Here is a 144,179-nt window from a genome sequence, read left to right on the forward strand (position 1 = left end):
ATTTATTCTTACAGAGATTTTCTACGGTTCACCTTTTCCAAGACAATAGTCCGAGGCGACGAGGCAGATGGTTGTGTTTTTCCAAGAATACAATCAAATGTGGTAAGACATGCGGATATGTTGAAAAAATTTCTTATGGCGAGCTTTGATTGGGTTAGATAATGATTTCTGATTCATTGCGTCTCTCCGCTAATAAAAGTGTTGGCCTTAATACAAGTTGAATTTATGAGATTGTGTATAGAAGAAAGCAGAAGAATTTTATGGGATTGTGTATAGAAAAATATAGAAAATATTTGCAAAATAAAAGAAAAGGTAGAAAAAAAAATGTGCAAAAAAAAAATTCAGGTTTTCCTCTAACCAAGCTGACCCGAGCGGGCAACACTTGTGCTTGCCTAGGCCAAGCCCAGCTCACCTAGGTCAAGCCCATGCAAGTTACATCAAGCCTTTTGGCATTTGTTTTGCTTGGCACATCACCTATGTTATGTTGCAGGTTGAATCAATATTTTTATATAATTATTAATGTGTTTTTTAGCAAGAAAAAATATTAAACTATATGGGTATCGACTTGATTTAACCTTGTCAATTTGACATTTAAAAAACAATTGATAAAAATATAATTAGACAAAAAAGATTAAGATATCTTTTTTTTTAATATTAAAATGACAATATATTAGATCTATTTTAATCAACTAAATTATAAGACTGAGATAACTGCATGAAAAATAAATTATGAATTTTAATCCCTAACCAGTCCAATATTGAAGGATGAGATTAACAAAAAAAAGTTATTAAAAAAAAACATAAAAAATAACCTGAGTCAATCCATCCAAGTCATCAAACCAAGATAACTTTATAGAAAAAAAAAATGACCTAATTTAATTTAGGTTAACTTGTCAAATCCTCAACTTTGATCTTGAGACTAAGATAAACCACATAGAGAGAAAGTCAAAACAATTTATAAAGCTTGATTCTTAATCACCCCTATCGGACCTAATGTTGAATGATGAAATTTGTAAAAATCTAAATTAAAAAAAATGTTATAAAAAAGAAGTCAAGTCAACTAGAGTTAATTGTTAAGCATTGTTCTCGGGTCATGAGACCAAGATAACCTAATAAAAAACAAACTAAAATAAATCATGAAGCCTAATTTATAATCAAACACAATGTTAATTAATGGAATTGGAAAAAAACAAGGTCAATTAAAAAAATAGAGAGAAAAAATGAGTCAATTAAGTTAATTCGTCAAACTCGCGACTTGAGTCATGAGATAGGGACAACCCATTAAAAATAAATTTTAATGTTGAAGGGCTCATGACCCAGGTCATAAGATCGATATAACCTCTTAAAAAAACATAAAAATAAAAAAAAAATAACCTAATTTAACTAGGATTAAAATGTTAAAACTCATGACCTTGATTATAAGACTAAATGTCCTCTTAAAAAATAAATCAAAATAAATTATGAAACTCAATTCCCAACTAACCCAATATTGAATGATAAAATTGAAAAAAAAATTAATTAAATAAAAGATATAAAAAACAACCTGAGTCAACTGAGGTTAACCCGTTAAGAACTATTTTCGGTTCATAAAACTAGGATAATCTAATGAAAAGTAAATAAAATAAATCATGAATTTTAATTCTCAATCAAATCAAAGGACTAAATTAAAAAAAAAAATTAAGAAAAAGAAAAAAATCAGTTATTAGTTAGGTTAACCCATCAAACCTAGTTAACTTATCAAACTTAGAATACATGTAATGAGAGTGTGATAACTAAATAAAAAAAAAAATATAATATTAAAGGATGAAATTAAATAGAAAAACATTGATTAAAAAAATATCAAAGAAAAAAAAAAGAGCAAAAAGGGGTAAGACCCCTTCTTATATATATATATATATATAAGTTATAACATTGTGTACATATTTGTTTTATATAAAATTACTCTTATTTTTAGGCAAATACACCTTTAATTAAGATAAATGATTTTAAAGAATTTTTTTTTAAAAAAAATATGGTGTTGGAAATTTATTTTAATTAACATGATTTAAATAAATTATAGGTGAATAATAAATTAATCTAAAAAAATCCTTGGTTTTTTTCACTTAAAGAACCATTGATTTTTCTAAATTTAATTCTTGATTTATTGGTTGTTATTCAAAAGTTGATAATAGTGAGAATTAATTTTTATTAGTTATTCATCGTTTTATCTTTCAAAATTCACTATAAAAAAGAGATGAAGGAATAGTTTCTAACTTGAATTTTTTAGATTTTACGCATTCCTCCTCACCTTATTTTTAATGTTGTTCTTCTCCTTTTTATATTTTGGTTTTCCTTTTAAATTTAAAGCTTAAGTTATCTTATTTAGAGATATTTGAATTATATAATTTTTTGTTCAAAAACCTTATTTAAAAGTGCATCTAAACCAATATGGTATTGTTGGAATATTAGAAGATATATGCGAACATCCTAATTGTACAAGTGATGAGCAATAAAATCTTAAGGACAAATGATTTATCATTAAAAACAATAAAAGATTCATTACAAGTGATTAGCAAAAATATGTACCCTTCTTGTTTTAATTTAAGTATAATTAATTTTATTATTAGTATGCATACTAAGATTTTTTTATTTTTTTATCAATTACTAGTTTGAATATATGTTTAACATGATGCTAATATTTTTATTATTTTTTTTTTGTTGAAAACATGTTTGCTATTAATTATGCTCTTTCATGCTTTTAGTTTTAAACATGTATAAATTTTAGGTTTTTATTAGATATATTTTGTTTAGCATTCCTTTATAATCATAAACTAAATATTTTTATTCAATAGTCTAATATATAATTTACGTGAGGAGTATTCTCAAGTTATTTTACACTTTAATTCAGACTAATTTATATTTCAAAACAATCTTAAGGATATATCTACCTGATGTATTTAAAAGAAAATTAATAAATTCTTCTAAATTTTAGCTGATTACAAATAAAAGATTATATCTGTCATTTACCTATAAGTTTCTTAAGTACATATGTCAAGTATATTGTGATTGTAACTGGAACTCAAATTTATAATTTTGTTGTAAAACTCTTGTTATTGCATTTCGTGAGAAAAAAAAATCAGTTGAATTCATAGTCATTTAACCTGGTCAAGCGGGTCAACTTGGGACCCAAGTAACCCAAGGCCTTGGCCAGTCTAGTTCATTCAAAACTTAGGCCAGCAATTGGCCTGGAGAAAACCATTAAATTCATTGAGTCAACCTGGAACCCGGCTGACCCAACAAAACGTAGTAGAGACCCATTTGTTTTTCAAATATATTTTTTATCCTAACTAGAAACCGCTCACTTCTTTTTAGCATATTTTTCAGTTGGTTATTAACTCATTTCAAAGTTCACTGTATAAATACTAGAATAATATTTTATTTTTTTAATGTGGGATTTGAAACTCTTTTGATACGGTTCAGCCCTGTGATACGACCCAAGTAAAGTTAGATTCAGATTTTAGCGTAAAAAGCGCAACAGTCCAGGTTTACGGCAACATTCATAATTCTCAATCCGACCGTTGGATCGGGCTAATATTTTATGTGGACTCTCCAGACATATCTTACTACCTTGGGTTACAAATTCAGGTCAATCGGAGTTCGGGAAAGAACCGCAATACTAGTCAACAGAGGCTATACAGATTTTGTTATTTACTTCCATTTGACTTGTGGACTTCCTATTTGGTTAGGATTCTTTTCCTACAAGGATGTGGCAGCTGGTTTTGGGAATTTCCTAGTTCTACAAGGATCTTTAATGAGCTGCAATATAATCTACAAGTGTGGCAGTGATTCATTAATGTTTCGAAATCCTTTTCTTATAAGGATTCCTTATTCATCCTAACTATTCAAGGAAAGAAGGGTTGGTGGTATTTAATGACATATTAGTTATTTTTATTATTTTCTTTCATGTTTGGGCTTAATTAAAACTTTGTTTTGAGCTAGGGTCCAAGGCTTGTTTGGATCAGGTTATGGGCTTTTCAGTTTAGGGTTTTGGGCTAGTTTTGAGTGGACCTCAAATAAGTTCACATAAGGGGTTCATTAGAGTTAATTTTTTAACTATTTAAACTCATGTAAGCCACAATTTCGGCAGCTTGGATGAATATTATTCTGAATTTTTCCAGTTTTAATGTGTGAGAGTGATTCTTGCATTCTTCAGTTCTTGAACGAACTGAATCTGACTTATCGAAGATTAACTGGCTTCGTGGCGTCATTCTACTCATTCCAATAGTGTTGGTGCCTTGGGGCAGGTTTTCATTGTGTCACACTCCTATCAGACCTATTTCGGCTTTTCGGGATCAGATCTCAATCTTGATTGTGGGTTGCGTGACCACGTGATCACGAGGTTCGCATCAACTTTAGTCTATATACTCTATGTTCACAAGGAAAAAAATTATATTTTTTTTAATGTGGAATAAAAAATCTTTTGAAATAATATTTTAAACTTCATTATTTATGATATGTATAGTCTATATCCATATTAATTGTTTTTTTAATTTTTTTATATGAAATATTAAAATCTTGAATACTTTTTTTAATTTTTCCAAACCCTAATTAACTTATATAACCCATAATCCAGGTCCTTAACCGAATCAACCCGAACCAGGTTTAGTAAATATGTATTTATCTTGATGCCTATGAAGCCAGTGTCAGTGCCTTCTTGTTGGTCTGCGACAAGCGCAGCTTTGACTCCCTCTCGCGAAGCAAATTGTGTGCACAAATAAATCAAAGCTCATATGTTGAAGTTTACTATTGTACTGAAGCTCCCTTGGGTTTTTTGAAGCCAAATCTAGTTTAAAATGAATGTAACTCTTAAGCAAAACTATAAATAAAATCTTTTAAAATACTTAATTTTTTTTTTTTACATATTTCTAACAAATAGGGATCCGATTCATATACATATTATTGTAGCTCTTGAATCTTCATAATCAAAGTTATAAAACTCAAGATTAGCTAAGTTATAAAAACTATTAATTTTTTTTATTTAAAAAGAATCTAATTTTAAAATATTTTTTCAAAAAATAAAAGGCCAAGAGAATCAAACTCATGAACGCATAGGTTTGAAAGGCTAGATCTGCAGGCCTAACTAAAAAAATAAAGAAAACCTAGATGTGCCCGACCTTTTTAAAAAATAAATAACACATAGTATACCGAAACAAACAACATGCCATCTCCTCCTATAATTTCCAACCATTTATGATGACCAAAAATCAAAGTTTGTAATTTTTATTAACAAAAATAATATTTTAATATATTTTCATTTAAAAATACCAAAACAAAATATATTTCCATAATTATATCTCAACCCAAAAAACACTCTAATTAGTTTAAAAACTCAAAATCAAATCAAAACACACCTTTTTATTCTAATCTACCTTTTCCAGCTTCATTTATAACCCAAACCACCTTCATTGAACTTATATTCTAAAGAAAAAAACAGTGACACCAATATATTTTTTTATGGTCGAACAAAACCTTTCTCTCTCATCTCTCAACTATTAAGTAGAGTTTCATTATTATCTCGAGATAAAAGAGATAGAGATAATAGAGATAGTAGAGATAAAAAGGATATGTCCTCATGTACCTATTATTTTAGAAATATAAACATTTACTCCAAAATTATCCCAAAAACAAATTTATTTTGTATGTCTATTTTTGTCCCTTTAACCAAACCTTTCTCTCTCATATTCCTCTCTTACATCTCTCTTACCTCTCTCAATTGTTAGATAGTGTTTGATTATTATCTTAAGATAGAAGAGATAAAGATAGTGTGGTACAAACACATCCTAAAACATGCTAAAATCATATTTGAATGATTGGCAATTTAATTCAACAAGAACCTATCTTGAAGAACTAAAGTTATACGCAATGATCATCCCCACCACCTCACATCTATAAAGAGATGTGAACGAGTAGTATAAAATTATAATAAAATTGATCAATCATTCAAAAAAGTTTGCAAGTTAAATCAAGAGCTTAATATGGAAAATCACTCAACCACACAAAAAAATAACAAGAATATTGATTTCTCTATTAAAAATAGTCTAACCTTGAAAAGCTTGTACAAAAGAGTAAAATCCTATGTCTAATAAGATATTCCTAATGGATGTGGATAAACCTAATAAATATTAATGATCTAATGAACCTAAATTTAAATAAAGTCTCTAATATCTCTAAAAGGCCTAATAATAATAAAAAGATAAATAAAACAATAACCCAACTAATTTAAATAAAATTAAAGTTGTTTTTGTAATCTACTAGTAGAATCAAATCTCAACTTCAAACGCATAGTTCTATCTCTTCTTAATGAATTATAATGTTTTCCATATATCACTATAAAGATATGGATGTTTACTTTCCAATAACTAGAATTACATTAAAATTTCTTATGTAAATCCAATTATGACAAAACATTTAGCTAAAGGTTAAAACTATCAAATTTGAATCTTCTTATTCCAATCTTTTTGTACTGCTTGAATACCAATATACAAACCCTTCTTTAACATAAATCAAATTAATCAAGACTTGCTCTTCATTATTTATTATCTTTTTGAATTCCACCTTAGCTCATGTGTCTTGAAGAAGTACATTGAATGCCTAGTTGAACCTTTTAATCTTAAGTCTTGTTATTAGACCAACTAGAACCTCAAATTGATTTCTTGGTGTTGCTTGGATTGCATCATAGTGGAGAGAAAAAGGATATGTCCCCATGTACCTATTGTTTGGAAAGTATAAAAAATCACTATAAAATTATTCCAAAGACAAATTTATTTTGTATCTTTGTCTTCATTCCTTGAACCAAATATGTTTATATTATTTTTGTATTTATCCCTTCTACCTTAGGACACTAACCAAACACAACCTTAGGGATTAAAATAAAGTTGCATGATCAAAATGTAAGTTTTCAAAACTATAACAACAAAAATGCAAAAAGTGTCTCCTAAACTATTAAGTGAATAATGATTTGTAAATGTGTGAAAAAATGTTTTGTGAATAATAAAAACATGTTCTTATTTAGTTTATAGTTATAGAGAACATAATAAAAATTGTTAAATTCAACTCTTCTCAACTAGTTGATTTAAGAAACTCAAGACTCAGAGCTTGATCCCTACCAAGTTTTTAGTTGTTCATTAACATGACAAAACTTAGTTGGCAAACTAGCGTTTTAGTGACCCGATTAATCCGACTAAACTTGATTGAGTCAATACATACAAAAAAATGAAACATATTTGTTCTAATAAGAAAATGACTTACCTAAATTGATTGGATAACTTAGAGGTTGATATAGTGATACAATAACGTTAATCTTAACTTTTTTTCAAATTAGTCTTTAAAGTTGAGTCGGAGAAATATGAATAGAAGTACTAGAACACATATAAAATACTTCTTTAAACGAACTAGACCCAAAATAAAAATTGAAGCTGAATAAGTTTTTTCCTCTCCATGAAAACAAGAAAGAATCGAAATTTTCACAAACATAAGAAACTTAAGAACTTGTTATATTTTTAAGGATGTATTTGGTTTAAATTTGGCTCTGATAAGCTTGGGCTTACATTTTTATATTTGTAATGCGCTTTGTTGATCAAGTCATCTAATTACCCAAGTCCAAAAAATTTTGGCGATGTCATTCAACGTTAATGCACTCATATAAATTATGCAAAACCAATTATAAGGGTAAGATGAAGTATTTTATGAGCATAAAGTTGTACGGTAATTTCTTTTCTTATTTTTCTTCCTCTAAGCAAACTTCAAACATCTCTTTGTGAAAAAAAAGGAAAAAATGGTTGTATGTTTCTATATCGATTATGTAAAATCATCACATAAGTTGGGTTTAAAAAATTTCTTAAGTAAAAAATAAATAAATATTAACTAAATACATAAACACATTCCATTTAAGAGAAACATAGGTAATGTTTAGTTACTGCTTTAGGATAAAAAAGACAAAGACAAAGACAAAGACAATAAAACAAATGAGACATAAAAAACATTGTATTTGATGGTGGCGTATAAAACATAATAATTATCTTTGTGTCCTGTATGGTTAATGATGTACGAGACATAGTAAAAAAAATATATAAAAATCTATTTTAGCTTAACATGTATTACTATCAAACTTACAACTTTTAAAAGATAATTAGATATTATTTTTTTACCTTAGATTATATTGATTGTTGAAATAATAGAAAAATTAATCATAGTTATAAAACCTGAACTAGCATAGTTAATTGACATGAGACTCGATAATCTCGATGCTTGAACCATTATAGGTTTGAAAAAATTTAAAGAAGAATTGGCTCTACCTAACTCGATAAAAAACCTAGGTAGACATGTGACTTGGTTGCCTTGTGATAAAACTCAATCAAAACACATTGATTTTTTTTTTTTAAATATTGGTCAAAACAATATCATTTTGATCCTATAAAAAAAACTTTTGGGTCAACCTAGGTTGATCCTCTCAAATTGTGACTCGAGTCTCATCCCAGGTCAAGTTTTAAAGTTATAATAATAATCATTTTTATCCTTGTATATCTTAGTTGAAAACAAATTGGAATTAAAAGTTTTTTAAAAGGATATTTTAGGGATTACAAAATAAATATTATCTTTGGAGATATGGTCCCTTTATACCTTTTGTTTTTAGAAGTGCTGTTACCTATTTTTGGGGTCTATATAAACAAAAAATAAAAAAAATACAAATTAAAAAAAAATATTGGAAGAAAATAAAAATATACCTGTGAGATGAATATACTAGAATGCCCCAAGAAATTTCTGAAGATTGATTGATAAAGATCAAAATATACAAGATTGAAAAATCTAATAATGTATTTTTTACTGATGAAAGCCCTATTAGCAAATAAAAATTCAATTTGAGGAAAGAACAATCAAAATTGGATGTTTAAGGACTCAATTGGAGTTTTTCAAGGTCTAATTAAATTTATTGAGGGCTTATTGCAATAAAAAATAATTTTTAAAGTCAATTTAGCCTTTAATTGGAAGAAATTAAAGTTTAGGGGTGGAATTGCAAATTTTAAAAGTTAATTTATTCAAATCAGAGGCTTAATTACACAAAGAACAATGAAAACAATAATAATTATTATAATAATAGTGATAATTCATCATTTAATGCTATATTTACTGGGAATTGAGTTTCACTGCTTTTTTATTTATGATATTTTCGATCTAATATCCCATATTACAAGTCTAAAAAATTTATGTGGCTTGGTGTTCTCTCTTATTTTTTATATTATTATTTTTTATTTTTTTATTCAATATTAAATTTTTGAAATTTAAAACCTATTGTTCAGGGTTTTTAACATATTTTATTAAAAACTCAAGTTAACAAACATTGAGATTTATTTTCTTGCTGAAGGTTATTGCATTACAAAAAAAAAAATCCTCGTAATATCTCCTTTAAATTAACTAGTATTATAGTACAGTAGGAGAAACAAAATTTACAATATAACTAGATGGCATACTCATGCCCTGCTGCAAGATTATAAAACAAATGTACTTAATAGTGTTATAATTGTGAACCAGTGCTAGTTAAGTAATATAAATTAAAGGTATAATTGAACCAATATTTCATGATGGAAAAAAAGTTTTGTTAGTGATAAAAAAAACTTAGATACTAAACAAAATAATTTGTAGCAATCCAAAGTATTTTATGAGGAAAGATACAGTGTTTTCCCCATATGATTTAACTTTTCTATTAATAAAAAAGAAAAAAAATTACAATGCTAAATTCTCAACCAACTTAATATTAAAAAAAAATCGACAAAGATAATTTTGAAAGGAAAAAAAACCCATGAGAAAAACATTTATAGCAATTGAAAAATGTTTTGTAAGGAAACCCACAGTGCTTTTCCGCAATAAAAATTGACAAAGAAAATTTTAGAAATACAGTAGCAATCTGCAGTGTTTTGTGAGGAAAACTATAACACTTTCCTCATATGAATTAGCTTTATTTTAATTATAATTCTTAACCAACTTAATATTCAAAAAAAAACTATTGACAAAGATAATTTTGGAAAAAATCATAAAAAAAATCATGTGGGAAAACACTATAGGATTTCACAGTTTTTAAAGAAAAAACATTACGAAACTAAATTTGCAATCAGCTTAATATTAAAAAAATAAAATTGATAGAGACAATTTAAAAAAAATATATATAACCAAAAAAAGGAAAAAAAAAAACCATGATGTGAAACTATAGCAGTTCACAATGTTTTGTGATGAAAGCTACAATGCTTCCCCATATGATTTATCCTTATTTGTAATTACTTAAAATTTTAATTCTTAACCAACTCAATATTAAAAAAAAATAAAATTGACAAAGATAATTTTAAAAAAATTATAAGGAAAAAAAAAACTATGTGAAAAGACACTGTAGCAATTCACAATGTTTTGTGAGGAAAGTTACAATGCTTTCCCCACATAATTAAACTTTATTATAAAGTTAAATTCTAACCAGATCAATATTAAAAAAATAAAATCAACAAAATAATTTTGAAAAAAAAAATTTTTTTTACAAAAAAGCACACAAAAGAAACTAGAAAAAAACCATATGAGGAAAAACTTTAGCAATCTATAGTATTTTGTGAGGAAATGTATAATGTTTGCTCACATAATTTAGCCTTGTACTTGTAATTGTAATTCTTAACTAGCTCAATATTTAAAAAATAAAATTGACAAAGAATGTTTTTAGGAAAAAACTTAAAAAATAAAAACCATGTGGGAAAAAACATTGTAGTAATCCACAATAATTTGCGAGGAAAGTTACAGCACTTTCCCTACATATTTTAACTGTAATTTTTAACCAGCTCAATATTAAAAAATAAAATCGACAAAGATAATTTTGGAAAAAAAAACCATGTAGAGAAACACTATAGCAATCCATAATGTCTTAAACAAAAAAAAAATTATAAAACTAAATTCTCAATCAGTTCAATATTAAAAAATAAAATCGACAAATATAATTTTGAAAAAAAAAAAAAATCATGTGGAAAAACACCGTTAGCATCATAGTATTTTAAAAGAAAAAAATTACAAAGCTAAATTTTTAACTAACTTAATATTAAAAAAAGTAAAATTGACAAATATAATTTTTGAAAAAAAAAAAGAAGCATTGTAGTAATCTACAGTAACTTATAAGGAAAGCTATAATACTTTCCCTACATGTTTTAACTTTCTATATAATGTTTTTTTTATTTTTTTTTTTTGAAATTATTGTTTTTAACTGTATGGGATAAACAATAACAAATTGAAATTCAATTAAAAAGAAAAGAAATCCCAAAAAACTTGTAAATCAAAACAACTTGGATTACCCTAGAAAATAAATAAACCATTTTAACCTTGTAAAAAGGTAAAATAAAAAGAAATAAATTATAAAATTTCATTTTTAATTACATCAATATTAAAAAAAATAATAATTTTTTTTAAAATAAAAAAGTGAAAAACATTATAAAAAAAAAAAAAAAAAAAGAAAAACTACAAAAAAGAAGTGAAAAAAAAAAATAAACAACAAAAAAAAGTATACTATAAATTATTATTGTAAGTCATGGTACATTGTGGATAAGCAATGAATTCCCTTTCCTTAACTTTATGTATAATTATTTTCCTAAAATATCGTGCCTTTTTATTTATTTTTCTTAAACAGCGGGCTTGAACTCCTACCTCTAAATGGGCCAACAGAACCCAGCCCACAACTAAACCCAAAAACCCACTGTGTCAGCTGACTCCCTGAGGCAGCCAGTCCTGTTCTCCTGTCTTGAGATCGAAGAAAACTTTTCTTCTTAAACCACAGTCTCTCTGTCTCTCTCTCTAACCCCTACAAAAAGAAAAAGCACAGAGATAGAAGCTGAAGAAAACAGAAGCATAAAACGATGAGCAGCATAGGAACAGGCTACGATCTGTCGGTCACTACTTTCTCGCCGGATGGCCGTGTTTTTCAGATCGAATACGCTGCTAAAGCCGTCGATAACAGTGGGTCTGTTTCTTTCCGTTTTCTTTGTGCTTGTAAATTTCTACTCCAATTTCTTTCCTTGGATTTGCTTCACTAGCATTATAGCAATTAGTTTTTTTTTTTTGTTTTGTTTTTGCAGTACTGTTATTGGAATCAAGTGCAAAGACGGGATTGTTATGGTATAAATACTATTCCTTTCTTTAAAAGATTGAATCTTTTTTTATTTGGTTCTTGTGATTGTAGTTGGAATTATAGTAATTAAATTGTTAATTGTTTGATTTTAGGGTGTGGAGAAGCTAATAGCTTCGAAGATGATGTTACCCGGTTCCAATAGGAGAATCCACGCCGTTCATCGTCATTCCGGCATGGTACTGCCTTTTTTTATTTTTATTTAGAAAGTTGCAGAAAATATAAGAAAAAAGCTGGGTTGTTTTTCTTTCTTTACAATGTTTGTACGAAATAGAGCTCAATTTTGTGTCTTTTCATTGCTGTTTGTTGGGTTTTGGACGGAGATTTATATCATTTGAAATTGATGAAAATTAATGGTTGTGGATGATTTACATGACATTAGTGCTTTTAATTTCTAACGGGATTTGAGCTTGGTTTTATTTAGCTAAAGTATCCGTGTGCATGTGTTTCGATTGCTTTTATCATGCCTGATTAAATGGGGTCTTGTTTAGGGTCTGTTAGTAGGCTTAGTTTGTGACGTGATTATGGGTTATTGCTGAAACTAACAATGATACAATTTAGGGTTTGAATGTATTTGAGGTGGTTTTTTTGGGTACATGGTGAGAGCAAATGATTACTGTATCACAGAAGGTTTGACTAAGTCTGTGAGTTGGAGTTTGTAGGTGTTGTGCTGGAAGTTTGGGTTTCCTAATGAAATTCCACTGGAGAGAGGTTAGGTTAAGCTTTAATTGGTGGTGCTGGAAGTTTGGGTTTCCTGATGAAACTACACTAAGGGGCTAGGTTAAGCTTAACTGGAAGAACTGATAATAACATTTTTTTTTTTCATGTAATTTTCACTTAGATTTCATCTTATCTTCCCCAAAGAGAGAGGGTGGTAGAAGTTCCTTTTTATTTTATACAGAATTATAAGGTAGTAGATTGTGTTGTTATTTCAAGGAAAAATGTGCTTTAGGAGGTATAAGGAAAGGTCAAGTCAATGGCATTTCATTTACTATACACGTGTTCACATATGTTATGAATGAAGCAGAATATTGCTTGTGTTATCATTTATCACTAATCTGTTCCTCGAACTCCAAATCGCACGCTTATTAGAGATATCTACATGAGATGTGTTTATGGTTCTTGTTCTTAAAATCAATCACTTTGATGAAGAATTTTGTATTGTTTGGGTGACTTTATGGAAGCAAACAGTAACTTGATCTCTCTCTCTCTCTCTCTCTCTCTCTCTCTCTCTTCAAATATCAGGCTGTTGCTGGTCTAGCGGCTGATGGGAGACAAATTGTTGCACGAGCCAAAAGTGAGGCAACCAATTATCAGAGGTTTGTTTTTGAACAATGCCGCGTAGTTGCAAGTTTTATTTTTACTCTGAAGCCTGCTTGAGTATTAAGTAGAAAACTGGTATAGATACATATCCTAGTTGATTAGCTTTTGGTAGTGGATTAGTGCTTTTGCCTCAGTCATAAGTCGGTCACTGAAAATTCAGTTATGAACATTGCATGAGTGAACCTCGTGCAACTTCCCACTAGTGCATCCTAATCTTGCTGATTGCTCAGTCTGTTACAATTTTTGTTAAACTTTGTTCCTTTTGACATCTCAAGTACATGTTTTGGTTTTGACTCCATTCAGGCATTACTATATATGCCCAATCTCATCATTTGTTTTCTATGTAATCATCAGTGCTATAGATTGAACATGGACTCAGTAGCTTGATTGAAAATTGCCTTTCTGATTTCTTACACCTTAAGTTTGCTCATGCCATATTCTGATTTTATAGTGTTTATGGTGAACCCATTCCTATCAAGGAGCTTGCAGATCGTGTTGCTAGTTATGTGCATTTGTGCACTCTCTATTGGTGGCTTAGGTAAGTACAGAATTTATTGGTAAATTTTTTTGTTGGTGATTATGTCCTTTTGCACCCCTTGGGCTTCCTTCAGAAAAAGTACATAAACGTTGTTGATGCTGCAGGCCATTTGGTTGTGGGGTGATTCTTGGTGGTTATGACAGAGATGGGCCTCAATTATTCATGGTTGAACCATCTGGCATCTCCTATGTGAGTTGATTTGTCATAGTTATGCTTGCAGTCTTTGCAATGCCCCCCCCCCCCGGATTTTGTTACATGGTGTGTTTGTTATCTAATACCATGTAATTTGATTTTATGTAGAGATATTTTGGCGCTGCAATAGGGAAAGGGAAGCAGGCTGCTAAAACGTAAGTTATAATATTCCCTTTTGGTTTGGGGAGTTTAGATAGCTGTATGATTTTATAGCAAGGATTTGTGACATGATCTGAATTTTAGAAAGTGATGTTCATTCTTTTTGGCAACTCTTAAAAATGATTTGCTCTCTTCTTAAGCCAATATGTCAATTGACCAAGCAACAGCCACTTTAAGTGGAGGAATTAATCTTTAAAAAGGTTTAATTTTGTCAGCCTCGTTTCACATTATAATTGGTTGCTGTATTTCTGCTATTTGTACTATCCTTTAGCTAATGTTTAGCCTGTGGTCCCTTTTCTTTATCAAATGATTGAATTAATGGCATGGACAGAGAAATTGAAAAGTTGAAGCTATCTGAAATGACATGCCGAGAAGGGGTTATTGAAGTAGCGAAAATGTGAGTGCTCCATTTATTCTTAATCTCCCTTTTTTCGTGCATGTATTTTTTTTAATTATTATTGCATTCAGTATATTTTTCTCTGTTTCCTTTCGGAGTCTGGGCCTTTTTGTCTATCAGCAAATGTGCTTGTTTTGAAAATGCTTGGCAACCCTGGGCTCCTTTTTCTTTGCTTTTTCCCCCTTCCCTTCTTAATCCTTGCTGATGCCTTTGGCAAAGTTTAGATGATGTAATGACATGTGTGTATCTCAGTTGTTGATCTTATTCACTACTTCATGTAACATAGAATGTTATTAGACATAATCTACAGTTGCAACTATAAATATCTATAGAGAGCAAGAGAAAAGAATCATAAAATGGAGGAAGATCCTTCAATCTCTCTGTCACTCTCCAATTGGATGCATTATTTGTAGCATGTGCATGTGTATTAAGATACTTAGACACTATTTGATATCTTCCTTCACCCTGGATCAGCATTTACAAGGTACATGATGAAGCAAAGGACAAGGCCTTCGAACTGGAAATGAGCTGGGTTTGTGACGAATCAAAGAGACAGCATGAAAAGGTAATTCTTGTGGATTCTAACTTGCAATTTTATGATGTGAAAGCCAGACTTGTCTTGCTGTTATTTATTTAAGGCTTTCTTTTTTTGTTTTGAACGTTCTTTGAATGTGTGTTATTTTATAAGAACATATGACAATTCTCTCTTGATGTTGCAATGAATCTGAATGTTTTATTGTTATTATTGCGGGCTTAGGTTCCTGATGACCTCTTAGAGGAAGCCAAGGCAGCAGCTCGGAACGCTCTGGAAGAAATGGATGCCGATTAAAAAGCTTAATAGAGCTGGGAATTCACTCCTTGGAGATTACTGTTGTCTTCGTGTAATCGGTTCCCACTTTTCCCCTTGTCAGATACCAAGTGGGTTTATGTGTTTTTTTTTTTAACATGGGAAAATTGAAGTGGGTTAATGCTAGTGTATTGCTGCGGTTACAAGTAATTTATCCTCAACCTTTTAAAGTCTAGTACGTCCTGTGGTTTTTCCTTTTCTTATAATTCAGTCTTCATGCACTTTAAGAAGGCACATGCTTGCTCTAGAACAAATTTTCCATAAGTCTATCTTGGAGCTTATTGCAAATCCTTGCCAAGAATCTATTTGGTATTAAAAAGAAAAGCCAATTGGATGCCTTGCAGAGTGTCGATGTTCATAGGTTCTCTCTCAAATTGTAGAGGGTATTTGAAAGTATGGTAGCAGTTGTTTTTTAAAGTGGTTTTTTTTTTTTTTAGAAATATATAAAAAAATATATATATATATATATTTTTTAAAAAAAAAAAAATTATTTTTGACATTAGTATAATTAAAATTAACTGAAAATATAAAAAAATAATTTGAAAAAAATTAAAAAAAAATTTAAAATTTTTAAAAAGTATTTTTACTAGACTTTTAAGATGACATGATGTGTTTTGCAAATAAAAGAAAAACATTCCTTTAAAACCATATTTCTATTAAATCAAATATTTACATCCCAATTTTTTCACGAAAGTCTCTAACATCTTGTCCTTAATTAATCATCACTTAATTTTCAGATGTTGGGTTAATCAGGTTGACACCTTTAAACGATTAAATATAGAGCTACAAATATCCAAATTGAGTAAGAGTTGATCAAAATGAAAGATGTGCAACCTCTCTAACAGATTCAGGTGGTCTCAGGCGATAATAATGTCAGAATTGCTCCAATGAAGCCCTAAAAGTTGGTAACTTAGTCAACCTCGACAATGTAACTATTTTGCAAAAAATGATTTGGTTTTCATGTGTTTACACACAAAGGCTTTTCAATGAGTCCTTATCAAGGGTTTATAACACTCATATCAAGATCAAAAGGTCATAAATTGATCTAAGACTACCCAAAATCTTATAAATACTCTCAAGCATGCTTAGAGGTTGGAACAAAAAAAAGGAAAGAAAAAAGAAGAAAAGAAGAAAAGATAAGAAATATAAAGTTAGAGGCCTAAGAGTAAAAACCAAGTTTTTCTTAAGCTTTACAAGCTTGTGAGATCCAAAGGAAAGCCAAGAGAAAATAATTTGTTATAGGTATACATTGCAAACTCAAAAGTATCTCCTTTATGGTATGATTTTGTTGTTTATTTTTATTTGTTTTGTTTATGTTTAGAAGCACAAAAAAAGATTTGAATGCTTAACAAGCAATGTTGCATTTAGCTCTTTGTTGCTTTGATTTCTATTTAATATAGTTATTTTTTTTTTATGTTTTTATTGTATTAAAGTTTTTGTTTAAGGCTTTTCTTTTGATATATAAATGTGTTTTAAGCTTTGGTTTAGTTTAAGTTATGCATGTTAATGCAATGATGTTTATCCTTAGCTTGTTGTGCTTGTTCATGCACAAAAATAAAGTTTAGAAAACCAATTTTGAATTCATGTTGCATGAAAATGTAGGATTTTTAAGAAGTTGGTTTCTAGATTTGGTATCTCATGCTTCATTTTAATTGTTTGATGTTTTTTTTAGTTTTTTTTTAGATTCAAACATGTTTATATATGATATTGTGACTTGTTGGGACAAAAAAAAAACATGCTTTAGAAGCCAAAAATACTATTTTTTGGGCTTCACAGAGGATGCCTTTGCTGGGAACTTTTTGGGGTTTTCTAGGCATGTTTTTTGTGTTTTTGGAAAAAACATTGCCTTAGCCCCTATATTCAGACTATGTTTGATCCATTTCTTAGCACAAAATCCTTTCTTATGCATGAATAACCAATAATCTAGTGTTTATTGCACCAAAACATGTTCATAATGATTTTTAATAATAGAGTTTTGGTTTTGAACCGAAACTAATTTTAGTCAAATCGTGATAATTTAACAAAAATCAAAGTGAATGAACCATTAATTCATGATCCTTGAATGATGTGCAACCTTTATGTGCTTTTGATCTCATGAAATTTGGTCTGAATTTGAGTTCACGTTGTTGGGTCCATTTGGGTGTTCTTGGTGTCCATTTTTTATGTGTTTAATCCATTCTGTTCAAGAATTTTTGAGTTTTTTTATGTTTACGGGTGTTTAATATATTCTTTTTCTTTATTTTTGTTTTTGAGTTGTTTTCGGATGAAACCAGGATTTTTGCTTTGGTTTATGGTCAAGCCTAATATTCTAGGTTAACTTGGTCGGGCCGACCGGAGGGTTAGGGTAAAACAAATAATTAAAAATATATATTCTTTCTTGTATAATGGATAAAAATCCTAAAGTTATATAAGCATTTTTTAAAAGAAAATCTAAATACCTTGACATGTTTTTAAAAATAAAAATATTACTTGGATTTTACAGCAAGTTTGTATATTCCCAAAGGATTTTGGACTATATTTTCAAAAAAACCAAAATTATAATTTTTGTTTCTTTTAATACACGTGATTATAAACTTAAATGTAAGACATATTCTTAGTTTTAAATTAAAAGACAATTGTTTCTTGGTAGCATTCGAATGGTTAGTTTTTTTTTTTTGATAAGAAAATGATATCTCTTTACCGAGAATTATTTTTCTTAAACTTTAAACACACCAATGATTAGAAAACACAACTTTTCCTTACTTTATATCAAACAAATAAACATTGCAGCTTACCAGTAAAATCCTGAAAAAAAAAAATTAAATTAAAATGTTATTATATACGTTATAAATAAAAGTAATAATTAAGAAATTAAATATAAAAATATAAAGATATAAATAATGTGACTCAAATTGTAACGAAAAGGAAAGAATAGGAGCCGATGTATAATTAGAAAGAATGGGGGCTATAAATACCCCATTCATTCCTCTTTCATGGCCGACTTGAAACTAAAGAAAAAAAAAAGGGGGGGGGGGGGGAGTGCAGGTTTTCTTCTTCAAAAGAGAAGGAAAAACAAACAAATCACTTAGGAATACAAACCTAGAAACTCCAAATAGAGAGGACAACCAATAACAAGGGTTCTAACAAGGATAAAACAAGTGTAGAATTGAAGAAAAAAAAGGAAGAAGGGGCCGCCTTTATTCTTGAGAAGAGAGGCCAAAATATTCAATTTACATGAGCTGAAATTTCTAAAGGTATGGACACTAGACTTAATTGTATAAAACAAGTTAACAGTTAAGTAAGAATTATGCATAAATTTCAAATTTTATAAATTAAGGTTCTTGAAGGAAAATTTGAGGGAAATGTAGAAATTGATAGAAATGAGGTTAATTAAGCAAAATAATATGCTCTAAACTTGAAAGAAACACACAAAATTGTTAAAGAAAAAAATCATTAGTTCCAAACTTAAATGGCCGATCATGTGATGGAAAGGGGGAGGAAAGGGATTATGAAATTTGGGGTTGATGAACACTTATGACCATAGTTTTGAAACCTTACCCGGTCAAGTGATCGGGTGACAGGTTAGATGGGCTGACCCGGGTCAACAAAAAAAAAACACCTATATAAAACACCTAACTAGTTACAATGCAACTTACATAAACTAAATTTAAATTTTAAACCAACAACATAATTTTAATTCAATATCCAAAACACAAACCAAATATAAATTCTAAAATATTTAAAATAAAACATCCAACAATATAAATTATAAATCAACAACACATTCACTTTTGTTGAATGAACACATTAAGTTCTTTTGTGTTCATAGGAGAAAAATTTGGATCAAATGTCGATGAAATTGAGTCAATCTCGTCAACATCTAATAAATCATCAGCATGCTCCTTTGAAACTTCATCTTCACAATCATTATCAATCTCATTAACATTTATAACATCTACATTTCAAACACAATTAACAAATGAATATTATGTTTTAAACAATATTTTATTTTAAATAATATTTATCACTAAATAATCTATCATTAATTACCATCATCTAAAGTATCTTGTATAGTCATAGTTGATAGAGCTTGGTGAAAACTCTATGCTTTTTCAGTTGTCAAAATTGACGGGTCATCTTCTACTACCTAATTTTCAATGTCACAAATTGTCTCAATATTAATTGAATCATAATTTTGTCCTTTCCAATAATTCCTATATATTACAAGTGAAGGTAAACACAATATATGTAACGACTTGGTTTTTCAAGCCCAAAACAACAGTAATTTTTTTTTTAATATACCTAACACACATGGTGCCGGTAATCAGCGAACCTGATGGCTCACATCATCAAAATACAATCTATACAATCAACATTTCATTTAAAAGTGAATCTTACATAAACACGTAATATTATGGTTGCATGATTAAAAGTTCATATTAAAAATATACATACACAGACATGAGTTTGCATTCCTATCCTACTAATAGCCATCACGAATTTAAACAAAAGGATCTAATAAAAGTTATACATTCAGTACATTGATTCATACAAAATACATTGTGATTTAGAATGCATCTACATAATTCCTTGCAAAAGTAAGTTCCCGTGTATCGGGTTTCCTAGACATCTCGTTGGTGTGACGTCCCTGCAGCAGTACAAAACATTTAAGAGAATGCAATTACTTAATAATAATAATGGTAACTAAACGATCTGGCAGTTAAATGAAGTATTAACATTTATAATTTCTTCATGTACATGTATAAACAGCTTGTAGTACATATAAATGCACCAATTTTTGCAATCAACCATGATCTTAAGCCCGACTATCCTCTTAAGGCATCATTTGCTGAGGTTAACCATTCATTCACCCTGGTCATCCACTTCGGATGCCATTAGCCAAAGCTAATCAATTGATCCTTTCGGATGCCATTAGCCGAAGCTAATCATTCTTTGTCCCGGCCATCCATTCAGATGCCATTAGCGAAAGCTAATCATTTATTTGTCATCCATTCGGATGCCATTAGCTGAAGCTAATCATTCCTTTGTCCCGGTCATCCATTCGGATGCCATTAGCCGAAGCTAATCAACCATTTGTCAACATTTAAGTGTTCGACAATCTAATATTGGTTCTAACACAATATGGTAATATTCATGTTAAAGTAATTCATTGTTCAACGTATGAAAAAGGAAGGTGCAAGTCATCTACCTGCTCCACCTGTGGGTTGTTCTTGTCTTGACGATGGTCCAATCCCGACCGCACCACCTAAGACATCAATGGTCACAAATCAGTACATTTTTATTTTTGAATCACATTCATCACCACACTTATTTCAACAGTTCATATGTTCATATTCAAGTGTTCCATATTTTACACCATTATACCATGAAATTGTTACTAGCATTTAAGTCATTTCTTCCTAGGAGGCTTATTGTAGAAATCAGCGAGAATTGGTTTGATGCAGGCTGTCCTAATTCGGCAGCGAAAACTGGTTCGCTGTAGGCTGTCAGTTCGGCAGCGAAAACTAGTTTGCTGCAGGCTGCCCAGTTCGGCAGCGAAAACTGTTTCACTGCTGGCGCCACAGTTTCAGCAGCGAATCACAGTTTCGCTGCACAACACACAACTTAGCAGCGAATGCTAATTCACTACAGCTGACACAGTTTCGGCAGCAAATCAAAGTTTTACTGCACAACACACAATTCAGCAGCGAATGCTAATTCGCTGCAGGAGACTCAGTGTCGGCAGTGAATCACAAATTTGTTGCAGACACTCAGTTTCGGCAACGAATGCTAATTTGCTGCAGCTGACACAGTTTCGACAGCGAATCAGAGTTTTGCCGCACAACACACAATTTGGCAGCGAATACTAATTCGTTGTAGGAGACTCAATTGCAGCAGCGAATGCTAATTCGTTGCAGCTAACGCAATTTTGGTAGCGAATCAGAATTTCGCTGTACAACACACATTTTGGCATGAACACACACCACACATGCTGTAACAACCCCAGCATATACACTGTCACTAAGTTCCAGCAGAACACACACATCGAAACCATCAATTTCAGCACATAATCGTTCAACAAAATCCCAGCAGAACATACACATTGAAAACCATCAATTTCAATGCATAATCCTTCAACAAAATCCCAGCAGAACACACATATGCATGCTGGCCAACCCCATAGTTAAAGCCAGCCTTCTACCATGATTTGTTATTTTCATTTTATTCATTTTTCTTTGTTAGATGTTCTGAAATTGGCTTCATTTCATTTCTGTTTCCTTGTTCTCCTAGTTAATTTCAGTTTCCTTCATAGCTTGCTTAGGTCTTAGGTCAATTTTCTTAGGGTCTTCTTCTACATTTTCGTTTCTGGTCTTAAAGAGAAGAGGAAGGGAGTTTCATGACCCATACCTTTCAAATCTAACTAAGTTTGAGGAAGGTTTGACACTATTCTTTCTCTTCTCCTGCTGGTTCTCCTCTTTCTTCTTCCTGTCACATTTTCCAGCCCTCTTTTTCCTTTCCTCTAAGCAGCTGTCCAATCTTCTCTCAAGGTCTCATCTTTCCCTCACACGTTCACAAAGCACTCTCTACTGGTTTGGTTTAGGTTTCTGTTGTGAAAGAGGAAGGGAATAACAACATGCAGCTGCTATTTTGGAAGAGGAAGGATCATCCTCTCTCTCCTCCTTGTATTTATACTCTCCATCAAATGAGGTGGGTTGTTTAGGGGTTGGTTTAGATGTGTTCTTATCCTTGTTTTAGTCTATCTAAAATTGGTTTGACCCCTCCCTCCCAGCTCCTTAAGTTAATTTTTTTTTTTAAAAAAACAAAAACCGTCGTTGCAGATGCAGAAATCGGTAGCGAAAACTGTGTCGCTGCCGATCAGGAAATCGGTAGTGAAAACTGCTTTGTTGCCGATGCAGAAATCGGCAGTGAAAACTGCGTCGCTGTCAATGTAGAAATCGGTAGCAAAAATTGCGTCGCTGCCAATAAGGAAATTGGCAACAAAAACTGCGTCACTGCCAATCATGAAATTGGCAGCGAAAACTGAGTCATCAATTCATATATATATTTTCCTCTTGGGTGTTTACAATATAAGTATTACTAATGCTACTAAATAAGATAAAATAATATTTAAGGAATTCAAGAAAAGAAAAATACTTTTGTTTCAATCTTAGATTATAGTGGACATAAACAAGGTCATTAAGCCTTTGGTGCTCCAATCTATTTCTCTTCTTGGAGTGAATATGTTCAAACATACTTCAATTTCTCTTACATCCCGAAGAACTACAAGTTTGACTTAACACTCGTATAACCAACTATTGTAGATTTGGAGCACTTGTTCCATATGTCATCTACCATTTATCTATACAAAAAATAATAATAAGTAAGAGTGTAAGACTATGTCAAATAATATTTTTAAATATAAAAATTATATACCTGGAGGCATAAGGGTGCGATTATTTATTGTGGACGCTCGACCGAAGTCATGTTCAGCATTCCTAAACAACTTCATCTCACTTGTAATCTTACTTTGCAATGGTAGATTTTCATGTGCATACTTCTCAAGAACTTTTAGAAGTCCAGAAATGGTGCTCATATGTTTATCCATTATATTTGCATCATATTGAAATCAAGGATTAAACCAAAATGCCGCTGCATAAAAATTTCTATATAGTTGTCCATCCCACCAATTGATAATGTCTATAAAAGGTTTCACTCTAGCCTTTCTCTTTTGAAATCTCCTCATTATTTGTTCATTTGCATGATGAATAGCATAATACAAATATCCCATCGAAAGCTTATTATCACCATCAACCATTCGTAGAACTCGAACTAAAGGCTCATTCATTCACACAATTATTGCACGCTCTTCCCAAAATAGAGAGTCTAGCACACTTTCAACAAACTTTTTTCCTTTACTATCTTTAGCATAAGCAGATGAGGCCCATTCCCTAGATGTCACCATAGCTCTCAACTCATCTTTATGAGCTAAAATGCTTTGCAATGCAATGAAATTGGTAGCAAAACGAGTAGGAGCTGGACGAAGTATTTCTTTTCCTCCTTGAACTTCCTCATCAAATACAATGGATAACAATGATTATTAATGTACTTTGTGATACCGGAAGCATGCTCAACAACACAACAAACTGACTGCAATTTACAAATGTCCTGGAGTATGAGGTTGATGCAAAAGCAGCACAAGGAGACTAAAATATTGAAGGAAATTCTTCAATCAATAACTTGCCTGCAACAACATAATTTGTAGCATTATCAGTCACCATATGCATAATGTTTTCTACCTTAACATACAAAACAACCTCTCTAAACAATTGAAACAACAATCTAGTAGTCTTTGAGACATCTGATTCATCCACAGTTTTCAAAAAAACTGTTCCTTTAGGACAATATACTAAGAAGTTAGTTGAAGTACTCCTCTTCTGATCTGTCCATCCATCAACCATTAATGTGCAACCAGTCTTCTTCCAAATCTCTCAAAAAGTCTCAACATAAATCTTGACTTTATCAACCATTTTTGTCAAGTAATAACCATGAATATCATGCAAGTTTGGTCCTTTATTGTAACAGTCCAACTGTACGACTCGATCAATGTTAAAAGATCCTAACATATCCTCTTTATTTGAGGGTAATTTTTTTTTTTCCCAAATATTCGGTAGAGTTTTGTTTGCATTTAGGACATCCCAAGCTATCGACTACTATCAGTTTACTCAATCAACTCATCATTTCAAGGTCAAACCTCATAATTCCACACAATATATATACATATATCTTACGAGTAAGATCTATATAAACATAGTCCAAACATCATATCATAAAATTTAAAAGAAAAGGAATACTAACATGCAAAGAAAGTATTTACAACATAATAAGTGTCCCTAAATGTTTCAAAAGGGTTAATTACAAGATAACTAAAATACTAAATGCTAAGCTGAACTTTTATAAATACAACAAGGTTTACACAAAAGTATACTATATAAACACATTAATTCCCTTTTGTTTAAGTTAAATATTTACATAAGCTTCACGAAGTAGAGTCTTAAACTAATGATCTTCCTGGATGTTTGATGGACCTGTTACATAAATAAACATACCATCATGCTGATAAAGAATATATGTATGCTCATGTAATGAATACAAATGAAGTATTAACTTTCTATCAAATCCATGAGAATTCTAACAAAGAACTTATATTTTGCTTGTAAATCTTTTAAACCCAATTAACACTCATTTGTATATTTTTAGTTGAATAATTTTATTTACTTGCATAAACTGGGTGACCTTGTAAAGTCTAATCTTGTAATTCATATCCCGACAATCCTATCACGGATGCCATTAGCCGAAGCTAATCTTGCAAATCATCTCCCGACAATCCTATCAGATTAGCAAATCATCTCCCGGCAATCCTATCACGGATGCCATTAGCCAAAGCTAATCTTGTATTTATGCTAGACTTTATTTACATTAAACATGAAATTTATTCTAATTGCATTCGCCAAAAGAATTTTAAATTATATAAGTGCAAATAGGAGGAAAATCACGCACCTGCTTCGCCTGTCTCATGACCTCCCCTTGTAGAAGATCTAATCCTGGTTGCTCCTCCTGAATCACAAGGAAGTTTTTTGGTTATGATTCCTTCAAACCGATGTTATAGAGAATTCATATTCATCCATTACTCATATGTTACATTCTATGCATGTTCATATCCTCATAATAACATACATACATATATCATGTATATTTTCAGAGTTAGTATCTCAATGTGTAAGTGTTCGTATGACTCAATTCTTTTATATTCTTATTTATAGTATTCACGTGAAAGTCTATTATTACTATCTAACTTTGAATTGTTACTATCTGACTTTGAATTGTTATTGTCTAACTTTGAACTGTTACTATTGAATTTCCAACTGTTACTGTCTGACTTTTAACCGTTACTGTTTGACTTTGAACTAATACTGTCTGTACACTCATCATATTTTTAACTATATCTAAAGTTCTAAAACTCTATTTTAAGTGAGATTGATCTCGTTTGAAAGCTAAGACACGAGGCTACCAGTTCTCTGAAGGAAGGAGAACCCAGTTCTGCTTCCAAGATAGTCAAAATTGCTCATCAACTAATCAGTCCTACTGCCCTACATAATCAGTCACGACTCAGTCTCGGTTGGTCACCCATAACTGGAGTTCTACATCTCCAAATTGAGCAAGACCAGTTTTCTTGGTTAGCTAACATTCAAATCTACAATTTCTATGATGGAATCCAATCCTAATTCCCTCATCCTCCTACCTGAAATCTCACCGAAAGTCAGGAGACAAGTCTGTCCAGATTTGTCTCCCCCTCCCCTTCACACAATAGTTTCATAAACTACATACCACACACATAAATTAACTTAATCTCATCAATAAGTACTTTTCCCCCAATTTATGTCAAGAACCCTAACCTATGATTCAATATCCAGGCATCAATTCTTTATCGAATTTAAAGAATGATTTTTTTTAAGATCATGTTTATATTACCTTACCTGGTACAAATTAAGATTTTGATCTTCAACCAGTTGAAGATTTTCAACTCCCTCCTTTCTTTTCTTCTTGTTCAATTTCTTGGTAATCCTTTGTTCTCAAGTGTTTATCCCATCTATAAACTCTTAATTCTAGATGGGTTCTTGAACTTTTAGTGTTTCTCTTTTGATTTCTCAAGAATGGGTATAAAACTCCCTATCTTCTCTCCTTATGGTTCCTATAGATTTTTTTTTTTTGTGAGGAGAAAGTATTTATACTCTATATTTTCCCTTATTTGCATTTAGGCCCCCGTTTTCCTTTAAGTGTGTTATTCTCTTCAATTAAATCCAACCCTTAACAGTACCGGGTTTATTATAATGTTTTGAATTATTTCGCTCGGAAATTTATATTCAAAAATTTCTGAATTTTTGTTTTTATTTAACTACTTGCATGAATTTCTTCACTTTTATTTATTTATTATTTTTCCTGGGGTTTACATTTATAACTAGGACCTATGGCTGTTACAACATTTATGGCATGCTGATAATACACAGAGTTAACAACATTAAATGGCACACATGCATCAATCATCCACTTCGCTAAAGCAAGATCACACCGTTCAACTGCTTCCTTCCTTTGCCAACAATTCTGAAGAGACTTTTGAGCACCAGGAGTTGTTCAAGGCATGAAATATGTCCCTAATGTTGCAGATTTCTTCTGTTTTCCGTAACTTGTAGTCGATTGTTTTACAGTGCTAGTGCTTTGAATCTTTTTCTTTTTTGCAACCTTTGGTGGTGACATATGTTTTTAGTATTGACATCCTCATCATCACCATCATCATCATCTTCTAATTGTGTAATCATCATATTGTCATGCACCATTTGTTGTGCATTAAATGGATTGAAATTTGCTTGCATTTCTCTAACTCTTTTTTTTTTTTTTTTAGCATTTCCTTTAAGATTCAAAAGCATTTGATGTCGAACATCAGGAGGACATTTGTGACATTGTTCAACTTCTCCTTTAGCTCTAGCTAAATGTTGCTTAAATCGATTAATGCCACCACCCGCAAGTACTTTAGCACAATATAAACATACTAATTTAGTTTTTTTTACATCCAACACTAAGTTCATGAGCTTCTCTACAATGACCCCATGCCAAATTTGTTCTTCCTTTACTACCACTTGACATGGAAATTGAAGGTTGAGATGATTGGGCTGTTGAAGGATCACTACTTGGAGTACTACTATCATGTGAAGACATTTTAAGTACCTGATATAATTTATAAGAGGGAATATAATTTCAAGCCCAATCACTTTGCAATCCATTCATTAGATTAACAATGATAGCCCCATGTAGACTTAATGACATTCTCATCTACTACTCCTAGTTTAGTTTCAATCACACATAACAGAAAAAGATTATGCTTCCTAGTAAATTTTGTCGAAGCTATTTTCTTATCTTGAACTAATAACAAGCAACTAGATGTGGAAAATCAGCCAAGTGACAACAGTTAACATGAGAAAGCATTGAGAAAGCAAAGTCTGATGCCATAGTAACTCCAGCAAAAGTTGATAACATCAACTAACTAATCGATGTCACAGTAACTCCATGAAACACAGTTAACTAAGCACTACCAGCTTAAATAAAAATCTAGGGAAGAATCGATGCCATAGTAACTCTAGAAAAAATTGATAACATTAACTAACTAATTTGCAGAAGCAAAAACAGAACAAACGACCAAACACACTCTACAACTTGCAGGTTAGCATATCAAAATCTCTACAACTTATGTTTGCTTAAATTTCCAATCAACTGTAAAACCAAACAAACATTACTAGCCGAAATATTTTTTGCTGTTAATAATTCTTAGAGCAGTTTCAATCTCTGGCTATAACAGTTCTTAGAACAAAACTAGGTCCTTAAAGTAGGAGGATTGACTCAATTACTAGCCAAAATATCAATAGCTTTTTGTTCTCAATCAACATTATAAATTATCCTAGCTAGTTCTAGAAGCAAATGCATTGATTAAAAATAGTGCATCAAAGAAAACTAGTTTTCTAATCCATTTTCTACACTTCCTAATAATAGAGGATTTATTATGTTGTAGAAAAGAAAAGAACAAAGAAACATACCTGAGGTTGAGATGATTTGGGCTGCGAATGAATCAATGCGATTGAATCAAAGAATAGCGAATTGATGCCAGAACTGCAAGTTCAAAACACAACCAAGAATAAACAAAAGAGAGACTGAAAGAAGGAGATTTATGAACAGAAACAAGAGTCTTACCTTTTTTCGCAGAGAAACAACAGTGATCAAGACGTCTTCTGCTCCTCTACTCAACGATTGAAATTGGTCTTTCGTTAATTAGGTTTGCTCTATGATCAATGTGTCCGCAATTCTACTTCGTTGTTCTTCATCATTTTGGCCTTTTAAAAGGCCAAAACAACGTCATTTAATGTCTATTAATATATATATAAAAAGAGACTGGGTCTTAGTCGGTTATGACCGGGTCGACCAAGTTTCACCGGGCCAACTCCTAAGAGGGTTTTTACCTCCACCTGGACTGATCCCGGGCTTGGGTGGCCGGATTGACCTGTTGGGCCGGTCCGGGTTTTAAAACTATGCTAATGGCATGTGTAGTATGTGGATAATGAGTGTGTGTGGTAAGAAGAATTAACTAGAAAAAAAAGAAAAGAAAGAGGGGGATTCTTAGTTCCTTTAGACTAAGATCGGTCAAGAGCCAAATAAAGAGAAAGAAGAATAATTCTGGTGTGTTATGTATGTTTATGCAAGAACCAATTGTAGTAGAAAGCTCACTTAGGAATCACTGATGAATTCTGGATAGATTCATCACCTCTGTTCTAGGGGATTTTGGGCCTCAAAATGATATAATTTGAGAAACGTTTCTTATAGAAATTGTATCTTGAGATGTTAGCTTTCCAACGAATCCAACCTCGCTTAATTTGGAGCTCTAGAGTTCCAGATATAGGTAAATATATAAGGAAAGGTCAAACTACCACCCTTGCTGGCAGATCTGACGAGAATTAATAAAACATGAGGATTTAGCCATGATAGGGGCATAAAACAATTTTCTTTCCCACCAAAATTCTTGTAATGTCAAAGTGATGATACTGTCACTCTCTACCTGCAGAAAGCTAAAGGCTTATTTGATGAATTAGCTGCAGCAGGCAGACCTATCTCCCTCACTGACTTCAATCTCTATGTTTTTCGTGGCCTTCGTGGTGAATTTCGGGATTTGGTCACCAGTTTGTCGATCAAAGCTGAGCCTCTTGCATACTCTGAGCTCCATAGTCACTTATCTACACATGAATTTTTACACAGGAGCTCTCTTCAATCCATTCCAGTTACTGCACCGTTGCTGCCCACACCTTCTGCATATGCCGCACAACGTGCCTTCACTGACTTTAATGGCAGTGGCTCCTCTTCTCTTAGGGGCAGAGGAAGAAGAGGAGGCTGGAGAGGCAACTCTCACAGCAATTATAACCAATATCCTAGCCAGCCTTATCGTGGAAACAGTGGGAACTCTTCCTGGCAGAACACCAAGAGCTATGGCAGCAACTGGCAGCAACAAAAACAAGGTGGGCAACACCAGTGGCCTCGGCAGATTAGATGCCAACTTTGTAGCAACATCGGACACTCTGCACAACAATGTTCTCAGCTTGTGCATCATGGGAATCAAGCCTCAGCTAACCTCTCCTTTTGTGATGCTTCCGCAGAAAATCCTGTCACTTGGTTCCCTAATACAGGTGCGAATCAACATGTTACTCCAGACATTGCCGGTATGACACATGCAGACCCTTATCTTGGTAATGATCAATTGTATGTTGGTGATGGTAAGGGACTTATTATATCAAATACAGCTCATAAAAGTTTGCATACTCCAAAACGAACCTTTACTCTGTCTAATGATGCAACCATATTATTCGATAGTTTCACCCACATTTAACTAGTTTTTTGCCTATGTTTTATATATAAAATGCCTTGATATTCTTTGTTTTATGTTTTGAAGGCACTTTTGGATGAAAGATGCAAAAAGGAGTAAATTGAAGGTAATTGGCAGATTTGACGTTCAGTCGATGTTTTGTACAGAACGTGAGCTCTAAAGGTTGAAATGAAGTGATTCCAGTGGCATTAAAAATATAACATCCATACCTTTCTGGACATCTAAGGCAAGACAATAAAATAAGGAAGAGCATGGAAATCGCAGCTTTCAAAGTCAAATCTCGCAATCTGCCAATGTTGACCTTCGGTCATTTCGACTTGAATATCTAGAGGTACAAAAGTCCAATTGATGCAAACTCAATTTTTTTGGATTCCTGACTCAAAGGCCTATAAACGCTCCAAATTTCAGAAAAAAATATGTCATATGAGGGAGATATGATTTTTCAAAGATGACAACTGAATTCTGCCAGCAAATAGGTTTCGTGAAGAAACGAGTCCAAATTACGTTCCGAAGCATCTAAACCGACATCCAAGTTTTTATTTCAGTAATTTAGCTCCTCTAAGTCAAAGCTTGAAGATTTCATGCAAAGCTATTTCTTCTTTTTTAGGAAAATAGTTATTGAACTACTTAAATGTAAATTGTCTACTTAAGGGAGGACTATTTTGTAAAATAGAGATTATGGTTTCCTAGCATATAAAAAGAATGAGAGAAGAGAAGGGGGGCAGCCACCCAAGAGGAGAAAAAGGCCCCCCTACTCTAAGAAACCCGAAATCATGCATTCTTCCATCTTTTTGATTAGTTGTTCAACAAACATGCAAGACTAAACTTATTTTCTTGGTTGCAAGGACACGGAAACCTTCGGATTTCAAGAACTGTGAGATCTATTTTACCTTTTCTTTTAAGTTTATATGATGAATATGTTTGTTCTCCTATGCTTATTTTTCCTATGATTGTTTATTTTAATTGCTAGAGCGGACTCTAAGTTATTATTATAGACAATTTATTGCTAAGTTTGATATCAAGACTAGAGTTGTGGTATATGAACTTGTGAAGCAACTGAGTTTAATAATTGTAGTGGATCTACATTATTAATCTTAGGGAGAACATTCGATCAAAGCAACATAAGCAGACAACTTAGTTGTTAAGATAATGAATTTATCTAGATCTTAAGGCTGCCATTGGATTAAATCATTAGTGAGGACACTGTGATTATTTGTTGGTTAGGGTTAGTTATACGGCGGATCCGTTAATTAACCAACGTTAAGAAAAGATAAAAATTCAGAATATAAACTGGAATTTCGTTTCAAGGATCAGTTCTGATTTCTATAGGTGGATGTGTGATTGCGACCAAGGTTTGTTCTCTTGATAATTTTCTGATTTTATTAAATTTTGTTTGATAATTTTCTGTTTTATTTTTCTTTAGCCTATATAACATCCAACCCCCCCAAATTGCATAACGTATAGCATAAAAATCTGAACTAAATCTTCCTCGTGGGATCGACCCCTTGCTAGCTCTATACTATCTTGTGTGTTGTGTTTGAAGCTAGGGTAATTAATTTGTGCGATCGCGACATCGCAACATCTAATATTCTACATGTTCCAAAAATTAAGAAAAGACTCTTATCTGTTCAACAATTTTGTCGTGACAATTGTGTCTTCTTTGAGATTCACTCTTCTTTTTTCTATGTCAAGGATCTCATAACCAAGGCAGTTCTTCTTTCCGGTCATAGTAAAGATGGCCTCTATATCCTTACCGAGTCCTCTGCCATGTGTCTTCCCTAGGCTTTTTTGTCCACCTCTGCCGATGTTTGGCATTGTCGCCTCGGTCATCCTAGCTCTCGTGTTCTGAGTCTTTTAGCATCAAATAAAAAGGTTGCCTGTACTTCTTGTCCGTTTAATTTTCAATGTCAAGCTTGTCCGTTAGGAAAATCATCTCGTTTGTCTTTAAGACCTACGGGTCATCAGACATCTGCTCCTCTTGAACTTGTTTTTAGTGATGTGTGGGGCCCTGCTCCTATGTTATCTTCGGATGGGTTTCGTTATTATGTTATTTTTGTGGATGTGCATACAAAATTTATCTGGTTTTATCCTCTTGTCCTTAAATGTGATGTCTTTAATGTGTTTCATCAATTTCAAGTCTTCGTCGAATGACAATTCTCTCGAAAAATTAAATCTGTTCAAACTGATTGGGGTGGTGAATATCGTAAATTAAACTCATTCTTTAAAACCATTGGTATTCATCACCGCCTCATATGCCCGCATACGCATGAACAAAATGGTACTGTTGAGCGTCGTCATCGTCACATTGTTGAAACTGGTCTCACTCTTTTGAAACCTCTGTTTACCTTATTAATCGTATGCCCACACCGGTTTTGTGCAACAAATCCCCTTTTGAATGTCTACTTCATCAACCACCTAATTATGATTTTTTACGTACTTTTGGATGTCTATGTTTTCCCTTCCTTCGACCATATAATGCTCATAAGTTAGACCATTGCTCTACTCCATGTGTGTTCTTAGGCTATAGTTCATCTCATCTAGGGTATCGTTGTCTTGACTTATCGTCTAAGCGTCTCTACATCTCCCGTCATGTTCGATTTAATGAACATGTGTTTCCGTTTCTCGAGTCTGCCCATATCTCTCCACCCACCAGCCATACCTATCCGCCTACCACTATCACACACCTTCCCTCGCTCACCATCTTTCCGTCTACCACACCATCAGACCCACCACCCACTTCCTGTAACCCTGCTATCCCCTTATCACCATCCACCTCCATATCTGTTGATCATTTTGCAGGTACAGGGTTTGCAACACCGGCGCTGTCTATGACCTCCAACTAATGTCTCTCCAGCATGTTCATCCAGCACTTCCTCTCCATCAACATCATCTACCGTGTCTTCACCAGGTCTGAACCTCTGTGTTGATCTGTCCAGTTATACTCTTCCGCAGCAACCGTCCCCTGTTCAGACTCCTGCTCCTCCAGCACAGCGCCAGCACCCCATGGTGCTGCGTCCCAGACATAACAGGACTGCCAACATCACTACAGTCGTTGCTTCTTCCTCACAGCCTCCAGCTTCACGGGTAATGTCTCCCTCCACTCTCGAACCTCTTACTTTTAAGGAGGCCGACCAGTTTATGTGTTGGCATACTGCCATGAAGTTTGAAATTGCAGCTTTACATGCCAATGGTACTTGGTCCTTGGTACCTTTTGATCCCTCCATGAATGTGGTTGGCTGCCGATGGGTGTATAAAATAAAGCGCCGAGCCGATGGTGTTATTGACCGCTATAAGGCTCGCTTGGTTGCGCGTGGGTTCACTCAACAGGAAGGCATTGATTACTCAGAAACCTTCAGTCCTGTTGTTAAACCGACTACTATTCGGTTAGTTCTCACTATTGCGGTGTCCAAAGGATGGCATATTCGACAACTTGATGTCCATAATGCCTTCCTCAGTGGTTCACTTCAAGAGGTTGTTTACATGGCACAACCTACAGGTTTTGTAAACTCTGCTCTGCCAAATCATGTTTTTCTTCTTCACAGGTCTCTGTATGGTCTAAAACAAGCCCCTCGGGCTTGGTACACCGGTCTGAGTGACTTCCTTCAAACTATTGGTTTTCGGGCTTCCAAGGTTGATACCTCTCTCTTTGTTCTGACGAGGAATCATGATATTTGCTATCTGCTTGTCTATGTTGATGACATCCTACTTACTGGTAACAACTCTGCCCTAATTCATCGCCTTATTACCTTACTGAGTTCAGAATTTAAACTCCGCGACTTGGGTAATGCTTATTATTTTTTGGGAGTTGAGGTCATTCCTACCAGTGTGGGACTCATGCTGAGTCAACATAAGTATGTTCTTGATATTCTCTGTCGTGCTGGTATGTCATCTTGTAAACCTGTCGATACACCAACCTCTGTTTCCAAGCTTGATATGTCATCTACTGTGTTATTCTCGGATCCCACTCGCTTTCGTCAAATTGTTGGTGCTCTTCAGTATCTCACGTTTACTAGATCGGACATCTGTTATGCTGTTAACAAGGCCTGCCAGTTTATGCATGCTCCTACTGAGAGTCATTGGGCTGCTGTTAAACATATCTTATGCTACTTGAAAGGTACGTCATCTTATGGCATCCACCTTACTCGTGGCTCCTCTTTATCACTTCATGGTTTCATTGACGCCAATTGGGCGGGGAGTGTTGATGATCGAAAATCTACTGGTGGATATATTGTTTTTCTCGGTACCACACCTATTTCATGGAAATCTGGGAAGCAACACACTGTTGCTCGCTCCTCCACTGAAGCAGAGTATAAAGCATGGGCTGATGGTACTGCTGAGGTTCTTTGGTTATGCTATCTTCTCACAGATCTGTGCTTTTCCCCTAGTTCTGTTACTACTATCTGGTATGATAATTTGGGTGCTACTTATCTGTCTGCTAATCCAATTTTTCATGCTCGAACAAAGCATGTTGAAGTTGATTATCACTTTGTTCGTGATCGGGTGGCCAAAAAGGAGATTCAGATTCACTTCATCTCCTCCAAAGATCAATTAGCAGATGTTCTCACTAAACCACTCTCTTACTCTACATTTGCTCTTTTACGTTCCAAGCTTCATGTGGATAACCTACCTTCAGCTTGAGGGGGTGTATTATGGAATGTGTTAGATTAGGAAATATTGTATTATTAATGTATTGATTTATCATGTGTAGTATGTTACACTGTAACACATGTACTGCCCTAATACTATAAATAATAGAGGTGGCTATCTCATTAGGTTAAGCCTCTCAATTATCATAAACCTTGTTTCAACTCTCCTAATCAAGTTGAAGTTTTGGTTAAAGATCATGTAGTGTGCTTGACTTGGCTAATTCAGCGTAAGGAATTTAAAATTGTTTCGTACAAAATTTCTAGCAAGTGATTGTTAATGTTTTTTGGAGCTCAGAATATACTTCATGTCTGAATGCGAAAGGTCAACCTACCATTTAAAAACTCTTCGTGGGCTGGAAACCCGTCAACTTTCGCTTGGCTTCATTGCCATCAGACAAGAAAACAGTCGGCAGATGGGGATTGATGATGTTACAGGGAAGTACAATCTCCTAATTAAAAAGCTTTTTAGTTTAAAACTTATACATACTCATATTATCTTGTATTATTAATTAATTTTAATTAAAAATAGGAATAATTATAATAAAATTCAAACTATTAATTAATTTTTATTACAAAAGAAAATAAGATGATGAGATTAAAACTTGTAATAATTTAGTCACTAAAATTTTGATATCATATTAAAAAAATATCTTAACCCAAAAAATTAAATTTTTAGATAAGGTTAAAAAAAATAGTGTTTTATATTACTCTCCTAGCTTTTAGTTTCAAGATCATGTGCAGTGCTTGGCTTGACTAATTCAACATAAGGAATTGAACATGTATTAGTTGTTATAAAATATTAATTGTCTCTGCTTCAAGAGCAATTGGTAAGCTTCACAGTGCAATTAGAGCACGGAATCTTAAGTTTGGTGTTTCCATCAACACCGCAAACTTCTTCAAATAAATAATTCAATTTAGAACTTCTAATTGTATGAAGTACAATGACAATAAATTCCAGACAGTTGTAAAATTGAATTCCAGGCTGATGACTAGTTGATGGCTTCAAAGACAAATGAATTCTAGGCTGATGATTTAGATATCGGTTGTCCGTTTGGAATTGAAGAAAGGTCATCTTAGAGATTGATCGTAATTGGTTACTCTCCTAGGCTTTTGGTTAAAGATCATGTATTGTGCTTGACGTGGCTAATTCAGCGTAAAGAAATGAAAATTGTTTCAAGCAAAACTTCTACCAAGTGATGGGTAATGTTTTTTGTTGCTCAGAATGAGAAAGGTCAACATACAATTAATGTCGTTGAAAATTATCAACTCTTCTTTGCCTGGAAACCCGTCAACTTTCGCTTGGCTTCTTGCCATCAGACAAGAAAATTAATGTCGTTTCAAATTCTTATGTTGACGATCCGGTTGCTGAATTTTCCAGACAGTTGATGACTAGTTGATGGCTTCAAAGCCAAATGAATTCCAGGCTGATGACTAGTTGATCGATTCAAAGCATTTCTTGCACGATTTAGAGATGGTTGTCAGTTTGGGAATGAAGGAAGGTCATCTTAGAGATTGATCTTAATTGGTTACTCTCCTTGGCTTTTGGTTAAAGATCATGTATTGTGCTTGACTTGGCTAATTCAGCGTAAAGAAATTATCACTCGTTTTAATATTTTGTTCAAAGGGTAATAACAAGAAAGAAATAGTACACTTATCTTTTGTGCATGACTACACAATTCACATAACTTTGCTAGAAAAATATACTTCAATAATTCTAAAGAAAATAATCATGCTTAATCCAACTTTATAAGATATTATCTGCTCTTAGCCAAGGAATATCATGAATACATCATGAAGCACCTAAAAATGCAAAGTTGGTCTTAAATGCATATCACTTTTCACTCTCTGTTTTCATAGTCCTAGTATGCAGTGTCTTTCATAGTCAAAGTATACAATGTCTCCCCTAAACTTAAATATCACATTTTCCTCAATGGAAATACAAAGATAAGAAAGGCTTATGAATACTTCCTTTTGACTATGTGGGTGTGAATATGTTGTTGCTTTTGGTTTTTTGCTTATATGATCCATCCTTGCACAGCTCAGTGAAACGAATAGGGTTTTTTTTTTTATGGGTTGCCTCCCAATCAGCGCTTAGTTATAGTCATTAGCTTGACTTTTTCATTTTGCTAAGATGAAGTGAGAGGGATATCATCCCGTTTTCCAATTGACTCCCCATTCCTATAATGCTTCAGACACTACCCATTCACTGTGAATGTTCCCTTTTCATCATGAGTGACCTCTACTGCTCCATAAGGAAATACCTTCACAACTGTAAATGATCCTGACCACCATGATTTAAGCTTACCAAGAAACAAGCGAAGCTATGAATTGAAGAGTAATACCTGTTGACCAGGAAAAACTCCTTGCGTATAATGTGTTTGTCATGCCATGCCTTGGTTCTTTCCTTGTATATCTTGGCATTCTCATAGGACTCATTGCGAAATTCATCCATCTCATTAAGTTGCAGGATTCTTTTCTCACATGCAACTTGCAGATCCATGTTCAGTTGTTTCATTGCCCAATATGCTCTAATTCAACAGGAAGATGACATGGTTTTCTAAAAACTAATCGATACGAAGACATTCCCAATGGTGTATTGAATGTTGTCCGATATGCCCACAATGCATCATCTAGCTTTCTTGCCCAATCTTTCCGAGAATTACTTACTGTTTTCTCTAAGATTTGCTTGACCTCTTTATTTGATACCTTTGTTTGGCCATTTTTGACAGAAATAGAGTTTTCAGTGCAAAACTCGAGTCGGGATCCTTCATACGGTAGAATTATCTACCTTTATGTTAGATATTCAAACGAGAATATCTTGAGCTTCTGATATTGAAATTAAGCAATTCAAAAGCCCAAATTTATCTACGCATCTAGGACTACAATTTTGATGAAGGAGTCAAAGTGAGATAAAATCATTTTAGAGAACAAAATCTGGCAGTAATCTAGTTGGTCAAAAATGTTCTTGATCTGACAATGATGAGCATCCAAATCTAACTGAGAATCTACCTTAAGAACAATGATCCCTAGGACCTAATAAAGATGTAGGTCAATTTTTCAACATGTCATTAGTGATAGAATATAGCTAGGATGGTTAGATATCGTACGAAAGCGAGTCAGAATCAGAGCACAAGTTGGAACAAAAAATTACGACACTAGTAGAACCAATTTTTTTTAGTGTAAATTCTAAGGGATTTATTCAACCTTAAAGACCAGATAAAAAAGAAATGAATTTAATATTATGAAGACTCCTGATCAACCTAAGAAAACCAGATGATTTTGGTAGCAAAGGGGAAGGATAAAAAGAGCAGAAAATAACTCAAACAAGGTTTCGAAAACAAATATGCGTTTGATGGTGATTTTTTGTTTGTTCTGCTTGATTGGTTCTTTGGAGTCGCCACCTAGTATTATGGTTACTAGGAAACCTAACTGGTCTTTTAGAGATTCTAAGGTAAGGGATTGGTTGCGTAAAGGGAAGGTATTAGCACCCTTAGTACGCCCTACCTAAGGTAAGCTGCTTGATGTGTGGTTTGCCTTATAATTGCTATGGTGTTGGTGTTCTCTTAAATATGTTTTCTAGGATAGGTTTGCTATGATGAATGGATTTGGGTTCAAAATCTAAAAGTGAGAACCTTTGGCCAATATTGATCATACCTTTAGATATATCTACAAAGTGCCAAGGAGAACCAGTATAGATCTCTTGAAATCTGTGTTTGATTCAAATTAAATTTATTAAGATAGAAATCCAAGGAGATTTCATGTGCTTTAAAAGCTCATTTTTCCCTTAGTATTTCAGACTCTCACGGCTCGTAAACCGTGGAGTAAAAAATTGAAATGTCCTCAATTAAAATCAAGGCTTCTTTCAAGGATGTGTGATGACTTGTTATTCCTAGAAAATTATTTTGGATATTTACGACTTATGGTTTCTTTATCCAAATATTAATAGTGAATAATAAGAAGTTATTCCCAATAATATTTTGGATATTCATCCATTTGGGATTTCTTTATCCAAACATTAACGGTGAATAATAGATGAATTCCCCCTAAAATAAGATTTTTATATTTTTTGGAATATTGGCTAACACCCTTTGGAGTTTTACAAACATGTTGTAAAATCTAGAAATGCAAGAAAATAATTTTTATGTTTAATAAATCCATGCGAAAACACATTTTCAAAACTTCCAATATTTTTTTATATAAAAAGAACATTCAAAACATGTTAGGGTAGTGGCCCTATGCAGTAAAAAAAATAAAAAAATTTCTCTGCTTTTGTCAATCTTCTGGCGAACATGAGCTAAACTCCTACACTCAATTCAAAAGAGGTATACACTATCTCCAGCATGTGGGGTCCAAAATTGAGTAACAACAAATGCCCCCTCTTTACAATGCTTAGGAAGCAAAACTAGTCAAGTGCTTTGTGTAGTAAGTGTTGTAAATATAAATTGTCTGAACATGCTAAAATCTTAGTGCTTTTCCTAAAAAATGGTCTCCCTATCAGGTGACATGCCTATCTTAAAATTTCTAGAAAACACTCCATGCTTTTCTAAGAATATGGACCCATCATTGAGTGACCTGCCCACCATAAAATTCTTATAAAATCTCCACCTTTTCTTAAGAAATGGTCTCATTATCGGATGACCTGCCCACCTTAAAATTCTTAAAAAACTCCATGCTTTTCTAAGAAATGATTTCAATATCAGGTGATCGGCCCCTCTTAAAATTCTTAGAAAACTCCACATTTTTCTAAGGAGTGGTCTCAATATCGGGTGACCTGCCCATCTTAAGATTCTTAGAAAACTCCACACTTTTCTAAGAAACGGTCTCAAATCAGGTGACCGGCCCATCCTAACATTCTTAGAAAACTCCATGCTTTTCTAAAAAAGGGTCTCAATATTTTGGTAGCAAAGGGGAAGGATAAAAAGAGTAGAAAATAGCTCAAACAAGGTTTTGAAAAAAAAATATTTTTTTCTCTGCTTTTGTCAATCTTTTGGCAAGCATGAGCTAACTCCCACACTCAGTTCAAATGAGGTATACACCGTCTCCAGCACGTGGGGTCCAAAATTGAGTAACAACAATGTTTAGCTATAACATTAATGGATGCACCTAAATCGCACAAGGCCCTTTTGAAACTAGCATTACCAATAACACATAGGATAGTAAGTAAACCTCGGTCTTTTTGCTTTAAAGGCATATTCTTTTGAACAACAGCATATACAACTTTACCCATACTTACCATTTTATGACCTTTTAGTTTGAAAGCTCTCTTGGTAGTACACAACTCCTTCAAGAATTTGGTATACTTGGGAATTTGCTTGATAGCATCAAGCAAAGGAATGTTGAGTTCTACTTTCTTGAAAAACTCTAAAATCTCTTTTTCTTTGTCCTTTTTCTTTGACTTAGAAGAACCAACTGGAAAGGGTGGAATTTTTTTAAAACTGGAATTCATTGAGTGAGAAGTTACCTTTGGAGTGTTGGTTGATGTTTCAGTCTGTGGAGGAGGAGGATGTTTCTTCTTTGTACTCAATTAAGTTTCTATCTCTTTTTCTTTCTCCATCTCAATTTGTTTCGACCTTTTCTCTTCAAGTTCATTCCTACTTCATAGCATTATCGTACTAACATTCTCTATTGGATTTAATGCTTGGGAGGGCAATTTTCCATTCATTTATGCTTTCAATTTCCCCACACTTGAAGCTACTTGCCCCATTTGCTTCTCCAAGTTATGAATACTTGACCTTGTTTCCTGTTGAAAAGACATGACATTTTGTTGCAAGGTCACAATGTTAGAAGCCAAAGTTTTCATCATCTCACAAAGATCATCATTGTATGACGACCCCATAATATTAGAGTTTGTGAATGGAGGGGGCTGTCTCGTTTGATAATTTTGTTGGGATTGAAATCTATGGGGATGGAATTTTCGACCTTGATTGCTTTGTTGAGGTGGGTTCACATAGCATAAGTTTGGATGATCTCTCCATCCGGGATTGTACGTGTTGGAAAAAGGATCATGTTTACACGGGGGCTGTCCATTGAATCCTCCATCAACTGCATGAACCTATTTAATGTAATCTTCTTGCATTGTTGGGCACATATCTGAGGTATGTCCTTATAAGAAACATATGCTGCAAACTTTCACCCGCTATACATTTCCACAAGCCAAAGAACACACAAGAGAAGTAAGATCATTAACTTTATTTTCAAGGTTAGAGATATTTATCTCATTTACTCGTTTGTTTGTGAAGTCTCCACATATGCCAAATTGTTTTGAGTTGGTTGTTATATTTGAGATCAATCGGTGTGCAGCTTTGGGTGTCTTATCTACCAATGCCCCTCCACTTGCCACATCAATGATACTATGGTCAGTAGGCATCAATCCTTCATAGAAATATTGAATGAGCAGTTGATCAGGTATCTAATGGTGAGGGCATTGAATGCACAGTTGCTCAAATCTTTCCCAATACTCAGAAAGTGTCTCTCCATGAGATTGTCGAATCCCACATATTTCTTTTCTTATGTTGGCAATTTGAGATGCTGAGAAATACTTTTCAAGGAAAATATTCTTCATGGCATTCCACGTTCCAATGGAACCTAGGAGAATAGAGAAAAACCATGCCTTTGCTGCCCCTTTTAAATAGAAAGGGAAAGCTTTCAACTTAACTTGTTCTTCATCAACTCCATTTGGTTTCATGCCAACACAAACCATATGGAACTCCTTGAGTGTTGGTAACAAATGTATAAAACCATATTTTATCTCGAAGTTTATATTATTGTTGATGTTTATACACAATGGTTGAATTTCCATGTTAGGAGCAACAAGCTCTTTGAGTGTTTGTTGTCGTGCAACAGGTTTAGTGTTGACACAAGCTTCCTTTTGTAACCTGTGTCAAGAGATTTCTATTTCAAGATCCACCTGCACTTGACTTTGGTTAGTAGAATGGGTTACAGGCTTAAATCGTCAAGAAAACTCAAAAGAAACTAACCACACAAGAGATCAAAAACAACACAAATTGTACGAAAATCCTATGCTAGAAAAATAAAACTGCCTAAAACCCCCAGAAAACAATGGAATTTAGCCTCGATAGAGTGGGGCTAGTACCTAATACCTAATTCCACTAAAAACTCTGTTTTGAACGTTATCGCTACCATAAATGAATAGTACAGCAGCAAGCAAAACTTATGTTTCTCTTTTTTTTTAGAAAAATAAATAACAATCACAACAAATAAAAATAATAGCACAAGAATCAACTAAAATTACTTCCCTAGCAATGACGCCAAAATTTATTACGATGTCGCGGTCTCATAAATTAATTACCCTAGCTTCAAACACAATATACAAGATAGTATAGAGCAAGCAAGGGGTCAATCCCATGAGGAATGTTCAAGTCAGATTTTTATGATAGATGATATGCAATTTAGGGGGGGTTTGGACGTTATCTAAGCTGAAGCAAAAGAAAACAGAAAACTATCAAATAAAATTTAATAAAATTAGAAAATTATCAAGAGAATAAACCTTGGTCGCAATCACACATCCACTTACAAAAATCTGAACTGATCATGGAAACAAAACATCAATTTATATTCTGAATATTTATCTCTTCTTAACATTGGTTAGTTAATGAATCCACCGTATAACTATCCCTAACCATCAAACAACCACAGTGTCCACACTAGTAATTTAATTCAATGGCAGCCTTAAGAACTACATAAGTTGATTAATCAAGAAAACATAATTATCTATAGTCTGTTCATTTTGATTGAATGTTCTTCCTAAGATTAATAATGTAGATCTGCCACAATTATTAAACTTAGTTGCTTCACAAGTTCATATACCATAACTTCAATTTTGATATCAAACTTAGCAATAGATTGTCTACAATAATAACTTAGAGTCCACTCTTGCAATTAAAATAAACAATCATAGAAAAAATAAGCATAGGAGAACAAACATATTTATCATATAAACTGAAAAGAAAATGTAAAATAAATATCATAGTTCTTGAAATCCAAAGGTTTTTGTGTCCTTGCAACCAAGAAAAAGAGTTTAGCCTTGCATGTTTGTTGAAAAACCAATCAAAAAGATGGAGGAATGCATGATTTTGGGTTTCTTAGAGGAGGGGGGCATTTTCTCCTCTTGGTTGGCTGCCCCCTTCTCTTCTCTCATTCTTTTTATATCCTAGGAAATTGATGCGGATTAGCTCAACACCAAGTGTAATCATGCTAACGACCCATTGGAGGTGGCAATTGGGTCAATCACAAGAGCTAGGGCAAAGAAGCTTAAAGAAGCATTGAATGGGCTTGTTCAGAACTTATAGAGCAAGATGGACCTAGAGGGGCTTGGGACATTTAAGCAGCATGAAGGACAACCTTTAATTCATCTAGTTTAGGTCCAAGAAGATCCCAATTCGTGTGGAACAAGGGGTTGATATGTCCGGCCCAATACCAGCTTTGTTAGGCTTGTTCTTTTTCCTAATGCTACAAGGATAAAAAGTCAGCAATTTATTCTCCTAATTAAGTAAGGAAGTTGGCCATATCTTATTCCTAAAGAGAAGAGGACTATTTAATGCTTTTCCTAACATAGGAAGGAAAGTAATTAAATCAGCAACAAAGGAGGAAATTTGTTTTCTTTTTTGTCCAAGTTAAATAAGGAAATCCAAGCTAATCTAGGACATCAAAGGAAAGGGGGCAGCAACACAAATTTTCCAAAATCAGATTTTTCCTAGTTTATGTAGGACTTCTTATGGGTGACAAATCTGATTCTAGCATATTTAGGATGGTAATTTTTGGATTTTTATTATTTTATTCTTAGTTTTTGGGTTATTATTACTTATTTGGGTCAATTGTAAGTGGGCTTCATATAAGTCCACCTAAGGGGGGTCCATTAGGGTTTCTTTAAGTCTAGAGTCATTATAAATAAAGGCATAACCAAACATGTAAGGTTACTCAATTTTCAGATAATAAACTTCTTTGCTGCACTTGTTGTGTGTCGGTGGGATAATCTCCCTTCCTTGGTTCTCTAAAGAATTGAAAACGACTTATTAAAGAACAACTGGCTTCGTGGCATCATCCTTATACTTCTCGTTTGCGAATCAATATTCATTGGGTGGGGGTTTCCGTTTCTTATAGTGCTGGTGCGTAGGTACAAGTTATCTTTGTGTCACACTCCTATCAAACCTGATTTACTTGGCTTTCCGGGAATTGGTGTCTTTACATGACCACGTGATCACGAGGTTCGCATCAGAAACCCTAGTCTCTATTTTACAAAATAGTCCTCCTTTAAGGAGACAATTTACATTTAAGTACTTCAACAATTATTTTCCGAAAATAAGAGAAATATCCTTGCATGAAATCTTCAAGCTTTGACTTAGAGGAGCTAAATTGCTGGAATAAAAACTTGGATATCAATTTAGATGCTTTGGAACGTAATTTGGATTCATTTCTTCACGAAACCTGTTTGTTAGCAGAATTCAATTGTCATCTTTGAAAAATCCTATCTCCCTTATATGACATCGTGTTTGGTTGAAATTTGGAGAGTTGATAGGCCTTTGAGTAAGGAATCCAAAACAATTTAGTTTGCATCAATTAGACTTCTCTAGCTCCAGATATTCAATTCAGAATGGTCGAAGGTCAACATTGGCAGATTGTGATATTTGACTTTGAAGGCTACGATTTCCATGCTCTTCCTTATTTTATTTTCTTGCCTTAGATTTCTAGAAAGGTATGGATGTTGTGTTTTTAATATACTCCTTTTTGCATCTTTCATCCAAAAGTGCCTTCAAAACATAAAACAAAGAATATCAAGGTATTATATATATATATATAACATAGGCAAAACACTAGTGAAATGCGGGTGAAACTATCGAATAATATGGTTGCATCACACCAACACCTTGTTTCCCATCAAGTAAGGCTAAAACTTATCAAACGCATAAACCACAACAATCAACTCTTTCTCAGTTGTGGCATAATTGAGTGTTCTATTGGCATAGTATCTAGTGTGAAACACATTATTTTTCTGCTTCCCCAGTGCTGCTCCAATTGCATAATCACTTGCATCACACATCAACTCAAATGGTTTCTCCCAATCTGGTGCAAGTACAATAGCAGATGTCACTAACTTCTCTTTCAACAACATAAAGGTTGTCTTGCATTCCTTATCAAACTGAAACTTTGTGTCCTTTAGTAGCAGACTGCATAGCGGTTTGGATATTTTAGAGAAGTCTTTGATGAACCTCCTATAAAATCCCGCATGACCAAGGAAACTCCTAACCCCTTTTACCATACTTGGCGGTAGAAGCTTGTCTATTGCCTTATTTTAGCTCTGTCTACCTCTATTCCTTTTTCTGAAATCTGGTGTCCCAACACTATACCTTCCTTTGCCATGAGGTGACATTTTGCCCAGATCAATATCAAGTTTGTCTTTTCACAACGCTCCAAAACCAATGCCAACTTTGCAAGGTAGTCATCAAAATAAGTTCCAAATATAGAAAAGTCATCCATGAAGACCTCAATGATCTGCTCCACCATATCTGAAAAGATAGCCATCATGCGCCTCTGAAAGGTAGCTGGTGCATTGCACAACCTAAAAGGCATTCTTTAAAAAGAAAAAGTACCATAAGGGTAGGTGAAAGTGGTATTCTCTTGGTCCTCAGATGCGATGGCTATTTGGTTATATCCTGAATAACCATCTAGGAAACAATAGTATTCATGTCCGGCTAACCTGTCCAGCATCTGATCAATGAATGGTAGGGGGAAGCAATCTTTGCGAGTTGCCTTGTTTAGCTTTCGATAATCCATGCAAATTCCTCCATCCAGTTACTGTTCTAGTAGGTATCAATTTGTTATCTGCATCCTTTACCACTATCATTCCTCCTTTCTTTGGCATAACTTAAACTGGGCTCAACCATGAGCTGTCAGAGATTGGATTAATAACACCAACATCTAACCATTTCAGAACTTCTTTTCGAACTACCTCTTTTATGATCAAGTTAAACCTTCTCTGATGTTCTACTATTGGCTTGACTTCATCCTCTAACAGAATTTTATGCATGTAAATAGAGGGACTAATGCCTTTGATATCTGCCAATACCCACCCGAGAGCTACCTTATGTTTTCTCAACACCCTCAATAATTTTTCTTCCTTTGTTTTGGATAGTTTTGCAGAGACTATCACAGGATAGGTGGAAGCTTCTCCAAGATATGCATACCAAAGGTGCTCTTGCAGAGGTTGCAATTCCAGAATCGGTGCTTGTTCACTAATTGATTTTATTTTTGGTGGTGCTTGTCCTAAATCTTCAAAATATCTTCTGCGGTTAGGTTCAAAAGAATCCATCCAACATGTATATTTTGCTATCTCAGCATCCTTCTCCAGTACATTATTTACCAAACATGCTTCTTGCGTTGGAAATGGAATTGTTTGCGTTGAAAATTGCTTATCAAGTTTATTCTTCTTAAGTCGCTATGGAAATGGAATTGTTTGCATTATTTCTTGCGTTGGTTCTGGCAGGGGATCAGATTTTTTCATATTCTGAAGTGGTTTGGCCACTTGCTCCTCCTATTCTTTTCCTGCACTCTTGTTTCCAGTAGTCTGCTCCACTTCTTTTCCACTTCTTAAGGTTATGGCCTTGCGTTGCTCCTTAGGATTAATTTTGGTTGTGCTTGGTAGATTTCCTTGTTGTCTACCTGTGAGCATGCTGGCTAACTAACCAACTTGAACCTCTAAATTTTGAATTGAAGTTGCTTGGTTTTGCAGATTGGTATTTGTTTTAGTCATGAATCTGCTAGTGTTGTTCGCTAATTGTTTCATAGCTTCTTCAAGTTTTGATTTCTCTTTAATGTGCTCACTTGAACATGGCATGGCTAGATTCTTTATGTTAGTTTGATTGTTCCATGTGAGGATGAGTTGAGATTATATGTTGCACTACAGGGTTGTTCTGCCAACTGTAATTTGACAAAAAATGAGCATGTTCTACTTGAGAGAATGGGTTCCCAACCTGACACTCTTCACTTGTGTGATTTCCATGGCAAAAATCACATGTTGCATGGATGGCATTTGTTGTAAGTTGAGTGGCTTTTAGTTGTTGAGTTAGTGAATGGACTTGAGCTGTTAATGCTGTGATTGCATCAATTTCATGCACCCCAACAATCTTCTTTTGTATGCTTCTTTCATTTGGCCACTAGTAATTGTTCATGGCCATGACTTCCAATAAGTTGAAAACCGGAATTGATTGAGTCCGGGTCTGAGATTTTATAGGTTATGATTTTGAAAGATTAAATTAGGGTTGCTTTTTTATGTTATTAAATTAACTGAGCGTATTAAACACACTTGACTCAATGACATGAGCCTCAAATTTTACTTCTTTAGAAACCCTAGCATTGCCTGAACATTGTTCTTCTTATGTATAAAAAAAATTGGTGATAAGATCCAAGTGCATTGTGGAAGGAATGGAATGGGAGGTAGCAAATGCATAGATCAAAACCTTCCCCTTTTACCATAATGAAAATGAAATGGAAAGGAAAATCTTTTAGAGTATCTCACTTTAAAATGAAAGCATTCATTATGTTTTATTTTTATTTTTATTTTTTGAATTGATATAATATTAGAGCTTGAATGATCAAACAATCATAAGTTTGAATCTTATTATCTTTATTCTATGTGATTAAATAAATAAAATTAAGCACAAGATAATATTTTACTTATACGAGTTTCAAGGTCAAAAGATTTTCATTTAGAAGATAGTGTTATATAAAATTATTAATCGAGCTTCACCTAACACTTAAGATTTTAATTAGAGATGCTTTTTTATGCTCACGTTCTATGTATTTTATATAGCTCCAACTTCTAATCCTTGTATAAGGAGTAATGCATGGTGGCGGAATTTAAGGTTTCCTAAAGACAACCTTCTGAAATTGATTTTAGTCAAATCGTGATGATTTAACAAAAATAAAAGTGAATGAACCATTAATTCTTGATCCTTGATCCTTGAATGAACCTTTATGTGCTTTTGATCTCATGAAATTGATCTGAATTTGAGTTCACGTTGCTGAGTTCATTTGGGTGTTCTTAGTGTCCATTTTTTGTGTGTTTAATCCATTTTGTTCAAAATTTTTTGAGTTTTTATGTTTTTTGGATGTTTAATATATTTTTTTACTTTATTTTTTTTTTGAGTTGTTTTCGGGTGAAATCAAGATTTTTGCTTTGGTTTATGGTCGAGCCTAAGATTTTGGGTTAACCTGATCGGGCCGACCAGAGGGTTGGGTAAAAAAATATTTTTAAAAAATATTTTTTCTTGCATATTGCTAAAAATCCTAAAGTTATATAAACATTGTTTTTAAGAAAATCTAAATACTTTGACATGTTTTTTAAAAGAAAAATATTGCTTGGATTTTACAGCAAGTTTGTATATTCCTAAAGGATTTTGGCCTACATTTCAAAAATACCTAAATTATATTTTTGTTTCTTTTAATACACGTGATTATGAACATAAATGTAAGACATATTTTTAGTTTTAAATTAAAAGACAATTTATTTTTGGTGGCATTAGAACAATTAGTTTTTTTTTTTTTTTTATTCTGATAAGAAAATGATCTCTTTATGGAGAATGATTTTTCTTAAACTTTAAACATACCAATAATTAGAAAACACAACTTTTCCTTACTTTATATTAGACAAATAAACATTGCAACTTACTTGTACAATCCAAAAAAAAATTAAATTAAAATGTTATTATATACGTCATAAATAAAAGTAATAATTAAGAAATTAAATAGGAAAATATAAAGACATAAAGAATGTGACTCAAATTGTAAAGAAAAGGAAATAATAGGGGCCAACATATAATTAGGAAGAATGAGGGCTATAAATACCCCATTCATTCCTCTTTCATGGCCGACTAAAAACTAAAGAAAAAAAAGGGTTGGGGGGTGTTGATTTTCTTCTTTAAAAGAAAAGGAAAAACACCAAATCACTTATGAATGCAAACCTAGAAACTCCAAATAGAGAGGACAACCAATAACAAGGGTTCTAACAAGGATAAAACAAATGCAGAATTGAAGAAAAAAAGGAAGAAAGGGCTGACATCATGCTTGAGAAGAGGGGCCAAAATATTCAATTTACATGAGCTGAAATTTTGAAATTTCTAAAGGTATGAACACTATACTTGATTGTATGAAACAAGTTAACAATTAAGTAGGAATTATGCACAAATTTCAGATTTTATAAATTAAGGTTCTTGAAGGAAAATTTGAGGGAAATGCAGAAATTGATAGAAATGAGGTTAGTTAAGCAAAATAAGATGCTCTGAACTTGAAAGAAACACACAAAATTATTAAAGAAAGAAATCATTAATTCCAAACTTAAGTGGCCGGCCATGTGATGGAAAGGGGAGGAAAGGGATTATGAAATTTGGGGTTAATGAACACTTATGGCATGTGTAGTATATGGACAATAAGTCTGCGTGGTAAGAAAAATCAACTAGAAAAAAAGAAAAGAAAGAGGGGGATCCTTAGTTCCCTTAGACTAAGATCGACCAAGAGCTATATAAAGGGAAATAAGAAGAATTTTGGTGTGTTATATATGTTTATGTAAGAACCAATTATAGTAGAAAGCTCACTTAGGAATCACAAATGAATTCTAGATAGATTCATCACCCTTGTTCTAGGGGATTTCAGGCCTTAAAATGATAAAATTTGGAAAACATCTCTCATAGAAACTATATCCTGAGATGTTAGCTTTCCAACGAATCTAACCTCGCTCAATATAGAGCTCTAGAGCTCCAGATATAGGTAAATATATGAGAAAAGGTCAAATTATCGCCCTTGCTGGTAGATCTGATGAGAATTAATAAAATAAGGAGATTTAGCAGTGGTAAGGACAGAAAACCATTTTCTTTCCCACCAAAATTCTTGTAACATCGAACCTTAACACTAGTAAGGGATAAACCACATTTGAAAAGTGAAGTTGATGATGTGCGTAACGATTTAAAACAAAGAAATGTGAAGAGTAAATGTTATTGTTGTTGCCTTGCTATTTGCGAAATGGACACCGCCATGAAATAATATAGTGTACTTGTGAATTAAGAAGGAATCATAGGGGGAGTACAACAACAACAAGGGAACACAAATTGAGCATTGGTGGCAGGTAGGTGTCCCACACCTATATTCTTCTTGGTTGATAATAAGCATCGTACTCAAATTCATGCTAGAAATCATATTCGTGAATATGACTAAAGAAAGAAAAGATACAGTGAAACGAACATGGATTTGAAATCTGAATTTTGGTCATAGACTTTGGGATTTAGAGTTTGGAATGGGTCTATATTATATATATAAAAAAGAACAAGAAAGAAAATCACCACCTATGGACTTGATTAGCCGACCTCAAATAAGGGTAGCTAATGATTTTAACAAATATTGTTAACATTGGCATGACCTTGATGGAAATATAATGAATATTGAACTTGATTAACTACTTCTATCAAGAATAGTTAATGATACTAACGAATAGTGTTGGTATCGGCAAGCCCATAATAACTTGATTAACTTCCTAAGGAGGAAGTTAATGGTGTCAAGAGAACTTGACATTGGCATTACCTGAAACATCTCCAAGTGTGATGGAGAGCAATTGATTGACTATTTCCGGTTGGAAATAGCTCGATGGCATCGACCGATTAAGTTGGTGTTGGCACTGTCAAGGAATTGACTAGTCGATCTGGGTAAGGTGACTAATGACACTAATAGGAGTTATTAGTGTCGGCAACGACCACCTTAGAATTTGAGGCAAATAAGGAAAAAGGTAAATCACACAAAAATTAATGTGTGATAATAAAAAAGAAAACCATAAGTAGGTTGTGGAAGGATAGGTGTTAGATGTAGCTAATGATCTTCTTCTACGGATCAACTACGATTATGCCTTATCGTGTGGGTACTTATATGTGTAGATACATGTAGTAGAGACCCCCCATTATTTAGGTGTATTTTATTTATTTAATATACTTATTCTCTTATTTTGATGTTGCAGGTCCTTCTCATTCCCGTCAGGATTAATGTCCTAGGTGTCTAATTCTTTTGCATGAATTAGGAAATTAGCATTTTCAATTCTTTTGTATGAATTAGGGATTTCATGTTCTTAATTCTTTTTGTACGTTTTAGAGTTAGCATCTTTATTTCTTCTATATGAACCTGGAATGAAAAAGATGTTGTTGTATTTTTCTTTAGATAATTATATGACTTGAACGATGTTAGTATTCCTTTATATTAATAATCTTAGAGACCTTCAGGATTTATACCTGTAATATTAATGTTATTAATCAAGTTTATTACTATTAGTTTGTGTTGTAAATTATATGTTTGAAATGAATCTGTGGATTTTAAATATATTATGATTAATAATAATTGTGGTCATGATGCGATATGGATATGTGTTGATGATGGAATGAACATGAGATATGTACATAATGAATTGTCGATAATTTGGGACCTCTCGGTATAGGGGAGACTCTGCTGAAACTTCGGTAGAAATTTCATTACAGTGTAAAATAAATCAAGATGAAAAAAATAATAATTTACCCACAAAATTCAGTAATTTTAATTGTCTTGTCCAATTCTGGAATTGAGAATGTTACATTACCTCAGGTAAGGCGTATTAGGGGTGCTAATATCTTTTATTTACATAATGAAGCCCCTTTCCTAGACTCTGAAATTAGTAAGGGTTTCTAGTGATTAAAATACTAAATAGTGACTCCCATTCTCTCTTTTTACTGATAAATGACAAGAATTTCTAGGCCGCACACGTGCGAAAATAATTGTAATTTTTTTTTAATCTTTTTATATGATTGATTTTTTTTTTCAATTTTATCATTCAACTTTTGATTAGTAGAAAACCGGGCTTTGAGCTTTTTAAAATTTGATGCTTTTGGTCCGACTTCTAATCCTCGAATAAGTAACAATGCATGGTAGTGGAATTTTAGGTTTCGTAATGACAACCTTTCAATTAAAGAAAAGAGAAAAGGTCTATATACATCTTGCAAATGTTCGGAAATCTCAATAATGAAGTACACTATCAATAATTTTGCTTAAATCTCAATAATTTATTCTGTGTTTAATCGTGCCTAGATGATGGTAATCTAATACCGCTAATTGTTAAGGAATTCGCTGGAGCCTTGAAGAGGATGCTTGAATTCCGATAGAAGCAAAACGCAGTTTCTTTCTCCTAATCAAGTTGAAGTTTTGGTTAAAGATCATGAGTTGTGCTTGACTTGGCTAATTCAGCGTAAGGAATTTAAAATTTGTTTTATACAAAATTTCTAGCAAGTGATTGTTAATGTTTTTTGGAGCTCAGAATATACTTCATGTCTGAATGCGAAAGGTCAACCTACCATTTAAAAAATCTTCTTGGGCTGTAAACCCGTCAACTTTCGCTTGGCTTCATTGCCATCATACAAGAAAACAGTCGGCAGATGGGGATGGATGATGTTACTGGGAAATTCAATCTTTTGAGTTTGAAATTTATACATGCTTATATTATCTCGTAGTATTAATTAATTTTAATTAAAAGTAAAAATAATTATCACAACAAGAATTCACTGTTTTACCGACGGAACTATTTCGTCGGTATGTGATTGATAGTACGTGGGTAAAATATTTACTGACTAACTTACCGACGGAATAATTCCGTCGGCTTACCTTTCATCGGTGATTACCCATTCTGTCGCTATATCGGTCGGCAAAACAAAAAAAACATTTATCGACGGTTTTACAGACAGAATTTGCACGCCAAAAAAAATAAAATTCCCGCTTCAATAATACCGACGGATTGTTATTCCGTCGGTATATCACAATTCGCCGACTGTTAATTTCCGTCGGTAACTTAGTCAGTGAATTGTTGAAATACCGACAGAATATACCATTTGTAAATTCGTCGGTAAGTTATATTACCGACGGATTAATGTCGTCGGTAAATCTGTTGGTGAGTCATGAAAACACCGACCGAATTTTTCCGTCTGGAAATTTGTCGGTGATGGTCGCGGCTACTGTATTTTATAAAAATAATATAAACTCAAGCCAGTATTTTATTCCCGACTCTCGCGTTGGTGAATAAACCAATAAGTTTATATTATTTTTATTCATGCATACCAATATTTTTTATTTTTTTTTATTTAGGAAAAAAATATATGTGCATGTATGAAAAATAAATTTATTTTTTTTATTTACTTATTTATTCACTGACGCCAGAGTCGGGAATAAAATAAAAACATTGATTTTATTTTATTTTATTTTATTTTTGTCCTTTTCTATTTAATTATATATAAAAAAATAGAAAAATATATGAATGTGTAAATTTAGTTTATTCACTAGTTTTATGAGTCAAAAATAAAAAAATATTAATCTAAGTTTATTTTTGTTAACTACGTAATAATTACCAACGCCAGAGTTGAAATTATCCGTAGTTGAATATTCATTGACGCCAGAGTCAAGAATATTGTGAATAAATCGTCAGAACAGAAACCAATAAAAAAATTTAGCAATTTAAGACAAAAAACAGGCAATGCAGTTTGCCTTAGGCAGAACGTTTAAGGGGTGATAATATCTTCCCTTTTACGTAACCAGTCCCGAACCATAGAATCTTTGTTGACCAGTTAGGGTTCCTAGTAACCATAATACTAGGTGGCGACTCCTCAAGCAAGACGTTTTCCCCTAAAAGAACCGGATGCCAGAAATCTGTTCTTTTTCCATAATTAATTTGAGAGAATTATTTTTTTAGGGCCGCCGCGATGTCGGGTGCGACAGAATGGCGACTCCACTAGGGACTAGGACTAAGCTTTGTTTTTTTTGTTTTCTTTTATTGCTAAATATTTTTGTTTGTTTTTGTTAGCGCTTGTCAAGTTATTCATTTATTTATTTATTGTTTATTATGATTTATTATGTATTTTTGTGTATTTTATTTTATTTTTTATTTTCATTTTTATTTTTATGTTTATTTATTTTGTTTTTTACTGTTTTAGCACACATAATTATTCACATTTATCATGCATATATGTTGATATGAATATCATGCAAGCTCATTATATATATATATATATATATATATATATATATACACGTGTGTGGTACCAATTTTAAGATAAGTGGAGAAGTAACGGCACCCTAATGGCTTTAGCCTGGGTAAGGCTCGCGAAACTATCCAACTCTCGCATGATTTGTTTGCTCAATAGTAGTTGATATGCCAAACTGATTTTACTCAGGGCCTCTATCTTCACACTGATTGTAAATCTCATATCAACCTTTCGAGGACGATCACTGAGCATGTGAAAGACCTTTGAGACTAGATAGCAAAACTACCCAGATGCATTTAATGACTAGAACCTATTCTTTAGGTTGGTCCCTATATAATTTCATTGAGATGAGCATAACATTTAAGCATTTTCATTACAGGACTTTCGGGTGACATAATGACCGTTATTCGTGAGGTAACCACTGTTGAGTATGGACTCGAATCTGAATCTTTGCAAATGACCGAGGGAGACTGCCCTAGACCAAATGCCAGTGGGACACCGCTACTCAAAGATGTCAGGTGCATAATAAATGACACTAGCAGATTGTTTTCACTCACGAAGTATCAGATAGATGAAACAGAATTTGCTATGAAGTATGGGAGGATTTTGCACTTTTTGAAAGTGCCAGTTTTACCATCAGCTATAAAAGCCATGATACATTTTTGGGATCCTGATTACCGACGCTTCACTTTCTGAAATGTTGACATGACACCTACCATCGAAGAGTATAGTGTGTTGACTGAATTCCCCGTAGATGCCTACAAAGTGTACTTCCGCCAGAGAATCGACGACACCATGGATGAGCTTGCCAAATTGCTAGGGATCCCTCAACTAATACCGTATAGAGAAAAAGATAACTCTGGGGGTCTTAGATGGAAACGGCTAGAGGAGTTGCTGGTTGCTAAAAAAGCTAACCCGGATGCTAAATTAGAGAAACATAGAATATTGGCTTTGGGAATATTTGGTTTGGTTCTATGTCCCTCTACTAAGGGAATTATCAGTTTGGAAGCTGCCAATTTGTTTATGGAATATGAAAAGACAAAGATCAACCCGTGTGCCGTGATTTTGGCGGAAACCTTCGTATCTCTTAGTCATTGCAAGAAAACGGGTAAAGGTTCCATGAGGTGTTGTGTCTCTTTACTATTCATCTGGTTGTTAAGTCATATAGAAACGGAGACACCAATATTCAATAATTTCTGGTGGTTCGACCAAAAGCCACTCGAGTTGTTCGTATCAAAAGAATGGGAGAGCTTTTCGGAAGATGATTGGAGGGTAAAATTACAAGGGCTTCCATTAAGCATTTTTGATTGGAAAGCTCCTTGGATGAGGAATATGACAAGCTTGATGAGTTGTGGAGAAAAGCCTTGGGTACCATTAATTGGAGTAACGGGATACATCAGTTATGCACCTGCTTTAGTTGCAAGGCAGCTTGGGGGCATACAAAGTGTTCCAAGGACAATTGACATAGCTCAATTTACCGGGGTCTATAAAGGGGTCGCCATGGAAATGTTAGAAAGCATTAAGCAGGATTGGAACTTTTTGTTGGTGATAAAGAAGGAGAATGGATCAAGAAATCCCACAGTTAGTGAAAAGTATCCCGAATGGCGTGACAGAAGAGTCCCCGACATGGTAGAAATTTCAGAATCCGTAGGCACCCGAAGAAAGAGGGTGAGTTGCGAAGAAGAACTAAGAGAGCAAGTAAAACGATTGCAAGCCGAGCTTAAAACAAAGGAGGATTTGAGACTATCATTAGAGCATCAGTTGGCCAAAGAAAAAGCTATGAGGAAATTGGCTGAGGAAGAAAGGGACTCGTTGGGCTGAGATCGGATGAAAGCAATGAACGACTTAGAATCCATAAAAGTCATCAACGAGGAGAAGACGCTTCAGGTGGAGAAGGCCCAGTATTAGGAGGAATTGGCCGTCAAAAATCAAGCTGTGTCAAGCAAGCGTTTAACAGATTGAAAGAACTCAAGAGCCAGTTAAAAGATGTTGAATTGGAATTGGCTAAATCCAAGAAGATAGTCAAAGCCACGCAGAATTTGAGAACTGAACTCAATAGTAGTAAAATTGAAGCAAAGGCATTGAAGACTAAATTAGCAAAGGGAGAAGCAAAGATCGAACAATTGCTAGAAAGTCAGAAAATGTTGGAGAGTCATGTTCAAATACTAGATACTGCTAATAATTCTCTATCCAGAAACAACTTGATCCATACTGAAAGAATAAGGGAGTTTCAAGAGCAGATTGATCGAGCTGCGGCCGAGGCTCATTGGCTAAGAGTAGAGGCTCGTCAAGTTGGAGGGGACATCGCGAAGTATCGAGGGAGCATGAACAACACCGATATGTTTCTAAAAGCTATATCTAATAGAGGCAGTGCCTTTCCCCCTGTAATAGATTAAGATGAATCATTTGTTGTAATGAAAGTTTTATGGGTTAAATAAAAAAAGGTGAAGACCTTTATTTACTTTTATTCAAATAAGTGTATAAGGCTGAAAGCTCAGATGATAAAAGGTTAAACAGATCTCCTCTCGGCATTGCAATAAGTATTGGATGTAGATCTAACCAAGCATCCAAAGAATAACAGTTGTTATGTCACCCTCCCATGAAATAATCCCTGTCCAATATGTTGCATTCATATTAATGCATTTTGAACATACACTTATGAATTGTCATAATGCTGCACATCAGGTGAAATATAGGTCCCCCATTAAAACACACTCATAACACACGGTTGCGGAAAAAAATGGAAAATGAAGAAAGAACTCAATTGGATGCCCAACATCAAAAGGAGTTGAACAGTCTGAAGGAAGATGTCGCTAGGCTTACTAGCCTACTCGAACAAGCTCTGAGATCTAAGTCGGGAGAAGGGACATCCTTTCAACCAACATTTACCACTCAGCTACCACCGACGCCTCCGATGTTCTTCAACCTACCAAACATGGGGGCAAGTGGATCTTCGCCTGAGCCTCAATATGCTACGCATTTCCCAGCTCGGCCTATATACCCGATGAGGATTCCTCATGCTGATGAGTTAACCTTGGAGGGGTCTCATAAGGACAAAATGATAGGAGCTGAAGGTTTAGAGAAGTGGGCTGCCCTAGAAGAGAGGGTAAGGGCAGTTGAAGGAAATCATTTGTATGACCCGGTGAAAGCTGTCGAGATGTGTTTGGTACCTAACATAGTCATTCCTAAGAAGTTTAGGGTGCCAGAATTCATCAAATACACCGGAACTCAATGTCCAATAACCCATCTTAAGTCATATTGCAATAAGATGGCCGAGGTAGTGCAAGATGAGAAGTTGTTGATCCATTTCTTCCAGGATAGTTTAAGTGATGTCGCTCTCACTTGGTACATGTGTTTGGACAACACCAAGATAAGGGGATGGAAAGATTTGGTTGAAGCCTTTATTAAGCAATATAAGTTCAACGTAGACATAGCCCCTGATAGATCAAGCTTGCATTCATTAGAGAAAGGTTATAAGGAATCTGTAAGGGAATATGCACAAAGATGGCGTGAAATGGCAGCACAAGTTAATCCGCCATTGTTGGAGAAGGAAATGATCGGTTTATTTTCCAACACCTTCAAAGCTCCATACTTTGAATACTTGGTTGGAAGTTCTGCACAAAGCTTCTCTGATTTGGTTGTTATAGCCGAACGAATTGAACAAGCCATTCGAACGGGTAGGATCACAGACCCTAGTGAAAAAAGGGGTTTTGTTGGACACAAGAAGGAGGCTGATGTCCACAATGTCGAAGGTGAAGGTAAGGGAAGAAAGCATAATTTCAGGCCACCCATGACCATTCCCCCCACATCTAATATAAATTTCACCTCACCTTATCTAAAAAACCAAACAAATACCCAAAATATCCCATACCGCCAAAACAACACATTTTACCCACGCAGAAGCTTCCCCACAAACCAAGAAGAACTGCCCCCACTTCCCATGCCTCTTAGTGAGATGTATCAAAGATTGCTCAGTATTGGCCAAGTAACACCTGTTCATTTGACACCTTTGCAACCACCTTTTCCTCAATGGTACCAACCAGACCAGAAATGCGAGTACCATGCTGGTATCGCCGGCCATAATATTGATAGTTGTTTAGCTTTCAAAAGGAGAATCCTCCAACTCATCAAAGCAGGTTGGATTTCCTTTGATGATTTTCCGAACGTAAAATCCAACCCGCTACCGTACCATGCTTCTGGAGGTGGAGGGGTAAATGCTTTGGAAGAAGAAGAGAGGGGTGCTAATGTCTTAAAGTTTTCAATGGAGGGGTTGTACAAAATGTTGAAGCAAGCTGGGTACCTCCAAGCACCCATTAAAAAGCAAGTCGCAGAGCATATGGGTGAATATTGTGAGTATCACCAGCATATAGGACACCATATAAACTCTTGAGGATAGGGGTGCCTGAAGAAGAACTAGTAGGAACCATGACTGGTTTCAACAAGAAGGTTGAAGTTTGTAGATATCAACCAACGGAGAAAGGACCCCCAAGAATGATTTTGGCTAGACCTACGAGCACAATTAGCGGAAATTCTAATGCCATGCCTTATAATTATGGTTATTCTTTCCATACCACGAGATCAGCTCCTACTCTTCATGCTGAAATTGGAGGGTTAACCCGAAGTGGAAGATACTATACTCCTGAAGAGCTAGAAGACCAAAGGAGGGCAAAAGGAAAAAATATGGTGGAATTGGCCAAGATGGATGAGGTCAACAAACCAGTGAGCGATGAGGAGGCTAGCGAGTTCTTGAAGCTAATGAAGCTTAGTGAATACAGTGTGGTGGACCAGTTGAAAAAGACCCCCGCCAGAATCTCTCTATTATCATTAGTTTTGAGTTCGGAGTTGCATAGAAACACTCTCCAGAAAGTCCTTAACGAAGCATATGTTCCTTAAGATATCACACAGGATTCTATAGAACATTTGGTGGGAAGGATTCAAGCCACTAACTATCTCTACTTCATAGATGATGAACTAGATCATGAAGGAATTGGTCACAATAAGCCGTTATATATCACTGTGAAATGTAAGGATTGTGTGATCGCCAAGGTGCTGATAGATAATGGTTCCGCTTTGAATGTGTTGCCAAGGCATGTGCTTGATAAAATGCCAATTGAAGTCTCTCATATGAAGCCAAGTACCATGACAGCTAGAGCATATGATGGTTCGCCAAGGCCGATTATGGGAAATATTGATGTTGAGCTTGTAATCGACCCCCAACCATTCCAAATAACTTTACAAGTGATGGATATTCATCCCACATACAACATGTTGTTAGGAAGACCTTGGATCCACGCAGCACGAGCCATTGCATCATCATTACACCAACGGGTTAAGTTTATCATCAATGGAAACCTGGTGACAGTAAGGGCTGAAGAGGTTTTAGCTATGGTGAGAAACGTGTCAATTCCTTATATAGAGGCTGAAGAGAGTAAAGACGGGAACCTACATGCATTTGAGGTAGTAAATGCTGAATGGGTACCTGAGAATACAGTGCGAAGGAAGCCAGAGGTTTCTGAGGCTGCAAGGATGGCTGCTAAATACTTTCTAAAGCACGGATTGCCATATGACCCTGTCACAGGAATGCCCGAGAGAATCAATGTAATAAAGATGAAATACACAGATCAGAGGTTCGGTTTAGGTTTTAAACCTATAAAGAAAGATTTCAAGAGAGTGGCTGAGTTTAAAAGAGAACGGAGGTTAGCTCGAATCGAAGGAAGGGAGCCTAATGAAGGCCAAATCTAGATCCCTCCGATTCACGTAACCTTCCCCTAACCTGCACAAGTGATCAATGCTGAGGGTAAAATTGAGAGGATGAGTAAAGAATTTAGCGGTGCTACCATCCACTATCTAGAAGAGATCGACAAACAAGAACCCCAAGGGGGTTTTAAAGATGAAAAGAGCCCCTATGATGAACTACCCCAACTGACTGTGAGTGCTCTAGAGGATGGTCTACCTGATTTTGTGAGAAGATTAGTTGAAGGGGAAGAGTTGAACAATTGGGAAATTCATGAAGTCCCAATTATTTTTAAAAAGTAAACATTTGTTGGCTGCTTGTTTTTTTTATTATTGCTGCATTTTGTTTGAATAAATTTATGTTACCAGTAATCGTGGCTCAAGATATTGGCAACAAGATTTTGTTTTGAGCCCTTCTATCATTTCAAGTTTTAATGAGATCATGCTTGGTTTTTTCCCTTCATCATGCCTTTTCGTTTCACTTTTTCCATTATGCACTCATAACAAAGGCACTTTCCGCTTTCAGGGAATCTGAAAGCGGGACAACGATAAACTTACAAACCCATTGCATTGAGAATAATTGGCTTAATTTTGATAAAACTATAACTTCAATGGATGAGGAAGAAGATGGTGAAGATGATATTGAAGAGTTCAAGAAGCTTATAAAACAATCCGAACATGCTTGGGGGCCTGCAAAAGAGGAATTAGAATTAATAAATGTAAGTACCGAGCATGACAAAAAGGAGTTGAAAATAGGGATGTTGATCACTACAGCTATGAGGAGTGAGTTGGTCTCCCTTTTGCGGGAGTATGTGGATATTTTTGCCTGGTCGTACACTGACATGCCCGGTTTGGATACTGAAATAGTAGTGCATAGGTTACCTTTGATTGAGGGTTGTCGTCCAGTCAAACAGAAGCTAAGAAGGACAAGACCTAATGTATTGCTCAAGGTAAAAGAAGAGATAACAAGACAATGGGATGCGGGTTTCTTGGAAGTAGTAGAATATTCTGAATGGGTGTCTAACATTGTTGCGGTTCCCAAGAAGGACAACAAAATCAGGGTGTGCGTGGATTTCCGGGATTTGAATAGGGCAAGCCCGAAAGATGACTTTCCGTTACCGCATATAGACGTGTTGGTGGACAATGCTGCTAAGAGTTCCACTTACTCTTTCATGGATGGTTTCTCTGGCTATAATCAGATTAAAATGGCTGAAGTAGATAAGAGAAAGACGACATTTATCACCCCATAGGGAACTTACTGTTACAAAGTAATGCCATTTGGATTGAAGAATGCTGGAGCAACATACCAAAGGGAAATGGTAGCACTTTTTCATGATATGATGCACAAGGAAATTGAGGTCTATGTGGATGACATGATCGCAAAGTCCAAAGATGAAGAAAGCTATATCCCAGCTCTAAGGAAATTGTTCGAGAGGTTGAGAAAATATCAGTTGAAATTGAATCCTGCAAAGTGTACATTCGGGGTGAAATCAGGCAAATTATTAGGATTTGTGGTGAGTAATAAAGGCATAGAAGTGGACCCCGACAAAGTAAAAGCCATACAAGACATGCCCGCTCCAAAGACCGAAAAGGAAGTTCGAGGCTTTTTGGGGCGCTTGAACTATATTGCTCGTTTTATCTCACAACTTACAGTGACATGTGAACCGATTTTTTGATTACTCCGAAAGAAGAATCCTGGAACATGGGATGAAGATTTCCAAAAAGCTTTTGATAAAATCAAGCAGTACTTACAAGAACCACCATTGTTGGTTCCACCTGTACACAGAACGCCACTCATCCTGTATTTAACTGTGACCGAATCAGCTAAGGGGTGTGTGTTGGGGCAACAGAATGAGTCAGGAAGAAAGGAGCAACCCATCTATTATTTGAGTAAGAAGTTCACCGAGTGTGAATCCCGTTACAGTATGGTAGAGAAGTTATGTTGTAGTTTGGTGTGGAGTGCGAAGAGGTTGCGACAATATATGCTATACTATACTACCTGGCTGATCTCAAGAATGGACCCATTGAAGTATATCTTTGAAAAGCCATACATGTCGAGTAGAATAGCTAGATGGCAAGTACTGCTGGCTGAGTATGACATCATCTACATGACAAGAAAATCAGTAAAAGGAAGCGCAATTGCGGATCATTTAGCCGATAATGCTATTGAGGATTACGAGCCATTGAACTTTGACTTTCCTGATGAAGATGTGCTAGTAACGGAAAAGGAGGAGAAGAGTGGTTGGTGGGCTATGTATTTTGACGGCGCAGTAAATGTATCGGGCAACGGGGCAGGTGCTATGATAATTTCCCCAGAAGGAAAGCAATATCCTATCTCAGTAAAGCTGCACTTTAGTTGTACAAACAACACAACTGAGTATAAAGCTTGCATCCACGGATTCGAAGCTGCATTAGAGATGAATGTAGGGAAATTAGAAGTATATGGAGACTCAATGCTAATAATCTGTCAGGTGAAAGGTGAATGGCAGACAAGGGATGAAAAATTGAGACCATACCAGGAATACCTCTCCTAATTGGCTGAAAGCTTTGATGAAATAGAATTTACTCATTTGGGAAGAGACAAAAATCAGTTTCCCGATGCGTTAGCTACCTTAGCTTCTATGGCTATAATTGATTGTGGTGCAAAAATTCAGCCTGTAAGCATCGAGATCAGAAATTCTCCCTCGCATTGTTGTTTAATAGAAGAAGAAACAGACAAAGACCCATGGTCCACGGATATAAAAAGATTCATCCAGCATCAAGAGTACCCGTCGGGAGCCTCGAAGATAGATAAAAGGACCTTGAGAAGAATGGCCATGGAATACTACATAGATGGGGAGATTTTGTATAAAAGGTCATTTGATGGGACTTTACTAAGGTGTTTAAGTGATCTGGAAGCAAACCAGGCCCTACAAGAAGTGCACGGAGGAATTTGTGCTACCCACGCAAACGGACACATGATGGCTAGGCAGATGCAAAGAGCAGGTTATTTTTGGCTGACCATGGAGAAGGATTGCATAAATTATGTCCGAAGGTGCCACAAATGTCAAGTGTATAGCGACAAAGTCAATGCGCCTCCTACACCCTTATTTAACATGGTGTCTCCTTGGCCCTTTGCAATGTGGGGAATAGATGTGATTGGGCCTATTAATCCAAAAGCCAGTAACGAACATCGTTTTATCCTTGTAGCGATTGATTACTTCACCAAATGGGTAGAGGCTTGCTCATATGCCTATGTGACTCAGAAAGTGGTCAAACGGTTCATCGAGAAAGATCTAATTTGCAGATATGGTGTGCCCAAGAGAGTAGTGACTAATAATGCTCAAAACTTTAATGGAAAGATGATAGCGGAGCTATGCACAAAGTGGAAGATCAAGCATTCCAACTCATCCCCTTACAGACCCAAGATGAATGGCGTTGTAGAAGCTGCTAATAAAAATATAAAGAAGATTGTTCAAAAAATGGTGATTACTTACAAGGATTGGCATGGATGGCTTCCTTATGCTCTTCATGCGTATCGAATAGCAGTGAGGACATCAACCGGGGCTACACCATACTCTTTAGTATATGGAATGGAGGCAGTGGTACCATTGGAAGTAGAAATTCCCTCTTTAAGGGTCCTCATGGAATCTGGACTCAAGGAATCTGATTGGGTCAAGCTATGGTACGAACAACTAAATATGATCAGCAAGAGAAGGTTAGCAGCAATTTGTCACCACCAGTTGTATCAAAGAAGGATGGCTAAGGCGTATGACCAAAAAGTTCGGCCAAGAGAATTCAAAGAAGGAGATTTAGTATTGAGGAAAGTTCTGTCACTACTAGGAGAAGATCGCAGTAAATGGGCACCTAATTATGAAGGACCCTACATAGTGAAGAAGGCATTTTCAGGAGGGGCATTGATACTAACAAGAATGGATGGGGAGGATGTAGTTAGGCCTGTGAACTCTGATTCTGTAAAGAAATATTATCCATGATGTATAAGTGTTTATCAAATCAATAAATAAGATTGGGCCAATTATTTCTCTTTGCATGTTTTTCATAAGGGGTGCCTGCAAAAAAAAAAAAAAAAAAAAAAAAACCCTTACAACTTCGCATGATCTCATAGACATAATTGATCTCTTTTACCAAAAAAAAAAAAAAAAAACATTTCCCTATTGGAGTTTTTGAAATATTGATCTAGCATTTTGATTTCAAAAATAAATTGATGTTTATTCAAAAATGATATTTTTAACATTCTACTTATAGAATGACAATTGAATCAAGCAACTCCATCATTGAGGTGACTAAATTATAAACCAAAAAAAAAGAGAGAAAAGAAAAAAGAAAACAAATGAATAAACACCCTTACCCTATGACTCTTGAATCGTGTGTTTTTAAATGTATGAATAATGGTATGTAGTGTACTCTTTACTCATGACTCATGAAATGCATCTTTGCAAAGACCAAACCATCATACTGGATGAGGTCAAAGTTTATTGATCTTAACTACTTGCGCTTTAAATGAGGAAAGGCCATCTTTGTTATTCCTTTCACGTTTTGAAATAAGTATATCCTTTGCGATCCCTTTTTAAGCCTGAATAATTTTTCTTCCATGGAAAAATCCCGACTATGATCATACCCCACACTAAGGGGTAAGAGAAAATTTTCAATAAGAAAAGAGAAAAAGCCGTGAGAAAGCCAAAAAGGCATAAGAGCTCAAGAAACTCAAATGTTAGGGGGCATGCCCAAATCACTAGAAAAAGTGACATCCAAGATAAAGTGAGTATGTCCTAGCAAAGCAATAATAAAAAAAAAGAAGCAACAAATCAAAGAAGTGCGGAAAAAGAAAACGGGAATGACATCAAGAGTCAAACTGTTGATAGTGATCCTTAGTCTTTGAAACCCTGAAACACTCTTTGAGCCTTATGAATCCTTTTCTTTCATAGCCAGAAACCACAGCCTACGTTACGTCCCTGTAGAAGTCCTTTCTAAGCAAGCAAGTGAGCAACCTAGAACAATAAACAATGCTCTCAAAATACAAAGAATACTTTTTCATAAGATTTATGACATCAAGAATAAACTACTCATTATTATTCATGCTGATAAAAATGAATGATTCAAAAAGAGACAAATTTTCCTCATATAAAACCTCGAGCTTTTTATCGAGCCCTTCACCTTGAAACAAAAGGTCATCTCATGACTAAAGATCTCATTGCCAAACACAAGAGCAAATAACCTCTTTTTCCAATAAAGGAAATAACCAAGGAGTTGCAAGATTTCAAAAGCAAATCATTTTAGATTCACATCAAAATAATTTTTTTTATTTTCAAAATGCAAGATCAAGATTTCAAGATTCATCATTCTAGACCCACATTCCTCCACCAAAATGAACAAAAAGAGAAATGAGAGAATGGTCTTTTAACACCATTATTTGTCTAAGTCGCTGACAAAGCACACTTGGGGGCAATGACCAGTACAAGGGGGCAACATTGTATTTTCTCTTTTAGAAAAAGAGAGGAATATTTCCTACAACAAGACAAGGGGGCATTTTGGTTTACGAAAGATAATTTGATCCTTTCAGCAAGTGACACCGAATTTTTTTATCAATGAAACGAGGAGCAATGAATAAGTCCTCTCAAATTATTTGACGAGTCAGAAATCTTCAGCAAATAAGTGGGTCACGATGGGCACCACAAATGCTAAGTTGTGCAAATAAATCTGGAAATAGACTTACATGGGCCAACTCGAGTGGGCTAGAAGCCAAGCGACAAAAATGACCCAAATCAGAGGTAACAAGTCCTCATCAATCAAGCAACAAGAAGACTAGGAAGAAATGGGGGCCTATATTTCAAAACAGGTAAAGATGCATGCATATCATCTAAACTTTGAGACATTGAACAATGAGTTTTGCAAATTTCATATGAGAAAATCCCAATGGAATCCATCAAGTGGAAGGCCAACTTGAAATGACCAAAGATCGAAATTGCTGTTGAATGTTTTTCATTTTTGAGAATTTTTCAACATGGGAAGGTCACCCATAAGAAATAGGCCATCTGAAAAATCTTCATTCTTTTCTTCCTCTTCGAGTGCGTTTGAGCACCCGTTTTCCTTTTCAAATGCCTTTGAGCATTCACATTCCTTCTCGAGCGCCTTTGAGCCCTCACTTTCTTCTTCGAGTGCCTTTGAGCACTCGCCTTCTCCTTCGAGTGCCTTTAAGCACTCGCTTTCCTCTTCAAGTGCCTCTGAGCACTCGCTTCCCCTTCAAGTGCCTTTGAGCACCAGTGCCTCTGAGCACTCGCTTTTTCCTTCGAGTGCCTTTGAGCACCAGTGCCTCTGAGCACTCGCTTTCCCCTTCGAGTGCCTTTGGGCACCAGTGCCTCTGAGCACTCGCTTTCCCCTTCCAGTGCCTTTGAGCACCAGTGCCTCTGAGCACTCGCTTTTCCTTTCAAGTGCCTTTGAGCACTCGCTTCCCCTTTAAGTGCCTTAGAGCACCAGTGCCTCTGAGCACTCGCTTTCCCCTTCAAGTGCCTTTGAGCACCAGTGCCTCTAAGCACTCGCTTTCCCTTTCAAGTGCCTTTGAGCACCAGTGCCTCTTAGCACTCGCTTTTCCCTTCAAGTACCTTTGAGCACTCGCTTTCCTCCTTTGAGCCCTCACATTCTTTTGAGTGCCTTTTTTTTTACTTGGGTAGGTCACCCATCATAATGAGACCACTTCTAAAAAAAAAAAAAAATGGGTTGTCTTCCAGATGATTTGTTTCTTGATTTCTACATCTCTCTGTAAAGGTCGTGAGTTCATCTACTGTTTTCAAGACTAAAAAAAAAGAGGGTTCTTTCTCTATCTACTTGTCTTTATAAATTTACTACACAAAGATAAAAGAAAATGAAATTTTCTAATATCTTTGCATAATAAATATTATAAAGAGGGGGCAACTGTTATAACCTAATTTTTGACTGTTTTATTTTTATTATTTTTATTATTTTATTTATTGAAAAGGATAAAAAATTGATGAAAAAAAAGATAATAATGAAGATGAAAAAACAAGTAAAATGAAATAAATGAAGAATGAAATAAATTTTGGATTAAGGGCAATATGAATGGAAGTTTTGGGGGTTTAATTAAACTTTGGAATTAATTTAATTAAGCTTGGAATTAATTTATTTAATCCAATTAAGGGTTTAATTGGAGAATTGATAAATTTTTAGACTTAATTAAGCTTGAAATTAATTTAATTCATCCAATCAAGGATTTAATTGGAGAATTAATAAGTTTTGAGACTTAATTAAGCTTTAAATTAATTTAATTAATCCAATTAAGGGTTTAATTGGAGAATTGATACGTTTTTGGACTTAATTAAGCTTGAAATTAATTTAATTAATCCAATCAGGGACTTAATTGAAGAAATATCAAAGTTTGAGGTTTAATTGGGGTCCAAATTGAGAAAATTAAAATCCAAGGACCAACTTGAAAATGGCGCAGAAATGTAAGGATCCAATTTTCATTTTAATCAGGGGTTTGATTGCAAAATTAGAAGAATCAGAAGGACCAAATTCGCAACCAGCAAAACGACACCGTTTTCTCTGCAACTGTTCACCGTCTCTGCAACGGCTCTGCAATTAAAGGCAGAGGCATTTCGTCCGTTGGCGCTGACGTTTCTTCATTGAAGGCGCCGGTTACGGGGCATTTAGGAGGGCAGCCGTTTCCACCACCAAGGCTGCCGCTGTCTCTATAAAAGCTAAGCGAAGGAGACCTCGTGAAGGGAGGAGAAGACAGAGAGAAGAAAACACAGAGGAGGAGCAAAGGAAAAGAAACCTAGAAAACACACAAATACACAAAGAAGAGTATTGGCTCTGCCACTGCCTTCGTCCCTGCAAACAAAGAAAACCCAAAATCGAAACAAATTCGCAGCAGGAGAGAGCCAACATTTCATCATCGTTTCCGTCCCTTCCATCGCCAATAACCGGGGCGACGAGTAGAGTTAAAAGCAGAGGAATAAGTCCAAACAGAAAGATAGGGGAAGCAAAGGGGAAACACAAGCAGGAGAAATCGAGACCAACATCCACATCCCCATCGTCTTCATCGCCTCCAATAACGTCTGCAGATCAGGTAAGCTTGTTTTCGTTTCTTTTACTGTGCAGTTTAGATTTAATTCACTTTGGCACGCACGCGTGGTTTATTTTAGTTTATTCACTAGTTTTATGAGTCAAAAATAAAAAATATTAATCTAAGTTTATTTTGTTAACTACGTAATAATTACCAACGCCAGAGTTGGAATTATCCGTAGTTGAATATTCATTGACGCCAGAGTCAAGAATATTGTGAATAAATCGTCAGAACATAAACCAATAAAAAAATTTAGCAATTTAAGACAAAAAGCAGCAATGCAGTTTGCCTTAGGCAGAACGTTTAAGGGGTGATAATATCTTCCCTTTTACGTAACCAGTCCCGAACCATAGAATCTTTGTTGACCAGTTAGGGTTCCTAGTAACCATAATACTAGGTGGCGACTCCTCAAGCAAGACGTTTTCCCCTAAAAGAACCGGATGCCAGAAATCTGTTCTTTTTCCATAATTAATTTGAGAGAATTATTTTTTTAGGGCCGCCGCGATGTCGGGTGCGACAGAATGGTAATAAAAACCATTTATGCAAATAAAATTTATATTAAGCATCAAAAACAAAAAATGAAAGATAAATAATATTCATTACAAAATGAAATGTTTCAAAAAAACATTAAATGAAATTTTAAATGTAAATAATGTTTATCAAAAATTAATATAAAGGAGGAGGAGGAGGATCAGGAGGAGGAGGAGGCTGGCTGTTATGCGGCCAACTTGGATTGGGTGCACATGTTCCATCTTGTGACATGTTTATGACCATTTGACGAAGCTCTTCATAGGCCGCTCTTTGTTGTGTAGATTCTGCTGTGTATTGTTCTTTTAGTTGTGTGTACGCCTCTGATAGGTTGTTGCACCTTTGCTGCAAGGCCACGAGCTCCTTAGATTGGGAGCTCGATACTGATTGGGAGCTCCAGACGGTTGAAGCAGTACGAGTCGTCCGCAAGTTGTCGGCCCTAGTGTTAGAGAGCCCGTAAACCCGATTCTTATCAGGTCCACCTGATGATCCAGCCTTCATCCACAAATTCGAATCGAATTCCAGATGAGTCGAAGGATCGTCCCCGTATGTCTCCCTCAATCGATTATTATAAGTCTCCTGAAAATAAAAAATGTAATCATCATATTCAATTCAATAAACATAATAATAACTTACAAAATAAAATGGTTGAATAAATATACCACAAAATGTTGAGCGCGACTGTCAACGAACTGTTGCACCCCCTTTTGGCGGTCTTGACTCCACACGTGCGTCTCCACAAACAGCTCCATAGGGCTCGGCTCACGTCCAAGAGACATAGCCTATAATGAAAAAAATTTATTAACAACAAATTAATTAAACGATATATTTCATTTAAATTAATCTTACCATCCGTTTCGCATGTGCAGCAAACGGATCGAAGCCGCTGGTGTGCGTTGTCACCGAGCCATGAATTGGCCTATTCCGGTTGCTAGCATCGGACTATGAGCGTCGTGTGAACCGCTTAGACATCACGTGCTCAGGATAGTGCGGCCATATATCCTTCGGGATGTATATCGGTTTGAAATCCCTCCAAACCGCAACATCGTTCCAGCCTTGGAACCCCCTATCCCTGGTAGTTTTTTTCCCCTTTTTTTGGGCTTCATACCAAAAATCACGCAACCTACTTAACGCAATCAAAAATTACATTTTGAAACATAAATTTTTTTGTAAAAAAAGGTTGTATTATTTTTTATGTTACCTAGTTGCCGCGTGATTTTCCCACACTCTCCTCATAACATTGTTATGTTCGTCATTCCAGCAGAATCGATTCTGTGTATAAAAAATAATTTTTAAAAATTTTAATAATTTATTTACAATTATATTAAGAATTTATTAGAAATAAGCTCAAATCTACGAAACCATGCATTGATTTGAGGCATCCATTCAGGATGCCTGGATGCCTGACTCCATTGAAACAATGGAATCTCCATCGACGCTTTAAACGCCGATGATATTACTCGGGCGGCCTCAATGTTTGTGAACCTGAAAAGAATTGAAATTAATTAAATAGTGACTTCATAAATTTGTTTTAAATTTTTTTAAAAAAAAAAAATTAAAACCTTAACAAACTTACATTGAAAGATCGTCCTTCCATTATGCCTCGTACTTGCGGGTCCATCGATTCCGTTGCGAAGGCACGCCGCTTCTGCGACGTGAAACATCGCTGGAAAAGGCAGCATCAGCTGACGGTGCAAGTGGTGTAGGTGCCTCTTCTTGAGAGGGCACCTAAGGAAATGTCTTCGTTGCTACTAGACGAACTAGATGCGACCGTACGTGCAGCTCTGGTTTTCATTCTCTGCATCTAACCAATTTTATATAAATAATGATATAATTCAATTGAAATGTTACAAAATATTCGGCAGCACCTCCCCTATACTTGGATACTACCCAAATCCACAAACCTGCAAATATTAACAATAGCCACAACAAATTGACCCAATCTATACTAATTATTCCAACATATTCAATTACTAATCCTAAGGTAAATTCTACATTAACAATTACAATTCAACAAATTATTCAATAATTATGTCAATACAACAAAACTATAAATTCAAAATAAATAGAAACAATTAAACACAAATCATCAAGTTAGAGTAAAATTAATAATCCTTCCAACATATTCAATTACTAAATCTAAGATAAATTCAACATTAACAATATTAATTCAACAAATTATTAAATATTCATTATGGCAATACAACAATAAAATATATTCAATAAATTTAAAAAACAAATATAAACTAACAATTAAAAACATATGCAATTACTAATTATTCCAACAAATGCAATTACTAATTCTAAGGTAAATTCAACATTAACAATATTAATTCAACAAATTAATCAATAATTATATATGGCAATACAACAATAAATTAAAAAAATATATAGACTAACAATTAAAATCAATGGAAATAATTAAATACAAATCATGCAATAATAGAGTAAAATTACTAATTATTCTAACATAGTCAATTACTAATTCTAAGTTAAATTCAACTTTAACAACAAATATCTAATAAATTAACTAATACCAATTATAACAAAACAACAATAAAAAAATATTCTAAAAATTCAAAAAAAAAAACCTACATCAAGAAAAGGAACGAAATATACATACCTTAATAATATGTCCAATTCAAAACATTATCTACATTACAAAAAAATACACCAAAACAACAAAGTAACAAAAATAAAAACAACTACAACTAAAATAAAATAAAATAAAATAAAATAGAAAAAACCACATACCTTTATTCAAATCTTGCAAGAGATTCAAGTTGAAAGCCTTGAAGGATTGAGAGCAAAAAAATGAAAATTATAGGGCAGCGGAGGAGAAGAAAAACGGAGGAGAAGAAAAAATGAGGCGAAGCAGCGGGCGTTGGAAGTTATAGGTTATATGGCAAATTTACTGACGGATTTACCGATGGATATTAAAAAAATATTATTAATTTTTTAAATCCATCGATAACAGGTCAAAAATCCATCGGTAATTTTTGAATTTTGCACCGAAAATTTTAATTGCCCTCCATATTTTTCGCGGTCCGTCGGTGATTCCGTCGGTAATCTGACACAATTAGAGGTGCATTCAATTCACACCCTTTGGAATTCGCGCATTCCGTCGGTATTTCTGTCGGTAATATTTGAGACCGACAAATTACCGACGGACTTATTCCGTCGGTATTGGCGTCGACAACTCCGTCGCTATGTCCGTCGGTGATTGTGTTATTTTGTTGTAATTATTTTCGAACTCTCTATGAGATACCGACGGATGGAGTTCCATCGGTGTTGCTGTCAGTGATTGTGGTATTTTTTTGTAATTATTTTCGAACTCTCTGTGAGATACCGACGGATTGATGTCCGTCGGTGTTGTTGTCGGTGAATGTGGCATTTTGTTGTAATTATTTTTGAACTCTCTATGAGATGTCGACGGAATATAATCCGTTGGTGTAGGTGTCGGTGATGGCGTTGGTGAATGTGGCATTTCACGTAATTAATTCCGAACTCTCTATGTGATGCCGATGGATGTTTATCCGTCGGTATGGACGTCGGTAAGTTTGCATTTTGCAGGAAAGGTTGTTTTTGTATTGCCTATTTACCTTCCTGCAAAAACTTAACTAATAAACTGTCCATCGTATAAAACAATAACAACATTGCTTAAATAGTAAATATTTTGTTTTAAAAAATACATCATCCATAATGTAAATTACATGAAGAAAAGGGTTTTACACAGGGCTTCGTTTTGATAGTTACTCAGAATTATCTTCTTCTTTGTCATCAATTGAATAGTCATCACCTTCATCACAATCTTCAATATAGATATCATCTTCTTCATCGACATTTGCTTGTCCGCTAGAGCTCAAAACAACGTTCAACTCCTCTACGTCAACATCAACAAGACTATCATCGGAAACACAAAAATTTGAATTTTTTTCCAATTCAATCGAAGGAGCAACTCAATATGGTTCAACCAACTCACTAACTTGAAAGACTTCATGCCGCACACTTGTTTCTTCGTTCTTATCCTGAACAACCTCGACACGACCCCGTGGTTTCGTTTTTAAAACGGACAACCAATCAACTCTTGATCGATCCTTTCTAAATGAAGGGGTGTATGTGGAATAAACTTGTTGACATTGCTTTGCGAAAACAAAGACATCGTTTATGTTGCAGAGTCTAGCTTTTAAGTTGATTCTGACCAAACAATGGTGCGTATCAACTCTGATTCCTCTGTCCGTCGTGTCATACCAATAGCATTTGAATAAAAATATTGTATTCTGCTCGCTATGATATTGGAGTTCGACAACCTCTTCTAATCTACCATAGTAGTCAACTTCTAACTCACTACTTGTGGATCCTTTAACACAAACACCGCAGTTGTATGTCTTTCTTCCTTACCCGTATTCTTCAGTATGGAAAACATATCCATTGAAAAAATACTCGTTGTAGCACTTAACTTTTCTTTCAGGCCCGAGGCTTAGTGAAGACAATGACTTAGACGCACTTCTTCCCATTTGATAAACCTTGTATACATGTAATGTACATCAATAAACGGTAATTGAATGAGAATCTCGTAATGGCATGCATACGTATAGTAATTTTGCAAGTTAGAATGAGTTTGTGATAATGCTTACATGTGTTCTCAACCATGTGGCAAATTGTTCATCTTGTAATTGAAAGATCTAGGAGTCGGTCAGCAGCGAGTTATTGGAGAGCAAATATTGTCGATGTTGCCTGCAAGTGATAATGAGTGTATGATTTCACAATATATAATTAACAGTATATTACTGATAAAGTTTAATTAGTATTACACATATATAGACTTTCTGAATAAATGGTCTCAGCTCATCACAGTTAAATAGAACATAGTTGAGTGCTTGTTTGAATTCTATTTCCGACAAATATCTTCCTCTTACAACATTTTTAGGTGTAGGTCATCCAGTATTGGAGAATATTGACAAGTTCCCACTAGAAGGCACTTCACCGCCATTGTCATGTCGTGGAACGCGATTGATTCTTGTTCTCAGATGAGGTTTGAAATAGTACGAGATAAATGTTGATATCTCTTCAACAATATAGGCCTCACATATCGAAGCCTCAACATGCGCCTTGTTCTTAACCTTTTTCTTGAGATTAAACAAGTACCTGCATTGAATTACAATTCAAGTATTTCCAATTAAGAAAAACATAGAAAAAACTTTTAGATATGAATTTCATTGCAACTGTAATATCTCACCGTTCGAATTGGTACATCCATCTATACTGGACCGTTCCTCCAGCTTTTGCCTTGAACGGTAGATGTATAGGCATATGCTCTATTGAGTCAAAAAATGAAGGAGGGAATATCATCTCAAGCTTGCATAGTATCTCGATGATATTCGTTTGAAGCCTCTCAATGTGCTCAACATTCAACTTGCTGGAGCATATATCTCTGAAGAAATGACTGATCTCCGTTAGTGCATCCACTATTCCCTTTGGCAACAAATCACAAAAAGCTAATGGGATGAGTGTTTGCATAAACACGTGGCAGTCATGACTCTTCATTCCATACAATCTGCAGTCCTCTATGTTAACAAGCCTTGATATGTTCGATGCATGTCCATCTGGAAAACACAGACTCTTAAGCCATTTGTAGACTAGCAGTTGTGCGTTTTTCTCTAACACGAAGCTTGCCCTTGGTTTTGCGACCTGTGACTCCTCATAAACCAACTCCATATTTTTACGGTTACAGTATAAAGCTATATCCAATCTAGACTTGATGTTGTCCTTTGTCTTCCCCTTCACATCCATGACGGTGTTGAAAATATTCTTAAACACATTCTTTTCGATGTGCATGACGTCAAGGTTATGGCGGAGAAGATTGGTCTTCCAATATGGAAGCTCCCAAAAGATACTTCGCTTTACCCAATTATGGGTCAAACCAAAACCAGGAAACTTTTGCTTACATGATTGAAGGCCAAACACAATGTCACCGTACTCTGATACAACATAATGCAATTCTTCACTACAAAGACGCGGGGATACAACATCTTTTTCAACTCTACCAACAAAGAAATCTTTTCTGTTCTTTCTGAACCTGTGATTAAGTGGCAAGAAGCGACGGTGACAGTAAAAAAAAGAAGCTTTACCTCCATTTACTAGCGTGAATGCCTTGTTGTTTTCCATGCAGTATGGACATGTGAGTTTCCCATGTGTGCTCCAACCAGAAAGTATTCCATAAGCTGGAAAATCATTGATAGTCCACATCAAAGCCGCCCTCATAAGGAAATTTTGTTTCCTCGATATATCATAAGTCAGAGCTCCGGAGGACCACAACTGCACCAGCTCATCAATCAACAGTCGAAGACAAACATCTATATTCCGCCCCGGACTGCTTGGACCGAGTATGAACTCCGGCCTCATACACATTCCCGGTGGCAAGTTATAAACTGTGAGTATGACCGGCCAACAAGAATAGGGAGCAGCAAATGACCCAAATGGGTTGAATCCGTCTGTACACAACCCAAGACGGACATTCCTTGATTCAATTGAAAAGTCAGGATGCACACTGTTAAAGCGTTTCCATGCTTCACCGTCAGAAGGATGCACCATCACACCATCAACCGCATCATGTGTTTGGTGCCATGTCATGTGCTCAGCAGTTCTTCGTGACATGAATAACCTTTGCAATCTAGGTGTGATCGGGAAATATCTAAGTTTTTTATACGCCACTAGAGTCTTTCCCCTGCCAGTTCTGGGTTTGTAACGAGAATGCCCGCATGTCATGCACTCGGTCATCTCAGCATTTTCAAGGTAGTATAACATGCACAAGTTAGGGCACATGTCAATTTTCTGGTATCCTAAACTGAGGAGTTTCATCATGTACTTCGCAGCATAGAAGTTCTCTTTGAGCCTGTTCCCTTCAAGTAAAATGCTTCTTGCCCAATCAATAATTTTGTCATACCCGGCCTCACTCAGCCCGTGATCTGACTTGATGGTGAACACCTGTGCCACGACCGATAATTTACTGTGGGTTGTGCAGTCATCCCATAATGGTTCGTCAGAATCTTTCAACAAATCAAAAAACCTAGCTGCCTCTGCATTAGGTTCTTCTTCTACGATTGGACATTGACTGACATTACCTTGATTCATTCTCATTGCATCCATAACCATGTTTCTGTAAGGATTAGTTTTGTCATTTTCCGCTTTATACACGTTGCTAGCACTAGAAGTTGACCCAACCACCGTTTCTCCCATTCTCCTATTACTAACAAATACCTCTCCATGTGCATACCAACACTCGTAATCCTCCACAAACCCTTGGTGTAGAAGATGCATCATTACAACATCTGCATGCAGATACTTTTTATTTTGACACTTCCTGCATGGACACCTAATACCGCCTCCAATAAAATTTCTAGGAATAGATGTTGCGAAATTAATAAAACCCTGAACCCCGTTACAATAATCCATCCTCTGCAATCCTTGGGGTGAATCTAGATACATCCATGAACGATCATCCATGACTTCTATCGAACCTCTATAAAATTATGATGACATCATGTATATATTAATTAACTAAGTTAGGTAAATAAACTTGTAAATATATTACTTTACCTCGAGATTATCCAACAAACCAATCACAACTTCTCATATATATTAAATATTCATTATCATTTATCAACGTCCATACAAATTAATATATATATATATATATATATATATATATATATATATATATATATTAACAGAAATTACCACTCTGCAATACCATCGATAAAACTTAAAAAGGACCCATTAAGCAAGCTATTAATTATTTCAAAACATAACATGTAATTCGGTAATTCCACAAAGTTTTAACAATTTACAAACAAATACAATCTTACAAAATCTAAAACAAACCATAACAGGTATAAAATTATACATTCATAAACTACAAGTTTGTTTGAGAAATAATAATAAAACATGTACATCTACTAATAAAAGTACATATACTAAAAAAACAATAAAATTGACATTTAAATGTTAAAATTTTAAAAGATAGAATTACTTACAAAAATTGATAAAATACGTCGGTAAATCACAACACAAATGCTGTGACCACAAAACTTCAAGAAATACAACTGCTGAGATGAGAAAGATTTTTGTTTGGAATAACACCGTCGGTGAATACGTCGGTGACTCCGTCGCTAATTGTGTCGGGGAATCGACACGTCACCGCACGGACCTGCTTTTTCAAATCCCTCGGTGATTCCGTCGGTATTTTTTGACGATGCTCATGTCACGTCACCTGTACGGATCTGGCATTCTAATCCGTCGGTGATTCCGTCGGTATTGTTGACGGTGAACCAGTCACGTCACCTGTACGGGTCCCAGGTTTTGAATCCATCGGTGATTTTGTCGGAAAAATCACCCGCCAAAACCTCCGCCTCAGGTACTCGCCCTTTTCTCATTAATTCTGAACTTTTCGTTTGTAATTCGATCGGTAATTACCGACGGAATCTAACCGTCGGTAATTACCAACTGAATTACAGACGAAAATATTTCGTCGGTAATTTCGACCGAAAAATACCGACAAAAATATGCCGTCGGGGATTCCGTTGGTATTTAGCGAGTTTCTGGTAGTGTATATAATAAGATTCAAACTATTAATTAATTTTTATTACAAGAGAAAATAAGATGGTAAGATTAAAACTATTACAGAATGTATAACATGCATATCTCTAAATAGGAAATTAATGTAGGATTATTCCAATGTTGTAATCTCTATGGTTACTGTCGTATTCTGCCCTACATATACAAATAGAAAAGGTTGGCTAAGGTCAATATTATAGAATGTATATCATGTTTCTATCAGAATAGGAAATTAATATAGGATGTTGTAATCATTACAGTTACTGCAGTGTTCTACTGCCTCTATATAAATAGGAAGGTTGGCTAAGGCACAACCTAACACATTCTATTATTCTTAACTTGGTATCAGAGCCACAAAACCCTAAAATAAATTAAACCTACTTTTCTCATAGCCTCCCAGCCTCACTTCTTCAATGGAACAGCCGCCAATACATCTTTAAATTCTACAGCACTAGCAGTCCAGCTTTCTTCTTCTTCGGCAGTGCAGCCCTCTTCTCTTGCAGCGCCTCCTCTGTTGCGTCACTACTTGGATTCTCCTCTGCCATGGCTAGTGAACGCCTCCTCTTGCAGCTCACGTCTGTTGCCTCTACTGCCGCAAGCATTATCTCCCTTTCTCATACTCATCAAGTCATCTCCCTTAAATTAACAAACACCAATTATTTATATTGGCATATGCAGATGCTGCCTTATCTCCCAGGCCAAAGAGTTTTTGGTTTTGTTGATCGCTCCAACACATGTCCATCAACACATGTTCTTGCCCATGATGGTATCTCTCTTCAGGTGAATCCGCTTTTTCAAACCTGGAAACAATAGGACCAACTCATTCTAAGTGCTCTTCTTTCCTCCCTATCTATGGAAGTTTTGCATCTTGTTGTTGGCTGTCAAAGTTCTTGTTCAACTTGAGGCACTTTCTAGTTCCTCCTCTGCTTCACCCTTCCTGGCCAGCACTCCTACAGCTTCAGTCTCTGCTTCCAACCCCTCCTTTGCTGACAGTCCTGTGCTTGAGGCTGCTTCTTTATCATCCTCTCCCGCTGGTCTGCAACTTATGGTTGATTTGTCTTCTTATCAGCTGCCACAAGTCTCCTTGCTACAACTTTCTTCCCCTACGTCTCCATTAGCACACAACAGACATCCTATGACTCTTAGACCATGACAGCAAAAACAACTAATCTAGTTGCTTCCGCTGTCGCTTCTTCTACCTCCACATGTATACTGTATTCTCCCTCTTCTGAGCCTTTTGCATTCTCTGAAGCTGACGGGTATGCAGTTTGGCATAATGCTATGTGTGATGAGATTGCCGCTTTATGCGAAAATCGCACTTGGTCTTTGGTTCCATTTTATCCTTCGATGAACGTTGTTGGTAGTAAATGGGTATATCGGATAAAACGTCGTGTTGATGGTAGTATTGAGTGCTATAAAGCGCGCCTTGTTGCAAGAGGTTTTACCCAGCAAGAAGGTATTGATTATTCTGAAACCTTCAATCCAGTTATTAAGTAGGCCCCTGTCCGATTGGTTTTCTTTATCATGGTTTCGCGAAATTGGAAGATTCATTAGCTTGATATTCATAATGCCTTCCTTAATGGTGTTCTTACTGAAGAGGTTTACATGAAACAACCTCCCAGTTTCATTGACTCTTCTCTTCCATCTCATAATATGTGCAGATTGCACAAATCATTGTATGGTTTGAAACAGGCACCGAGAGCATGGTACACTCATCTAAGTGATTTTTTTCTCTCCATTAGTTTCCGAGCTTTGAAGGTTGACACCTTCCTGTTTATCTTATCTGATGGTAATAATATCTTTTATCTCCTGGTGTATGTTGATGATATTTTGCTTACGGGTAGCAACTCTGCTACGCTCCATCACCTTATACAGTTACTCAGCTCTGAGTTCAAGCTTCATGACTTAGGTGTTGTTCACTACTTTCTGGGTATTGAAGTTCAGTCTACCGGTATGGGTTTAATGCTGCGTCAACATAAATATATTCTTGACATCCTCACCCGAGCTAGTAGGACTTCCTGCAAACCAGTTGATACTCCAGTCTCCCCTTCGAAAGTCATTTTATTACTAGATCATTCATTCTCTGATCCTACACGATTTCATCAAATCGTGGGTGCTCTTCAATATCTTACCTTCACCCATCCAGATATATGCTTTGCTGTTAACAAAGTTTGTCAGTTTATGCATACTCCTACAGATTCTCATTGGGTCGTTGTCAAACATATTTTACGCTATCTTCAAGGTACGACATCTTATGGTTTCCATATCACTCGAGGTTCCTCTTTTGCTCTACATGGCTTTATAGATGAAGATTGGGCTGGTAGTATTGATGATCGCAAGTCTACGGGTGACTATCTTGTCTTTTTTGGTCAAACACCGATTTCTTGGAAATCCGGCAAGCAACACATTGTTGCTCGCTCCTCTACTAAGGCTAAGTATAAAGCCCTTTCTGATGGTACCATTGAAGTCATTTGGCTTCAATACTTGTTAACAGATTTGTAGGTTCCCTCAGTCTCTGCTCCTACCATTTGGTGTGATAATCTTGGTGCTACCTATCTCTTAGCAAATCCTATTTTCCATGCTCGTACTAAGCATGTTGAAGTGGATTATCACTTTGTCCATGACCGTGTTGCCAAGAAAGAAATTCAGATTCATTTTGTTCCCTCTCGGGATCAACTTGCCGATGTCTTCACTAAACCGCTTCCTATTGCATCCTTTACTGCTTTTCGGTTCAAGCTTTAGGTTGATCCCCCACCCTCAGCTTAAGGGGGCATATTATAGAATGTATATCATGTATCTATCAGAATAGGAAATTAATATAGGATGTTGTAATCATTACAGTTACTGCAATGTTCTACTGCCTCTATATAAATAGGAAGGTTGGCTAAGGCACAACCCAACACATTTCATTATTCTCAACTGTCAACCTAAGTCATTCTGTTATTCTCAACTTGGTATCAAAGCCCTAAATAAACTAAAACACCTCTCTCATCTCTGTAATGGATCTCTCCCAGCTGGCAACCATCTCTTCCTCTACAACAACACCGGTTGTGCCATCTTGCTCTCCTGCCGCAACACCACCTTCTTCTTCAGCTTCAGTTCTACAGTGGCCACAACCTATAAATGTTGGCCATGCTCTCTTCAACCCCAATAATTCTCCTCTGTTGCCATCCTCTTTTGTTGAAGCCACTACAGCTTTTGCCATGGCAATTGTGTCCCTCTCCCACACTCATTAGGTCATCTCTCTGAAATTGACAAACACCAATTATCTATATTGGCGAATGTAGATGAAACCGGATCTTTTAGGCCTAGAAGTTTTCGGCTTTATTGATGGTTCAAACTCCTGCCCCTCTCCACATATTCTTGTTGCCGATGGTGTCTCTCTTCAAATATCTCAACACTTTCTTCATTAGAAACAACAACACCAACTCATTCTAAGTGCCCTACTCTCTTCGCTATCCATGGAAGTTCTTCGCCTTGTTATTGATTAACCAACCTCATGTTCTGTCTGGCACACACTTGAGCAAGCTCTAGCTTCTACATCCAATTCCTATATTATGCAACATCATGGCTCTCTTCAAGATCTTCGACAAGGTGATGATTCAGTAACTCAATTTCTGCAAAAAGCTAAGGCTTTATTTGATGAGATAGCAGCTGCTGGCCGGTCTATTTTGCTAACTGATTTCAATCTATATGTGTTTCGTGGCCTTCACGAAGAATTTAAGGACTTAGTGACAAGTCTTGTTACAAGGGCAGATCCTCTACCATATGCAGATTTGCTTAGTCATCTGCTAACTCATGAATTTATTCATAAATCCTCCCATTTATCTATGGGGTCTGCTGCAATTCATGCACCCTTGTTACCCACGCCAAACATCCCTCCTTCAGCACTCCTCTCTCACCGTCAGCTTACTGCTCAGTTTAGACACAATAGGGGTTGTTCTCATGGTAGCTGGCTTCCTCAACAATTCCATCACAGAGGGTCTCATAATTCTGGTTCCGGCCTGACTTTCATAGCTTCCATAGCACTCCTGGCAATGACAACAGACACATCAACTAGCAGGGAAATTGGCAGCGTAGTAAGGGATCCAATTCTCGTTGCTAGTTATGCCAAGCCTTCGGACATACTGCTCCTCAGTGCTCCCAACTTCAGCAACGTGGTTATGGACAGCAGGGTAGTGCCAATCTAGCACTACATAATCCTACAGGTACTGTTGAATGGTTTCCAGACACCGGTGCAAATCAACACGTCACACGTAACCTTGTAACCTTGATTGCTTCATAACCATACAATGGTAATGATAATTTGCATGTTGGTGATGGTAAGGGACTTCCCATATCTCATATTGGCCATACAAAACTATATACCCCACATCGTTTGTTCACTTTATCTAATATCCTACATGTTCCTGCAATCACAAAACCTCTGCCTTCTGTTCAGAAATTTTATCTCGATAATAATGTTTATTTTGAATTTCACCCTTTTCTATTTTATGTCAAGGATCTCAACAACAATGAAATACTCCTCTTAGGAAAAAGTAAAGATGGTCTCTATACTTTATCCAGGTTCAAGTCTTCCGTCCCGTCAATTTCTCAACCCTATTGGTCTCCCTACATCTCTACTTCTGCTGATTTGTGGCATCGTCGCCTAGGTCATCCTACCTCTCACATTTTTCAATTTTTAGTCTAAAAAAATAAGATCATTTGTAACAACAAACGTCTTAATTTTCAATGTCAAAGTTGTCCCTTAGGAAAATCATCGCATTTGTCTTTAAGACCTACTGGTCACAAAACTTCTACTTCGCTTGAATTAATTTTTAGTGATGTGTGGGGTCCTGCTCCCCTTTTTTCTTCAGATGATTATTGTTATTTTGTTATCTTTGTTAATGCGCACACAAAATATATATGGTATTATCCACTTGTTGCAAAATCTGATGTTTATTCTGTCTTTCATCAATTTCAAACTCTTGTCAAATGTCAGTTTTCTTTAAAAATAAAATCTGTTCAAACTGATTGGGGCAGTGAATATCGCAAACTCTTCACTTTATTTCATACTATTGGTATTCATCATCGTCTGATATGTCCTCATACTCATGAACAAAATGGAATAGTAAAAAGACGTCATAGGCATATTATGGAAACCGGCCTTACTCTTCTAGGCCAATGTTAAGCTCCATTTCACTTTTGGAATTATGCTTTTGACACTTTAGTTTATCTCATTAATCATATGCCTACTCTTGTTCTTGATAATTGATCTCCATTTGATTGTTTGTTTCAACGGTCTCCTGATTATCATTTTTGCGTACTTTTGGATGTCTTTGTTTTCCTTTTTTGCATCCCTATAATAATCATAAATTGGATTTTCGGTCTTCTTCTTGTGTGTTTTTTTGCTACAATTCCTCTCACTATGGTTATCAATGTTTTGACATTGAATCTCATCGCATGTATATCTCCCGTCATGTCCATTTTCATGAACATGTTTTTCTGTTTCATAAATCTGAACATATTGCACAGGTCTCTGCTCCAACCCATACACCATCTCATGTTACCATCCTCCCAAATCTAACCCACTCCCCATTGTTCACCGCTGAACCCACACCCTATTGTGCCTCTGCCTTTGCCCTGCCTTTGCCCTGCCTTCACCTCCTACCCAAACACCACAGCCTCCACCTTTCCCTTACCGCTCATCACATGCATCTTTACCTCACCATACTGTTGTAGGTACAGGTTGCAGATCAATTTTCCCTGCCCTCTAGCACGGTGTTTTTGATAGTACTAGGACATCCTCTGGTTCCTCCTATGCTTCTCTTTAGTCTACCAGTCACCCGATTTCTGCAGACTTTGTCTCTACTGCCAGCCCCAGTTGTTGCAGCCTTCAACTTCCGACAGCTTCTTCCCCTGGTCTGAATCTGGTGGTTGATCTCTCTACTTATCCACTATAGCAGGACACCTCTGTGACGCCTACCTCTCCTGCATCACCATCGTTGCTCAACCACCACCCTATGGTCCTTAGATCGTGACAACCCAAAACTGCAAATATGGTGTCCTCTGCTACAACTGATACAGTTGTCACTCGGGTATTGCTCTCTCCTTCCTCTGAACCTATTGCCTTTTTTGATGCAGATAAATATGTTGCTTGACATGATCAAAGCTTTACACCACACACTGGGTCCTTAGTGCCCTTTCATCCTTCTATTGGTTTCCTTGCCTCTAAGGTTGACACCTCTCTGTTTATCTTATCTGATGGTACTAATATCTTTTATCTCTTGGTCTATGTTGATGATATTCTACTTACGAGTAGCAACTCTGCCATGCTTCATCACCTAGTCCAGTTACTAAGCTCTGAATTCAAGCTTCGCGACTTAGGTGATGTTCACTATTTTCTAGATATTGAAGTTCAGTCTACAAGTATGGGTTTGATGTTGTGCCAACATAAATATATTCTTGACATCCTCACTCAAGCTGGTATGACTTCTTGCAAACACATTGATACTCCAGTTTCTCCTTCCAAACTTGCTATACAGTTGGATTATCCATTCTCTGATCCCACACGATTTCATCAAATTGTGGGTGCTCTTCAGTATCTTACATTCACTCGTCCAGATATCTACTTTGCTGTTAACAAAGTTTGTCAGTGCATACATGCTCCTACAAATTCCCATTGGGCTGCTGTTAAACGCATACTACACTACCTCAAAGGAACGACATCCTATGGTTTTCATATCACTCGAGGTATCTCTTTTGCTTTTCATGGTTTTACAGATGCTGATTGGGCTGGTAGCATTGATGATTGCAAGTCTACGGGTGGCTATCTTGTTTTTTTTGGTCAGACACTAATTTCATGGAAATCCAGTAAGCAACGTACAATTTCCCACTCCTCCACTGAGGCTGAGTATAAAGCCTTAGCAGATGTTACTACTGAGGTCATCTGGCTTCAATAATTGTTAGCAGATCTGCAGTTTCCCTCCGTCTCTACTCCTACCATTTGGTGTGATAATCTTGGTGCGACCTATCTCTCGGCGAATCTTATCTTTCATGCTCATACTAAGCATGTTGAGGTAGATTATCATTTTATTTGCGACTGAGTTGCAAAGAAGAAAATTCAGATTTGCTTTATCCCCTTTCAGGATCAACTTGTTGATGTCTTCACCAAACCACTTTCCGCTGCGTCCTTTACTGCTTTCAGGTTTACGCTTCAGGTCGATCCTCCACCCTCAGCTTGAGGGGGCATATTATAGAATGTATAGCATGTATATCTCTGAATAAGAAATTAATGTAGGATTATTCCAATGTTGTAATCCCTATGGTTACTGTCGTATTTTGCCCTACATATATAAATAGGAAAGGTTGGCTAAGGCCAACATAAGTCATTTTGTTATTCTCAACTAAAACTTGTAATCATTTAATCACTAAAATTTTGATATCATATAAAAAATATATCTCAACTTAAAAGATTAAATTTTCAGATAAGGTTAAAAAAATAGTGTTTTATATTACTCTCCTAGCTTTTAGTTTCAAGATCATGTGCAGTGCTTGACTTGACTAATTCAACAAAAAGAATTGAACATGTATTACTTGTTATAAACTATTAATTTTCTCTGCTTCAAGAGCAATTGGTAATGTTTTTTGTTGCTCAGAACGAAAAAGGTCAACATACAATTAATGTCGTTGAAAATTATCATTTTAAAACTCTTCTTGGCCTGGAAACCCGTCAACTTTCGCTTGGCTTCTTGCCATCAGACAAGAAAATTGATGTCGTTTAAAATTCTTATGCTGACGATCCGGTTGCTGGATTTTCTCTGCAAGCTTCAAGTACAATTGCTACAGAGTGCAATTAGAGCACGGAATCTTAAGTTTGGTGCTTGTTTCAATTATCCTTCTTGGTTGTTGAGAATAACCATTCAAAATGATGCATATAAATAGGCTCTGGCATGTCGATGTTCTTACAAAATCCATACTTCATACGTTCATTTATTTATTTTTTCACTGCTATCTCACTATACATTCTTTATTCTGATCACCCAACAATCTTTAGTACTGCTCAAGCTTGTATTGCTCTTCTGCAAGGCTGTTCAACAAAGACTTAGTGTCTATCATGGGAAGTATTGCCCAGTTGAGTCGTAATTCTTTCCCAGATGGTTTCGTTTTTGGATCTTCTTCGTCAGCTTACCAGGTACAACATTGCTTCAAGTACTCTGGTCGAAGAGAGAAACGCCTCAATTGTTTGTTCTCTGATAACGTTTAAATTATATGCAGTTTGAAGGTGAAACAAACAGGAGAGGTAAAGGGCCGAATATATGGGACACCTTCATCGAGGAGCATCCAGGTATCTCTTTATTCAATGCCGGAGTTCGTTACAATGCTTTCCTAACTAGAACAACGAATATAAATCTCTCAAGGAGTTTTCGGCCAGCATGCTGATGGGCTGCCAAAAACAATAGTGTATTTTGTCTATTAAATCCAAAAGAAGAGAGAAAAAGGAAAGAAAGAAGGTGACTGTTGGGATTAGGGGGAGAAAGTGCGTGCAAATTAAAGATGTAAATATGATTTTGATCAAATAATATATATTCAAAGGAATTTAAGAAAAAATTCTGAAAAATTGCAGAGAGGATAAGTGACCATAGCAGTGCAAAGGTGGCAGTTGATTTCTATAATCGCTATAAGGTACGCTGTTCATCTTATTTTTCTTTTAGTTCCCTTTTGTCGATCTGATCAGCATTACACTTGTTGATATATTTTACACACAAAATGTCATAGGAAGATGTGCAAAGAATGAGGGGAGTGGGAATGGATGCTTTCAGATTCTCTATTTCCTGGTCTAGGGTATTACCACGTAAGTGTTTTCTTTTGTTTTTACCCTACATCTCATTCCTTTTTAATTCACGACTTGACTTTCGAAGTCCCACATATTTCCTTACTTTGATTTTTCAATCATCGAATTGAATTCATCAGATGGCAGACTAAGTGCTGGAATAAACGAAGAAGGGATCCAGTTTTACAACAATCTCATCGATGAGCTCATAAAAAATGGTTATAACCCTTTCCTTTTCCTCGATGACTGTGTTTCATAATAATGTTACCGACTAAATAAGAATCTTGAAGTGGCCATGGTAAATGCAGGGGCAATCTTACTTTGCTTGAATTTCGAAAATTTGAAAAGCATTTTCCAAACTTTCATACAAAACGTTTCACACTTTAGTTTTCTAATATTATTTTTGCTTTGAAATGTACAGGTATACAGCCTTATGTAACTCTCTTTCACTGGGACACTCCACAAGCAATTGAGGACACATATGGTGGTTTCTTGAGCCCTAATATTTTGTAAGTAATCGTTTTTATATTCATATTATATAAACATCTCACTTTAATTTAAATCCTCCATGCATGCTAGAATCTAATAATTTCAAAACTCATATAGAAACGATTTCCGAGACTTTGTGGAGCTTTGCTTTCAAAGATTTGGAGACCGGGTGAAGCACTGGATCACTTTAAATGAGCCTTTTATGTTTAGCGTCAATGGTTATGACACGGGCACATTAGCACCCCCGGCAGAATTTCAACTTTGGAGAATTATCCAGGCCAAACCCAAAATCTCTGGCCACCGAGGTTTACATTGTAACCCATCATCTGTTGCTTGCTCATGCAACGGCTGTGAAAGTGTACAAGGAAAAGTATCAGGTTTGCACAAGCTAAAGCTAAAGCTATAATTTGAGGCTCCTTTCATAACAAATTTAACCAAAGTTTTCAGTGTGACTGTGCTAATTTTATCATTGAAAAAATCTCGTCAGACGTGTCAAGGAGGAAAAATTGGGATAACCCTCGTTTCTCATTGGTTTGAACCTTACTCAACTAGTGAAAGTGATCGGATGGCAACTAAACGGAGCCTTGATTTTATGCTTGGATGGTAAGCATTTTGCCAGCCGATTTGGATAATACAATAATTTGAAACATTAATTTGCCAAGATCTTAAATTCTATGTTTTTGGCAGGTACATGGATCCTCTAACTAAAGGTGACTATCCACAGAATATGCACGACCACGTTGGAGGAAGATTGCCTAGATTCAGTGAGGAGGAATCCAAGATGCTGAGAGGATCTTATGACTTTATTGGGGTCAATTACTACACTACATATTATGCTCAGAATGTTGAGGATGTTAACTATAAGAATATTGGGTTTATGGAAGATGCTAGTGTTAACTGGCCAGGTGAAATATTTATTTGCTTGTTAATTAAATGAAAAAAAAAAAAAAAAAAAAAACTCTCAGAATAAGATGGTCTAAAATTCTACACTTTCGATCTTACTTATGTTGATATTATTTTGCGTACAGGGGAGAGAAATGGAATACCAATAGGCCCACAGGTGAATGTGATTCTTCATTGTTGTTTCAACAAATTAGTAATTGATATGTAGAATCTTTCCTTTTTCCCCTTGGTATTGAGATATATAAATCAAATTAGCAGGCCGGTTCAAGTTGGCTTTATATTTATCCCGAAGGTATTCGTCATCTTTTGAATTACATAAAGGACGCGTATGAAAATCCAACAATGTATATCACTGAAAATGGTAAGAACAGAGCTAACAGCCCTCATGTGTTTATGGTTATAGTTGTCAAGAAGCTCTGATTTACTGATTTGTTGGTTTTTTTTAATTAGGAGTTGATGACGTGAATTCCTCGTCGTTAGAGGAAGCCCTCAATGATCCCATCAGAGAGCAATATTATAAAGACATTTTCCACAATGTTCTGAAATCTATCAAGTGAGTTTGTTCTTTTCAAATTCATGTTCTCCGTTCCCTTTTCAAACAGTACTAGTTTTTATTTTAAAAGGAATTTCTTTCTCAGTCTGATCTGCACTAAAAACTTGACTTTTGCAGTGACCATGGTGTCGATGTCAAGGGGTTTTTTGCTTGGTCATTCTTGGATGATTTTGAATGGGGATCCGGTTATAGTTCAAGGTTTGGTCTCTTCTACATTGACTACGAAAACAACTTGAAACGATATGCCAAAAATTCTGTGAAGTGGTTTAAGCAATTTCTGAAGAAGGACGAAAGTACTGAACTCAACGATAACATGTAAGGACTCTTTTCGTATGATCAAGACCTACTTGAAACCACTTCAGAATAGCACCAAACGCTGAAGCCAAACTTTGTTGCAGCAAGTTAGGTTTCCACGTCTGATAAATTCTATTCCATGTTTGCGTCCTTCTAGTTTATGGACATCTGTGGATCTTTGTCTTCGCACTCTCACATTTTCGTCTAGGATCGATGCTGTTCTTGTTGTAATAATAATATTGATTTGTAATATTTTTTTATTTTTTATATGTATTGATTGGTTATCAATCAAATTCGATATTAAATATTAACCTGCTTTGCGCAATTTCTTTTTTCCAGTAATATATATTTTGAAGGATACTTCTATTCATGCATAATCCTTTTCCCTAGAATTCGAGGAATGCATTGTCAAACTGAAATTTATCAAGACAAGTGAAAAATAAAATAAAGAATACCTGTGGAAAATAATTAATTCCTGAGGATGCAAAATGTAGGGTCTCCTCGAAATAATCCTTAAATTCAAAGGGAGGGTGACACGACCAAAAAGCTTGATGTCTTCTCCCAAGTGCAGGAGTGTCGAAGTAATAAATAACTCGGCAAGACCGGGATCGAACCACAGAGAGGTTAATTGTATAAATTATAAATAAAAAGACAACAACAACAATAACAACAATAATAACAATAATAGTAATTAATAATAATAATAATAATAATAATAATACTTAGTACGTGGCGTTGTTACACCTGAGAATGATCTAAAAGATCAGGTCACAGGTTTCCAACCTATATACTGAGTTTATGAAAAGATCAAAGAGATATATTATATAATATAAATAGAATGTAAATAATAATAATAATAATAATAATAATAATACTAGTAGTAGTAGTAGTAGTAGTAGTAAAAGAAGAAGAAGATGAAGAATTAATGAGAACTTTGAGATGAAAGATTAATGTAAAGATTAAACAACGATAAAAATAAATGTCAAGGTTAGAGGATCCACTAATGGTACTTCAAACAAGTATAGTATAAACTCTTATTACTCAATTGGAAACCACACATAAAAGGAGGTTCCAATCATATTATAAATTGTTAACATGATTACATTAGTTATCTTATTCGAATAAAGCTAATACTTGTAAATGTTGGCAGACATTCATGATTATAACTTATGTTAACAACAAATCAAGTTCCTTTCATAGCTCAGGTGTTGGTTATACCATATAGTATGGGCTATGAAAGTACCAAGTATTTGTTGTACCAAGTGTTATACAACATAAATCTAGATTAACCATTTAACAAGCAAAGTATTAAAAGTGAACAAGATAACAAATATAAAACATGTTAGTATCCAACGTTAAGGTCCATGTTAAGTTTATATTATACTTATTCTTACACCATTAGTGTACCCTTTTCACCTTGACATAATTAACTTAGCCAAACATAATGAAAGAAAGAAACATAAATGAACAAGATAAGAACATAAATGAGAAAGAAGTTAACTAAGTAAAGGAAAGGAAATGAAGTGCATAAACTTGATATTAATGAAAGCAAAACATAAGCAATACAAAGAGAGAAAGCAAGAGCATGATCTTGATCTAGAAACCAAGATGCCTAACTGCATGGCAAATGCCTCTTTTTATAGGCTAAAATTCAGAACTATTGATTTGTTGACTAATTGATGAGTGGGTGGCCACATCTTGACTTGGTGACAATCCTTATCTTCTTATCTGAACAAAACATCATTGCTGACATCATAATTTGCCCAGAATCCTCAGGAATGTTCTAGGAAATTGTCTCAGCTTTCCAACAAAAAAAAGATGAGGTCATTTGGACTTCTAGAACTCAAGATATGGGTTAAACACTCAAGATATGTTCCTTCAATTTGGACTTCAAAACGGCCTTTTTAAATCTTAGGCTCCTCATAAAAGTTGTAGGCCTTTGTCTTACCTTTCCATCCATATAAAATGGACCTAAATCCGAGATCTAGAGCTCTAGATATGATCCAAATACAGAGCAATGTTCCGGTTTGGATTGCACCAACATCTCTTTTCTAAGTTTGGCCATCTTTTTGTCCTTTCACTTTCAATACTTAAACTCATCATTCAATCCTTTTATTTATGTGATAGGCCTGCATTTAAGATGAACATTTACCATAAATTAAGGTATCTTATAGTATCAAACTTGTTATTATAAAACATGCTTTAGTTAAGGAGTTATTGATACTTCAAGTGCAAAATGATGATATAAAACCTTGATAAACATGCACTTTTAAGTACTAATTAGAGGGGGTATAAGCAATTTTGAAAATCCTTATTTTATCGGATAAATCCTGACCATTCTAATGTCTGTACATAAAAGAATGATGCTTTTAATATCGAAAATATATTTTACGTATAAGTTTATAATCCCATATACTAAAAGAAAAAAAAATTTCTTTATTTTTTTTGAAATATTGGCCTAGTTCTCATGGCTTTAATAAATTATTTATTAAAGCTCAAAATACATGCTAAAACAAATTTTTGAATTTTTCTTGTATGAAAATATGATATATATATATATATATTAATCTTTTTTTTTTCTTTTTTTTTTTTTATCAAATGTAAGAAGTATATTAGATGAAAAAGAGCAAGACGAGCTTGCAATACAAGTTGGAAACCAGCAGAGTTCAGAATATATACATACAAGCAAATAGGGAGTAAACTCCCCATAGACACAAAAACTAAAAATCAGCGGAATACAAGCTGAAAACCAGAAAAGGGAACAGACTCCCTTGAACGAAGAAAAAAATAACAAAACAGCTCAGCAGATTAGCTGACCATTTCCTCAATAATCAGCACAACCAATGCCCAAGCTAACCATCTGAAGATCAACCCGAAAGCAACCATCGAAGCCAACAACACAATCATCCAGCAAGGCAAGGAAGACGTGCACACCGCAGGAACGATCCAGCTTCAAGGAAGAGTAGATCACAAAAGCTAGAGGCAGCCAACTAGGAATTAATTCACCAGTTTGAAACAAAGAGCCATTATCCACGTAAGAGAGCCATGCAAGACATGTAGCTGAGCATAACAGAAACGATCCAGCTTCAAGGAATAGCAGAAACCAAGAGCAAGAGGCAGCCAGCTAGGAATTAATTCACCAGCTTGAAACAAAGATTCATTATCCACGTAAGAAAGCCATGTATATATTTTAATCTTTGAGAGACTTCGTTGTATGCATGAAACAATTTTTTTTTGTTTTATAATTTTTTGCAATGTTTCAACAAAAACTGGTATTTTAATATCGGATTTGTATTTTTACGGTACAAAAATACAAATCAATATTAAGCAAAATTGATATAAAAATATGCAAGAAAATCACCAAAAAAATTTCAAAAGGATTTTTTGATATTTTCTAGACTAGGTCGGACCCGTTCCAACCATTTTGGTTCGGGTGTTCACTTGTAATGTGAATAGTAGAGAGCAAATTACTTCACTCTCCACTGTTCACTTGTAAAAAAGTGGAGGTAGTAAATGTAAACCCCAGGAAAAATAAATAAATAAATAAATAAAAGTGAAGAAATTCATGCATATGGTTAAATAAAAACATGAATTAAGAAATTTTTTTAATATAAATTTCCAGGTGAAATAATTCGAGACATTATAATAAACCCAGTACTATTAAGGGTTGGATGTAATTGAAGAAAATAATACATTGAAAGGAAACACGGGGCCTAAATGCAAATAAGGGAAACTATAAAGTATAAATAACCTCTCCTCACAAAAAAAAATCTGCAAGAATCATAAGGAAAGAAAATATGGAGTTTTGCATCCATTCTTGCAAAATCAAGAGAGAAACACTAAAATTTCAAAAACCCATCCAAGATTAAGGGTTTATAGATGGGATAAACACTTGTGTACAAGGGATTAACAAGAAGAAAAGAAGGAGGGAGTTGAAAATCTTCAACTAGTTGAAGATCAAAATCTTAATTCATATTGGGTAAGGTGTTCTAAACATGATCTTAAAAATTCATTTCAAATTTGATAATGAATTGATGCTTGATATTGAATTATAGGTTAGGGTTTATTATGGAAAGAGATTAAAATAGATTCCTTATATATGTAAATACCTTATATAGGATAATTATCATGTATATTATACTCCACTCTAGTATTGTACATAACCCTAGAGATATAAATACAAAGGATGGTTGCAGCTATTAGCAACCATTGTAATTCACATACAAATTATTCTCTAAACTTAACTTGGTATCAGAGCAAGCAAAGAAAATAAAATCGCAGCTTTATTTTGGTCTAGTTCTCTTCTCTGTCAATGATGAATAACTTTGTTGCTGCTGCACCATTCACTCACTCTTCTTCCTCTTGTCGCACCTGACATCGTGGTGGCCCACAAAATAATCTCTTGATTATGGAAAAAGAACAGATTTCTTGCATCTGGTTCTTTTAAGGGAAAATGTCTTGTATAAGGAGTCGCCACCCAGTATTATGGTCACTAGGAACCCTAACTGGTCAACAGAGATTCTATGGTACGGGATTGGTTACGAAAAAGAGAAGATATTATCACCCCATTTTTTAACCTTGGTATTGTCCAACCGCATATACCAAGTGAGGGCAGCGTCACTCAAGCTGTCTTGGAAGAAATGAATCAGTAATTTCTCATCATCAACCACCTCAGTCATTTTGTTGCAGTATGCTTTGACATGAGTTGTAGGACATTGAGTTCCCGTATATTTAATGAATTCTGGCACCCTAAACTTCTTAGGAATGACTACGTTAGGTACCAAACACATATTGACAGCTTTCACCAGGTCACACAAATGGTTTCCCTCATCTGCCCTTATCCTCTATTCTAGGGTAGTCCATTTTTCCAAACCCTCTTCTCTCACCATCTTGCCTTTTTGAGATTCTTTCTCGGTAGAATCAATGGTAAACGACATTCTCATGGGGTATGCTGGCTGGAAATGCATGGCTTGTTGAAATTCAGATGGCACCCTATTTGCCCCCAGATTCTATGGATCGAAATAAGTTACATGCATATCTTCAGGCTGAGCTATAAGTGTTGCTTTTCTGGATTTATCTCTCAAGGCCTGCTCGAGTAGACTAGTAAGCCTTGTGACTTCTTCTTTAAGATTATCCATCTCTTTTTGATGTTGGGCTTCCAACTGGGCTCTTTCTTCGTTTTCCATTTGTGTTTTCTCTTGAACGAGTGTTATAGATGGGTTTCAACCTGCTAAATGTAAATCATGAAATTATGCAAAAATGTTGAAGCAATTAAAAAAATGCGTATGAAATGCGGACTTGCCCTATACGGGGTGACAACCAATAAGAAGATCCTAATTATTAAGTGCATCAAAGGGTTAGTCATTATCTAGTTTTAAATGGTCTCTCGCATGCTCAGCGATCGTCCATGAAAGGTCAATATGAGGCTTACAAGTAGTGTGAAGATAAAGGTGATTAGTACTTAAAAGTGCATATTTATCAAGGTTTTATATCATCATTTTGCACTTAAAGTATCAATAACTCCTTAACTAAAGCATGTTTTATAATAACAAGTTTAATACTATAAAATACCCTAATATATGGTAAATGTTCATCTTAAATGCAGGCTTATCACATAAATCAAAGGATTGATAGATGAATTCAACTACTGAAATTTGTGAAGATAAAGAGAGGATGAAACTTAGAAAAGAGATGTTGGTGCAGTCCAAACTGAAACACTGTTCGGTAATTGGGTCATATCTCGAGTTCTAGATGTCCAAATGATCTCAAATTTTTAAAAAGATTCAGTAAGACATAGGCCTACAACTTTCATGTTTTCATCAAGATCTAAGAAGGCCGTTTTCAAGTCCAAATTATAGCAACAACGGAGAAGTCTGAATCTGTCCTGCAGCCCGAACACTGTTCAGTGTTTGGCCCATATCTGGAGTTCTAGAAGTCCAAATAACCTCCATTTTTTTTCCTAGAAAGCTGAGTCAATTTCCTACAACTTTCATGTTTTCCAGTGGACCCAGTTCAGATGGTAGCATTTTTTTGTTATTCAGACAAGAAGATAAGGATTTTCACCAAGTCAAAAGTTGGCCACCCACTCAACAATTAGTCATCAAATCAATACTTCTGAATTTTGGCCTATAAAAGGAGGCATTGCCATGCATTTGGGGGCTTGGTTGTTCAGATCAAGTTCATGCTCTTTATTTCTCTCTTTATATTTTTTGTAATTTTTAAGTTTTGCTTTCATTAATATCTTGTTTATGCTTTTCATTTCCTTAGTTAACTTGTATCTTATTTATGTTCTTGTTTTGTTTATTTATGTTTCTCTTCTTCATTATGTTTAGCTAAGTTTATTATGTCAAAGTGAAAAGGTTACACTAATGGTGTAAAATAAGTATGGTGTAAACTCAACATGGACCTTAATGTTTAATATTAACATGTCTTATCTTTTTATCTTACTAATTCTTAATACCTTGCTTGTTAAATGGTTAATCTAGATTTGTGTTGTATAATACTTGGTACAACAAATGCTTGGCACTCTCACAGCCCAACCGTATGGTATTACCTACACCTGGGCTATGAAAGGAACTTGATAATTAATATGATCATGTTAATAATTTATAATGAGCTATTAATGACAAATCATCAGATTGGAACCTCCTCCGTGTGTGGTTTCCAAATTGAGTAATAAGAGTTTATACTATACTTGTTTGAAATACCATTGGTGGATCCTCTAACCTTGACATTTGTTTTTATCATTATTTAATCCTTACATTAATCTTCCATCTCAAAGTTCTCATTAATTTCTTCATCTTCTTCTTTTATTATTATTATTACTACTACTACTACTACTACTACTATTATTATTAATATTATTACTATTATTAGTATTATTATTATTATTTACATTCTGTTTATATTATATAATATATCTCTTTGATTTTTTTAAAAACTCAATATATAGGCTGGAAACCTGTGACCCGATCTTTTAGATCATTCTCAGGTATAACAACGCCACGTACTGAGTATTATTATTATTATTATTGCTATTACTATTGTTGTTATTATTGTTGTTGTTGCTGTTGTTGTCTTGTTATTTATAATTTATACAATTAACCTCTCTGTGGTTCGACTTCGGTCTTATCGGGTTATTTATTACTTCGACACTCTTGCACTTGGAAGAAGATATCAATCTTTTGGTCATGTCAAAAGGCCCTGAGTAATATCAGTTTGGCATATCAACTACTTCCAAGTAAACAATCAAGCGAGAGTTGGATGGTTTCACGAGTCTTACCCAGGCTAAAACCATTGGGGTACCGTTACTCCCCTACTTATCCTAGGTTGTAAAGTGTGTGCTTTTAAAGTGATGCATGCTAAAGTAGTAAATGCTGGAAAAATAAACAAATAAACACAACAAATAAATAGCAATAATAAGACAAAAGACAAAGCTTAATCCTAACTCCCCAGTAGAGTTGCCATTCTGTCGCACCCGACATCGCGGAGACCCTAAAAATAATTCTCGATTATGGAAAAAGAATAGATTTATGGCATCTGGTTCTTTTAAGGAAAAAAATGTCTAAGGAGTCACCACCTAGTATTATGGTCACTGGGAACCCTAACTGGTCAATAGAGATTCTGTGGTTCGGGATTGGTTACGTAAAAGGAAAGATATTATCACCCCTTAAACGTTCTGCCTAAGGCAAACTGCATTGTTGGTTTTTTCTTCAATTGCTAAATATTTATTCTCTTATGCTATGATGATTTTTTTATAATATTCCTGACTCTAGCGCCAGTGAATATTCGAGCTCGAATAATTCCAACTCTGATGTTGGTAAACATTCGTAGCTGAAAAAAATTGGATCAATATTTTTTATTCCCTACTCTAGCACCAATGAACAAATAAATAAAAATGAATTTATTTTTATGCATGCACATATTTTTTTTATTTTTTTAGCTAAATAAAATAAACTACAATGAATAAAAATAATATAAATTTAAACCGGTATTTTTATTCCTGACTCCAGCGTCAGTGAATAAACCAATAAATTTACATTATTTTTATTCATGCATACACATTTGTTTTTATTTTTTTATTTTTTTATTTTTTTAGGGGCTGGGCCCACCTCAGCCCATGGAGGCTGGGCAATATAAAGCATGCGTGCATGTGCAGGTAAATGGAGTGAATTAAAATGAAAAGTGGGGGAAGTGAAGCCTACTTACCTGGTTCTGGAAAAAACCGAAGGCAACAGTGACACTGGTTCTGATCACAGTGGCTTTCCTCTGCTTATGTTTTTCCCTTCTGCTTGTCTCCCTCTGTGTTCACTTTTCTACGTTGCCTCTTCATTTTTCTCAGCGACTTTTGAAACCGAGAAGACGATGGAGAGGCCGGCCCACTGTGAATTGGTTGTTGATAGGTTTTTCTGCAAGGACGAAAACAATGGCAAAAACTAAACCCCTTTCTGTGTTGCTCTTTGATTTCTCTTTTCTTTCGGTTTTTTTCTGTTTTGTTCTGTTCACTTTGTTTGCGTTTTGGGGACGAAAGCAAAGCTGGGAACGCTGGCTTTTGGCTCTTTCCTTTTCTTAGCTTGTGCTTTCGGTCCTCCCTCTCTCGGTACCCTCTATTTTGTTCTCTGCTCTTTCCTTGTCTACCCCCCTGTTTATTTCTCTTCGTCTCTGTTCCCTGAGAAGAAACAAAAATTTGCTATTCTGGTTCGTTCTTCTGTCCTCATTTTCTGCCGTTCGTGGCTTTTTTCTTCTCCCCCCCTTTCGATTCTGCCCTTTTCTCCTTTCTCTGCCCTCTGTGACCTTTTGTTCTCTGGCTTTTATAGCCAGAGAACAATCCGTTTCTTCCAACCATTGATTGCAGGTGTAATGGCGGCGGCAGGCGTTTGTTGAAGAAGATGAACAGTGTATCCACAGACGGCGCCGTTTTGAAGTTTAATGATTATTTGCATTTTGGCCCTTGAAGTTTTAAAAGTTTTGTAATTAAGCCCCTAGTTTAAATTGTAATTGGCCCCTTGCATTTGTGCGCCATTTTCAATGTAGTCCTTGGATTTTAATTTGTTGCAATCATGCCCCCAATTATCCCCAAACTTTGGTATTTCTTCAATTAAGTCCCTGATTTAACTAATTTAATTAATTCTAAGTCCAATTAAGTCTCAAAACTTATCGATTCTCCAATTTAACCCTTAATTGTATTAATTAAATTAATTCCAAACTCAATTAAGTCTCAAAACTTATCAATTCTTCAATTAAACCCCTGATTGGATTAATTAAATTAATTTCTTAATTGGATTAATTAAATTAATTCCAAGCTCAATTAAGTCTCAAAACTTATCAGTTCTCTAATTAAACCCTTAATTGAATTAATTAAATTAATTCCAAGCTTAATTAAATTAATTCCAAAGTTTAATTAAACCCCAAAACTTCCAATCATGTTGCCCTTAACCCAAATTTTAATTCATTCTTCATTTATTTCATTTTACTTGTTTTTCCATCATTATTATTTTTTTCATCCTTTTCAGTAAATAAAATAATGATAATAATAATAATAATAATTAAAATAAAATGATCAAAAATTGGGTTACAACACCTCTCTTACACCACCATCAATGACAGCTGCTACATCTGGTGCTCCTCTTACTGCTAACTCAGACTTCCTCTTTAGATGTCACGACTGCTATGAAAAAAGTCCCTGCTATCATCCCTCTCCCCAACACTCTACAGGTAATATCTTTAAAGCTCTCCAACACCAATTTCCTGTATTAGAGGATGCAGATGAAACCTTTTCTCTTGGGCCAAGGTATTTTTCCCTTAGTGGATGGCTCATTACCATGTCCTCCCTCTCATTTGATTTCTGTTGACACCTCCTTACCTACTGTTAATGCTTCCTATTTGTCATGGAAGCAATAAGACCACCTACACATGAGTGCTCTTTTATCCTTCCTCTCCATGGAAGTTCTGCACCTAGTGGTTGATTGTAACACCTCCCACGACATCTGGACAATGCTGGAAACAACCCTTGTTTCTCCTTCCAACTCACGAATTATGCAGCTCCATGGTTCCTTCCAAGAGCTACGACATAATGATGAATTTGTTAGCACCTATCTGCAGAAGGCTAAGTCCTTGTTTGATGAACTTGCTGCAGCTGGTAGACCGATCTCTATGGAAGACTTTAATCTGTATGTGTTTCGGGGATTACGCAGCGAGTTTAAGGACCTGGTAACCATCTTATCTACTAAAGCTGATCCTATCTCGTACACTGACCTCCACAGCCACCCCCTCATGCATGAATTTATCAACAAAACCAATATCCATCCTGCTATAACAGCTCCTCTGTTACCCACTCCATCCCAGCAGCCATCTGTGTTTTTTGGGCAGTGGCAATCAGGTTCCAACGCTGGCAAAAGAGGCCGTTTTCACAGGGGCTGGCAACCAAATAACTGTAGTAGTTATCGTGGAAATCATGGTTATGGTTCAGCTCAGAATTTCAGTCTTACAAATTCTACTTCAGGTTCACAGTTTGGACAACAGGGAAATCGGGTCTCCTGTGGCTCAAGTCAGCACTTTGGGCAGCAAAGCAACCATTTTGGGGATTCTCATCGCACCATCAATTGTCATCTATGCTATGATTATGGGCATACTGCTTAGCAGTGTTCTCAATTATCTACTCATCATTTACAAGCTAATGCCAATTTAGCATTTAATACTGCCCCCACAACTTTTCTTGTTACTTGGTTTCCTAATACAGGTGCGAATCATCATGTGATGCCGGACCTTGTGAGTATGACAAGTTCAGAACCTTACCTTGGTAATGATCACTTACATATTGGCGATGGTAAGGGACTTGTTATCTCTAATATTGCTCACTCTCACACTCAGTCACCCAAACACACATTTACATTATCCAACATTTTACATGTTCGTACCATCAAGAAACCTTTACTATCTGTTCAGAAGTTTTGTCTTGAGAATAACATGTTTTTTGAATTTCATCCATTTGTATTTTATGTTAAGGATCTCATGAAAAAGGAAGTTCTTCTTTCCGGTCGGAGTAGAGATGGTCTATATGTTTTGTCCGAGTCCTCTGCAATGTCATTACCTCAAGCCTTTCTATCCACCTGAATCTCTACTTCAGCTAATGTCTAGCATCGTTGTCTTGGACATCCCAGTCCATGTATTTTGCATTTTTTAATGTCAAATAAAAAGGTGTCCTGTACGTCAAAATATTTTAATTTTAATTGTTCAGCATGTCCTCTTGGTAAGTCGTCTCGTTTGTCTTTAAAAACTACAGGTCCTCAAACTCAAGCTCCTCTTGACTTGATTTTTAGTGATGTTTGGGGACCTTCCCCTATGTCATCATCTGATGGATTTCACTATTTTGTTATTTTTGTGGATGCCCATACAAGGTTTATTTAGTTTTACCCTTTGGCTGCCAAATATGATGTTTTTACTGTCTTTCATCAATTTCAAGCACAAGTTGAACATCAGTTTTCCTTAAAAATTAAATTTGTTCAAACAGATTGGGGCGGCGAATATCAAAAACTCAATACCTATTTTAAAACAATAGGTATTCATCATTGTGTTATTTGCCATCATACTCGTGAATAAAATGGCATGGTCGAATGTCGTCATAGACATATTGTTGAAACTGGACTTACTCTCCTAGGTCAATGTAAAGCTCCCTTAAAATACTTGAGTTCTACTTTTGAAAGTTCTATTTATTTTGCAACTCACTGTAAATTACCGATGGCATAATTATGTCTATAAATTCATCTATTCAAAATTAAAAATATTTTTTTAAAAATAAAATTGTGATATGAAAACTATAAGATGTTGTACATTTAAGGTAGCATAGAGTACGCTTAATGGTGGCTTAATGAGAATCTGTAGGAGGATACATAAACTAATAGACTCTGTTAATAGCAAAGCAGATATTTGGGTGGGTGAAGGTAAGATACTGAAGAGCACCCACGATTTGATGAAACCGTGTAAGATCAGAGAATGAATTATCCGGTAGTATAATAACTTTCGAAGGAGAGACTGGAGTATCAATGGGTTTGCAGGAAGTCATACCAGCTTGGTGAGGATGCAAGAATATATTTGTGTTAACGCAACATCAAACCCATACCTATAGATTGAACTTCAATACCTAAAGTGAAATGCGCCCGAGTAACGAAGCTTGAATTCAAAGCATAGTAATTGTATTAGGCGATGAAACATAGTAGAGTTGCTACTCGTAAGTAGGATATCATCAACAAACACGATAAGATAAAGATATTAGAGCCATCAGACAAGATAAAAAGGGAGGTGTCAACCTTAGAGGCCTGAAAACCAGTGGATAGCAAAAAAATCACTCAGGTAAGTGTACCATGCCCTGTTTTAAAGAATACAATGACTTGTGCAATCTACACACATGAGATGGAAGAGTAGAGTCAACAAAACCTGGAGGCTGTTTCATATAGGCCTCTTCAATAAGAAAGCCATTGAGAATAGCATTATGAATTTCGCACATATGTGGCGTCACGGCGATTGTCCACCCTCAAGGGAAAATGTTTAAGTCTATCTGGAAAATATGGGGAGACAAGAAATTCTTGTCTTTTATCATTGAAAACTTTTAATGGGAGTCGCCACCTAGTATTCTAGCTACTAGAAACCCTAACTAGTCTTAGAGATCGGGTACGGAGATTGGGTGCATAAAGGGAAGGTATTAACACCTCAACTATGCCCTACCTAAGGTAGGCTGTGTTGTTTTAATGTCTGATAAAAAACTATGGTCTTAGTGTGTTTTCTAATTATCATGAAAAATGGGCCAGCACCAGCCCAAAAGATTATAATTATTTTCATCTTGCTGCAGAACGTGAATTGCTTACGTTTTGTATGCAAATGAAAGACAACAGAAAATGAAGCAAAGAAGGAGAGATGATTACCTGGCATGAAGGGCAGTGGTTATTGTTGTCTGCGATAGCTAGAGGTGGAGGAGACGGTGCCGGCGAGGACGGTTTTCACCGGTTTTTCCCCTATTTTCCCTATCTCTCTCTGTTCTCTCTCTCTTTTTTTTCCCCTTTTGTTCTTCTTCTTTCTTTCTTTTTTCCTCTCTCGGTTCTCTCCTCTATATCCCTATTCTACTTCTCTCTTCTTTCTATCTATTCCTGTTTGTTTTTTTTACCTTTTCTTTTTCTTTGTTTTCCTTCTCTTCTTCCCTTGTTTTTTTTCTCTCTCTCTCTTGGTTTTTTCTTCTCTCTCCCCCCTCCTTTTTCTCATCTTTTGATTTGTCCTCCTGTTTCTTGGGTCTCCCCCATAGTTATAGGAAACATAGCAAAGAGAGAGGTACGGGCAGCCCCTGTGAGGCCGCCCCAAAAACAGCCAGAGGGGTACGTTCCCTCCTTTTTCATCGCCTCGTGGGAGGCCACGGGTCAGAGGTTATGCACGTGGAGTTATGGTTGGTGTCTTTTTAATGTTTTTTAGAGAAAAGGGAGAGAAAAGTCGATAAAAAAATCTTCTTCTTCCCCTACTTCGCACGTCAAGGGGAAGAAGAAGATCCACAATGCCGTTCAAAATAGCACCATTTGGGTTTTTTTTTTTTTTTTACCTGAATAGTGCATGAAACGACGCCGTTTTGGAAAAAATGTACCATTTCATTTAAAAGGAAAAGGCGGCAAAAACTTATGTCAAAGTACAAATCAGTCTTCAATTTGTAATTAGTTCAATCGAGTCCTTAATTTCAATTTTTATTTTAAAATCAATGCAACTGCATCTCTGCCAAAAAGCAGGCAGCAACCCTAAAGTTGGTCGCCTTTTTTCCTTTGCTCCTTGGCCTTGAATTTATGCAATTTCACCCTCAATTGATCAATAAGCTTCTAATTTCTTCAATTGGGCCCCTGGTCTGGTTTTAATTCCAGCCCCTCTATTTACGTGCCTTTTCTATTTTGGTCCTTGGTTTTGGATTTCTTCAATTAAGTCCCTAATTGACCATGCAACTTCAATATTTAAGCAATTAAGCCCCTGATTTGACTAAATTAACTTTCAAAAATTATAATTTGACCCTATAATGTAATTTCTTACAATTAAAGCCCAAATTAATTCCAAAATCATTTTTTCTTGCAATCAAACCCTCTATAAAATCAATTAAACCTTCAATAAAATTTAATTGAGTCCCTAAATGTTTGATTTTGCACTTTCTTTCCACAAATTGAATATTTTTTGTCAACAGGGCTATTATCAACGAACAAAATACTGTTAAATTTTAATCTTTTTATTTTTGAACCTTCTCCACCAATTTGTTAACCATTTTTTGAGCGTTCTGACATCCTATTTTCACTGTTATATTTATTGATTTTTAAATTTTTTAAAGAAATAGAAAAAAATGTGAATTAGGGAATAACCCAAAAATGTGCTATGACAATGAATATCAAGTTGATGAATCTTCCAATTGCGTGAAACCATAATGGAGAAAACTATTCGGATGGTGGCCTACTTAATAACTGAACTGAAGGTTTCAGAATAATCAATGCCTTCCTACAAGTAAAGCCTCTAGAAACAAGGCATGCTTTATAACGCTCAATTCTACCTTCAACATGATGTTTGATCTGATACACCCATCTACTACCAATAACGTTCATCAAAGGAAGAAAGGGAACTAAAGACCAAGTGCGGTTAGAGCGCAAAGTCTTGATTTCATCACACGTAGCATCATGCCAAACAGCATACTTGTCAGCATAAGAGAATGCAAGAGGTTCAGAAGAGAGAGAGTGCAGTACTTGGGGGGAGGTAGGGTTGTTGTCCATAGCCCTGGTGTTGGAGATGAAGGCAGCGAGGAGCTGTATGGCCAAACATTGGGTAGAATTGGCAGCGTGGATTCTACCCCCTACTGCGCTTCCAATTTCCTTATCTATTGTCACTGGTGGAAAAGTCATGAAGCCTGTGGATATCTGGTTTAGACACTGCAAATCGGTTGCCTCTACTGTTGAATTGGTTTGGACGACAACCTCCATGGAAATGGCCCCTACTGTGGCCAAAGTTCCCAAAGGTATGGCATTGAGAAACAAAGGTAGAAGGAAGTGTGTTGGGCGTGGGCAACAAAGGAGAATTGATGGTAGTAGACCCCATGGATGGATTGGATGATTTGTGAATAAATTCATGCATGGGGAGGTGACTATGAATATCTGTATATTGTAGAGGTTTGGCCTTCGTTACAAGGCTTGTTGCTAAGTCTTTAAACTCTCCCCGAAGGCCACAAAACACATATGAGTTGAAATCCTCCAGCGAAACAGGTTGGCCAACAATAACTAACTCATTAAACAAGGCATTATCTTTTTGCATAAATTGAGTTATCGATTCAACACATTGTTGAAGATCTTGAAGAAAGCCATAAAGTTGCGTAATACGAGAGATTGATGTGGAAGCTAGAGCTTGCTCAAGTGTGCGCCAAGCAAAACATAAAGTTTGGCTACCAACAACAAAATGTAGAACTTTCATGGATAGCAAGGAAAACATAGCACTCAAATTGAGTTGGTCCTATTGCTTCCAACTAAGAAAGAGTTGATTTACCTAAAAAGAGGTACCATTGGCAATAAGAATATACAGAGAGGGGCAGGTGTTGGAGTCATTAACAAAGCCAAAAACTCCTTGACCTAGGATACACAAAATCATCTACATCTACTAATAGAGATAATTGGTGCTTGTTAATTTGAGAGAGATGACTTGTTGACTGTAGGAGAGGGAGATAATGGTAGTGGTAGAGGCGACAGAAACAATGTCAAAAGAAGGCTGCAATAGGGGAGTATTGTTTTGGTTGAAGATGGCATGACCACTAGCTGTGTGCTATGGCCACGGCAAAATAGAAGCAGTAGAGGAGGAATATAGGGTTGTTATGGAAGGGGAAAGAGCTGGCACCGCCAGTGCTGCAAAAGAAGAGTGAGAGGAGAGGAAGTGTTTTAGTTTATTTAGGGCTCTGATACCAAGTTGAGAATAATAGAATAACTTAGGTTGGCCTTAGCCAACCTTTCCTATTTATATATATGTGGTAGAATACGGTAGTAATCATAGGAGTTACAATATTGGAATAATCCTACATTAATTCTTATACACACACACACACACACACACATGTTGTACATTCTATAATAGATCAAAATACAAAATATCCCATTATAATTACTTTGTCATTCAAAATGATATGACTTAGCTATATCCAAGAAATAAATAAGTTTAGCCTTTAGAATGGTCAAGATTTAATCCGATATGGTAGAGACTTCCTCATGAAGGGAGATCTACATTAAACTTTAGACAAGACTAATGAATAGAAATACAACTTAGAAGAACATTCAAATAACAATATAGCTTCCTTTAGGTAGGGTGCACTGGGGGTGATATATCTTATCCTTGCACAACCAGTCCCTTACCCGGACTCTCGCAGACCATTAAGTTTTCTAGCGACCATAATACTAGGTGGCGACTCTTAAACCTTATAATCATATTTTATGATTAAATCTAAAACCCCTTTCCAACACACTTAGGAGACATCTGCCAATCGACATTGGGCACACCACAACAATGGGCTTCCCGTGTTTGTTATTTATCTTTATCCAACCTGGCATGGCATTGTTTTGAATTTGTCCACAAGAGAAAGCATAGCCATTCGACTTAAGTCAAGCATTGGTTTCAAGGTAGGTGATGACATTAACATTTGTTCTTAGATTGATTTTTGGCTAGGTACTCTAGCTCGTCTTCATAATTTATTTCCTAGACCATTTAATCTTTCTTTACAACAATTATTTGGCCTTGAAAATGTGTATAGCCTGATTGATAACTCACTTAGCTTGACTTGGAGGAGGAATTTGAGGTCTTGTGAGCTTTGTATAAGGGGAAATTTAATTGTAGAGGTGGAGCGTGGTTTAGTGTTTTTTGGAGGTGAAGATAGTAAGGTATGAAAATTTGATAGCTCCAACACTTATTCAGTTCATTCAAGTTGCAAATTTCTAGAGAGGCTATTTGCTTCAAGGGCTCCTTCTTTTTTTGTTTTGCTCTGGAAAGGTTTTGCACCTCTTAAAATTGATGTGCTCATGTGGCTCCTACTTAATGGTAGTCTCAGCACTAGGGCTTTTTAGCTAAACGGGGGATTGTTCATTATGAGGATGCTCCTTTTTCTTTTTATTACGAGGAGATTGAGACTAGTAATTATCTATTCCATCATTGTACTATTGCGTGGAATTTTTAGGATATATTCATGCACTGGTTCGGGTATTTAATTCGTCTATCTAAAGATCCTGAACAAAATCTTCAAGAATGTTGGTCAAAGGTAATTTTTAGTGTCAGGCTATTATTCTTCTATACAAAGGCTTTTATTGGTTTATCTAGTTAGTTTGCAATTGACTTATCTTCGAGTCCAAGGTCTATGATTGGTATGTGATTTTTTATCTTACCTTTCAATGTTTGGCTTTTTGGTTGAAATCCTCAGTTAGAAAATTTAGTTACATGAGTTATAATCACATCTGAAGTCTTGAATGTATCTTGAACTAGACTAATTAGTTTGGTTTTTGTTTATTTGCTCCTTTTAGATGCTTGTATTGTAAGTTTTTATTCCTTCAATCACTATCTTCTTAATGGTGCTCTTTTAATTTAATTGTACTCAATTACTATAAAGAAATAATATAAAGATACACCTATATATTTTATACAACTCTTATTTATAACCCTTGTATATGGAACAATGCATGGTAGTAGAATTATAGGTTTCCTAATTACAACCTTTCAAATAAAGAAAAGAAAAAAGATCTATAAGCATCTTGCAAATGTTCAGAAATCTCAATAATGAAGTACAATGACAATAATTACATGAACTTGAGGCACCATATTGGTGGTGTGATTTGTATTCTATGTTTAATCTTGCCTAGATAATAGGGATAGTATGATAAAAAGGGTAATCTAATACCGCTAATTGTTAAGGAATTCGTTGGAGGCTTGGCATAATCGAGAATGCACATTAGACCACTATGAAGAGCCATGATGCCCCTTATTTTGCTGCCAATTTCCTTGCCTGCAGTAATTGTTGGAAGACCTATTGAAGTTGCAAAAATCAGACCTGTGTCTACCGTTGCCATTGTTGGGACACCACCCTCCCTGAAATCGTCCTCTACCTTTACAAAAGGAACCAAAAGACTAACGTTGGGCAATAAGAGCTAAAGGGGGATGTTTGGTATGGGAAGTAAAGGAGCATTGATTGTAGCAAAACCCATGGATTAAAGGAAGGTCTTGTGAAGAGATTCATGAGTTAGGAGATAACTATGAAGATCTGTATACGAAAAAGGTTCTGCCTTGGTCACGAGGCTGGTTATCAAGTCTTTGAACTCACCCTGAGACCCCAAAACACATACAAATTAAAGTCCTCTAGCGAAACTGGCTGGCAAACAGTGGCTAATTTATCAAATAATGCTTTAGTTTTTTGCATAAACCTAGTGATTAAATCATCACCTTGTTAAAGATCTTGAAAGGAACCATAAAGTTGCATAACACAAGAACTAGATGGAGAAGCAAGGGCTTGCTTAAGAGTGCACCAAACACAGTGCAAGGTTTGACAATCAACAACAAGATGGAGAAATCCATTGAGAGCGAAGAAAGCAGTGCACTTAGAATAAGTTGGTCTTGTTGTTTCTAATGAAGAACATAATGATTAACCTACAGAGAAGTACCATCAACTATAACCACATGAGGAGAAGGACATGAGATTGAGCCATCAACAAATTGGAAAACTCCTTGTCCAAGGAAATATGACTTCATTTGCATGCACTAATACAAGTAATTTATGTTTGTAAGTTTCAGAGAAATAACTTGATGGGTATTAGAGAGTGGAACAATGGCATCCAAGGAAGCAAGGTGGATGACAATAGCAGCAACAGAAGAAGCCTAAAAATTGAAACATTCATGGTTGCAATATTTCAGCTAACATCGACAGGAGTAGAGTGTAGAATAGAGGAAGAGAACAAGTTTTGTAGAGGCATGACAAGAGCAAGGTAAGCTTCATATGCAGACTACACTGGTTGTGCAGCAAAGGAGAAGGTTTGTACCAATGGAGCAGTAGAGGCAGAGGAAGTCTGCACTGGTGGCTGAGAAGAAGAGTCCATTGGAGAAAAGGGGAAAGAGTTTTAAATTGTTTAGAGATCTCATACCAAGTTGAGAATAATAAAACACTTAACTTATCAGTTAGCCAACCTTTCCTATTTATATGTATAGAGCAGTATGCAATAGTAAGTGTAGAGGTCACAACACTAGAGTAGTCCTATAATATTTTCTATATATATATATACACACACATTCTATAATACAAATTAAGATTTTAATTTGAGATGATTTTTTGTGCTCATGTTCTATTAAGTTTATTATATAAAGCATTGGATTAAAGATACACCTATATATTTTATACAGCTCCTACTTCTAATCCTTGTGTATGGAGCAATGCACAGTCCTAGAATTTTAGGTTTCCTAATGATAACCTTTCAATTAAAGAAAAGAAAATAGGTTTATAAGAATCTTGCAAATGTTCAGAAATCTCAACAATGAAGTATAATGACAATAATTACGAACCTGAGGCACTATATTAATGGTGTGATTTGTATTATGTGTTTAATCGCCTCTAGATAAAGGGGATAGTATTGTTAAAGAACCAACTCAACCCAATAATTTAAATATTAGATGAGGTCCCAAGATATGATTTATATTATTTTCTAATACACTTTCTCGAGTGAAGGCCGCCCTTTGAGTTTAAAACTTGCATATACTCACATTATTTTGTGCTTAATTTTTATCAAATAAATAGGGATGATGAGATTTAAACTCGTGATCGCTTGGAAATCAAGACTCTGATACCATGTTAAAGAATCAACTCAACCCAATAGCTTAAGATGTTAGGTAAGGTCCTAAGATATGATTTATATTATTCTCTAACAAGTATAATAAAAATGGTAATCTAATACTGCAAATTGTTAAGGAATTCATTGGAGACTTGAAGAGGATGCTTGAATTCCGATAGAAGCAAAACACAGTTTGTTTCTCCTAATCAAGTTGAAGTTTTCGCGAGGATAAACTTTCTTGGAAAATAAATTCCAGACAGTTGTAAAATTGAATTCCTGGCTGATGACTAGTTGATGGCTTCAAAGGCAAATGAATTCCAGGCTGATGACTAGTTGATCGCTTCAAAGCATTTCTTGCACGGTTTAGAGATGGGTTGTCGGTTTGGGATTGAAGAAAGGTCATCTTAGAGATTGATCGTAATTGGTTACTCTCCTAGGCTTTTGGTTAAAGATCATGTATTGTGCTTGACTTGGCTAATTCAGCGTAAAGAATTTAAAATTGTTTCATGCAAAATTTCTAGCAAGCGATTGGTAATTTCTAGCAACCATTTAAAAACTTTCGCTTGGCTTCATGACTGCTATCAGACAAGAAAATTAATGTCTCAATTACCAGGTACAACATTGCTTCAAGTACTCTGGTCGAGGAGAGAGACGCCTCAATTGTTTGTTCTCTGATAACGTTTAAATTATATGCAGTTTGAAGGTGAAACGAACAGGAGAGGTAAAGGGCCGAATATATGGGACACCTTCATCGAGGAGCATCCAGGTATCTCTTTATTCAATGCAGGAGTTCGTTACAATGCTTTCCTAACTAAAACAACGAGTATAAATCTCTCAAGGAGTCACCTGCCAGCACGTTGATGGCCCGCCTAAAACCATAGTGTATTTTGTCTATTAAATCCAAAAGAAGAGAGAAAAAGGAAAGAAAGAAGGTGACTCTTAGGGTCAGGGGGCGAAAGTGCGTGCAAATTAAAGATGTAAATATGATTTTTATCTAATAATATGTATTCAAAGGAATTTAAAAACAAATTCTGAAAAATTGCAGAGAGGATAAGTGACCATAGCAATGCAAAGGTGGCAGTTGATTTCTATAATCGCTATAAGGTACGATGTTCATCTTATTTTTCTTTTAGTTCCCTTTTGTCGATCTGATCACCATTACACTTGTTGATATATTTTACACACAAAATGTTACAGGAAGATGTGCAAAGAATGAGGGGAATGGGAATGGATGCTTTCAGATTCTCTATTTCCTGGTCTAGGGTATTACCACGTAAGTGTTTTCTTTTGTTTTTACCCTACATCTCATTCCTTTTTAATTCACGACTTGACTTTCGAAGTCCCACATTTTTCCTTACTTTGATTTTTCAATCATCGAATTGAATTCATCAGATGGCAGACTAAGTGCTGGAATAAACGAAGAAGGGATCCAGTTTTACAACAATCTCATCGATGAGCTCATAAAAAATGGTTATAACCCTTTCCTTTTCCTCGATGACTGTGTTTCATAATAATGTTACCGACTAAATAAGAATCTTGAAGTGGCCATGGTAAATGCAGGGGCAATCTTACTTTGCTTGAATTTCGAAAATTTGAAAAGCATTTTCCAAACTTTCATACAAAACGTTTCACACTTTAGTTTTCTAATATTATTTTCGCTTTGAAATGTACAGGTATACAGCCTTATGCAACTCTCTTTCACTGGGACACTCCACAAGCAATTGAGGACAGATATGGTGGTTTCTTGAGCCCTAATATTTTGTAAGTAATCGTTTTTATATTCATATTATATAAACATCTCACTTTAATTTAAATCCTCCATGCATGCTAGAATCTAATAATTTCAAAACTCATATAGAAACGATTTCCGAGACTTTGTGGAGCTTTGCTTTCAAAGATTTGGAGACCGGGTGAAGCACTGGATCACTTTAAATGAGCCTTTTATGTTTAGCGTCAATGGTTATGACACGGGCACATTAGCACCCGGCAGAATTTCAACTTTGGAGAATTATCCAGGCCAACCCAAAATCTCTGGCGCCACCGAGGTTTACATTGTAACCCATCATCTGTTGCTTGCTCATGCAACGGCTGTGAAAGTGTACAAGGAAAAGTATCAGGTTTGCACAAGCTAAAGCTAAGGCTATAATTTGTGGCTCCTTTCATAACATATTTAACCAAAGTTTTCAGTGTGACTGTGCTAATTTTATCATTGAAAAAATCTCGTCAGGCGTGTCAAGGAGGAAAAATTGGGATAACCCTCGTTTCTCATTGGTTTGAACCTTACTCAACTAGTGAAAGTGATCGGATGGCAACTAAACGAAGCCTTGATTTTATGCTTGGATGGTAAGCATTTTGCCAGCCGATTTGGATAATATAATAATTTGAAACATTAATTATTTGCCAAGATCTTAAATTCTATGTTTTTGGCAGGTACATGGATCCCCTAACTAAAGGTGACTATCCACAGAATATGCACGACCACGTTGGAGGAAGATTGCCCAGATTCAGTGAGGAGGAATCCAAGATGCTGAGAGGATCTTATGACTTTATTGGGGTCAATTACTACACTACATATTATGCTCAGAATGTTGAGGATGTTAACTATAAGAATATTGGGTTTATGGAAGATGCTCGTGTTAACTGGCCAGGTGAAATATTTATTTGCTTGTTAATTAAATGAAAAAAAAAAAAAAAAAACTCAGAATAAGAAGAAAACAAGGTCTAAAATTCTACACTTTCTCACTTATGTTGATATTATTTTGCGTACAGGGGAGAGAAATGGAATACCAATAGGCCCACAGGTGAATGTGATTCTTCATTCTTGTTTCATCAAATTTGTAATTGATAAGTAGAATCTTTCGTTTTTCCCCTGGTATTGAGATATATAAATCAAATTCGCAGGCGGGTTCAAGTTGGCTTTATATTTATCCCGAAGGTATTCGTCATCTTTTGAATTACATAAAGGACGCGTATGAAAATCCAACAATATATATCACTGAAAATGGTAAGAACAGAGCTAACAGCCCTCATGCGTTTATGGTTATAGTTGTCAAGAAGCTCTGATTTACTGATTTATTGGTTTTTTTTAATTAGGAGTTGATGACGTGAATTCCTCGTCGTTAGAGGAAGCCCTCAATGATCCCATCAGAGAGCAATATTATAAAGACATTTTCCACAATGTTCTGAAATCTATCAAGTGAGTTTGTTCTTTTCAAATTCATGTTCTCCGTTCCCTTTTCAAACAGTACTAGTTTTTATTTTAAAAGGAATTTCTTTCTCAGTCTGATCTGCACTAAAAACTTGACTTTTGCAGTGACCATGGTGTCGATGTCAAGGGGTTTTTTGCTTGGTCATTCTTGGATGATTTTGAATGGGGATCCGGTTATAGTTCAAGGTTTGGTCTCTTCTACATTGACTACGAAAACAACTTGAAACGATATGCCAAAAATTCTGTGAAGTGGTTTAAGCAATTTCTGAAGAAGGACGAAAGTACTGAACTCAACGATAACATGTAAGGACTCTTTTCATCTCCTCTTATTATATTAAAAAAAATCTCTCAACATTTCTCATAACACAAATGATTGCAATAACAGAAAATCAAAATCTCGAATGGAGGAGGGATCAGCTCGTAGCCGTAAGAAGTCGAGAATTGATTAAACAGTGGCATGAAATATATAATAAGGTATTATTGTATATCATCTTCCATAACTACTTTTATTGCATTCATTTTTCATGCTCAACAAACTAATTTATTAACAATGCAGGAGCCCTTTTCGTATGGTCAAGACCTACTTGAAACCACGTCAGAATAGCTCCAAACGCTGAAGCCAAACTTTGTTCCAGCAAGTTAGGTTTCCATGCACGTCTAATAAATTCTATTCCATGTTTGCGTCCTTCTAGTTTATGGTCATCAGTGGATCTTTGTCTTCGAATTAATTCTCGCTTTTTCGTCTAGGATCGATGCTGTTCTAGTTGTAATAATAATATTGATTTGTAATATTTTTTATATGTATTGATTGGTTATCAATCAAATTTGATAATACATAATAACTTGCTCTGCGCAATTTCCTTTCCCAGTAATCTTTTGAAGGACACTTCTATTCATGCATAATCCTTTTCACTAGATTTCGAGGAATGCATTGTCAAACTGAAATTTATCAAGACCAAGTGAAAAACAAAATAAATAATCATTTCTTCTCCGATCTCCAATTCATTTGTGTATACCCAATTCATATCGAAGTATATAAGATAATCACATCTATTCCAAAGTTATCATGGCTAATTCGATACCTATCAATGTATAAAAGGTACTCATATCCATTCTAACAATCACATAATTAATTTGATATATATCATTGTACGCAAGGTAGACATGTTTGTTCAAACATTATCCTTATTATAGAATATGATTCTAATATAGGATGTTGTAATCATTACAGTTACTCATATATCTATCAGAATAGGATTCTAATATAGGATGTTGTAATCATTACAGTTACTGCAGTATTCTACTGCCTCTATATAAATAGGAAGGTTGGTTAAGGCACAACCCAACACATTTTATTATTCTCAACTTGGTATCAGAGCAACAAAACCCTAAAATAAATTAAACCTAATTTTCTCATAGCCTCCCAACCTCCCTTTTTCAATGGAACAGCCACCACATACATCTTCAAATTCTGCAGCACCAGCAGTCCAGCTTTCTTCTTCTCCAACAGTGCAGCCCTCTTCTCTTGCAGCGCCTCCTCTGCTTTCCTCTACTACGTCACCGCCTGGATTCTCCTCTGCCATGGCTGGTGAACGCCTCCTCTTGCAGCCCACGTTTGCTGCCTCTACTGCCGCAAGCATTATCTCTCTTTCTCACACTCATCAAGTCATCTCCCTCAAATTAACAAACACCAATTATTTATATTGGCGTATGCAAATGCTACCTTATCTCCTAGGCCAAGGAGTTTTTGGTTTTGTTGATGGCTCCAACACATGTCCATCAACACATGTTCTTGCCCATGATGGTATCTCTCTTCAGGTAAATCCGTTTTTTCAAACCTGGAAACAACAGGACCAACTCATTCTAAGTGCTCTTCTTTCCTCCCTATCTATGGAAGTTTTGCATCTTATTGTTGGTTGTCAAAGTTCTTGTTCAGCTTGGGGCACTCTTGAGCGAGCTCTCGCTTCCACCTCCAACTCTCGTATTATGCAACTTCACGGCTCTCTTCAGGATCTTCGACAGGGTGATGAATCAGTAACTCAATTTATGCAAAAAGCGAAGGCCTTATTTGATGAATTGGTCGTTGCTGGTCGGCCAGTTTCACTTGAAGATTTCAATTTATATGTGTTTCGTGGTCTTCGGGGAGAGTTTAAAGACTTAGTTACCAGTCTTATTACCAAGGCTGAACCTTTATCATATGCAGATCTTCACAGCCATCTCCTCACACATGAATTTCTTCACAAATCTTCTACTTCCATACATGCTCCTCTGCTGCCCACACCCAGCATTCCATCGTCTGCTCTTGTTGTACAGCGCCAGACTTTTGGCAATTTTGGCCGTAGTAGGGGCCGCTTCAACAGTGGCTGGCGTCCCAACTAGTCCAACAGCAGAGGCAACCGATTTGCTGGCTCCAGACCTGATCACCGCAGCTTCCAAAACTCCTCCTTCGGTGACAATAGGCAAGGCTCTTGGCAGCGTAATAGGGGGCAGAATCCACGCTGTCAACTGTGTCAGAATTTTGGCCATACAGCTCCCCATTGCCCTCAATTCCAGCAACGAGGTTATGGCCAACAACCTACTGCCAACCTGGTGCAGCGCAATCTCTCCTCAACCGGTTTTGTTGATTGGTTTCCAGATACCGGTGCCAATCAACACGTCACACCTGATCTTGCCACCTTGACCGCTTCAAAACCGTACCTTGGTAATGATAATTTGCATGTTGGTGATGGTAAGGGCCTTCCTATATCTCATCTTGGTCATACAAAAATATATACACCACATCGTTTTTTCACCTTATCTAATGTTCTTCATGTTCCTGCAATCACAAAACCTCTGCTCTCTGTTCAGATTTTGTCTTGATAATAATGTTTATTTTGAATTTCACCCTCGTGTGTTTTATGTCAAGGATTTCAACACCCATGAAGTCCTTCTCTCAGGTCAGAGTAAAGATGCTCTCTATGCCCTGACCAAGTCTTCCGTCACGTCAGTTCCTCAAGCCTATTGGTCTCCCTGCACTTCTGCCTCTGCCGATTTATGGCATCGTCGACTAGGTCATCCTACTTCACGTATCTTTCAATTGTTAATCTCGAAAAATAAGATTATTTGTAACAACAAATGTCTTAATTTTCAATGTCAAAGTTGTCCTTTAGGAAAATCATCGCGTTTGTCTTTAGGACCTACTGGTCACAAAACTTCTGCCCCACTTGAATTAATTTTTAGTTGATACATATCAATGTACATAAAGTACTCATATTCATTCCAATATTTATCAAAGCAATAAAAAAATAAATTATGTAATTTATCAATAAGTTTACACAAATTGAAAAGACAAGGTGCGATGCACCTTCCTCTTTCCCTAACCGATCGAGTCCCTTCAACTACTGACGACCCTACTCCAGGCATCTCTTTTGTTTGAGAATCAAGAGATACAATCAATAGCCTCTTAAAATTTTATCACAATGTGCATTCTCATACTATTGCAATCTCATTCACAAGAATTCATCACCATGTTTTAATTTCATTTTTCGATTAATTTCCTTCAACTACCTCGTTACTCTTTCTAGATTAGTTTTCATTCGAGAGCACTGTTTACTATTTTATTCGTAAATAAAGTTATAGACAACGGTTTTAAGTGTGGCTTGACTCCTTGGAAAGGTAAGACACGGTTCTACAACTCTACTAAAGGATAGAAAGCTTAATTTTGCCCTTAACTTCCCTAAAATTATCTGTTATAGTACTCAACATAATCTATCCAGTACGATAAAATTTAACTCTTCTTCTATCTTCAGTCCATATTTGGAGTTATCTAACCTTAAATTATGCGAGGTCAGTTTTTTTTGAAAGATAACATCTATACCTACAACCTTTGTAAAGAACCCAATCTTAAATTTTATCATTTGGGTGCCCTAATCTCAGCTAAAAGTTGGGTGACCGAACTGTTCAGTCCCAATACATGGATTGGACAACCATATCTCACTTTTCCTACTATCATCTTGTTTATTTTACATTAATATCCTAAGTTTTTAAATATATCATTATTGCTTATTCATGTTTTCTACTACTAAGTTAGCCTATCTGATTTCTCTAGAATCTATATTCGTCACAAGGTCCCCTTTATAACTGGCTTGCCCCTACTTCTCATTGTCCTCACTTTTTAATTAGGTCCTCCATTTAACACCAGCACATGTCCGTCATGTCTACAATTCTCGTCTTCCTTACCAATAATCTGGCCGAACATGCCTAAGAAAAGACACCAAGGATTTTCTTAAATTTTAAATCATAATTAGCATGCTTTTGATGGTTAATTAAATGCAAATCAAACCACCACACTTTTCATTTTATTTCATTCTTGCTAACTTAATTTAAACAAAAGTTTCAGTAAAGTGAAAGTTTCGCCTAATTGAATCCAAACTAATCAAATCCAACTAGTGAAGTTAACTACCATTTAAAGTATAATTAAGTCCTTGAACCTAATTAAATCCTTTTATTGGACCCAAATTAATTCTTAGACATAATTAAATTTTCAATTCGGCCCATGATTAAATCAAATTAGCCTATTAAAAATATATTATGTCTTTAGGCCTAATTTTTAAGTAGATTTGTGTAATAAATATTTTATTTGTCCTTGAATCTACAGTCTCCCCAGTTTCAAGTAAAATGGGATACAATTAGTCTTCAAAATTGCAGTTTGATTTGAAATCCTCCCAACTTGCCGCTTTGTTTTTGCCAAATAATTGGGTCCTTATTTTAATTCTTTTGATTATTTTATATTCTTGAAAGAAAGAAAATGAATTTGGGGGAATAACTCAAAAAATGGGTTATGACACTAAGCATCATTCGCATAACCTTGGTCACCTTCATTACACTGCCAAAGTATCAACTCATAAACCTTAGTCACCCTTGCCATGGTGCCAAGTATCAACTCATAACCCTGGCACCCTCGTCATGGTACCAAGTATCAACTCATAACCTTGGTCACCCCTAGTCATTGTGCCAAGTATCGACTCATAACCTTGGTCACCCTCGTCATGGTACTAAAGTATCATCGTTAACGTATCCTTAGCCACCGACACCACAGTAACCAATTATCCATGATTTCTCCTTCAATCTCGAAGTCATTGTCTATACCCAATCCATTACTGAGGTATTTAAGATAATAATTAATGTCCATTCCAGAGTTATCATGGCTAATTCGATACCTATCAATATATGCAAGGTACTCGTATCCATTCTAATAATAAAATATTAATTTTGATACATAACAATGCACGCAAAGTACTCATGTTCATTCAAACATTATCCTAATTAATTGATCCATACCGTTATACGCAAGGTACACATGTTCATTCAAACATTATCATAATCAAGTGGATCCATACCAATGCATGCAAGGTACTCTTATTCATTCAAATAATATCATCACAAGTTTGATACATGTCAATGTACGCAAGGTACTCGTATCCATTCCAATTATATCATAACTAGTTGATACACATCAATGTACACTAGATACTCATATTCATTCCAATATTTATCAAAGCAATAAAAAAATAAATTGTGAAATTTTTCAATATGTTTACACATATTGAAAAGACAAGGTGCGATGCACCTACTTGTTTCCCCAACCCACCTAGCCCTCTCAACTAGTGATGACCCTACTCCAGACATCTCTTATATTTGAGAATCAAGAGATACAATCGATACCCCTTTATAATTTTATCACAATGTGTGTCGCACCCGACATCACGGCGGCCTTAAATTTTTTTTTTTTAAATCTTTGGAAAGAATGGATTTCTGCATCCTGTTCTTTAATGTGGATATTCTTGTTTAAGGAGTCGCCACCTAGTATTATGGTCACTAGGAACCCTAACTGGTCAACAGAGATTCTATGGTTCGGGACTGGTTACGTAAAAGGGAAGATATTATCACCCATTAAACGTCCTGCCTAAGGCAGACTGCATTGCTAATTTCATCTTAAATTGCTAAATGTTTATTAGTTTATGCTATGAAAATTTGCTTATAATATTCCTGACTCTGGCGCCAGTGAATATTTAACTACGAATATTTTCAACTCTAGCATTGATAAATATTACGTAGCTATAAAATAAATTAAATCAATATTTTTTTATTCCCGACTCTAGCACCAGTTGAATAAATAAATAAATAATAAATTTTATTTTACGCATGCATATATTTTTTTATTTTTCTTGCTAAATAAATAAAATACAACGACTAAAAATAATATAAATTTAAACTGGTATTTTTATTCCTGACTCTGGCGTCAGTGAATAAACCAATAAATTTACATTATTTTTATTCATCTAAATAAAATAAAATACAACGAATAAAAATAATATAAATTTTAAACCGGTGTTTTTTATTCCTGACTCTTGGCGTCAGTGAATAAACCAATAAATTTACATTATTTTTATTCATCTAAATAAAATAAAATACAACGAATAAAAATAATATAAATTTAAACCGGTGTTTTTTATTCCTGACTCTGGTGTCAGTGAATAAACCAATAAATTTACATTATTTTTATTCATGCATGTGCATTTTTTTTTTTTTTTTTTTTCTAGGGGCTGGGCTGGGCTAAAACCCAGCCCAGCATATGTATCTTTGTGGCTAGGCTCAGCTCAGCCCCACAGGGGCTGGGCTGGGCCCAGCTTGCCCCGCCCGGGTCACTGGCCCAAGCCAGTGACCCGGCTGCAAAAAAAACGACGATGCACGCGTGAAGCACTGTCACGCGTGCATCAACAGTGCGAAGGTAATTAAATTACCTTCACACTATTCAAAGGCAATTCAAACACAGGAGAAATAACAAAGAGAAACGGGCGCACCTGCTTCTGGAGATTGCAAAGAAGGCTGCAACGCTGGTGGAGTTCGACTTTCCGTTTCTGGCGATGGTGAAGAAGGCTATGATACTGGTGTGTGTCCAAATGTTATTTCTTTGTTTCTGGCGATGGTGAGAATTGCAACGCCGGTGTGGGTTCGACCGCGTTCTGTCGATAATCGATGGTTAGGGGATTAATTGCTTTCTTGCAGGGACGAAACAAGATCAATCCGTGACTCCTCTCAGCCTTTCTCTCTTTTTCTGCGTTTGTATTTTTTTTTGGTTTATGCCCTGTTTCTATGCTGTGAGTTCTCTGTTCTTGGCTATGTTTTTGGTTTGATTTTATGCAGGGATGACAGCAATGGCAGAATCGGTTCTCCTCTTTATTTCAGTCTTCTGCGTTCTGGGTTTCTGCTTTGCTTTCTGGGTTTCTCTTTCGGTTTTTTTTTTGGGTTTCTGCCTCTGTCCCTGGGTTTTCTTCCTCGCGGGTTTAGCTTCTGTTCTGCCTTTTTATAGAGCTCGAGCTTCCCCCTAAATCAATCCCATCTTTGCAGGACCGTTATTCAAATCACGAGCGGGATCATGGGCAAGAGACGTGGTCCAAGATCGATCGAATTTGTTGCAGATCTTCAGCCTGTCGAACTAGGATGGAGAAGACGACCACACCTGTTTCCAGCAACGGCGACGTTTCGGGAAAAATGGGGATTTTCAATTAGACCCCTGAACTTTGGACATTTCACAATTGGACCCCTAAACAAATAAAAATTTCTTTTAATTTTGCCCTTTTATTGGATAAATTTCAATTAAATCCTTAAATTGGTGCACTGTTTACAGAACAGTCCTTAATTCCTGGATTATTCAATTTGGTCCTTAATTAATTCTTTCAATTTTTCCCTTTTTGGATAAATTTCAATTAAGTCCCTGAATTTATTTAGCGATGAAGCAGATGAAGATTAATTAGCGAGTTACTGTGCTGTGCACAGTAACTCGCTAATTAATTCACGGTTACTGTGCATGCGCACAGTAACCTGCAGATTAATTCTCTGGTTACTGTGCACACAGTAACCCGGTTACTATGTGCACAGTAGCTAACCCCTTCTTTGGGCTAGGTTCGGCCCAGCCCATATATTTGGGCCTGATCCGTCCCATTTCAAAAAAAAAAATATTTTTTTTCAGCATTTTATTTTTTCATGTAATTTTTATGTCATTTTGATTAATATTTGGTGGTATTTTTTTTTATGTTGTTAAAAATACAAAAATCTGATTTTTAAATACCCGGTTTTCGTCAAAAACTTCCACAAAAATACAAAAAAAGATTTAAAAAAAAGAGAAAAAAATGTTTTTGTGCATACGGCAAGTGTCTCAAAGCTAAAAATTCATATTGTATTTTTCATACACCAAAAAAATGTTTTAGCATGCATTTTGGCTTTAATAACCAGTTTATTAAAGTCAAGAGAATATTGGCCAATATTTCAAAAACAACAAAAATTTTATTTTGTTTGTCTCTTAGTATCCGGGGTATGACTTTACACGTAATGCATATTCTGGATATTTAATTCTTTTTTTTGGACAATAAAACCTGGGGTATGACATTACACGTAATGCGTATTCCAGATATTTAATTCTTTTTTTTTTGGACAATAGAACCCGGGGTATGACATTACATGTAATGCATATTTTGGACAATAGGAAACCACAACATGACTTAGATTTTATTAGACAAAACAATGCAGCCTACCTTAGGTAGGGCGTAGTTGGGGTGCTAACACCTTCCCTTTACGCAATCAGTCTCCGTACCTGATCTCTAAAGACCAGTAAGGGTTCCTAGTAACCAGAATACTAGGTGGCGACTCCCAGTCCATATTTTCACATGTAGAGACAAGAATTCCTTGTCTCTCCTTATTTGCCAGGAATAAATATTCCGATGATTTTTCCTTGAGGGTGGACGATCGCCGCGCCGCTGCACACGTGCGACAGAATGGCGACTCCACTGGGGACCTTGTGGACTAAGCATTGTTTTGTCTAGTTTTTTTCTTTGGATTTATTGTGTTTTATTTTTAAGATGAATTTCCCTTAGTTATTTGCTCATATGCTTTAAATTTGTACATATTTGTTCATGCATTATAGATTGTGTCATGCATCCTTCATATGAGAGTTTGTACTGAAACACTTTAAGTTAAGTGGGGGACTAGCAGCTTACCTTACGACTTTTAGTCAAGGTTTAAGTTTGTGTAAACCCCAACTCTTCGCTGAGTGCTTAGACTGGTAACAGTTGGTACACGTGCCATCTCATTACCTACAAGCCCCCATATTGCCTCCACGAGGGTGATCACTGGGACAGCAAGAGACCCTTTTTTAGAGACTGAATAGCCAACTACCCATGTTCACATAATAAAACCTGTCCTTGTTTGTAGTGCTGTCGTTATTTGCATACGGGAAAACCCTTCTTGAAGCATTTTTGAACTCATGATCGTCACTCCAAAAATTTTCATTGTAGAGTTTGGGCAAGAATCAAGATTCTTGTTTCATCATGCAACAAGTACAATCATGTGTCACCCCTTTTAAGGGCGAATTCATCATATAGATTACATGTTCATACATTTGGCATGCATGCACCTGAAAAGAAAGGTAGGTCCCCTATGAATCTACAACACCCAAATTTGAGTGAAAAAAAAAACATTGGAGAAGAAGCGTGCTCGCTGCAACATCCATTTTCAAGAAGAGTTGGAGTCTCTGAACAAAAGCTTGACTCACCTCTAGCTTACTCGAGCATATATTGAGAAATGCCTCTGGTGAAGGTCCTTCCAATTGACCTATCATTTTTATTCAAGCCCCAACAAAGACTCAACCTGAAGAAATTGAGGGCCCACATGATCAAGAGCCTCAACACAATTTGAAGGGGAATTGCATCACCGTTGCGAAATGGAGCCTGTTCTTTCTCTGCCAAAATAACTACCTCAGTTTGATCATGCCTCCAAAAACTTGATTTTTTGTTTCAACCTATTCTAGTTTTTGTTGGTAATTTGGCTAAAAAAAATTCCACAAGACTTTCCTTGTCCACTGAGCTTTTCTTGTTAATAAAATCATGTGTTTTGCTGTGTTCATCACATGCCTTTATTTTTGTTGTTTCATGCAAATAACACATTGAGCATAACCTTTAAGCATGAAACCATCGCGCCCAAAATCTTGTGGTGCATTTTCCTTTCTTCCAAACCCATACATTAATCTCATATGTTTTCAAGGATATTTTTTTGGGACCTCCAAAAATGAGTACAAAAACAAAAATCGTGTTGATTGATATTTTTCCGAAACAAATGAGTTCTGGAAATTCAGGTGATTCCTTAGAGAGGTAACCATACACCTAAAAAAAAAAAAAACATGAAGTGACTTTAAAAGCTGGGTTTTATTTGCATGAATAATGAGAAATCACATTGCATACTCGCATGAAAGCAAGGCTTACCGCTCCTAAATGCATGCATTTGAGATGAAGAAAGGCCATCTTTGATAATCCTTTCACAAAGCTAAAATATATCATTTGCAGTCCCCTTTTGAGCCTAATAAATTTTTCTTGAAAAATAACCCTGGCTAGGATCACACCCCTACACTGGGGGGCAAGTGCAAAAAAATCCATAATGATTGAAAGTGCCTAAATACCTCTTGGGGGCATGAAAAAGTCTTCAACAATGAAAGTGCCCAAACAATACTGGGGGGCATAAAAGAAAGTTCTCAATCATCAAAGGTGCCCATACAAAGCTAGGGGGCATGAAGAAAAATCCAAAGGATCCAAAAATTTTGAGCAAAAATTACAAGGCCAATGCAATGATGTTCAAAATCAAATGAAGAAAACAAAAAACAAAGAGAAAGAGCCCTAGCCCAACACTAGGGGGCACCGTGGACCATTTTACAAATCAATTCCAAGGTCCAGAAATGTTTGAACAAAAGAGTTTGGGATATAAGCACTAGTGATCCTTAGTCTTCAAGTCCCTCAAACACCTTTTGAGCTTACACATATCCTTTTCTTTGTAACCAATAACTAAAGCCTACATTACGCACCTGATAAAGCCCTTTCTGATCAAAGGCAAGCAATCTGGATCGGTATGCAGTGCTTTCTTGCGCAGGTCAAATCATTATTCATGCAAATAAAATAAATGCTTTGAATCAATTCGGTTCTCAATAACCCTCAAATTGACATTTACACCTTTTGTGACCAACCAGATGTCACCTTCATCTTTAACCAAAAGCAAAAAGCTTTCATCACTTCAAGAAACCTGTCCATAGGAATCACTTGGATTTTTTAGAACAAGTTTATTTTGAACCAATGTCAAAATAATTTTTGTGATTGGAATAACTTGGAAGTTCCAAAAATTTTGCATGAAAACATTTCATTGTATAAAAAACCCAAACTTACTTTCACATATCCTCACCCCAAACTAAACCCAAGTTGAACACTTGGGGGGCATGATCAAGCTGGGGGCAATCAAAAACACATGGTAGGGATGGCTCCATGATTCCTTTTCTAAGCAAAATGTCGGGCAAAATTGGTAACTTTTAAGATAAAGGGTGAAGGACAAAGATGTATGATGACATCAAAACTTTCTCAGAGGTCAAGATCACAAGATGTAACATAAGTAAGCAAAAGTGGAAAAGCCATCGAAGTTACTACCAACACTACAGCTTTTGAGAAAAACAAAGACACCATGAAGAAATGGGGGCCTATATTTCTCAGGTAAGTATACATGCATATCAATCATAATGCATTTGCTTTTCAACATTGACAATCATTGTTTCAAAATCAACTTTGGTAGTGCGTTTTCTAACCCTACCTCCTTTTGAGTGCGCCTTTGAGCCCTCACCTCAATTTTGAGTGCGCCTTTGAGCCCTCATCCCTTCGGTAGTGCGTTTTCTAACCCTACCTCCTTTTGAGTGCGCCTTTGAGCCCTCACCTCCATTTTGAGTGCGCCTTTGAGCCCTCATCCCTTCGGTAGTGCGTTTTCTAACCCTACCTCCTTTTGAGTGCGCCTTTGAGCCCTCATCCCTTCGGTAGTGCGTTTTCTAACCCTACCTCCTTTTGAGTGCGCCTTTGAGCCCTCACATCCATTTTGAGAGCGCCTTTGAGCCCTCATCCCTTCGGTAGTGCGTTTTCTAACCCTACCTCCTTTTGAGTGCGCCTTTGAGCCCTCACCTCCTTTTGAGTGCGCCTTTGAGCCCTCACATCCATTTTGAGTGCGCCTTTGAGCCCTCATCCCTTCGGTAGTGCGTTTTCTAACCCTACCTCCTTTTGAGTGCGCCTTTGAGCCCTCATCCCTTCGGTAGTGCGTTTTCTAACCCTACCTCCTTGTGAGTGCGCCTTTGAGCCCTTACCTCCATTTTGAGTGCGCCTTTGAGCCCTCATCCCTTCGGTAGTGCGTTTTCTAACCCTACCTCCTTTTGAGTGCACCTTTGAGCCCTCACCTCCATTTTGAGTGCGCCTTTGAGCCCTCACCTCCATTTTGAGTGCGCCTTTGAGCCCTCATCCCTTCGGTAGTGCGTTTTCTAACCCTACCTCCTTTTGAGTGCGCCTTTGAGCCCTCACATCCATTTTGAGTGCGCCTTTGAGCCCTCATCCCTTCGGTAGTGCGTTTTCTAACCCTACCTCCTTTTGAGTGCGCCTTTGAGCCCTCATCCCTTCGGTAGTGCGTTTTCTAACCCTACCTCCTTGTGAGTGCGCCTTTGAGCCCTTACCTCCATTTTGAGTGCGCCTTTGAGCCCTCATCCCTTCGTAGTGCGTTTTCTAACCCTACCTCCTTGTGAGTGCGCCTTTGAGCCCTTACCTCCATTTTGAGTGCGCCTTTGAGCCCTCATCCCTTCGGTAGTGCGTTTTCTAACCCTACCTCCTTTTGAGTGCGCTTTTGAGCCCTCACCTCCTTTTGAGTGCGCCTTTGAGCCCTCATCCCTTCGGTAGTGCGTTTTCTAACCCTACCTCCTTTTGAGTGCGCCTTTGAGCCCTCACATCCATTTTGAGAGCGCCTTTGAGCCCTCATCCCTTCGGTAGTGCGTTTTCTAACCCTACCTCCTTTTGAGTGCGCCTTTGAGCCCTCACCTCCATTTTGAGTGCGCCTTTGAGCCCTCATCCCTTCGGTAGTGCGTTTTCTAACCCTACCTCCTTTTGAGTGCGCCTTTGAGCCTCACATCCATTTTGAGTGCGCCTTTGAGCCCTCATCCCTTCGGTAGTGCGTTTTCTAACCCTACCTCCTTTTGAGTGCGCCTTTGAGCCCTCATCCCTTCGGTAGTGCGTTTTCTAACCCTACCTCCTTGTGAGTGCGCCTTTGAGCCCTTACCTCCATTTTGAGAGCGCCTTTGAGCCCTCATCCCTTCGGTAGTGCGTTTTCTAACCCTACCTCCTTTTGAGTGCGCCTTTGAGCCCTCACCTCCATTTTGAGTGCGCCTTTGAGCCCTCACCTCCATTTTGAGTGCGCCTTTGAGCCCTCATCCCTTCGGTAGTGCGTTTTCTAACCCTACCTCCTTTTGAGTGCGCCTTTTGAGCCCTCACATCCATTTTGAGTGCGCCTTTGAGCCCTCATCCCTTCGGTAGTGCGTTTTCTAAACCTACCTCCTTTTGAGTGCGCCTTTGAGCCCTCATCCCTTCAGTAGTGCGTTTTCTAACCCTACCTCCTTGTGAGTGCGCCTTTGAGCCCTTACCTCCATTTTGAGTGCGCCTTTGAGCCCTCATCCCTTCGGTAGTGCGTTTTTTAACCCTACCTCCTTTTGAGTGCGCCTTTGAGCCCTCACCTCCATTTTGAGTGCGCCTTTGAGCCCTCATCCCTTCGGTAGTGCGTTTTCTAACCCTACTTCCTTTGAGTGCGCCTTTGAGCCCTCACCTCCATTTTGAGTGCGCCTTTGAGCCCTCATCCTTCGGTAGTGCGTTTTCTAACCCTACCTCCTTTTGAGTGCGCCTTTGAGCCCTCACATCCATTTTGAGTGCGCCTTTGAGCCCTCATCCCTTCGGTAGTGTGTTTTCTAACCCTACCTCCTTTTGAGTGCGCCTTTTGAGCCCTCATTCCTTCGGTAGTGCGTTTTTCTAACCCTACCTCCTTGTGAGTGCGCCTTTGAGCCCTTACCTCCATTTTGAGTGCGCCTTTGAGCCCTCATCCCTTTGGTAGTGCGTTTTCTAACCCTACCTCCTTGTGAGTGCGCCTTTGAGCCCTCACCTCCATTTTGAGTGCGCCTTTGAGCCCTCATCCCTTTGGTAGTGCGTTTTCTAACCCTACCTCCTTTTTGAGTGCGCCTTTGAGCCCTCACCTCCATTTTAAGTGTACCTCCATTATTGAGTGCGCCTTTGAGCCCTCATCCCTTAGGTAGTGCGTTTTCTAACCCTACCTCCTTTTAAGTGTGCCTTTGAGCCCTCAACTCATTCCAAGTGTGTGTCTTTTGAGCCCTCACCTCCATTTTAAGTGCGCCTTTGAGCCCTCACCAACATTTTGCTGGGTAGGTCACCCATTACAATGAGACCACACTTCACATTCTTTCTTTTTTTTCGGGTTAAAGGGGATTGGCGAAAGGAATCTCAGTTTAACCCAACCATTACACAGGACTTTGGGTCCGGTTGAAGTTTTAGGTCAATCAAATTTTGAGACGACCAGTTTTGGAAGACCAATGTTTTTTTTTTTCTTTACAACACTTACTATGCACAAAATCTCTGCTCCGTAAGCATTGTAAAGAGGGGGGCAACTGTTGTAACCCATTTTTGGGTCCCCATAAAAAAATAATAAATACAAAAAAAAAAAAAATTTAAAAAAAAAAAAAAAAAAAAAAAAAAAAAAAGCTCAAAACAGTGCCGTTTTGTACGGCACTGTTCCCCTTTCTTCCCCGCCGAACACACAGCAGCAAAGAAGGAAAAAGAATGCATATTTAATGACGCCGGTCCCTCAAGCCCACCGACCGTCGGTCCCTCTAGCCCACCGACCGAAGACATTGGCCGACCACCTACCGCACCGCCGAAACTGAGGGAGGCACGCCTGGACAGCCGCACCCGACCAGCCGCCGTATGACCCGTTCCTTGGCTCCACAATGAAAAAAACATGCTCACGGGCTCTATAAATAGAGGAGGAACAGCAGAAAAAAGAGGGGGGAACAGAAGGGAACAGAAGGGAGAAGAGAGGGAGAAGACCGAGAGAAGAGAGGAGAGAAGGCAGAGAAGAGAAAGGAAGAAGCAGAGAAGAAAACAGAAAAAACAGAGGAGAGAGAGAGAAGGAAAACCGCCGGCCACCGCGAACAGCCAGTTACGCCGCCGTCACCCCTGCCACATCAGTTGTTGCCAACATCACCACCGCTCCAGGTAGCCTTGCCCGTCGTTTTTTTTGGTTGAGCTTCATCTGCATGCAGAACGTTTACGTTCTGCAGCAGATGAAGATTAATTAGCGAGTTACTGTGCACAGTAACTCGCTAATTAATTCACGGTTACTGTGCATGCGCACAGTAACCTGCAGATTAATTCTCTGGTTACTGTGCACACAGTAACCCGGTTACTATGTGCACAGTAGCTAACCCCTTCTTTGGGCTAGGTTCGGCCCAGCCCATATATTTGGGCCTGATCCGTCCCATTTCAAAAAAAAAAATATTTTTTTTCAGCATTTTATTTTTTCATGTAATTTTTATGTCATTTTGATTAATATTTGGTGGTATTTTTTTTATGTTGTTAAAAATACAAAAATCTGATTTTTAAATACCCGGTTTTCGTCAAAAACTTCCACAAAAATACAAAAAAAATTAAAAAAAAGAGAAAAAAATGTTTTTGTGCATACGGCCAAGTGTCTCAAAGCTAAAAATTCATATTGTATTTTTCATACACCAAAAAAATGTTTTAGCATGCATTTTGGCTTTAATAACCAGTTTATTAAAGTCAAGAGAATATTGGCCAATATTTCAAAAACAACAAAAATTTTATTTTGTTTGTCTCTTAGTATCCGGGGTATGACTTTACACGTAATGCATATTCTGGATATTTAATTCTTTTTTTTGGACAATAAAACCTGGGGTATGACATTACACGTAATGCGTATTCCAGATATTTAATTCTTTTTTTTTTTGGACAATAGAACCCGGGGTATGACATTACATGTAATGCATATTTTGGACAATAGGAAACCACAACATGACTTAGATTTTATTAGACAAAACAATGCAGCCTACCTTAGGTAGGGCGTAGTTGGGGTGCTAACACCTTCCCTTTACGCAATCAGTCTCCGTACCTGATCTCTAAAGACCAGTAAGGGTTCCTAGTAACCAGAATACTAGGTGGCGACTCCCAGTCCATATTTTCACATGTAGAGACAAGAATTCCTTGTCTCTCCTTATTTGCCAGGAATAAATATTCCGATGATTTTTCCTTGAGGGTGGACGATCGCCGCGCCGCCGCACACGTGCGACAATTGTAATGGGTTACCTGCCCAGTATAGGATGGTATGTTGTAATGGGTTACCGACCCAAATGGTCACATTGTAATGGGTTACCTGCCCAGTATAGGATGGTATGTTGTAATGGGTTACCGGCCCAAATGGTCACATTGTAATGGGTTACCTGCCCAGTATAGGATGGTATGTTGTAATGGGTTACCGGCCCAAATGGTCACATTGTAATGGGTTACCTGCCCAGATGGTCACATTGTAATGGGTTACCTGCCCAGTATAGAATAGTATATTGTAATGGGTTACCGGCCCACATGGTCACATTGTAATGGGTTACCTGCCCAGTATATGATGGTATATTGTAATGGGTTACCGACCCAAATGGTCACATTGTAATGGGTTACCTGCCTAGTATAGAATGGTATATTGTAATGGGTTACCGGCCCAGTTGGTATATTGTAATGGGTTACCAACCCAGGTGGTCACATTGTAATGGGTTACCTGCCCAGTTGGTAAATTGTAATGGGTTACCAGCCCAAATGGTCACATTGTAATGGGTTACCTGCCCAGTTGGTCACATTGTAATGGGTTACTTGCCTAGTTGGTATATTGTAATGGGTTACCACCCCAGATGGTCACATTGTAATGGGTTACCTGCCTAGTTGGTCACATTGTAATGGGTTACCTGCCCAGTGGAAAAAAATACAAGTTTTTTTTTTATATTTTTATATATAAGACCTCGAATGTAAGACGAGGGCTCGAAGGCGCGCTCGAATGTAAAACGAGGGCTCGAAGGCGCGCTCGAATGGAGGTAGGATAGAAAATGCACTACCTGAGGTGGTCGAGGGCTCGAAGGCGCGCTCGAATGGAGATAAGACGAGGGCTCGAAGGCGCGCTCGAATGTAAGACGAGGGCTCAAAGGTGCGCTCGAATGGAGGTAGGATAGAAAATGCACTACCTATGATGGTTGAGGCTGAAAAGTGGTGAAAAAATACAGAGATTTTTCTAGTGGCCTAATTCTCATGGGCAGCCTGCCCAGGTTGAAAAATTCTCAAAAATGAAAAATTTTTCAACAGCAATTTTGATCTTTGGCCATTTCAAGTTGGCCTTCCACTTGATGGATTTCGTTGGAATTTTCTCATATGAAATTTGCAAAACTCATTGTCCAATGTCTCAAAGTTAAATGATATGCATGCATCTTTACCTGATTTGAAATATAGGTCCCCATTTCTTCATAGTCTTCTTGTTGATTGATTGGTGAGATCTTGCTAACTGATTTGAGTCATCTTTGTCGTTTAGCTTTCTAGCCCACTTGAGTTGGCCCATGTAAGTCTATTTCCAAATTTGTTTGCACAACTCAGCATTTGTGGTGCCCATCGTGACCCACTTGCTTGCTAGAGATTTTCTGATTCGTCAAATAATTTGAGAGGATTATTCATTACCCCTCGTCTCACTGCTAAAAAACATTCGGTATCACTTGCTGAAAGGATCGAGCTGTCTTTTGTAAAGCAAAATGCCCCCTTGTCTTGTTGTAAGGGATGATAGATTTTCCTTAAACACAATGTTGTCCCCTTGTACTGGTCATTGCCCCCAAGTGTGCTATGTCACTAACTTAGATGAATAATGATTTTAAGAGGTCATTCTCTCATTTGGTGAAGGAATACGAGTCTAGAATGAATCTTGAAATCTTGATCTTGCATTTTGAAAACAAAATTTATTTCGATGTGAGTCTAAAATAATTTGCTTTTGAAATCTTGCAACTCCTTGGTTATTTTCTTTCTTGGAAAAGAGATTATTTGCTCGTGTGTTTGGTAATGAGGTCTTTGGTGAAAATATGTCATGAGATGACCTTTTGTTTCAAAGTGAAGGGCTCGAGAAAAAGCTCGAGGTTTTATAAGAGAAAAAACTTGTCTCTTTTTTAACATTTATTTTTATCAGCATGAATAATAATGAGTAGTTTATTCTTGATGTCATGAATCTTATGAAAAAGTATCTTTGCATTTTGAGAGCATTGTTTATTGTTCTAGATTGCTTGCTTGCTTGATTAGAAAGGACTTCTACAGGCACGTAACGTAGGCTGTGGTTTTTGGCTATGAAAGAAAATGATTCATAAGGCTCAAAGAGTGTTTCAGGTTTTCAAAGACTGAAGATCACGACCAATAGTTTGACTTTTGACGTCATTCATATTTTCTTTTGCCGCTCTTCTTTGATTTGCCCCCTTTTTCTTCTTTTTCATTGCTCCGCTAGAGCATACTCACTTTATCTTGGTTATCACTTTTTCTTGTGATATGGGCATGCCCCCTAGTATTTGAGTTTCTTGGGCTCTTTTGCCTTTTGGCTTTCTCACGGCTTTATCTTCTTTCTTGATCATTGAAATTTCACTTGCCCCCTTTTTTTGTGATGTGGGCATGATCCCTAGCATTTGAGTTTCTTGGGCTCTTTTGCCTTTTGGCTTTCTCATGGCTTTATCATCCTTCTTAATCATTGAAATTTCACTTGCCCCCAGTGTAGAGTGTGATCTTAGTCGGGATTTTTTTATGAAAGAAAAATTATTCAGGCTCAAAAAGGGTTTGCAAGGGATGTACTTATTTTAGAACGTGAAAGGAATAACAAAGATGGCCTTTCCTCATTTCAAGCGCAAGCAGCTATGATCAATAAACTTTGACCTCGTATAGTGTGATGATTTATTCTTTGCAAAGATGCATTTCATGAGTTATGAGCAACAAGTTCACTACATACCATTATTCATACATTTAAAAACACATGATTCAAGAGTAATGGGGTAAGGGTGTTTATTCTTTTTTTTTCACAATTGTTTTTATAATTTAGTCACCTCAATGATGGAGTTGCTTGATTCACTTGTCATTCTACAAGTAGAATGTCAAAAATATTGTTTTTGAATAAACATCAAATTATTTTTTGAAATCAAAATGCCAGATCAATTTTTTTCAAAACTCTAATAGGGAAACTGATTTTTTTGGTAAAAGAGATGAATTGCGTTTATGAGATCGCATAAGGCTTCAAAGATGTGTTTGTGAATCTTTATAAGAAAACTCTCTTAGAAAAAAAAAATGAATAATGCTAATCGTAAACACGATTGAATGACAAACTCATTATTTTCATTGAAACTTTAGAAAATAAGTTCAACAAGAAAGAACTTATGACAACATCTTGGGCTGTGAATACTGGCAAGATAACATATAAAGGGGCTAAACATTTAGCGATCATTGATTGGAATTTCTAGAATATTTCAATCATTCATTCTCCTCGACAAGGGCATCTTTTCAACAGTTAGTTGAAGTCATTTGTAAGAACAGTAAGTGCCTTGGCAACCCCTTTCAGTGTCCTTTCCCTTTTCAGTGAAACTATTCTTTTTCAGTCGGATCATCAATTTTACCTAACCCAATGGCTTGTTCAATCCTCTCAGCTATAAAAACCAGGTCAGCAAAATGTTGTGCAGAGCTTCTAACCAAGTATTCAAAGTATGGAGCTTTAAAGGTGTTGGAAAATAAACTGATCATTTCTTTTTCCAACATGGGAGGGTTAACTTGTGCAGCTACCTCACTCCATCTTCAGGCGTATTCTCTTATGGACTCTTTGCTATCCTTCTCCATAGCTTGCAAGCTTAACCGATCAGGGCCCACATCTATATTGAACTTATATTGCCTCATGAAGGCATCAACTAAATCCTTCCATTTTTTAACCTTGGTATTGTCCAACCGCATATACCAAGTGAGGGCACCATTACTCAGACTGTCTTGAAAGAAATGAATCAGCAGTTTCTCATCATCAACCACCTCAGCCATTTTGTTGCAGTATGCTTTGAGATGAGTTATAGGGCATTGAGTTCCCGTATATTTGATAAATTCTGGCACTCTAAACTTTTTGGGAATGACCACGTTGGGCACCAAACACATCTCATCAGCCTTTATAGGATCATATAGGTGAATTCCCTCAAATGCCCTCATCCTTTGTTCTAGGGCAATGAATTTGTTCAGCTCATCTTCTTTTACCATTTTGCCCTTTCGAGATTCATTCTCTGTAGAATCAATGGTAAACGACATTCTGGTGGGGTATGCTGGTTGAAAATGCATGGCTTGTTGAAAATCAGATGACAACCCATTTGCCCCCAGATTCTGTGGATTGAAGGGATTTACAAGCATAGGTTCAGGCTGAGCTGTAAGTGTTGCTTTTTCGGATTTATCTCTCAAGGCTTGCTTGAGTAGACTAGTAAGCCTTGCGACTTCTTCTTTAAGATTGTCCACCTCTTTTTGATGTTGGGCTTCCAACTGGGCTCTTTCTTCGTTTTCCATTTGTCTTTTCTCGAAAGGGTTTACTATATGTAGGTTTCAAATGGGAACCTATATTTCAACCTGTAAATGTAAATCATGCAATTTATGCAAAAATGTTGATTCAAATAAAAATGCATATGGAATGCAGACACGTCCTTCACGGAATGAAAACCTAATATGAAGATCCTAATTGTTGAGTGCATCAAAGGGTTGGTCATTATCTAGTTTCAAAGGGTCTCTCGCATGCTCAGTGATCGTCCATGAAAGGTCGATATGAGGCTTACAAGTAGTGTGAAAATAGAGGCCCTGAGTAATATCAGTTTGGCATATCAACCACTTCCAAGTAAACAATCAAGCGAGAGTTGGATGGTTTCACGAGTCTTACCCAGGCTAAAGTCATTGGGGTACCGTTACTTTCCCATTTATCCTAGATTTTCAGGTGTGTGCTCTCAATGTGATGCATGATAATATAAACATGGATGCATGCTAAAGCAGTAAATTCAAGAAAAATAAACAAATAAACATAACATAAAAAAACATTATAACAATTGATAAACAAAAGGCAAAGCTTAGTCCATTAGTCCCAGTGGAGTCGCCATTCTGTCGCACCCGACATCGCGGCGGCCTTAAATTTTTTTTTTTAAATCCTTGGAAAGAATGGATTTCTGGCATCCTATTCTTTAATGTGGATATTCTTGTTTAAGGAGTCGCCACCTAGTATTATGGTCACTAGGAACCCTAACTGGTCAACAGAGATTCTATGGTTCGGGACTGGTTACGTAAAAGGGAAGATATTATCACCCATTAAACGTCCTGCCTAAGGCAGACTGCATTGTTAATTTCGTCTTAAATTCCTAAATGTTTATTAGTTTATGCTATGAAAATTTGCTTATAATATTTAACTACGAATATTTTCAACTCTGGCGTTGATAAATATTACGTAGCTATAAAATAAATTAAATCAATATTTTTTTATTCCCGACTCTAGCACCAGTGAATAAATAAATAAATAATAAATTTATTTTTACGCATGCACATAATTTTTATTTTTCTTGCTAAATAAAATAAAATACAACGACTAAAAATAATATAAATTTAAACTGGTATTTTTATTCCTGACTCTGGCTTCAGTGAATAAACCAATAAATTTACATTATTTTTATTCATCTAAATAAAATAAAATACAACGAATAAAAATAATATAAATTTAAACCGGTGTTTTTTTATTCCTGACTCTGGTGTCAGTGAATAAACCAATAAATTTACATTATTTTTATTCATGCATGTGCATTTTTTATTATTATTTTTTTTTTCTAGGGGCTGGGCTGGGCTCAAACCCAGCCCAGCATATGTATCTTTGTGGTTGGGCTCAACGCAGCCCCACAGGGGTTGGGCTGGGCCCAGCCAGCTCCGCCCGAGTCACTAGCCCAAGCCAGTGACCCGGCTGCAAAAAAAACGACGATGCACGCGTGAAGCACTGTCACGCGTGCATCAACAGTGCGAAGGTAATTAAATTACCTTCGCACTGTTCAAAGGCAATTCAAACACAGGAGAAATAACAAAGAGAAACGGGCGCACCTGCTTCTGGAGATTGCAAAGAAGGCTGCAACGCTGGTGGAGTTCGACTTTCCGTTTCTGGCGATGGTGAAGAAGGCTATGATACTGGTGTGTGTCCGAATGTTATTTTTTTGTTTCTGGCGATGGTGTGAATTGCAACGCCGGTGTGGGTTCGACCGCGTTCTGTCGATAATCGATGGTTAGGGGATTAATTGCTTTCTTGCAGGGACGAAAACAAGATCAATCCGTGACTCCTCTCAGCCTTTCTCTCTTTTTCTGCGTTTGTATTTTTTTTTGGTTTATGCCCTGTTTCTATGCTGTGAGTTCTCTGTTCTTGGCTATGTTTTTGGTTTGATTTTATGCAGGGATGACAGCAATGGCAGAATCGGTTCTCCTCTTTATTTCAGTCTTCTGCGTTCTGGGTTTCTGCTTTGCTTTCTGGGTTTCTCTTTCGGTTTTTTTTTTGGGTTTTTGCCTCTGTCCCTCGATTTTCTTCCTCCCGGGTTTAGCTTCTGTTCTGCCTTTTTATAGAGCTCGAGCTTCCCCCTAAATCAATCCCATCTTTGCAGGACCGTTATTCAAATCACGAGCGGGATCATTGGCAAGAGACGTGGTCCAAGATCGATCGAATTTGTTGCAGATCTTCAGCCTGCTGAACCAGGATGGAGAAGACGACCACACCTGTTTCCAGCAACGGTGACGTTTCGGGAAAAATGGGGATTTTCAATTAGACCCCTGAACTTTGGACATTTCACAATTGGACCCCTAAACAAATAAAAATTTCTTTTAATTTTGCACTTTTATTGGATAAATTTCAATTAAATCCTTAAATTGGTGCACTGTTTACAGAACAATCCTTAATTCCTGGATTATTCAATTTGGTCCTTAATTAATTCTTTCAATTTTTCCCTTTTTGGATAAATTTCAATTAAGTCCCTGAATTTATTTAATTAATTAAATCAAAGTTTAATTAAGTCCTCAAACTTATTAATTCTTCTAATTTCATTAATTAAACTAATCCAAAATTTAAATAAATTTCCCAACTTATTAATTCTTTAATTTCTAACCAAATTATTCTAAAATTTGATAATTCCATCGATGAACTTTGAATTTGTGTTGTTTTAACCCCATTCTCAAATATATTTTTATTTTTATTATTTGTTCAAAAATTAGGTTATGACAATGTGCATTCTTATACTATTGAAATCTCATTCACATGAATTCATTGCCATCTTTTAATTTCATTTTTTGATTATTTCCCTTCAACTACCTCATTACACGTCTTACATCATTTTTCATTCAAGATCATTGTTTACCATTTTATTTGTATTTAAAGTTATAGACTTCAATTTTAGGTGTGGCTTGATTCCTTGGAAAGGTATGACATGGTTCTACAACTCTATTGAACGATAGAAAACCCAGTTATGCCCTTAAGATCCCTGAAATTATCTATTATAGTACTGAATACAATCTATCCAATACGAGACAGTTCAACCCTTCTTCCATTTTCAATCGTTATCTAGAATTCTATAACTTCAAATTAAGTGGGGTCAGTTTTGTTTGAAACATAAAATACATGCCAACAACCTTTGTTAAGAAACCAATATTAAATTTTATCATTTGGGTGCCCTAACCTCATCTGAAAGGTGGGTGACCAAATTATTCAATGCCAACACATGGATTAGATAAACAATATCTCACTTTTCCTACTATCAACTTGTTTTTACATTAATATCCTAAGGTTTATATATATCATCATCACTTATTCATGTTTCTACTACCAATTTAGCCTATCCAACTTCTTTAGAACCCATACTTGTCACAAGGTCCTTTTTATAGGTGGCTTGCACCTACTTCTCATTCCCCTCCCCCATAATCTAGTCCTCTCTTTTTCATTAAGTACTTCATTTAACACCAACACATGTACTTCATGTCTATCATTTCATCTTCCTTACCAATAATCTGCCCAAACATGCCTGCAGAAAGACACCAATGATTTTCTTCAATTTAAATCAAAATTAGCATGATTTTGATGGTAAAACACAAATCACGCCACCACACTTTCCATTTATTTCATTCTTACTATCTTAATTTAAACAAAAGTTTTAGCAATGTTAAAGTTACTCCTAACTCAATTAGAACTAATCAAATCCAAATGGTGAACTTAACCATACTGTTCATCATCTTTTGTTTTGCCCAAAAAATTGCTTCGATGGCTACTTTTCAATGGCATTTAATACTTCATATCTCAACCAAATCAAACAAACCATACACCACTATGATGGCTTGACATTGTACTATACTCCAACATAAATCTTGTTGGTTGAATGCCCATACATCCACCACGATGTTGCCCTAAAATGGCCAACCCAACTAGTCTTTTTGCAAGAATTTTTACAAGACATGATGACACATTTGATCCAATGGTTAGGATCTTTCATGCTTGAATCAAGGGCCAAGATTTGTCCTTAATAAAAATAAAAAGTCCCTCTTCCACCCTCTATAAATAGGGGTGTATTCTAGGCTTTGAGCATGAGGAAATAAGAGGTCAAAGTTGGGAAAAAATAGCCCTTTTTCCCCATTGTTGGTTTTTTATCAACCTTTCCCCTCTTTCTCTGCTATTGTTGCTGCCACCAACCACTCTCTAGACTTCCCTACACCACCACAAATATCGCCAACAACTTTTATCTTTTGGCCAAGCAAGCTTTCCTCTTCCTTTTCTTCTCCAACCCCCCCCCAATCATAGCCATTTGCATGCATAATACATGTGTCAATAACAATAATGGGTATAACTTGTTTCAACCTAGCCCAGATGGCTAGGTCGGGTCCAACCCAAAAAAAATAGAAAGGTTGTTAAGCTGCCAGTCGACCTACCTCGATTGAGTTGGGCTAGACCTATTTAAGCCTAGACTAGATGGCTGAGCTGGGTCTAATCCAATATATATTTCATAATAAAATAAAATAATATTAAAAGATAATTTTCTTTAGAAAAAAAGAGAATTTTAATTTTTTCAAAGGGCATTTTTAAAATATGTGTGGGCCTCTCTCATGTTTTTCTAATTATTTTGCATAATATCTAGCTGTAGACTTACATTATAACATAACCGGTTTTCTCTTAAATGTTTTGTTAAAAAAAAATTTGAAAGTTCAATTTTTTTTCCTTTTTCCAAAAAAACAATGTCTTTCACTACAACATTTAATAGTTTTATCGATGGATATTATCCGTCAGTGTAAGATTACCACTTTGTCGTTTAAAATTTTACCGACTAATTCATCAATGGAATACGTTTGTCGGTAATTCCATGTTTTGTCGCTAATTTGTTCGGCAAAAAAAAATAAAAACTAATGGTTTTACAGACAGAAAATGCGTGCCAAAAACACTTTTTTTGCTTGAAATATATTGACGGAATTATTATGTCTATATTTTCATTGGTAAATGACCGACAAAATAATGATGTCGATGATTGTGGCATATGCAGTAAATATTTTACAACTCTCTGTAAAATATTGGCGAAGACTCATTTTGTCTCTAGAGACATCGGTGATTGTGGCATATGCAATAAATATTTTGCAACTCTCTGTAAAATACCGATGGCATAATTACATCTATAAATTCGTTGGTTCGAATTTAATTTTTTTTTTTTAAAAAATTTGTAGAATAAATAATATAAAATTGTATAGAATAATGGTAAAAAAACCAATGAAGCAAATAAAATTGAATAAAATATTAAAAGTAAAATTAAATAATATTCATCCAAATATTCATTACAATTTTAAAAAATTGACCTAGAATAATGGCGGGGCCGGAGGAGGAGGAGGAGGCTGGTCATTTGTGGGACCATACGACCAAAAAATAGGCGTACACGTACCACCCATTTATGAGGTCATGTAAATGATTATTGCTGGGTGAGATCAACCGTGTGTTGTTTCAAGGCCACGATCTCTCAAACTGGGTGCTCAATACTGATTGGGAGCTCCCAACGAATGAGACACTATGAGCCGCCCTCAAGTTATTGGCTTTAGTGTTGGAGAGTCCGTACACTTGATTTTTATGGGGTCCACTAGACAATCCTGCCTCCATCTACAAATCCGGATCGAAATCTGGATGAGTTGAAGGATCATTATATTCAATTCAAGAAAATAACTTAGAAAATAAAATGGTTGAACAAACATACCATAAAGTGTAGAGCGCGGTTGTTGATGAACTGTTGCCACCCCCCATTTGATCGATGGTTTTCACTCCGCACGTGCGACTCCACAAACAGCTCTATTGGGCTAGGCTCACGTCCAAGAGATGTAGCCTGTAAGAAAAAAAAATGTTGCAAGTTAAATATATTTATAAATAATAAAAAATTAATTAATGATAGATTTCCTTAAAATTAATCTTACCATATGCTTTGCATGTGCAGTGAATGGAATGGAGCCGCCGGGGTGCGTGGTCACTGAACCATGAATTTTCCGGTTCTGGTTGTCATCACTGGACTATGAGCATCGTGTAAATCGCTTAGACATCACGTGTTAGATATATTATGGCCATATATCCTCCAGGATGTATGGCATCTTGGAATCCCTCCAAACCGCCACGTCATTCCAGTCTTGTAGACCATTATCTCTGGTGTATTTTTTGGCTTTTTTCTATGCTTCATACCAAAAATCACGCAACCTACTTCCATCAACAAATTTTATATGAGCTAATGACAAATTAGATATAAAACATATTTTTTAAAAAATATATATCTTATTGTGTTTTATCACTACTAGAAATTCGCTTAATACCAACGGAATCCCCAACGGAATATTTCTATCGGTATTTTTTGGTCGAAATTACCGATGGAAAAATTCTGTCCGTCATTCGGTCGGTAATTACCAACGGTTGTATTCCGTCGGTAATTACCGACCAAATGACAGACGGAAAGTTCAGAATTAATGAAAAAAGGGCAGGTAGCTGACATAGAGGTTTTGACATGTGATTTTTCCGATAAAATCACCAACAGATTCAAAACGGGTGACCCGTACGTGTGATTGGACCGGTTCACCGTTCAAAATACCGACGGAATTGAAATGGCAGATCCATACGGGTGACGTGACCGGTGCACCATCAAAAATACCGATGGAATCACCGAGGGATTTGGAAAGCAGGTCTGTGCGGTGACGTGTCAATTTCCCTTTAGAATGACCGACGGAGTCGCCGACGATTTTATTCGATCGGTGAGGCCGTCGGAAAAAGTAAATATATGGCCACTATGCCGATACTCTCCTCCCCCATATCTCCTTCTTCTTTCTAATCCTAACTCTCCCCATCTGCAAATAACCAGCCCCCCCCTCGCCCCCAAATAAAAATCTTGCTCATCTCAGCATAACAAGTTGTATTTCTTGAAGTTTTATGGTCACATCATCCGTGTTCTGATTTACCGACGGATTTTATCAATTTTTGTAAGTAATTCTATCTATTTAAATTTTAACATTTAAATGTCAATTTTATTGTTTTTTTAGTATATGTATTTTTGTTAGTAGATGTACGTGTTTTATTGTTATTTCTCAAACAAACTTGTAGTATATGAATGGGTAATTTTATACCTATTATGGTTTGTTTTAGATTTTGTAAGATTGTATTTGTTTGTAAATTGTTAAAACTTTGTGGAATTACCGAATTACATGTTCTGTTTTGAAATAATTAATAGCTTGCTTAATGAGTCATTTTTAAGTTTTATTGATGGTATTACAGAGTGGTAATTTCTGCTAATTTATATATATATTAATTTGTATGGACGTTGATAAATGATAATGAATATTTAATATTTATGAGAAGTTGTGATTGGTTTGTTGGATAATCTCGAGGTAAAGTAATATTTTTGCAAGTTTATTTACCTAACTTAGTTAATTTTATAGAGGTTCGATAGAAGTCATGGATGATCGTTCATGGATGTATCTAGATTCACCCCAAGGATTGCGGAGGATGGATTATTGTAATGGGGTTCAAGGTTTTATTAATTTCGCAACATCTATTCCCAGAAATTTTACTAGAGGCGGTATTAGGTGTCCATGTAGGAAGTGTCAAAATAAAAAGTATCTGCATCCAGATGTTGCATCTTCTACATAAAGGGTTTATGGAGGATTACCAGTGTTGGTATGCACATGGAGAGGTATTTGTTAGTAATAGGAGAATGGGAGAAACGGTGGTTGGGTCAAATTTTCTAGTGCTAGCAATGTGCATGAAGCAACAAATGACAGCACTAATCCTTACAGAAATATGGTTATGAATGCAATAAGAATGAATCAAGGTAATGTCAGTCAATGTCCAATCGTAGAAGAAGAACCTAATGCAGAGGTAGCTAGGTTTTTTGATTTGTTGAAAGATTCTGATGAACCATTATGGGATGGCTGCACAAACCACAGTAAATTATCGGTTGTGGCACAGGTATTCACCATCAAGTCAGATCACGGTCTGAGTGAGGCCGAGTATGACAAAATTATTGATTGGGCAAGAAGCATTTTACCTGAAGGGAACAGGCCGAAAGAGAACTTCTATAATGCGAAGTCCATGATGAAACCCCTCGGTTTAGGATACTAGAAAATTGACATGTGCCCTAACTTCTGCATGTTATACTACCTTGAAAATGCTGAGATGACTGAGTGCATGACATGCGGGCATTCCCGTTACAAACCCAGAACTGGTAGGGGAAAGACTCTAGTGGCGCATAAAAAACTTAGATATTTCTCAATCACACTTAGACTGCAGAGGTTATTCATGTCATGAAGGACTGTTGAGCACATGACATGGCACTAAACACATGATGCGGTTGATGGTGTGATGGTGCATCCTTCTGATGGCGAAGCGTGGAAACGCTTTAACAGTGTGCATCCTGACTTTTCAGCTGAATCAAGGAATGTCCATCTTGGGTTGTGTACAAACAGATTCAACCCATTTGGGTCATTTGCTGCTCCCTATTCTTGTTGGCCGGTCATACTCACAATTTATAACTTGCCACCGGGAATGTGTATGAGGCCGAAGTTCATGTTTTTATCTACTGTCATACCAGGTCCAAGCAGCCTGGGGTGGAATATAGATGTTTGTCTTCGACCGTTGATTGATGAGTTGGCGCAGTTGTGGTCCTTCGGAGCTCTGACTTATGATATATCGAGGAAACAAAATTTCCTTATAAGGGCGGCTTTGATGTGGACTATCAATGATTTTCCAGCTTATGGAATGCTTTCTGGTTGGAGCACACATGGGAAACTCGCATGTCCATACTGCATGAAAACAACAAGGCATTCATGCTAGCAAACGGAGGTAAAGCTTCTTTTTTTGACTGTCACCGTCGCTTCTTGCCACTTAATCACAGGTTCAGAAAGAACAGAAAAGATTTCTTTGTTGGCAGAGTTGAAAAAGATGTTGCATCCCCACGTCTTTTTGGTGAAGAATTGCATCATGTTGTATCAGAGTACAATGATATTGTGTTTGACCTTCAATCAGGTAAGCAAAAGTTTCTTGGTTTTGGTTTGACCCATAATTGGGTAAAGCGAAGTATCTTTTGGAAGCTTCCTTATTGGAAGACCAATCTTCTCCGCCATAACCTTGACGTCATGCACATCGAAAAAAGCATGTTTGAGAATATTTTCAAAACCGTCATGGATGTGAAGGGGAAGACAAAGGACAACATCAAGTCTAGATTGGATATAGCTTTAACTGTAACCGTAAAAATATGGAGTTGGTTTATGAGGAGTCACGGGTCGCAAAACCAAGGGCAAGCTTCGTGTTAGAGAAAAACACACAACTACTAGTCTACAAATGGCTTAAGAGTCTGCATTTTCTGGATGGACATGCATCGAACATATCAAGGCTTGTTAACATAGAGGACTGCAGATTGTATGGAATAAAGAGTCATGACTGCCACGTGTTTATGCAAACACTCATCCCATTAGCTTTTCGTGATTTATTGCCAAAGGGAATATGGGATGCACTGACGGAGATCAGTCATTTCTTCAGAGATATATGCTCCAGCAAGTTGAATGTTGAGCACATTGAGAGGCTTCAAACGAATATCATCGAGACACTATGGAAACTTGAGATGATATTCTCTCCTTTATTTTTTGACTCAATGGAGCATCTCCCTATACATCTACCGTTTGAGGCAAAAGTGGAGGATCAGTCCAGTATAGATGGATGTACCCATTCAAACGGTTAGATATTACAGTTGCAATGGAATTCATATCTAAAAGTATTTTATATGTTTTTCTTAATTGGAAATACTTGAATTGTAATTCAATGCAGGTACTTGTTTAATCTCAAGAAAAAGATTAAGAACAAGGCCGTAAGAGGAAGATATTTGTCAGAAATAGAATTCAAACAAGCACACAACTATGTTCTATTTAACTATGATGAGCTGAGACCATTTATTCAGTAAGTTTATATATGTGTAATACTAATTAAACTTTGTCAGTAATATATTGCTAATTATATATTGTGAAATCATACACTCATTATCACTTACAGGCAACATCGACAATATTTGCTCTCTAATAACTCGCAGTTGACCGACTCCTAGATCTTTCAATTACAAGATGAACAATTTACCACATGGTTCAGAACACATGTAAGCACTATCACAAACTCATTCTAACTTGCAAAATTATTGTACGTATGCATGTCATTACGAGATTCTCATTCATTTAACGTTTATTGATGTACATTACATGTATATAAGGTTTATCAAATGGGAAGAAGTGTGTCTAAGTCATTGTCTTCATTAAGCCTCGGGCCTGAAAGAAAAGTTAAGTGCTACAACGGGTATTTTGTCAATGGATATGTTTTCCATACTGAAGAATACAGGCAAGGAAGAAAGACATACAACTGTGGTGTTTGTGTTAAAGGATCCACAAGTAGTGAGTTGAAGTTGACTACTATGGTAGATTAGAAGAGGTCATCGAACTACAATATCATAGCGAACAGAATACAGTGTTTTTATTCAAATGCTATTGGTATGACACGACAGACAGAGGAATTAGAGTTGATACACACCATGGTCTAGTCGAAATCAACTTAAAAGCTAGACTCCGTAACATAAACGATGTCTTTGTTTTCGCAAAGCAATGCCAACAAGTTTATTACACATACACCCCTTCATTTAGAAAGGATCGATCAAGAGTTGATTGGTTGTCCGTTTAAAAAACAAAACCACGGGGTCGTGTCGAGGTTGTTCTGGATGAGAACGAAGACACAAGTGTGCGGGATGAAGTCTTTCAAGTTAGTGAGTTGGTTGAACCATTTCGAGTTGCTCCTTCGATTGAATTGGAAGAAAATTCAAATTTTCGTGTTTCCGATGATAGTCTTGTTGATGTTGATGTTGACGTAGAGGAGTTGAACGTTGTTTTGAGCTCTAGCGGACAAGCAAATGTCGATGAAGAAGATGATATCCATATTGAAGATTGCGATGAAGGTGATGACTATTCAATTGATGACGAAGAAGAAGATAATTCTGAGTAACTATCAAAACGAAGCCCTGTGTAAAACCCATTTCTTCATGTAATTCAACCCTTTTCTTCATGTAATTTACATTAGGATTGTCATATGCATCATTTTTTATTTCCTCAAGCTCATTTGTTTGCAATTTTCGAAGCTAACTAGCATCATCAAGGTTTGAATTAAAAGCTTTAATAGCCCAATAAGCTTTATGTTCAATTTCCACAGGCAAGTGACAAGGTTTTCCATAGACTAGTCTATAAGGTGACATACCTAATGATGTTTTATAAGCAGTTCGATAAGCCCAAAGTGCATCATTAAGTCTTAAAGACTAGTCTTTCCTATTAGGGTTCACTGTTTTCTCCAAGATTTGTTTGATCTCCCTATTAGCAAGCTCTACTTGTCCACTTGTCTGAGGGTGATAAGGGGTGGCAACTTTGTGTGCGATTCCATATTTCTTCATTAAAGAAGCAAATGACTTGTTACAGAAATGTGTTCCACCATCACTTATCATGGCTCAAGGGATTCCAAATCGACTCAAAATATTGTCTTTGAAAAACTTTATCACTGTTTTGTGATCATTGTTTCGACTTGGAATTGCCTCTATCCATTTTGAAACATAATCTACTGCGACTAATATTTACACGAAACCAAATGATGGAGGAAATGGACCCATAAAATCTATACCCCAACAGTCAATTGTATAAATTATAAATAACAATACAACAACAACAACAACAATAATAACAACAACAATAGTAATAGTAATAATAATATTAATAGTAGTAGTAGTAGTACTAATAATAATAATAATACTTAGGACGTGGCGTTGTTATACCTGAGAATGATCTAAAAGATCGGGTCACAGGTTTCCAGCCTATATACTGATTTTATGAAAAGATCAAAGAGATATATTATATAATATAAACAGATTTCTGATGTGAATGAACAAGGCAAGACTAACAATGTCAAGATCCTTGATCAAACACAGAGCATACTTAACGTACATAAAATGTAACAAGAATGCAAATAATAATAATAATAATAATAATAGTAATAATATTAATAGTAGTAGTAGTAGTAGTAGTAGTAGTAGTAGTACTAATAATAATAAAAAGAAGAGGAGGAAGAAATTAATGAGAACTTTGAGATGGAAGATTAATGTAAGAATTAAACAATGATAAAAATAAATTTCAAGGTTAGAGGATCCACTAATGGTATTTCAAACAAGTATAATATAAACTCTTATTATTCAATTAGAAACCACACATAGAGGAGGTTCCAATCAGATGATTTCTCATTAATAGCTCATTATAAATTATTAACATGATCATATTAATTATCTTATTTAAGTAACACCAAATTTTTAAATATTGTCAGGAATTCACGATGCTAACTTATGTTAACAACAAATCAAGTTCCTTTCATAGCACAGGTGTAGATAATATCATATAGTTGGGCTACGAGAGTGCCAAGCATTTGTTGTACCAAGTGTTATACAACACAAATCTAGATTAATCATTTAAGAAGCAAGGTATTAATAATTAGTAAGATAAAAAGATAAGACATGTTAATATTAAACATTAAGATCCATGTTGAGTTTACACTATATTTATTCTTACACCATTAGTGTAACCTTTTCACCTTGACATAATAAACTTAGCTAAACATAATGAAGAGGAGAAACATAAATAAACAAAACAAGAACATAAAGAAAATACAAGTTAACTAAGTAAAGGAAAGGAAATGAAAAGCATAAACAAGATATTAATGAAAGCAAAACTTAAAAATTACAAAAAAAAATATATATATAAAGA

The 144,179-nt window shown here is 35.9% G+C and overlaps 2 protein-coding genes, 1 non-coding gene and 1 pseudogene across 3 annotated transcripts; all 4 read left to right on the top strand.

Moving 5' to 3' along the window:
• Nucleotides 1–11,765: 11,765 nt before the first annotated feature.
• Nucleotides 11,766–15,812, top strand: LOC118045351 (proteasome subunit alpha type-3). Its single transcript, XM_035053956.2, has 10 exons — nucleotides 11,766–12,016; nucleotides 12,132–12,171; nucleotides 12,277–12,360; nucleotides 13,427–13,500; nucleotides 13,956–14,042; nucleotides 14,147–14,231; nucleotides 14,343–14,389; nucleotides 14,725–14,790; nucleotides 15,265–15,355; nucleotides 15,548–15,812. The coding sequence occupies exons 1-10, from the start codon at nucleotides 11,913–11,915 to the stop codon at nucleotides 15,617–15,619; spliced, it is 750 nt and encodes a 249-aa protein (XP_034909847.1). The 5' UTR covers nucleotides 11,766–11,912; the 3' UTR covers nucleotides 15,620–15,812.
• A 25,333-nt stretch (nucleotides 15,813–41,145) lies between these two features.
• LOC118045356 (small nucleolar RNA R71) lies at nucleotides 41,146–41,252 on the top strand. The gene has a single exon (XR_004686968.1). It is a non-coding gene; the product is annotated as a small nucleolar RNA R71 (small nucleolar RNA).
• Nucleotides 41,253–56,524: 15,272 nt separating this feature from the next.
• Nucleotides 56,525–63,491, top strand: LOC118045319 (uncharacterized; annotated as a pseudogene).
• Nucleotides 63,492–84,705: 21,214 nt separating this feature from the next.
• On the top strand, nucleotides 84,706–111,699 carry LOC118045325 (beta-glucosidase 12). The gene is made up of 15 exons (XM_035053921.2): nucleotides 84,706–84,914; nucleotides 108,324–108,393; nucleotides 108,673–108,731; nucleotides 108,825–108,900; nucleotides 109,020–109,097; nucleotides 109,301–109,388; nucleotides 109,486–109,744; nucleotides 109,855–109,970; nucleotides 110,058–110,275; nucleotides 110,397–110,428; nucleotides 110,529–110,631; nucleotides 110,721–110,823; nucleotides 110,941–111,138; nucleotides 111,221–111,309; nucleotides 111,392–111,699. The coding sequence occupies exons 1-14, from the start codon at nucleotides 84,837–84,839 to the stop codon at nucleotides 111,282–111,284; spliced, it is 1,542 nt and encodes a 513-aa protein (XP_034909812.2). The 5' UTR covers nucleotides 84,706–84,836; the 3' UTR covers nucleotides 111,285–111,309; nucleotides 111,392–111,699.
• Nucleotides 111,700–144,179: the final 32,480 nt, after the last annotated feature.

The sequence above is a fragment of the Populus alba genome, chromosome 1 (assembly GCF_005239225.2).
Source record: "Populus alba chromosome 1, ASM523922v2, whole genome shotgun sequence".
In the NCBI taxonomy this organism is placed as follows: Eukaryota; Viridiplantae; Streptophyta; class Magnoliopsida; order Malpighiales; family Salicaceae; genus Populus; species Populus alba.

Bases quoted from the DNA above. Each gene is read 5' to 3' on its own strand.
- LOC118045351 (XM_035053956.2), top strand. From the start codon at position 11,913: ATGAGCAGCATAGGAACAGGCTACGATCTGTCGGTCACTACTTTCTCG. The intron at 12,017-12,131 runs GTCTGTTTCTTT...TTGTTTTTGCAG, and splicing joins AAAGCCGTCGATAACAGTGG to TACTGTTATTGGAATCAAGT. The intron at 12,361-13,426 runs GTACTGCCTTTT...TTCAAATATCAG, and splicing joins TTCATCGTCATTCCGGCATG to GCTGTTGCTGGTCTAGCGGC.
- LOC118045325 (XM_035053921.2), top strand. From the start codon at position 84,837: ATGGGAAGTATTGCCCAGTTGAGTCGTAATTCTTTCCCAGATGGTTTC. The intron at 109,098-109,300 runs GTTATAACCCTT...TGAAATGTACAG, and splicing joins CGATGAGCTCATAAAAAATG to GTATACAGCCTTATGCAACT. The intron at 110,429-110,528 runs GTGAATGTGATT...TCAAATTCGCAG, and splicing joins GAATACCAATAGGCCCACAG to GCGGGTTCAAGTTGGCTTTA.